The 121362-nt window shown below is 41.5% G+C and overlaps 1 protein-coding gene across 1 annotated transcript; it reads right to left on the bottom strand.

The window, feature by feature from the left end:
- Positions 1-18353: 18353 nt before the first annotated feature.
- On the bottom strand, positions 18354-116391 carry FAP (fibroblast activation protein alpha). Its single transcript, XM_089523308.1, has 28 exons — positions 116320-116391; positions 114134-114372; positions 107890-108021; positions 95115-95199; positions 88653-88748; positions 86710-86804; positions 86546-86620; positions 85125-85177; positions 84128-84200; positions 81070-81190; positions 76421-76575; positions 74303-74406; positions 72552-72687; positions 67952-67996; positions 66025-66129; positions 65857-65927; positions 64512-64565; positions 52301-52425; positions 49620-49667; positions 45437-45535; positions 41172-41241; positions 39672-39866; positions 33442-33496; positions 26633-26732; positions 23661-23725; positions 21795-21867; positions 21408-21481; positions 18354-18677 (listed from the first exon to the last, which is right to left on the bottom strand). The coding sequence occupies exons 2-28, from the start codon at positions 114209-114211 to the stop codon at positions 18579-18581; spliced, it is 2481 nt and encodes an 826-aa protein (XP_089379434.1). The 5' UTR covers positions 114212-114372; positions 116320-116391; the 3' UTR covers positions 18354-18578.
- Positions 116392-121362: the final 4971 nt, after the last annotated feature.

The following is a 121362-nucleotide window of genomic DNA, read 5'->3' as shown; positions in this document are numbered from 1 at the left end:
ATGCTCCTGGATCACCAGCACTATCATTCCACTGTACCTGTCATAGTTGCATTCTTTGGATTCCTAGGACCAGTAGTCTGGTGAAACACTTTAGCTGAGAAATCTCAGTGCCCATCCCTAAAATGCAAATCCCATAGGATGGAGGTATGGCAATTAAAATGGAATCATAGTGCTAAAATTTTATAGTGTGAAAGAGCCCTAGGTGTCATGAACATATCAATGACATTTATTTCCAAAGCTTTGCATCATCTCTACATCATCTAATAGATACTGCAATTTCTAGTCTCCTCGGATCACATTTTGAGAGAAAGGTGGGATATAAGTGCAATCAATCAATCAATCAATGACCATCTCCAGTCATACTGTTCTCTACTACTTCCAACAGATATTGAACAATAATAATGAAGACACTTGCTTTTGCAGAACTTTGTGTAACAATTCCCAGCATGATAGTAATCTCTCTGTATCCTTTCGGGGGGGGGGGGGGGGGGAACCATTAGATACTTTCTGACATTCATGATTGCAATCCACAGGATACTTTTTTTTTAAAACAATGAGCATCAGGAAAAATCATACTGGCACCTGGGGTTTTGGAATATTTTTCCTCGTTACAGAAATTGTATCCTAGTAAAGTGCTGCTTGCTTTTACCAAAAATCTGATTTTTTTTCCTTTTAAAAAAAGCCAGTGTGCTACTTTGAGTTTACTTCTGGAGGATAGTTCATTTTTCCTGTTCCATCTTCTATTGCACCTCTGCTATTTAATCCTGCCATCTATGGAACTTGTGCATGTTTTTCTTGTATTCTTGTATTTCCTCACACTCCCTCTATGTCCATATCTTGTTATTAACTGCATATCCATAATATATCTGTATGAATTTTGGATATTGTTAATATTTGGGGTGCTTAAATAATTTTCCAGCATAAACAAAACAATAAAACAAACTAAGCAGCCTTTTAATTGGGACTGGCACAGGCATTTTGTGGTATATGAAAAATGAACAAAATGGCACATACACCAAATAAAAAAAATGAACTATATTGGCAGTTAAACACTGGCAACACATCCAGGAAGCAGACAGTGTCTTCAGATGGATAGATCAAGCCAGCTCAGGGTCTGACTACAAAGAAGTAACGGGGGAGAAGCATATGGCTAGGAAGGAATGGCCTCTGGCCACTCAGGCCACAATTGGGCCAGGACCATGATGACTTCATAGCCCACTCCCAAAGTGGGCCACCATCTGAAGTCCAAAGCCATTGCTGTCAGGAGTCAGTTTAAACTGACTCCTTTTTGATCCAGTGCTTTGGGCCAGAGGGCAGCATTGGAGTGGCTTCCAGACGCATTGGGCACATGCATCATCTAAATGCCACAACCCCAGGAAAATGCAAGATTCTACCACCTCCTCTCCTGTCCTGTTCCTCAAACATTTGCATTTTGGCAGAAATGGAACATGGCATTTGCCTGTATCTCTTTAGAGCCGCTGGGCGTGGCGCTCAGCCCATTTCTCACTCCTACACTTCAGTGGCTCCCTCGGTGTGGGCAAAAGCCCTATAAAAGCCTGGCCACTCTACTCCTGCCACTGTTTCAACAGGGAGGGTAAAAAGGAAGGGTAGGAGGCCCTCTAACATCTCTTGGAGCACCTGTGCCTTTTGCCTCTCTCCCCTCCCTTTTTGTCCTATCCTGTCCTGGCCAGAAATATTAGTGTATGCTTGCTTGTTTTAATTTTTTAACTCTTACCTGCATCTTTTTTGTCCATGAGGGCATAAATAGATTTATTTTAGTCTGTATATGTTGCATCTTGGGATATTGTCTATTGTTTGATTTGCTGTTGCAATTCTCTTGATATCTAACTTATACTAGGCACTCCTTTGTCATAGAATGGAGCTAGTAGAGATCGTAAACTTCTGGAAGCTTCCCCTTTTTTGGCCTAATCTCCCAAAGAAAAAACTGTGCAAACAAAGATTACCCAATTCTATACCAAGAGTAGTCAAGAATACACTGAATCTAAAGTAGAGCTTAATAATACTCAAGTTAGAGGAGCATCCTCTCCAAGTGGAATACCAGTGCTAGATTGGTCGCTTGATAACATTGGCTCCTTGGTGCTTGCACTCAAGAGCCCCTCCCTCCCAAATCTCGCCTCCAAGATAGCAAATGCAGGATCAACTAAATCAGATGATACTTTTAAAATTGGAAATTCTCCTCCTCTCAAACCTACCAACTCTGAGATCACTGTCATAAACCAATTTTCTGATCCTAAACTGAGTCAAGGGAAAGTATTGCCTGATAACGGTGAAAGGCCACATGGTCCAAAAATTGAGGTTCATGGATGGCTTTTCACATTGACAGAAGACTTAGCAACAATAATTTTTTTAACTGAATGTAATAATTTGCTAACCAGTCTGATGGGTCTGTATCTGCAAACTTTGTCCTCTGTTACAAAGAAACAAGAAATGAATCTGGAGTGTGTCTCTAAAATGCTGAAGAGATGGTGTGTCTCAGTGGGAGGACAAAGAGGAGGCCCCAAGGTTTTTTTTAAATTAAAATTTCAAAATTTAATTGTTAATTTTTTTAAAATATATATATATAAAACATAACATTCTGCCAAATTTTCACTTTAACCACATGAAACTATGTATATTTAAATTCATTTATTCTGTGCATATGATATTGCAATTTAAAGGTATAATTTAATTTTTGCTTGTTGTTTATGTCACAACTATGACCGTTATATTGAGAGATATATGAGAATTACGTTTTATGAGTCAATTAATTAATGTCAAAAAACATTACTAAGGTTTCTGTGTTTGTGGTATGGGAGGAGGTCAATGGGGTGTGTGTGACACCATGAGCTACCCCACCAGGTGACACCAACCCTAAGGACACCACTGTCACTGCCTACTGGTATAGGTCATCTACAAAGCCTCTATGAATTCTGGCATATTTAATATAACATTTCCTGGCTCTGAGAAAGCTGTTTGCACTGAATAAAATTTTCTGTCAAAATGAGAAGGGACCCACAAATTTTAAACAATTCTCCCTTTAAAATAGTTTTAAAAGAGGTATCTCCACCCAAACTTTATTATTGTTGTTGTTGTTGTTGTTGGTTATTTGTATAGTGCCATAAGTTTACATGGTGCTTTACAGATACCATCAATTCAAAACATAGAGCTTCTAAGGTTTATGGCAAGAAGCACATCTTTTCTACCTTTCTGCAAACTTTCCTTCCATCTTATAAGGCTGTCGGCAGCAAAGAGACTGTTCTATCAGTGTGACAGCAGATGGCACACAACATGTAGTCTCTTTCACGGGGCTGTTTAGTAGTTTCAAGACAGATAACAGCAGCTGAGTCTCTGAAGGGTTATTCCAGAGAACTACACACATTGCACTAGGTCCAAAGTGACACAAAAAACAAATTAACAAACAAATCAGGACACCTTCATTGAGATGTTTAGGGCACACTTTGTTGGATGTGCGATGAAGTTTAATTCAAACATGTAATGGGAGGATAGCCAGACACAAAGGAGAACACCATGGTGGTCTGTTGTTTTTCATCATTCTCTGTAGAAGAGGGAAGTTCAGTTCAGCCTTACATGACACAAACACTGTGGGAAAGCCATTATTCCTCATTTTCCTCATCCACCATTTATAGGACTTGCCCTGCTGTTGAGCCAAGTAAGGCAGATGCCTCAGATAGCTGATGATGGTTGTCTTGAAAGGGCAACCAGAAGGGAAGGAATTTCTGATTTACTTCTTGGTTATAAAATGGTCTTTCCTTGGCTGAAAACCACCCAGCCCCAATATATTGAAATTGCCTCCCCCCTTTTCAATTAAAATTATGGGATGCTTTTTGCTGATCACACTTTGATCCACTGGCTACACTTTGCCACCATACCCTCCAACACTGCACAGAAAAAAACCAGGATATGTGGCCAAGTGACATCAGAGTGTGGTCAAGATGGCAAAAGGAATAATCCAGAAGCCAAAGACAAGCTGTGAGAGAAGTTTGCTTGTGCATGAGTCTATGGCGATTCTGCCTGTTCTTTTCCTCCCCCCACCTCAAACTAAGTTTGTTGTTGTCATGTGCCTTCAAGTCATTTCTTGAACCTTAGGCAACCCTAAGGTGAACTTATCCTGGCGTTTTCCTGTCAAGTTTCTTCAGAGGAGGTTTGCCATTGCCACCCTCTAAGGCTGAGAGAGTATGACTTGTTCAAGGTCACCCAGTGGGTTTCCATGGCTCAGCTGGGATTCAAACCCGGTCTCCAGAGTCATAGTCCAGTGCTCAAGCCACTACATCATGCTGGCTGTCTACAGCATGCTAAGTTAACTGAGTGCAAACTACTTCTCCACATTGAATTCAGTTGGCAGCAGTGGTAATAAGCAGAGGACAAAGGTGTAAAGTGGGAGAAAAAGAGAAAAACTGGGACATTTTAAAAACAGACAACAGAGGATTAATCAATAGTTCTTGCCAAGATGGGACCCTTTATGCTACTGAGGGTTGGAAGAACAAGCTGAAGATAAAATATTTGGAGTTATTTTTCAATAATGTAGTGGTTTGGGCATTGAATTATGACTCCGGAGAACAGGGTTTGAATCCCTGCTGAGCTATGTAATACACTGGGTGACACCGGAGAAGTCACACTCTCTGGAATCCCATTGTCAGTTCCTGGGAAGACCATTGCAAGATAGCATACTCCTATGGCTTTAACTTTGGAGTTATAAAAACAGTAATTGGAGTAGAAACTTTATCATATGGACTACTACCAGAATGGAACGGAAGGGGCCAGGAACAAGTGAGGGATGAGTCAGGGATGCATTTTATCGCACACACAAGTCCCTCACTCCTTCCATTCCATTCCCCATCTGTTCCACAGGAGGAGATTTTTGAGAACTGTTCAAAACAGTTCTCAAAAATCTTCTCCTCTCTGGAATGGACTGGGAATGAAAGGGCAGGGAACGGAATGAGTGAGGGGCTCTGTGTGCAGTAAAATGCATCCCCTACTCGTTCCATTCCCTTCCTGGCCCCTTTGGGACCGTTCTCGTTGCGTCCCAGGAGCCCTGTGCAATAAAGTTCCAGGACAACCCAAGAATAGATGAATAGAAAAGTTGACTGGGGCCACAGCAGGGAGTAGGTAGGAAGTGCTGGCTTACTGCCTTTGGTGCAATGGGACTTCCTTTATTTCTTGGTGTAAGAGGATATGCAGAGAGCCAGGAGAAAGGAGTGATAAGAACACCCATTTAGCTTTTGTCTCAGTATTACCTGGGTTATTCCACATGTCTTGAGGTCTCAGTGTCCTTCCCATGGAAAATTTTCCTGGTGTTTCAAAAGTCATCATGACCTCTTAAGAATATGTCTGGTTCCAGATATGAAAATATAAAAATATGGAGACCCCAAATATAATGCGGGCTACGCAGGGTGTACTAACAGTCAATTGGATTTTTTTTTTTTGGGGGGGGGGGAGGAGTCCACTGACTAGGATCCTTTCCTCTTGCATTGCAATCTTCTGCCTCCTTCTGCACACCAGGCACATCTGGGGCTCCAATCAGTCTTCTAGCTAAACTGGAATGTCCTGGAGATCATCTTGATTGTGTGTGTGTTGGTGTCTTCAAGTCACCTGCCTACCTATGAATTTCAGTGTATTTTCATAGGCAAGGAATATTCAGAGGCATTTTAAAAAAAAGTTAAGTTGTGCAAAGTGTGGGCTGCAATGTTAATGTAAGGTTAATTGCTTCTCCTGTAGTTTCTAGGAAAGGCAAATCAACTTCTTTTTTCAGTGATTAAAAAAGTTGTCAGGGGACACATACTTCATCTACCCCTAAACTAGATAGTCTAAGGCCCGGGACAGACTGCTGAGAAACAGTGGCCTGCCGGTGCCTGTTTTTGCTCTGTAGGGACCGCACAGCCCCCAAACGGTGCACCATCACTGCAGAGCAACAAGAACCCAGCATTTCCGGGTTCTTGCTGTGGTGGTGCAGTGACATTGCGAGGGCGCCATTGGTGCACTCATGACATAAGCAACACATGGCACTGTGCAAATGATGCACAGTGCTTACGTCACAATGGTGGCACCCATGTACATGGGACACTGCCATTGTAACAGTGCCAGTACATACTAGGGTTAGGGACCGTGCAGTTGCCATGCGGCCCCTAACCCTAGTATCAGCCCTGGTATTGGCGTTATGTACCGGGCCTAAGTACTCTAAAGGCACTAGGTCCCATCTGATCTTGGAAGGTGAGCAGGGTCAGCTCTGGTTAGTACTGTATTTGGATGGGAGATCAGCAATGAATACCAGAGGCTGTAGGCAATATTTTAGAAGACAGAACTGGCAAAACCACCTCTGAGTACTTCTTGCCAAATAAATCCCAGTGCACTGAATATGGTGACCATAATTCTATAGCTGAATTGAAGGTGTGTGTGTACGCATGCACACACACATTTCACTCAGTAAGGTATGCTTTGTTGATGGTTCTAAACACCAGTTTCTGTATATTGTTGTTTTGTCCCCTTAAGTCATTTCTGACTTATGGTGACCCTAAGGAGAACCTGTCACAGGGTTTGGTTGGCCAAATTTGTTCAGAGGGAGTTTGCCTTTGGCTTCCTTTTAGTCTGAGAGAGTGTGGCTTGCCCAAGGTCCCCCAGTGCATTTCCATGGCTGAGGGAGGATCCGAACCCTGGTCTTTCACTGTCTTAGTCCAGCATTCAAACTACTACACCACATGGTTCTCAACTTCCATATAGGCTATAGTCATATGTTACACTAGCTAAGAGGTAATATTCAGTTTACTCATGGACAAAAGGGCTGGTTATCTTTAAGTTCTATCAAATACATTCACTTGTGAAGTAGATGATGTGGGTTTCCAGATTTATGGAGGCCTGTGTGTGTACCTAGATGCATGGGCATGCAGAAAGACATCCCTTTTACAGACATTCATTCTGTGCATGTCAACATGGTGGTGGAGGGGGCATAAGATTAAAAGTCAAGTCTATGCAGCACAGCTCTGCTCGTACATTTAGGTAAATGGGGATGTTAATGTCTATTAGGACTTTTGTGAGCTATGATACATGTCTGTCATACCTTGCAACTGTCACAGTTTGCAGGACAGTACGGATCAATCCTCTGTCATCCCATTTTTTTTCACTTGCTTTTAAAATGTCCCAGTTTCTCTCTCCTCTTCTTCCCATTTCCTCCCTCTGCCCTCAGCTTACTTCAATTGCTTCAGACCAAGTTCAAAATGCAAGGGTTGGTTGCAGTGAATTAACTCAACAAGGAGGAGACAACAAGGAGGAGGCAGAATCTTGCACTTTCAAATAGGCTCAGGCAAAAGCAAGCTGCTGCAGCCTCTCCTAGCTTGTGTGTTCTTCATAAATCCTTTTTGCCCTCTTGACCACACCCGGATGTTGCTTGGCCACACATGTCCCAGGCTGTGACAAGAAAACTCAGCTTACAGTCAGGGCTTCCAGATCTGCGGGGAGGGCAAGCTGTCTATACAACTAGCACCCACAACAAGCTGATTGCAGCAGCACTTTCCACACACTCTTCAGGCAACGACCAGCTTATTGAGAGTCAGTGCACTGTACTGATGGCACTATTGTGCTAATGTGTACCTGTGTAATCAGACTGTACATATGTAAAAAGAATGGTGCTATACTTAAGGAGCCCTGGTGGCACAGCAGTTAAATGCTTGTCCTGCAATCACAAGGTTGTAAATTTAATCCTGGAGGGCTCCAAGATTGTCTCAGCCTTCCATCCTTTCCTAGATCAGTAAAATGAGTACCCAGCTTGTTGGGGGCAATTGGCTTACATAGAATCATAGAATCATAGAATCATAGAGTTGGAAGAGACCACTAGGGCCATCCAGTCCAACCCCCTGCCATGCAGGAAATCCAATTCAAAGCATCCCTGTTGTAAACCACTTAGGGAGTGCTAGTTCATTGATAAGTGGAATGGAAATGTACTTGCTATTGCTATTGCTATTATGGTATTATGCTAATGTGCCCTTGTGTGATCAGTCTACATGTCTGCAGAAGGATTGTTGCTGGAACTGCACAAATGTGAAAGTGCTATGAAGGGGAGTTGGATGTTTCAGGCAGGAAGAGGTCAGTGGCTCACCCACCTGACAATGCTGCTCTACCCCCTGTCCCTGCACCAGTGCACAGTCCACATGCCCAGTGGATCCACTGGCATTTCACCCTGATCTGGAGCAAAAGGAGACTCTTTTTACTCCAGATAATTTCCCTGGAGCATGGATTGGGACCATGTTTTGCCCATTTTGGCTACGTGCATTGTCTAAACAGATCAGTGCAGGAATCGAGCAGGAACATTTATTTTCCTCCGTGTGGACACAGCACCAGTTTTCATCTAGAAAATGCTACAGAAAATGCTCTCCTTGGGGGCCCATTTCAGATTCTGAGACCGGTTGCTTTCCATGTACACAGACAGAGAACTTTGCCTCCAAAGTACTTCTCAGAGTAGTTTGAGAAAATGGCATTTCTAATTGAAAATAATAAACAATGCCACCAAAACACAATAGGAATTATTCAGCTTAACTACAAGCTATTAGAATGATTCTGCAAACATCTGCACCCTATAATTACAACTTGTTTAACACTGGTAAACTGGGGCAGGGGGAAGAAAAAAAGGCAATGTAGCTGTTGTGTTTTTCTTGATGACAAAACATGAAATCACTAACATCTTGGCTGGCAGAGGATACGTTTTCACAGTCAATATTGATTGAATTTGGCATAACATGTGGGTAGATGAAACTGGCAGCCCCATGTTAAAGTATGTTTATTTAGAAGTAAATCTGACTGATGGTAAGGTATTCTTCAACAAAAGTGTGTATAAAAAGATTTTAGCTTTAAATATGTGGAATAATTTCACAGATCTGGTCCTCCTCTTCCTCCCCCTCTTTTTCTCTCTGTCTCTGTATATGTGTAAAAATGTGTGTCGAGATGCTGAAAAGTCTCAACTTATTTTCTTTAGTTCCATTATGAAACTTGCATTATGGATAAAAAAAAAAAAAAAAACAATCCCAAAACCTCCTAGTATAACAAGATAGAATGTCTTCACCCTTAATCCAAGAAGTTCCTTTCTTTTTTCAGTTCTTTGGTCTGAACATCAGACCAGCCTTTATCTAATTCCACTATCCTATACACTGAAAATATTTTTAAAATCCAGTCTCCAGCCATAGAGAAAGCTTAAGTGACTGACAGACTCAGGTCATGTCTACATGGGCCAATTAAACTGGTCCCCACTCTCTGTCCTCACCATGACCTGTCCATATGACACAGGGACAAAGCCCAAATTTGAGTGTGGATTGTTGTGATGACATAAGGCCAGTTTAGCACTGAATCCACCCATTACCTTCCTTAAACCTGCATAAAAAGCTCACATTTTGATTCTGATTTTGTAGGAAATCCAGAGCACTCTCTGTAGTGGCACTGAATGGCTGTCTACACATGTATCCCACTGTGCCACCTGGCAGCACTGCCATTGATGCAAGTCACTCCTTCTAGGGTCACAATAAGGCACCCAGCCATATGATAGACACTGAGCACCTTGTTTCTGAATTCCAAGGGAATGACTTGAGCCAGCAGCAACAGCAGCAGAGCTGGGCAACACAGCAGAACACATGTGTAGACAGCTGAATCACTTTGACACACAGAGGTAACAAGGGGAATTCAAGGCCACTCCAGGACCAGAATACTCCAGGAGCAGTGATTAGTATTACCAACACTCCAAAGCAGTATATGCAGTTTCCATGTCTTGATATTTTCATATCTGCAGCCAGGCATGTCCTGAAGAGGACACAATGACCTTTGGAACACCAGGAAGTTTTTCCATGAGAAGAGCACATTGACCTGTGAAGGACCCAGGTAATACCAAGATTAGATGGTTTTGGTGATCATTCCTTCCTCCCCACAAGCTTTCCCCATATCCTCTTGCATTGGAGACAAAGGAGCTCCCATTGCACTAAAGTGAATAAGACTATTTCTCAGGCCTACCCCCCTTCTGTGTTTCTAGCCAACTTCTCTATCTGTCTATTTTAGGGCTGTCCTACATAGCCTGGAGTATTCTGGCTGGTGTAGATAACCCCTCAGCCTGTGTAAGTTTGACAGGTAAACAATATGAAGTAGACAGATATACCTTCTAACAGCACAGAGCTGCAGTGTTGCAAAGAGTTCCATTTGCTGAAAGTTTGCAGAGACAAAGAAATCCAGGAACAGGAAATTTAGAGTGGCATAGACTATTGTGTTGGTAGAGAACATCTGGGTTTCATTAGATCATTTTCCCTCCCTCCCAGAGAGTGAAAATGGGAATAGGCCAATGAAAACAATGAAGATATCTAGGATTTTAGCATACAAGTAGTCTTCAAAAAACCAAGTGACAGTAGCAAGTGCTACTTTACTTTTATCATTCTTCTCAGATATTATTTTATTTTTGCAAAGAATATGATCTTCAATTTGAAAAAGGTAAAATTCATTTGCCAGTGTTAATGCAGCCCAGTGTCCTCATATTACTGTAGGTGGAATGGAAACTTGTATTTGAGAGAGGAGATTATTGCATTAACAAATAATGTGATACCTGACGGGAGCTTGCTGTTTTGGAAAAGCAGCCTCCGAAGTGCTGCTGGGACTTGGGATGCAGTCATCTGGTGGCAGTGGTGGTGACTTAGGTCAGAAAATACCCGGTAGCAATTCGAAACATGACTGTATCCTGTTGGGGATCAGTCATATTATTTGTTAATGCTATAATTTCCACTGTTGTGATCCTGTGGTACATTTGAGTTCACTTCTTACGATTGCATGCTATTTTATTTATGTATTATTTTAATTAATATTTTACCTTTCTGCAGCTAAGTGCCCAAGGATGGGGCTAGTTTGGATTTCCAAAATAACCAAGGAAAGAAAGAAAGAAAGTCTCCCATCAAAGCACATTTCAGATCATTGCAAACACCACATACACTACAATATTTCAGAGATAAAAGCTGGGAAGACCTAACTGGCCATACGACATCAGAATGAACAAGATATAACACCTATTTTGAACAATCTTCATTGGCTGCCTATTCGCTTCCAGGCTCAATACAAGGTGTTGGTGTTGACCTATAAAGCCCTAAATGGCTTGGGCCCAGGGTACTTAGAGGACCGCCTCTCCCCATACAATCTGCCCCGCACACTCAGGTCAACTGGGATGAAATTATTGGAGGTCCCAAAAACGCGATATGCGGGGACCACACAGAGGGCTTTTTCTGTTGCTGCCCCTAAATCTTGGAATAATCTCCCTATCGAGCTCCGCTCCACTGCATCCCTAGTTCTCTTTAAGAAGAATCTGAAAACATATCTTTTCCTGCAAGCCTTTCCACCCTAAATGATCTTTTTATTCTTTACCCTTTACCATCGACCCCGGAATCTGTACTTTGACTTCCCAACTGCCTGCCCCTTGTATTTGACTTTGTTGTTTAACTCTGTTTTTAACTTTGTATTGTTATATTTTTCTTGTGTATGTATGCCGCCTTGATCAGGTTACTGGAAAGACAGGTTACAAATAAAACCTATTATTATTATAAGATGGAAAATGGTATTACTGAGGAAGAACACACTAGCAAGAACAGGCTGCAGCAGTTTTCTTTTGCCTGAGCTACAGGGAAAGACAAGATTCCATCTAGTCCTCTCCAGTCTTCTCCCCCACCCCATGTTAAATGAGTGCACACTACTTTTGCACTTTGAATTCACTTTGCTGTATTTGAAGTAATCTGAGGGCAGAAAGCGGGAGGAGAGGAAGGAAACTAAGACCGTTTTAAATGAGATGAAAAGGTGGCTTGGTATAGGATTAATCAGGACTATTTCTGCCAAATCAGGACAGTTCGACAGTATGACATCAGTCTACTCAACCAATGCTGACTGACATCTGTTCAAATCTATCAAGTGCAAGTTAAGGGCTGCCCTGTATCTCTCTTTGGTCCAAAACACTTCAGAAATAATCCTGTTCAAGGCTGCTTTAACTGCCTTGGCTCAATGCTAGGGGATTCTGGGAACTTTGGTTTTGTGAGACATTTAGCCTTCTCTGTCAGAGAGCTCTGGTGCCACAAGAAACTACCATTCCCAGGATTTCCTAGCACTGAGCCAGAGCAGTTAAAGCAGTCTCAAACTGGATTATTTCTGCAATGTGTTTTGGGCCCACCTCTTTCTGTTGAGGAAGAGAGCAATACCTTTTGCTTGGTGTCTTAACAGCTGGAAACATCAGTCACTAGAACAGTGGTGTCAAACATATGGCATGCGTGCCAGAGGTGGCACTCAAAGCCCTCTCTGCAGGCACACACACCATCATCCCAACACAGAGATCACTAGAGTTTGTCACTAGAAATCCAGAGGGACACGGCACTTGGTTTTGGGTTGCAGTTTGGGCACTTGGTCTCTAAAAGGCTCTCCATCACTGCACTAGAAGCTCTCAGAACTGGCTTTAAAACAACAGTACCAACAGACTGTAATTATGACTTACATTTGGGAGGCCTACTTGTTAAATGTGGAACACCTTATTTACACACAATCTCTTGCAGCATTCTCCTGCAAGGAAAGTGTATGGATTAAATTTGTTTAGTATGCACCTTGGCAGACCCCTTGATTCAATTTTGTAGGGAATGCTCCAAAGGAGAATGTGGTCTCTAGTTCTGATAGGAGTAGCAGGAAGCGGGGCAGAAATAACTTCTCAGTACTTTGCTTGCAGGAGCCAGCCGGTTTCCTTAGATTCAGCAAAACAGAATTTCCTTCCCACAAAGCATAAAACCAGGCAACGGCTCCCTGTGGACTCTGACTTGTGCCACTGGTGATGGTGCTGGCTGGCACAGTGGGATGCATGTGCAGACAGCTGCCTGGCATCACTGCAGAGTGTGGAGGTAATGGGGGCTGGAAGCAGCATGGAGTTTTCTAGCTGATGTAGACCCTGGAGTAAAATTTCACTGTACATTTTGGGATTCCTGATAAAAAATATGCACGGATTTTCAAAGAAAGACAAAAGTATTTTTGACAATACTTATAAAACCTCAGGAAAGTTCTGTGTTGACAGCAGTGGTTAAAATACTTTAAAATACCATTTTAAAGGATCAGAAATTTGGATGGGGGCTGTCAATGCAGCTCTTCCTTCAATTCCAAGGTTACTGAACTAATGGAAGTGGCATTGGGCTCATTCCCACTTACAATTAAACCAGTATGTGATTTGTTTCACTCCAGGTTGGTGAATCGATTCCAGAGGTGTTGTTCCCACTATGAAAGCTGATCTTTTCATTATTCAGGTGTATTTTTTTTTGTATGATTGTCGTTTCCACTAGGTTATGCCACTTCAAAATGCACATCAATTATCTACACGTCATTAGTGACGCAAGCGGCAACACATTCAAGAAAACATGGAGGGGGGCCAGGGGATGATGGAAGCCATGCTTCTTAGTCCTGCTCCAAATGTAAATGCCATGCTTCTAGGGATTCCTCCTGGAAGGGGACACAATTGAGGGAGTTGGGCTTGTTGCTAGAGAAAGAGGCTAAATGCCACACTTTTTAGCCCTGCTCCAAGTGGAGGACCTTTTGGGATTCCTCCAGGATGGAAGGCTGAAATGTAGGACCTGTCCTGGGAAGGGAGGAGGATGTGACTGAGGGAGTTGGGCTTCCTGCCAGAGAAAGAGGCTGAGGCTGGCGCTATTGCTTGGCCCAGGAACTCTCCTCCTCACCCCTGTTTCCTGCAGGGGTTACCTTCCACTTTGGTGATGGTGAGGTCGGGGCCCTTGCAGGCACTGAGAGGGGCAACTTTAGCAACTAGAGCCTTTCTTAGGAACTATATATATATATATATATTTTAAAAATTGACAGAATATGCACTCCATTGCTTTTGCAATTACCTGTCTTGCTGAGCTCCATTCAGTCCGTTCACCTGGCTTGCCGCCCAAGTAATTGCAAGTGGCTGAAAATACAATGGATCGCATATTCGGTGTGTGTATGTGTGTGTGTGTGTGTGTATTTTATATCTATGGTATATATGGTAAACACCCCTCTGCTGACCCCCTCTGTCATTAGTCCCTCCCGTCCAGTACGATTCGATTCAGATCCCGCATTCCCACTTATAGAACACACTTCAGAATTTATTCTTTTCAAAAGAGCCACCAAAAAACTAATGTCAGGAAAGCCATTTGTGTGTGCGTGTGTGTGTATTTGCCATGCTTCATTGCAGTTGAAACCGAGCACAGTAGGATCAGAACCAGTTTCAACCGGTTTCAAGTGGGAACGATGGACATATAACCCTATCAGCAATTCACTTTAAATTATAGTGGGATCAAGGCCATTGATTGCAGATTACATTCAGAACCCATATAATCACCCTTTTAATTAGCCTCATTCCATGTTATATTTGCTTATTTTAATTTTAACTTTCTCAGAGCTGTAATTTTGCCCCGTTTTACCAATTAGAGCAGCTGTATTCTAATTACATTATCCACAAAAAAAGAAAAACCTCATTAGTGTCTCCTAATTGGCAATGTTTCTAAAAACCTTTTGCTGATTTTAATATTTTCTAAAGTCTTCCTACCAAAGTATAATTTAATCATCCAAAACAGCTTGGCAGTGGCATTTACATAAAAGATGTGTCTATTTTCTCTAAAGAAAAAAAAAATCATCTCTTTTCACAGTAAGAAAATTATCTTGGGCTAAAAGAAGCTAAACTCTAGCAAAGGTTAACTTCCTTTCTGAAAGCTTAACTTGGTAGAGCTTGCATGCAGGGCATTGGGCACTCTGGATGTTTTGGATCACAACTCCCACAGTCCTTTACCAATTGTGATGTCAGGATGCTTATGGGAGCTGTAGTCCAAATCATATGGAAGTCCAAAGAGTTCCTGTTCCTGCACTAGTTATTGTTGCTATGTGCCTCCAGGTCATTTTCAACTTCTGGCAACCTTATCACATGGTTTTCTTGGCAAGATATGTTCAGAGGGGGTTGGTCTTTGCCTTCCTCTGAGGCTGAAGGAGAGTGATTTGCCCAAGATCACCAGTGTGTTTCCATAGCTGAGTGGGAATTCAGGACTCCAGGGTCAAAGCCTGATGCTCAAACCACTTTACCACACCAGTCTGGATTAGATTAATCTATTAATCACTATTTTTATGTCAAATAATTCATTCATTATTATTAAAAATTAATAATGGACTACTACTCATTGGAAAGTATCTTCAAAGTGTATTTTTCCTGGTTAGAGCAGTGCCCTTCAGTTCATGCAGTAGATCAATTCTGGCCTTCCAAAAGGTTTTGGATTCCAGCTGCCATGATCTCTCACCACTGGGCATGCTATGTAGACCATAAACACCTGGAGGGCTACAGTCTCCCAAGTTGAGTTTGAGTATACTTATACTAGAGTGGAGATTGATTGTGAATCAGTTTGTCCTGGCTCTCATCCCCCAGCAATCTTGTGAATTGTAGTATGATGACTGTGATGAGAATGCTTCTAGAGGTAACAATTCCTAAGGTTTCCTAGGAAGAAGGAATGACTGTTAAACCATATGTAGTGTGTCCAGAAGAAGGCGACCAAAATGATGAAAAGTCTGGAAACCATGCCTTATAAGGAGAGACTTAGGGGGCTGGGTAGGTTTAGTCTGGAGAAGAGACAATTAAGAGGTGATATGATAACCCTGTTTAAGTATTTGAAGGGGTGTCAAATGGGGCAAGCTTGCTTTCTGCTGCTCCAGAGACTAGAACATGGAACAATGGATGTAAGCCCCAGGAAAAGAGATTCCACTTAATCATTAAGAGGAACTTCCTGACAGTAAGATTTGTTTGACAGTGGAACACACTCCTTCAGAGTATGGTGGAGTCTCCTTCTTTGGAGATTTTTAAAGAGATGCTGCATGGCCATCTGATGGGGATCCTTTGATTGTGAGCTGCTGCATGGCAGGGGGTTAGACTGAATGACCCTTGTGGTCTCTTCCAACTATGATTATGTAGCATAGGACTTAGGATACTTTAACACGGGACAGTTACAGCATTTTGATTCCATGGTAACTACCATGGCATCCAATAGAATTGCTAGTAGAGGGAAGGGCATTTGTACAGTGGCCCCTTGTTATACGCTGGGGTTTAGTTCCAAGATCCCCCGTGGATAGCAAAATCCTTTGATGCTCAAGTCCCATTAAATATAATGACATATAATGGTGTCCCTTATAAAAAATGGAAAATCAATGTTTGATATTTGAAATTTACATGGTTGAAAGTTACATGGATATTTGAAATTTATACTTTTTTTGAACATTTTCAAACCGTGGATGCTTGAATACGTGTATAAAATAATCTGTGTATAAGAAGGGTGGACTGTAATTCTCATCCAGAGAACTCTGTTGGCATCTCACCAAAGTACCAATCCCAGGAATCCACAGGAAATAGCCATGGTAGTTAATAACTGTATAGACACCTTAGTTTAGAACTTGTCTCCTCCATTATGTTTGTTACTTTATTTAAATCTCCTGCCAACTCCAAGTTTAAAACAGGTTAAGAACGGTAATATAGTTTGGTCTGAAGCTCAGAGCCTGAAAAAGAGGAAGAATGTGAAAACTAAAACATGGGTCATAGTAACACATTGGAAACAAGTTTGTTGCCTCCCAGATGATGAGGAAGAAACTGGCTGTGACAGATTACCAGAGTGGAGAGCTGGATGGAGTGACAGCAAAAGAAAATAGAAGGGAGGAAACTAGTAGCAAAATTTTCCAAACCAAGCAGAACATATGATGCCATCTCTCTTGGTTTTGGCCCTGTGGTCTTAGGACAGTGGTTCCCAACCTGTAGGTCGAGACCCCTTTGGGGGTCGGACAACCCTTTCACAGGGGTCACCTAAGACCATCGGAAAACACATATGTGCATGTAGCAATGAAAATAATTGTATGGTTGGGGGTGAGCATAACATGAGGAACTGTATTAAAGGGTCCCGATATTAGGAAGGTTGAGAACCACTGTCTTAGGAGGAAGATAAAATCTTAGAACATCAAGTCAGATCTTGAAATATGACATCCATGGGCACCATCATTTCTACTGGCACAAAATATGAGCTAACCTTGGACTGCACACCTACAACAATTATAACCTACCAACCTGAAAACAGCCAAGTATTATAGCACTGGGCTTAGTGCCAACATGCTACCTGGGCTTATTAGACCTTTTCCAGGGCTTAGCTTTGGCTGACATAAGCATGAAGTTTTGCATCTTCTGTATTATTCATACCTCACTGGAGTACTTTCTACTTGTTATTTGCCATCAAGTAAGCTTCAACCTATGGTGACCCTATGAAGGAGAGACCTCCAAGAGCCCTGAGCCAAGGTGTTGCAAATTCAGAGCCACGGCTTCCTTGATTGAGTCAATACACCTGTTTGGTGGTCTTGATATTCAATGATTTACCTTTACACTTGAGGAGCTCATCTACTTCTTTCATGGTTATTCCCTGAATTCTTTACTATTGCCTTCATTTTGATTAATGACTGAGCCAACACATAGAAAATTCTTACTTTTGGTGTCTTATTTACCTTGAAGTTATGTAAATAGTTTGATCATTATTTTTGTTTTCTTAATAAACAACTGCAGCCTTGCTTTGTACTTCTTTCCTTATCTTTCCTCAGTAGTCACTCTAATGCTTTGCTTTTACTAGTAATATGGTGCTGGAGAGCCAGCATGGTATAATGATGTGAGAGTTGGAATATGACTCTGGGGACCAGAGTTCAAATTGCCACTCAGGCATGGAAACCTACTGGGTGACCTTGGGCAACTCACATGTTCTCAGAGCTTGTTAGAGGAAGGCAAAGACAAACCCCCTCTGAAGAACTCGGAAACACTTTGAAGGCCCACAACAACAATATGGTGGGATCCCACTAGACAGAAATATTTGTTGCATGCAAAAAACAACAATAACAGGATGCTAAATTAATGCTCAGATCAAAGTCTTAAGCCAGATAAACTGTCCCTTGAGTTAAGGAATTGGTTGTTCGATAAATATTTGAGCTCCATACACACAACCATACATGGTTTGCACAATACAAGAAACGTTAAATCACATAGATCTGCTTATTGTCTCACTACTATGTTTCCCAACATGAAAATGAAATCCCCTGGATGCTTTCTATAAGACCCTTCTTTTACATATCCCATGCTAATTCATTATTCACCCTGAACCCCCTATGGCTCCTTCCTTTGTTGCTAGGTTAGAAGTCACTTCTTGATGCTCTTTTCCCCCCTTCATGGACATATCAGTGATATGTGAGGATAAACTGGAGGTTTAAATTGGATGTTTGAGGATGGGAAAGAAACAGGATGTGAAATATTTAAAATATTCATGTTATTTTATTGTTCCTTTGTTTTCTAACAAATAATTGTTCCTCAACAAAATGTCATATGATCCGCTGATGCACAAGTGTCAATAATAAACTATAAACACTAAGCTGTCCCTAATTTTTACTTCCTTATTCTACCTTCAAAATATGCTTAATCTGTGCAGTTAATGTGGCTTTCATAGCAAAGAACAGCATCCTTCTCTTTATGAAGACAGACAGAGGAGGGAGAAAATATCTTCTTAAGGCAGAGAAAAACATTGCTTGAGGAAATGAGTCATATGAATGTAGAGGTGCTTAAGTGAAAGGCCTGGAATCGCATGGTTCTGGTCAGCATACCACTGAAAAGAAAGAGAAACATTAAGAAATTTTAATTCTACAGCTGATGACTAGGTTCCAAAGTATCAATGCATGTTATTCTGTGAGGGGAGGGAGACTGACTTGTATATATTAAATTGCAGTCCTACATCTACCCCCAGTACTGTAAAAAAAAAACATTTTTTAAAAGAGTTTTTAGAACAGTTTGTAAAATGGTGTTTGGGAGCTAAAAGTTTGCTATTCAAAGAACAATAAAAAGTTTTTTTAGTCCCTCAGTGAATGTGATAAAACATTAGGTTTTCTGTCTTGCATTGTAACTCAGTGGTTGTGGGAGGAGAGGGGGAGAGGAAAGAAGTAGGGAGGAAACCAATCACAGTGATGGGACAGAAAAGCTTGATATACAGCAGCCAGAATTTAGAAATAACTACCGTAGTTACAAATAGCTAATTACATATAATTAATTTTCTTTTGCAATAATCAACCATAGCTGTAACATGACAAAGCATAATTTAAGTCTTGCTGTGGTGTAACTGCAACCGCCTTAGTTACTTTTATAGTTATTGGAAGCACAGCTTTACTACTTAGGACTTTATCACACCCGTTTTTTTCAGCGTTAAGGGTACGGGAAGAGGACGCTCGTGTGTGCGCACAACCGGCCAGAAACGGATTTTACTGCACGTCAAAGCGTCTCCCAAAAGGCCCCGTTCTGTTTTGTTGCGCCAAGCCGTCCTCCTTCAGTGCTGACAGGCGCCATTTTGCTCGATCGGAAGAATTCTGACCAGAACATTTCACACACTTCAGCACTGAAGGAGGATGGCTTGGAGCAACGGAACAGAACGGGGCCTTTTGGGGGACGCTTTGACATGCGGTAAAATCCGTTTCTGGCTGGTCGTGCATGCACACGAGCGTCCTCTTCCCATACCTTTAACGCTAAAAAAAATGGGTGCGATAAAGTTCTTAGTGTCTTCTAGCATTCTGACTTCTTAAACAAGGTAACAAAAATGTGACAGTTTAATCACTTCTCAGAAATTGACAATAAAGAGATACTTTTAAAACATGTTAAACTGTAATCCTTAGAATTAAAGTAATTTCCCAATTATATCGATAGCATATGCCATGGAAGCAACCATCAGGCAGCATCCCTGCTCCCCAATGCCCCTTCTCATTCCACATGCTGGAAGAGTGGCCAGATTTGGGGTGGGGGGGGGCACCAGAATGTGGGGACATTCTGCCATCTGGAAATGGGGGGCACAACACATGCACCCCACCAGGCACATGGGTCTAGGTTCCCATCTATGAGATAACTTAAGGAGGCACTCAGCTTTGCGGGATCAATTAAGTGTCCTATGCTTCACCCCAGAATGAAGGTCCAATGAGGAATGAATGGTCCAATGAAGAATGGAGCTTCCAGAAAGTACTGCCAGCCAACACACTGAATCACTGAATGTCCAGAGCAGGCAGATGCTGTTCATGTTCTGTAGGAATACTTGGTAGGGACTGTGGCATGTGTTTATTTTACTTATAAAGTTATTGTGTTTATATTCTGCCTTTTCACCAAAAATAATTTTTAAAAGGTACAACTAAAACATTAATTTACAAAAGTTAAAGAAATTTAACATCAACATTAGTTAAAACATCATTACAACAGCTAATCCTTGTGAAGATGTCCTAGAACTTTTTCATGGGGCATATTAGTGATGCCAGGAGAACACATATTTCTGGTGAAAATCTCCCTCAAAGATTGTATTAATTTTCAGTCAGCTTATGGAGGAGTGGGATGTGAATGTCTAGTTCTACAAGATGACCAACTTTATATATTTACTTTTAAAAACTGCCCTCTCCTTACTGGCTGCATCCAGTGGGATCCAAGAGTTTGTAGTTTAGAGTCACTAAACTACAGAGGTTCTCTGGCTGAGAATTCAGAGGCTCTCTGGCTAACAACCCTCCAAATTTCAAATCTCATGATTCCATAGGATGTTGCCATGGCAGCTGTGTAATCATGGGATCATAAATGTGTAGTTTGAAAAGCCCCCACTATAGTAGCACAAATATCAATTTGTGATAAAGTAAGCTGGAAGAAACAGCAATAGTGGGGCTGTGGGACACACATAATGGGAACAAGAAAATAAAGTGAGGGGAAGGAACTGACATTAATACATAATTTTCCACAGTTCTTACTCTGTAGTGCTCAAGATTGTCTGATTCTGGGCTGGGAAGGAAATTAGGGCTATGTAGGGCTGGGCATTCACACGTGCCCAGCCCCAATATTGGCACCTGTGTGCCATCTTGCCGCACCTCCATCCACACGGGGCATGCAATGATGATGTACACGCATTGCAGCACCAAAACAGCACCTCACAGATGTCATGATTGTGCACAAGTGTGCCAATGGCGAGCCGCACACAGCCTAAAAAGAATCTGCTGGGAGTGGATTCTTTTTAGGCCTCCCAGAGGCCATGCCATTTGGTTGGTGCGGTCTGGGGTAAAAAGGGGTGGCATCTTGCTGGAAGTAGCAATTCCTCCTCTACCTTTGGAAAAGCAGTGCTCTATGTCTGTTACAAACAAAATTATAATGAAGAAAAACATTCTGGTGAGTGATTTTGGAATCAAACCCACTTAGTATTTTTCCTAAGCTGTGTTAGACAAGTGCCTTCTTCTTGCTGAGCTCTAAATCCCTTATAAGCCCAAGTGTAGCATCATCGTATTGTTATTAGGACTATAAATTAATACTTAAATAGCTTGAAAGTATCTACCATGGCCTGGAAATCCACTTGTGCATTGACTAAGGCTTTGGAGATCTGTGCTGAGTTCTGAAAATGCACATTATCTGAAACAATATAAAAGGAAGAAAAGATGTGGAATTAGGAAGATGAAAATGGCTGATTAAAATGAAAAAAGAACTCAACCCACACAACTGACAAATATCAGAAAGCACACAAATGTGGTGCATTAGATTCATGTCATGTCTTATCAAACTACACCACAGACATGATCAACAATGAGTCAGCACTGCTTGATGTGCTGGATGGAAAATGGAAATGCGTCTAAAAGTACTGACCCATACAGAAAAATGCTTAATGTTTCTTAAAACAAAGTGATTCTCTTTCAGGAGATGAGTACTGGCTTTTCATAAACCTCACCATCTGCTGTTCCATGGATGAGAAGGTAATCCACATTATGGAAGTTCTCAGCCCTTGCCATCACTGTTGAATTCTGCAAAGTGGGAGAAACAATGAACTATTCAATGGTTGCCAAACGCAAAAGGATGGATGCTTTTCTTCATTGTTAGCTGCCCTGTACTACTGTGTGGCCAATAAGACAATAAGTAAGCAGTTCTTATGTGTAATATCAAAAAACAATTCTTAAATCATAGAATTTGCTGATCTTGTCAAGGATTTCCTGCAAATGTTTGCTGCAGACATCCTGAAGGAAAGGTTAAGGGGACTGGAATGGCAAGAGAAAGTTAATGATTTATCCAAAATCTGCCTCCCATGGACCAAAAGGCACCTTCTGACCACAGGAGGTTTCTGATTAAGTGGAGGAAGCTCACTAGTGGAAAACAGAGGGGACTTGTCATCAATTTCCCACTCACCTGTGAACCCCACAACAGCCCCAGGCTTACAGGAACATTGAGGGATCTGTGAGTGAAGAAAAAGGCAGTGATGACTGCCTTTTCTCCATTCCTCCTCTCCACTAGCAGGAGCATTCTGAGCTGGGGAGGCTCATTTTACTGCCACATGTAAGAGAGGGAAAGGGAACAAGGTGAGCAGGCACTTCGTATGTATGATGAGCATGTCCTGGTATACTCACACCTGCTCACAAGGAGTCAAAGGGGTGTTTCGAAACTGCTATCACTGGCTGTTGATCATCTATCCATTCTCCAACCAACATGTCAGAAGAGAAATTTGAACCTAACCTTATTATTTATTTGTTTATTTATTTATTATTGCATTTATATCCCACCTTTCTCCCAAAAAGGGATCCAAGGTAGCTTACAATAATTTTAAAGATTCAACTACAACATTAATCTACAAAGTCAAAAAGGAATTAAACATCAACATTATTTTAAAAACATGATTAAAACAGCTAAACCTTGTACTGAAGATGTGGTAGGTTTCTTTTTGTGTCTTTTTTTGGTGGCACACTTTAGTTATGCCAGGAGAACATATATTTGCAGGGAAAATCTTCCTCAAAGATTGTATTAATTTGCAGTCAGTGTGTTATGGTGAAGAGGGAAGTGGATTTCTATTCATACAAGATGATCAGCTTTATATATTATTTTTATGAACCTCTGAACAACATGCAAGCTACTCTCTCCCTTAATAGCTCTATAAGTCTATTTGAACCGCCATAGCTGCATGCTGTAGAAGCCTGGGATTTGTAATTTAGAGGTGCTAAAGTACAGAGGTTCTCTGGCTGACAATTCTAAATGGCCCTCTCCAAATTTCAAATGCCAGGATTCCATAGGCTATTGCCATGGCAGTTAAAGTGTAATTATTACACTGTAAATGTGTAGTTTGAAAATCCCCCTCTATAGCACTGGCAAAAAAGCATTCTCTTCTCCCATCTACTTCTTCCAAACTAGGGACCCTATCGCATGGGGTTAAAACAGCAGCATACCTTTCCTGAATTCAGTGCTAATTTGGGAGGCAGTTGGGTCCTATCAGACAGTTGGGTCCTATCACCACCAAATCGCCACCCAGGTCCATCCCGGATGCAGCTCTGTTTGTCAAAGCCACTTCCACAGCCATTTTTAAAAGTAAGAAGCTTCCATGTGAAAAAAACACTTCTAAAAATGGCCATAGGAGTGGTTTAGATGACTCGGGCTCCATCCAGGATGAACCCAGGCAGCAATTCGGCAGCGAAACTGATTTGGTATAAAGTCAGTTGGAAAAAACAGCAGTGGTGGGACAGAGGGAGTGCAGCACACACATAATAGAGACAAGAAAAGGAAGTGTGGTATGGCGGAGACTGATATTAAATAGGTAATTTTCCACAGCACTTACTTTGTAGTGGTCAAGATTGTCTGATTCCGTTGGAAGACCCATAAATCTTTCTGTGTAGATGGATGCTATAATACACAACATAAAGAAAATTCTGTAATTTACAGTCAGTGCTGTGACACCATATATATAAAAACATGCATGAACAGGAAATATGTCTATGCATGTATGTCTGTTCTTCACAGGGCGTTCAGGACAATGTTCATGTAGCTGGCTCGCATTTTTTTATAATCTTGATAATAAATGTTAAATGTTTGTCCAGTACATCATGCTGTGACTTGTGAGGTACCAGGCAGATGGCACCAGACATAGAAATATATGGTAGCCCAAGTAGCTGACACTATTTTTACACAGACTGAGGTGCTTGCCACAGGCAGCAAATTGTGGGCATTTTGAAAAGGTAGCAGATAGTTACTTATTTAATTTGTCATGAAACAACTTTACTTGGTGTGTGTGTGCCCACCTGTGTATATACAACATTTGCTGTGCTGCACAACCAGGCAGCAAAATCTCTTGCAACAGCTTTGCCACTGCAAATGTTGGGAGATGGGGGGTACCTCCTTTTGTAGCATCCTGATAATGCATTGCTTAACTTTGGCAGCAACATGTCTTCCTGTATTTAGAGAACGTATGTATTTAGTTTTTCTTCTGGGAATACTTGAGTCAGAATATGGGGGTGCAGGGTGGAATTATCATTAGTAGGGAACCAGTCCCAGGAGGCCCTGGTGAAGTTCCATCATAAATGTTAAATTGGCAGTATCTTAAGCCATGCATGTCCACCGAAATAAACTCTTTTTAGCTTGTAAAATGCCACAGATGATCACGTAATTCATTTGCGCATATATATTTTTTGAAAAAGGAAGGAAAATCTATTAACCACTTCTTTCATTTAATACAGATGTTCTCTCCTATTCCTAAACCCAGAAGAAAACTGTGAATATGAATTTCCAAATGATCTAGTTCTTGGATGTTTTACTGATAAATGCAGTGTCTTTCTTGCTACAGAAGAGCTAAAATGTAAACATATTTGCTGTGGCCCAAAGAAGTGTAAAAAGTGTATGGAAATGGCTTTCTTTTTACTTCATTTATACATTTATATCCTGCCTTTCCTCCAATAAACTCAAGGCAGCATACTAGTGCTGTCAGATTTTCAAAACAGCAATATGAGACTCAAAATTCATGATATACAATGTTGATAACCAGGATGTAGCCATTAACAAGTTTGTGTTCTACTAAAATACCAAATGAAAGTATTGATTTTGGTTGGACTAGTTATGTAGTTCTCTGCAAAATTAACCTATTGTCCACATTAATAAATTACATGTCTTTCTGTCTTTATGAAGGACCCTAATCTTCCCATATACAAAATTTTTAGCATCTCTGTAATACAAAGAACATCTGTATTAAAAGGGGAAAACTTCCCAACCATCAAACAGAAAACATAAGAAGGAACATCTGCCAGCTGTATAAGGAACAAGTCTTCAAATAAGTGACATCCATTGTAGTAAAGGATGCTTGGCAGCCCTACAGCACCCATTGTTTTCTACCTTCCCAGTTTATCCTCATGACAACCTGGTGAGGTAGGTAATGCTGAAAGCGAGTGACTGTCCCAATATTACTCATTGAGTTTCACGGTTCAGTGGGGACTAGCACCTGGATCTGCTTTGGATGGACCATCCCAAATATGCTCTTACAGAGACTGAAGAGGATCAAATCCCTTGAATTTAAATTTTGTACTTCATGCTATCCAGTGAATGAAGCATTAATTCAACCTATTTCTTTCTTTCCCTTCTATTATTCTCTATCTGTGTCTGTGCCTTCAAGTCACCTACCAACTTATGCTAACCTCATGGATTTCATAGGGTGTACACCTGTGTGGTGTAGTGATTTGAGCATTGACTACATTGGGCTATGTTGGACTATGACTCTGGCAATCAGTGTTTGAATCTCTGCTTGGCTAGGGAAACCTACTAGGTGACCTTGGCTGAGTCACACACTCTCAACCCCAGAAAACACCATGATAGGTTTGCCTTAGGGTTGCCATAAATCAGAAACAACTTGAAGACACACACACTACAACAACAACTTCTTAGGTGAGGAATACTCAGAAGTTATTTTGCCAGTTCCTTCCTTTGAAATATAACCTACAGGACCTGGTATTCATTGGCAGTCCATGCAAATACTAACCAGGGCTGACCCTGCTGAGCTTCCAAAATCAGATGGGGTTTATTATTCTACTGTTCTGTGATTTTATAACCAAGGCAGTATTCCTAACACAGCATTGTGAGACCTGTTCTAAACAAATGGTTTGTTTGTTTGTTGCTAACACAGGACTGAGTTGAGGCCCACAAACAAGTAATATTGGCATACTATTTGTAGACTTATTATTTTCATTCTTTATTCTGGTTACAGAACTTGGGTGCATAATTTCAATAATACCCTTAAATGTACTAACTCTCCTGCCTAAAATAGGAGTGAGGAAGGTGTAGCCCCTCAGATTTTATTGGCCTGAAACTCTAAGCCAGCATAGCCAGTGATGGAACACATTTAGCCTGTGTAGGCAGTGACAGCCACACATTTCCCATTCCTGATCTAAATGGATTGTTCAAAAATTTTCCATACATACCTTTCCTTACTGCTGAAGGCCCAAGAGCATCCTGAATAGAATTATGTTTATGTTTGAGTGGCAAGGATGATGATTCTTCTTTTTCCTTATTAACAATAATTTTACTGTGTTTTAAGAATATCTGTCTTGGCAATATAATAACAACACAAATCATTGCCACAACAGCCATGGCAGAGGTAATAGGACTTGATTTAAAAATAAGATGTCTTTTCGAAGAATTTGTTTCTCGGTGAGACTGTGCAGTTTTGCAGGTGTGACCAAGTCCTTCACAGTGACCTAGTTTCTAAAATAATTCACTGTTTATGTCGGGCTTTAAAGGATTGGTGTTTGCCATCATTTTTTTCCATACCATAATACTCCCAGCTGGAGACAGGAGCAACAGCTATTCCACACTGAAACACTCCTGTGCCAGATCCAAGTGCTAGCGAAGCTACGTAGCCACCATAGGACTAGAAAGAAACAAGAGGGAAGTTAATACTCTGCAGGAAAGCATTTGCTCTCTAAGAATCCAAGTAGTAAAATGCTCAAGCCAAAGAAAGCATTTGTTTTGGCAGCCAAGACTTCTCCTGAATCATCCTCTACCAGGCACAGGACCAAATAGAGCTGGCACAGGACCACGCACTTTTCATTTACACAATATCTTTATGGATTTGATTCACAAGTAGGAGTATCCACACTCAAACCTTCTATAGTAGGTGTGGGCAAATGCAAACAAGTCAGGGGCCATTTTTAGTACCTATGCCTGCCCGGTGGGACACAGCAACACCTTTCAGCATGCCCAAAGTGATGTCACTCACAGCCACTATTTTGGCTAATTTTTTGCTGGGTTTTTTGGTCCGTTTGAGGAAATTAGGGTGGGTGGGATGGGGTAAAAGGAACAAACTACTGCCTTTTTATGCAGTTTTGGAAGATTTGACATAGTTTAAGGGCAAAAAAATCACCTCAAAATCAAACTGAAAAATTTAAATGGGGGGGGGGGATTGTGATGGTTTTGAGAGGTTTGAGGGGTCACTTTGGGGTCCCAAAAGCCACAAGATGCCCAGGGATCACACTTTGCTCAGTGGGAGGCATAATTTTACTAAGAGAGAGAGGCTTTGATAAGTTGTTTTATCATCTTCTGTTGTAATACTAGAATCCAGAGCATCCGCTGAATCTACATGCTGGAAGATCCAGAAAATGAAATATTTTTTCCACAATGTGCATATTTAAATAATGGAATTCACTACCAAGGAAGTGGTAGCATGTCCTCCAACTGTCCTGATTTGGCACTTTCCATCAGCTTTTAAAAAGTCCCAGTTTCTCTCTCTTTCTCCCACTTTCCCCCTTCATCTTATTTCAGTTGTTACAAACTGAGTTCAAAGTGCAAAAATAGTTTGCATGAAATTTACTGGGGAGGGGGGGAGGAGAAGAGGCATAGAATCTTACCCCTCCTGTTAGACTTTGTGGGGGGGAGCAACTACTACTACTTTCTTCTATCTGGTTTGTTCTTCCTGATTGATAACTTTTGCCATCCTGACCGCACTGGTATTGCTTGGCCACACATGTCCTGGTTTTCATCTGTGAAATGATGGAAGGTATGTGGTAGAGGCCACCAACTTGGCTAGTTTTATATGAGAATTAGATGAATTATGGAGGGTGAGTCAATATTGACTAGTCATGATGACTATATGAATCCCTCCAGGGAGGTAGAGCAGTGTGCTGGGAAACAAAACGGTAAAGTGCTATTTTGGTCCTTCCTACTTGTGAGCTTCCCTAAGACATCTGGTTGGCAACTGTGTGAGCTGACTTACAATGCTGACTTACATTGGCCTTTGGTCCAAGCCAGCCTGATTTTTATGGGACTGTTAAATCTTCCCCATTTCCCTGTGTGGAGCCAAGTCCAAAGGGAGCACCGGTGGGTTTATTTTCCTTTGGATGGGAGGGAGATGTCTCCATAATGTCTATTTACAAATATACAAGCAGAGCATATGTTAGCAGGTGACCACTTTCTGGAGTGGTGTGGGGGTTGCTCTGAACCCCAATGGGATTTCAGTACTGCTGTGTTTGCTGCTGTCAGCTCAATGCAGCACCCCCACCAAGTTTTCTGCCACCTTTGCAGTTGTCATAAAAATTCAGTGGAAACTTTGGCAGCTTTCTAGGGTGCTATAGGGTATCTATAGTAGTTAGCTTAAGGGATAAGCCAGTGCCTGTGCTAGCTGTGGGCAGTGTCCACCCCACTAAAGGGAATGAGATTTCCTCCTACATAAACACATAAAAGTCAGGTTGGGAATCATGTTACCCCTGAGATGTCAGACTGCAACTCCCAACATTCCTGACTACTGAATAGGGCTTCTAGAACTTGTAGACCCACAGCATCTAGAGGGTAGCAGGATTCCCACCCGGATGTGGGTTAAACAAGTAAACAGCAACAAAGCACTAGCTGCTAAAGGGGCCTATCCCGCTGAAAATATTCTCCCTGGCTTCTCAGCAAGTGCCATCTCAGTAGGAGCCCAGCCAATAAATCACACAGCCACTGACAAGATTCATGTCATATCTAAATAAAGATTTGGATCATGAGCATATAGTGCCTTTGCTCACAGACCTCAAGACATGTAATGGAACAAGCACCAATCATCCCACACAGTTATGTAATTCCTCACTGCTTGATCCCACCCACCCTCCTGAAAGGTTTAGCTGCCTGTCATCAATACTCCTAGGTGGAGCACTAGCTCTCTCCCACTTGCTGCTTGTATGTCTTGTCCTGGTGTAACCTAAATATTAAGGAACTAGTAGATAAAACAGAGGTCACGGCTGGAAGAATGGACATGAGGGAGGCAGAGGAGATGACATCTGAGGAAATCTGGGAAGGAGACAATAGAACATTTCAACAAGAGAAGGCAATGAGCCATGAGAGAGGATTTGAACAAAAAGTGATTACGAACTTCTGGTCTATCACCAGAGATTTGAATTAGGAGCACAGAATCCTACCACATGACAGAGGTCGTTATCACACGGGGGAAACTGGGGGAAATTGGAAGGTCAATGCAGTGTGATCCCAGATGCAATCATGCGGATTCATGTTGTTGTGTGAGAGGTTATCACATGCAATCGAAGTCAATGCTAGGTCAATTTGAACCCAATCCAGGGTCAACCGAGAGATGTGTAAATTCAGGGAAATACAGAATTTACAAATACTATTCCATTTCATTCAATTCAAATTTGGCAGGTTTGGAACGCATGTCTCGGTCACCCTTAGATTGCCTTCGAATCAGACTACAATTCCCAAGTGCCTTTGCTGGCTGCAATTTTTTCCTCACTCCCTCCCTCCCTCTGGGTGTGGGGGACTTTTCTCTCCTCTTGGAGTATTTCTGGAGCTGTTTTGGGAATGAAGCAGCCCTCCCCACAGAGACACACACACAGCCTCCCCCCCCTCCTCCTCTCAGCCCTTTCTGGCTCTCCTCTTCAGCTGGAGGGAAGGGATTGGCTCTCTCTTTCTCTCTGGTGACCCTGTCACAGGGTTTTCCTGGCAGGTTTATTCAGACAGGGTTTGCCATTGCCATTTTCTGAGGCGGCTGAGAGAGTGTGACTTGCACTAGGTCACCCAGTGGGATTCTATCTCTACCTTCTAGAGTCATAGTCCAATGCTCAAACCAAGTACAAGGTTACTTTGGACTGGTTTTGAATTGGTGAATTGCCTAAATAACCAATCAATCAATCAATCAACTTTATTTCAGCTGACAGGCCATTAGCAGCAAAATATATGAAACATATAAAACATTTAAAACATTTAAAACATTAAAATACGTGAACTTGTTAAGATAAGCCCATGAGAAAGATGTTCATGTCGTGCTCATAGAGTAAACATTTATATATAAATTAAAACATTCTCAAATATATTGGATAATACTAAACCTTGGATACAAAATCTAGGTGAGTATTTATTTAGATGCACCAAGAGCAAAATGCAAAACAAAACTGTTCATTTAGATTAACTCATGATCTTACGTGTTTTAACAGCAGAGAAAAGAAACTTAGCCACTGTTTCCGTTTTGCTTTTCTTAGCATCATTCAACAAATATTCCATGTACCAACTGTATGATCTACCCGGGAACTTGCACAGGAGGGGAGAAATTAATCTTGACCTCTCATCTTTATAAAAAATACAAAAAAAATAAAAATAAAACATGTTCTAAGGACTCAACGGATCCTTCACCACAGGGACAAACCCGTTCATGGTAGGGGGTTCCCTTGAAACGACCCTCAAGGAGCGCTGAGGGAATTACATTAAATCTAGCTTTTGCCTAAATAACATGAAATAAAGGGTAAAGAATGAACAAATAACATGAATTGCCTAAATAACGTGAAATAAAGGATAATGAATGAACAAATAACGTGAAACAAGGCAAAAACATGGGAACTGGAGCCAAGCCCGGCTGGAAGTGTAAAAAGATCACAATCCGATTCTGACTTCACTGCACATGTGCAGGGATGCTAATTTGAATTCTAGGCTACGAAGGGTATGTACTCATATGATAACTTCTTTTGCATTTGCATTATTTGGCTTTGGGATGGGAACTGTGTTTTTCTGTGCGTTTGATAACCATCCGCATAATAGTGTTCATTTCCGAATTGGCCCTACTTTCTTTTCTTTCTAAATTGAGAGACATTCCTCCCGTGTGATAATGTCCAGAGTTAACTGGCTTACCTTGTGCCAGGATGTTTTGCTATCCACAACAATTTTGTGCATAACGAGAGTTAATATTGTAATTGTCACTGTCCAAACTTCTTGTATTTAATTTCTCTCTGACCCACTGTCTCCAATGCCACTACTAACCAGTTGTACTTTATATATAGCTGGATAATGCATCGTGCATTTATTTATTTATTTATTTATTTTGTACGCCACCTTTCTCTCAAGAGGAACCCAAGGCAGGTCACAGATAAAACATTTAAAAATCTCAATAAAATTCTAAACAATTAAAATCATCTACAACTATATAAAATCACATAAAAATATACAAAAGTTCCAAAAATCTAATGAAGAGGGTTACAGTCCATTAAAGCTTATGCTATAATAAATGATAGTTAGTCTATCTGCCACAAGATTTTTTATTTTATTTTCTGCTGCAAAGGAACACCACTAGCCATTTAAAAATTAAGAAAGCAAGGAAGCCACAGGTACAAAAGGTGTCTGCAGTCTGAAGATGAGCAGTCACTATAACTGAGTGGAGAAAGATGTAATCTATCAGTTGTTGTTTCTAAATGCAATAAAATGTGCAGGTAACTATATCAAGTGAGTATATGAAGAAAATGATGTAGCAGAAATGAAGAAATGGATGTAGCATGGGCAAAAGGCAAAATGCCAAATCTTGGCAGCCTTCAAAATCATTTTAATTTTCACCCTATAAGTAGTAGGAGGCTGTGAAAAACAGTTCCTCCTTCACTAGGAGGTTTAAGAAACAGAACAGTATAAGTCACGTTAGATCCTGAATCTGAAAAACATAGGCTGTAAACCATAACTATAAAAGAAAGAAGAAACCCTGAAATATGTTTGCTAGCAATGGCCAAATGTTTTTCTGGGTTCTTTTTGGGGCAGAGGGATGCCGGGCAGTTTGGCTGCTGCAGTGTCCCACCAGAGGGACACAAGCCGCTGCCAGCCAGCCCTCTGTCCCAGGCCAGAGAAGGACAAAAAAATCCCTTTTTTGGACAATGGTTCCCAGAATCTTCCAGCCAGCATAACCACTGCCCATGTTGGCTTGATGTCTCTGGTCCAAAAGTAATTGTTCCAAGCTCTGCATAGACATTAAAATGTGAAGACAATTCCTTCCCATTGGCCAGAAATCCAGAAACTCACAAGAAATCAGAATTAAAAAGAAGGGAAAGAGAATAGAAGGTGGATGTGAATAGAAAGGGAATGTCACCCAAATGGCAACCAGAAGACACCAAATTATTTTGTAAGACTGTCTGGGAACAAGAACTGTGTTTTTCATGTACTATTAATGGTACCTGCTCTGTGCTCTTGGGACATAGCAAATTCAGCATATACATACAGAGACCTTTTCCCAGATGCTTAGCCCAATATCCAAATATCTTACACGCAGTGGTGTACTTAATATATTTGACACTTATTGCAGGCCATTTTTAATACACTCCTTCCTCTCTTCAACAGCCTTTTCTGGATCTGGTGGGCTGGGAAACAAAGAGAGGAGACTTGCTTTCTCGTCCAGCCAGCAGAGCTGCCAGATGCAAAAATCAATCCCTTTCCAGCAGTGGGCGCTGGTGGGAGTGGGCTGCTGCTTCTGCCCCACAATCTATCTGGGTCTGGCGGAGAAGTTGGCCATGTGGGAAAGGGAGGAGACTTGCTTTCCAACCCAGCCAGCAGAGCTGGCAGATCCTGAAGTCACCTCTTTCCACCAGTGCACCGCATGACATCTCCTCTGAGGTGTCACCCAGTGGAGTCTGAACCCCTCTGCATGCCATAGTGACATCCCTGCTTAATGGTTAACAATATCCCGATGCATACTCATGTACATAATTATGTCACCTTCAGCCAAATATTTTTCTACCAAAAAATGTGTTAATGCAAGAAATTAGCACATAAGTATTAGACTGATCTCTAATACCAGCCACATGGTACAGGTTCACATTAAAAATCTGCCCATTATTGGGTGTCTGGCCTTAATTGGCATTCACTCTCATAATATTTCAGGCCAAAGCAGAACAGAGTAAAAACAAACTGGGAGTGACAGACTAAAAGAAATTTTCCTGGAGAAACAATACCATCAGTTGAAGAGAAACTGAGAATGAAACCACTCTTGAGAGATAATCAATCAAAGACAAAGTAACATTTACAAACAAACCAAAACTGGGCACAATCAAATTGATTGCTGGCTTACATCCCAGTTAGTCTGCAAGCTCTCTAAGCTACACCACACATATTGTTGAGCTACTGTTCATCCTACGCATGTACTCATAAGATCTTGCTATACTGAAGGTACACACTGAAAATCCAATGAAAAATCACACTGACAGTGGAGGAAGGAGGGTGCTGAATCAATGAAAATGGGGGCTAGCTCCAGAAAAGTGATGTAGTTGTTTGTGTTCATTCTTCAAAATATAATAATGTGTGGACATCTGGAAATCTAATGGTGTAAGAATTTTATTTGAAACTATACATACCCATCCCCATATGGCTATTCTTTTTTCATCAATGAATCCCATGTCTATAAACTTTCTGTTGGAAATAATAAAAAGTCTCATTAGTTCAAAAAACAAAACAAACAGAAATACCCAGAAGTGACAGAAACTGCTTTTTCCATTTTTGCAATTATTTTGTGGTTGCAGTAAGAATGTAATTTTTGATGCAAAAAAGGGGTGGCTTCAATTAATCCTTTTGCAGCTAGTTAAAGATGACTAAGGCCCAGTACAAACTGGCCCACAAGGGCGGCCTGGAGGCAATCTGTTTACCTACACAGCAACACCACAGCAGCCAAACTGCCTGGCGTCCCTCCGCCCAAAAAGATCCTGGAAAAACCGGGTTCTTTTTAGGATGGCGCGCAAACATCACGAGTGCACCATTGGCACACTCATGATGTAAGAGACACGCAGCGACATCTATATGCTGTGCATCACTTACCTCAAGATGGTGGTCCCTGTGTGGCTGGGAGGTCGCCATTAGGCTGCTGCTGTGCCGTGCTAGAGTTCTGGAGCATGCGGTTGCCGCACACTCCAGAACCCTAGTATTGGCGGCAACACGCCACTTTTGGCCCATCTGTCCCGGGCCTAAAACTACTTTTTGAGACTGGAAAAGCAAAGCACAATGGAACACTGAACCACTGTATTGATTATGTGTACAGCTTGAAGCAAGACAAGCTTCCTCTGATGGCTATAAGGGAGAATTGAAAACTTCACTCTTTGTTTTTAAATTAAAGATAATTCCTTGTTTAAATCTAAGTACAAACAAGCTAGAATCAAACCATGGTTTATGATCTTAGCTTATTCATTATGCCTAGTTTCAACTAACCAGCATTTCATGAATTTTGCTATAACCAGGAATTCTGTGAAGAGGTGTTTCTTTCATGAAAGAGGAGGGGAAGGAAGGAGGATACGTTCACTTGAATCTTATATTTGGTCTATAAAATTAAAAGATCAGCTGTATTCTTAATGTAACTCCAGCTGTTTTATTATGGGATTAGATAATATTAAACAGAGATGGGCAAATAGCTAGGAGATTAGTAGAACACTCAGGTCTGCTAATCAGAAATTAGACCAATGACTTCCTGATTATCAATAAAACACAGACACAGATGCAGATGCAGACAGAGACAGTTGCACACACACAAAGCCAGATACACTTGTTCCTCCATATTCGCCTGGGTTAGGGACAGAAGACCCCCGTGAATATGGGAAAACCGCAAATAACAAAACCACCATGTTTTTACCTGAGAGGACACCTCTATAGGAATGTCTAGGTCCTCCAGGGTAACTCTGTGGTCAACGTCCGCCAGATACTGACCATAGAACTGCACTGGAGGAGCTATAAATGCCTAGTGGAGTATTCTCTCTAGGAATCTCTAGGTCTTTCAGTGCAACTTTTAGTTAAAGTTGACCCTAGAGTTGCACTGGAAGAGGACCTAGATATTCCTAGAGAGAACATATTAATCAAATCCGTGAATAATCAAATCCGCAAATATCAAAGCCGCAAATATGGAGGGATGAGTGTATATTTTTTCTACTATTTTTGGGGACACTGTAGTAAGTAGAGTATCTTTTTGTAAAGGCCATTCTAGGTGGGAATAATGAAGTTGCAATCCAACACATCTGGAGGGCAACAGGTGAAAAAGGCTAGTCTAGCAATAGCAGGCTTTGTGAGTACTTGAAATCATAGCTGGTTTATGCGAGCTGTGGGCAAATCATTTCTTGCTATTGTGCACTTTCAAACTGTTTCCAATTTAAGGTGACCCTATCACAGGGTTTTCTTGGCAGAATTTGTTCAGTGAGGGTTTGTCTTTGACTTCTTCTGAAGCTAAGAGAGTTTTTCTGGCTCAGGGTCACCCATGGTTGAATGGGGATTTGAACCCTTGTCTCCAGAGCGGTAGTCCAAATTCAAATCAGTAAACGATGCTGGCTCTCTGGCAAACCAACAGCAGAAGTGTCAGAGCAGTTAGGATCCAGCTCTGAGCTACTTGGAAGTGAAAGTAAGATATAAGTGCGAAAAACAAATGGAAGCCCAAAGAATGGGAAGAGCTTGTAGAGGAGAAATGGTAGGTAGCTTGACAGTAATTAATATTATTGGGATTTAGTAATGAGTCAGGACACTGTATCCTACATCTAAAAGGAATACTCCTATGAGGGAAAGAAAATAGGCATGACAGGAACTTGCCTTGGCTCAACTTCTTAAAACCAACAAAATAGTTGAATGAAAAAGATTCACTCTTCTTTGCTGCTAGTTCAGCAGCAGATAAGAAGCTATATATATAAGAAGCTATATATATATATATATATATATATATATATATATATATGAAGGAGAGAAAATGTCAAAGCCTGTTTTCCATGCCCCTGTCAGTGGATCATTTTTGCTGTGGTACATTATTGTAACATAAGAAAAATTCCAAAAGCTAAAGATGGTAATTTTGACACCAGGATCCTTATTGGCAATATATTCATTTTGATGAGAAGCCCACACATAAGTTACTGTAGTGCCCACTGGTTGGGGAATTCTGGGAACTGTAGTCCAAAAACTTTCCCAAATTCTAGTCATTGCTATTTGTTATTACCTATTTCTTGCAGCTCACAACAATAGAAAACTGGAAGGCGACAAGGCTCTTAAGATACTTTTTGCAGAAAGTCCAGCCATTTCTCTGTACACTATAGACTTTCAAGTGTTAACAAAATTGTGTGACTTGATGCTTCTCTGAACTAGGTGATGGACACTAAGGGGCTATACAGACGGGCAGCTAAACGCCACCCCTGTATGCCCTGGATCAGTGCTGCAGCAGTGGCACACTGCGGCACTGAGCCACGTCCCAAAAGAAGCTGCTCTGAGGGGCGTCATTGGTATGCTCATGTGCCATAATGACACCCTTCTGGCCAGTGTCATTTGGATGCTGCACGCCACAGATGCCATCATCACACATTCCATATGGACAGGTGCCTGCCATGATGGCAGCCGAGTGGTGGAACTAGGGGTGGGGGCGTGTGGACACTCAGCCCTAGTTCAACCCTACTCTGGTGCCGGTCTATAGTGCCTCTAAGTGATATCTATGCATGTTCAAGGATTTCATGCACTCCACATTTTTAATCAAAGCAATCTGATTTGCAGTTCTCAGATTAATATGTTTTCCTTTGGTTTTGCACTTCTCTAGACTTTGCAATATAGTTCACAGCTCAATGTACTACAATATCTACAAAAATATCCATTTTAAGTTAAAATGCATATAGTAGGATAAAATATTAAGATAAAATAGGTACATCAATGTTTATTCTACAAAATACATTAACTACAATACCAAATTTCATGCACTTCTTTTCAATTTGCAGGTTGATGCAGAAACAGGATGCTGTAAACTTATGAATGGACCCATATGAAACTGCATGGAGCAGAAATTCACTGATCTGCTTGTCCTTCCTAAGTATCTTCTGTTGTCTGTGAACACTTCAGAGAAATAAAAATGAACAGGTAACTTTTATGATTACTATAACGCAGATAGTGCTGTTGTTCCATTGTACAAAAAGAAAGGTAAATAAGCAGTCATGATAAGAAGGTGAAGATGGTGAAATATCTAATCCATGTCAATCTCATTCTTGGCAACCTTATTCTTGATACAAGGAGGAAATGGATGAGTCAATAAGCAGAAACAGGATGGATGAGATAAGAGGGGTCCTGTATAGATACAGTGCTATCAAGTACATGGAGCACAGGTGTGACGATGAGAGTATTCATAGGTTCTATTCTTGGCTCTGCCATTCAGAATGAACTCTCCATTATATGGAGATAATTCCTGCTCAAGTTTAAAAATATATATCCATATATCAATTAGTACCCACACTGGACGATAAAACTCATTTCCTCCCCACTGTATATACAGAATGTGGCTGAGGCAGAATGCAATAGACCATTTTGCCCCATTTTTTCTGCTACTTTCAACAGACAACTTCCACAAGTGAAACTGAAGACATGAGAGCTAAACTTCTACAGAATGAATAGGAGAGAGGTATATGGAGTCTTCACACTACACAAAATAAACACTGTGAGTGAGCATCTGATTAGAAGATTTTGGTCCCACAAGTAATACTTTTATTTAAAAGAATCTTAGGTCCAAAACACACTGCAGAAATAATCTAGTTTGAGACTGCTTTAATTGTCTTGGCTCAGTGCTAGGGAATCCTGGGAATTGTAGTTTATAATGGCACCAGAGCTCTCTGACAGAAGGCTAAATGGCGGAGGGTTGCCATAATTGTCCTCTAAAACCTGGGACAAAATGTAGGACAAAATCTAGACCAAACTGTAGGACAACTGCAGGACAACACTCAGCCCAAAATGTAGGACATTTAAGGTCCTCCATTTTTCTTAAACGTCCTACATTTTGGGCTGACTCTGACTGGCATGCACATTCTGACTCTGTGCACCACTCCACATGGTGTGCAGCATGACAGCACTCCCCTGGTGCTGCCTCCACATGCCAAAGGAGCGCCTTAAAGCCATGGAGCCATGGCTATGCACCCCTTCCAGGGGGCAAAAAGGAGCTGCTTTTTGTGCCCTGGAAAGGCCAGATTGGGGCCATGGCATGCAGTTGCCATGGCCCTGCTCTGGGGAACATGGAGGCAGCTGCAGGCCACCCCTTCAGGTGTGATCTACACAGCCAGCCCCAACATTCCCAAAATTCTCTAGCATTGAACCAGGGCAGTTAAAGTGGTCTCAAACTGGATTATTTTTGCAGTGTGTTTTGGATGTTAGAGGTCATACCAAGAAATTGCATAATATAGACTGAAGTCTTGAGAGAAAATGAAAATGATTAAGAACCATGGAGACTAACCTTTTTAAAAGGAAGGAAGGAAGGCAGGAAGGTGAACTGAAATGGGACTGAGGAAGGAATCCTAATTAGAGAAAATGCTTAATGAAATTCTGTGCCTAGCAGAAGCAAGGAGAACCATCTTAGCCTTAGTGGTGTTAACTCTGTGGGTGAACCAAAAGAAACAGAGGATTAGCTTTGGGGCAGTGGAGTATATATAGATCCAGTGTGGTGAAGTGTTTAGAACGCTGGACTACAACTATGGAGAACAAGGTTCAAACCCATTTGGCCATGGGCAAGTCACATGCTCTCTGTCTGAGGGGAAGGCAATGGCAAACCTTCTCTGAACAAATCTTGCCAAGAAAACCCTATGATAGGTTCACCTTAGCATCACTATGTAAAAATGACTTGAAGGCAAACAACAACAAACAGGACCATGCAATTCAGGTAGCAGAAAGCGAGGTTCCTATCAATACTACTTTGCTTGAGAACTTTCCCTGTGAGGTTCTGTCAGTCATAAGACCTCATTTGTGTAGGTCACAGAGACTATGGAGAAGAATATGTTTTACATTTTGTGACTCCTGAAACCAGCTCAAGGGCCTTTCAAAGATTACATTAAATCCATAAGCCAAGACGAAGGTGATCTATGAGATAAGAAAATCTTATCCAATAGGTCAGTAACAATTGAAAGAGAAACAAGAAATAGAGCAAGATATCAAAGAGTCTTTTGAATTTTTAAAAGATATGAGTAGGAAAAGTTTTAGTTCATCAGAGATGACCTTTGCCTCCAAGAGGCATACTCCAGTAAATTAATTAGCGTTTATGATGTGTCAACGTTCTGTTGCTATTGCTTCTATGCAAGACCAACGTGGATCTTTTTCTTGCATTTATAACCAAAATAGGTCCTTTTTTGCACATTGCTTTTCCTAATACAGTAATTAGATATTTACAGCTGTTAACTTTCCTCAGTCAGGTTCATTGACCATCAATAGTTCAGTTTGTCAAAATGAATTGTTTTGATATTTTCATGATGCCAATGAAAGCAGACAGAAAATAAATCACCACATTATAACATCCATGTTTTGCATCCCCATGCAAGAGGTCAAGTATCTGAAGCATGGAAAATCATGTATAGATGGTTCTTGATGTAACTAAACTTCAGTTTTTGCTTTGTAAATTCTAATAATAAATTATTATTTTTCTAGCATGACTATTAGATAACTGATCAAACTTTCTAAACTCATGAATGAGGATATGACTATTGCTTTTACTAAATATGTACTATTGATATAGCAACAACAGTGATATTGTCTGTGTATAGTACTAGTAAAGCTACATGGTCCTGGCTCCCAGAGGCCTAGAATGTATGTCACAGAACTGTCCTTGCAGTCTTACCTTACAGCTGAGATCTGGTCATCAACTTCATAAATCCCAAGTTTCCGATAGACTGCATACATCATTTTATCTCCTTGGAAAGCTGTTCCCCTACCATCCACAAGGGCTACCACAATTTCCTCTTTGCTTGCAAGATAGGTTATCCAGGTAACACCAAAAGTGGGTTTCACGTTTTGACTGCAAGGTCCTGCATACCTACAACAAATGTTCATGATATTTCAGTTTCTGCATTGTGGATGACCAAATACCTTTTCTGAAAAGCAAAACAGGGTAGAAATATTTAACAACTGCATTTAGGTTCACTTTTTTTTACCCTAAGGAATGGGAAAATACTGGATCTCCATGTCATAGTTGTCCAACTGCATTAGGAAAATCACTGGAAGACTCAAACACATATTGAATTTTTAGCATTTCTTTTAAAAATCTGCTAAAACTTACAGATTTTGATCCTCACACTACAGAATGTAAATCTTCACTTATTTTGTTCTTTTGCCCCAAAATGAAAAAAAATATCAAAACTCCTCCGCCCCCCCCCCCCCAAAACTGGGCATGTTTATGGAAATATTTGTGCATTTTTATATAGTTTTTCGTGTCTTGGCATTTTTGTTGAATGTGATTGAGCATGTGATTGAGCATTTTTTCATTGATGTCTTGACATGTTAAGATAGCTTTTCTCCCTGAAGATGAGTAGAAAAAAAGAATATTCTTTACATTTCAGTGATATGCTCACACCCACACGTATATTCCAAGCTTCTAAATACAGGTTTAGTCTCCCTTATCCAAAATGTTTGGGACCAGAAGTATTTTGGATTTTAATTTAATTTTTTGGCTTTCAGGATACCTATATTTGCATATGCTGTTATTGTTGTGTGCCTTCAAGTCATTTTTTACTTATGGTGACCATAATTCAGACCTATCATGGGATTTTCTGGGGCTGAGAATGTGTGATTCTACATACATAATAAGATATCTTAGAGATTGGACCCCAGACTAAACACCAAATATGTTTATGTTTCATATATACCTTATACATATAGCTTGAAGGTAATTTTTTACAATATTTTAAATAATTTTGTGCATGAATTCATGTTTGTGTTCACTGAACCACCACCAAGCAAAGGTGTCACTACCACCCATGAAAAAGTTTTAATTTTTGGAATATTTTGAATTTCAGAATTCCAGATAAAGGAGATTCCAGAACCAAATCACAGTGGACACCAAGGGGCCACTGTATATCCATAACTACTGGGGCCTCAAGAACACAAATGCAAAGTTTTTATTGACCAGTGTATATATTTTCTATTGGAGACACAAAGCTGTATTCTAGCTCACTTCCTCCCAAATGCTTCATTTTATTTCTTCTTTTGCCCCATGCTGTTTCCTTAACCGCATAACTACAGCCAGTGAAGCATGTGATAATTTTGAAGTGGCATATAACACAATTACAGTATACTATAAAAGTACAGACAGGGGGGGAAAACTCAAGAAAAGTTTACTTACACCTGTATGAGGAGAGGATACTTCTTGGATTTATCAAATTTTGGAGGTAAATACATCTTGTACCATAAAGCTAAAAAGAGAGCGAGAGAGACATTACACATGGTAGCATCTTTCCATTGATGGAACAGCTTTCATAAACAGAATGGGAAGGGAGCCTTTCCTTGTTAACTCTCCATGGGGTGAGGGGATTCTCACTCCCCCGAGCAGATCTGAGGAAGTAGAGAGTTTCAGGAGGAAAAGGTCAGGGAAAAGTCTAGCTGCATGAGTAGGAGTCTACACATACAAAATTGGACTTTTCCCTAAACAAAGTAATTCATGCCAAAGATCAGAACATCTTGTTATTAGAATTGGTTCATGTAAGAGAATGCAGGTAGCTGCATTAACATCATTATAATTCATGATCTAAGAGTCAGAACTATTGTTATTAAAGAAATCAGATGTAATGTAAGAACTACTTATTTTACAAAATCTTATATTATAGATATTAAGCCTTTAATATAGTTATATGTAGTTGGTAAATTACTGTACTGTAATATATTTTAAATGTATAGTTAAAATCTAACAAGACTCAGTTATGAAAATTAAAGGAGGCCAGGCTAATGGATAAGCTAAAGAGAGTTTTACAAGTATCCGGATCAGTAGACCAATATCACATAAACATTTGTAAGGTCATTATATAATAATTAACACAGGAAAGGACACAATTTCTCCGTTCAGAATTATGGTTGCATAAAGCAAGAAGATTGTGCAATAGACCCCAAATAACTTATATAACTTATATGGTATCATCATCATATGCATGGTTTTCTCAAAGAGTAAGTCCCATTGTGTTTGAGGCACTTATTGTTGATTAAGTCTGTATAGGACTTGAGCCTTAGGTCTTATTTTCTTATTGCATTTTCCTTGTTGTGATTAATCCCAGTTCCTGCATTTTGACCCAGAGCGTATATGTCTAGGTTCACCTCAGTGCCCCACCCTCAATTCCAAGTCAACTAGAAAAAAGGTACCAGCAGAGACAGAAGAAAGGTGGGTTGTGTGAATTTACAGATGACCACTTGAAGAACCACAATTATGGGTAAGCAACCTGAATATCTTCAAACATTTTACAAACATAAAAACACTTGGCTAAGGGTGGAGAGGATATTAAAGGAAGCATATTCTAGACATTCTTGATCCAGTTCCAGTCCTCCTGCCTTCTGAAGGCTCAACTATTTGCTTCCTTCTTTTAGGTTCCTAACGTTTCGCCTGCATCTGTGGCTGGCATCTTCAGAAAATGGTGACATGGAGGTGTGTGGGGTATATATACTAAGGGTCACACAGTATATATACCCCACACACCTCCATGCCAGCCACAGATGCAGGTGAAACATCAGGAATAAATTTTTCCAGAACACGGACACATAGCCTGAGAAACCCACAAAAAAACTATGGATCTCAACCATGAAAGCCTTCAACTTCACATGCTATTTTACTGCTTTCCATCAGAGACTATAAAAGTTACAGTTTTTTTACTACAACTCTCCAAATCACAGAAACTGTTAGATCTACCTTGTGGTACCTTTCAGTGGGGCTGGACTACAACTCCCATCATCCTGAACCACTAAACTATCTGAGGGAGTTGTAGTTCAACACACTTGGAAGAAAGGGGGAAAAAAGAAAGCAGCCTGTTCAGGACCACAATGGCAGCTGGTCTTGGGACTGCAATGTCTGGTTGCTGCAGTCCCACGCCAAATGGGGAGCGACTGGGGCTGGAGCGGCCAGAGGCCACTCCAAGCTAACAGTTTGCTTGACCCCTGTGTTTCATTACACCTTCCCCTGAATGAAGAGTTGTTCCAGTCTCCTGATAATTTAGGTTGCTTTTTTCTGCACCCTCACCAACCCTACAATAATGTCCTTTCAGGGCTGGATCAACACCAGGGGTCTACACCAGGGGTCGGCAACCTACGGCCCGCGGGCCGGATGCGGCCCGCAAGCACTGTAGGACCGGCCCCTGGCCGACCCTGCCGCCGATTGCCGCCGCCGGAGCGCTCCGTTTCCCCGCCCCCTGGGACGTCCTTCGGCCTCCCAGGGGGCGGGGGAAGCCCTGGGGCCGCCGGAGCACTCCGTTTCCCCGCCCCCTGGGATGGCCTCTGGCCTCCCAGGGGGCGGGGGGAAGCGCTGGGGAAGAAGGAGGAATGGAGGAAGAGGAGGGAGGGAAGAGGAAGGATGAAGAAGAGGAGGAAGAAGGAGGAAGGAAGGAAGGAAGGAAGGAAGGAAGGAAGGAAGGAAGGAAGGAGCAGGAGGAGGAGGGAGGGAGGGAGGATGAAGAAGAGGAGGAAGAAGGAGGAAGGAAGGAAGAAAGGAAGGAAGGAAGGAAGGAAGGAAGGAGCAAGAGGAGGAGGGAGGGAGGGAGGATGAAGAAGAGGAGGAAGAAAGGAAGGAGCAGGAGGAGGAGGGAGGGAGGGAGGATGAAGAAGAGGAGGAAGAAGGAGGAAGGAAGGAGCAGGAGGAGGAGGGAGGGAGGGAGGGAGGATGAAGAAGAGGAGGAAGGAAGGAAGAAAGGAGCAGGAGGAGGAGGGAGGGAGGGAGGATGAAGAAGGAGGAAGGAAGGAAGGAGGAGGAGGGAGGGAGCGAGGATGAAGAAGAGGAGGAAGAAGGAGGAGGAAGGAAGGAAGGAAGGAAGGAAGGAAGGAAGGACGGAAGGAAGGAAGGAAGGAAGGAAGGAAGGAAGGAAGGAAGGAGCAAGAGGAGGAGGGAGGGAGGGAGGATGAAGAAGAGGAGGAAGAAGGAGGAAGGAAGGAAGGATGGAGCAGGAAGAGGAGGGAGGGAGGGAGGATGAAGAAGGAGGAAGGAAGGAAGGAAGGAAGGAAGGAAGGAAGGAAGGAAGGAAGGAAGGAGGAGGGAGGGAGGATGAAGAAGAGGAGGAAGAACGAGGAAGGAAGGAAGGAAGGAAGGAAGGAAGGAAGGAAGGAAGGAGCAAGAGGAGGAGGGAGGGAGGGAGGATGAAAAAGAGGAGGAAGAAGGAGGAAGGAAGGAAGGAAGGAAGGAAGGAAGGAGCAAGAGGAGGAGGGAGGGAGGGAGGAAGGAGCAGGAGGAGGAGGTGGAAGATGAAGACATGCAGTCTTTCTGAATGTGAGACTGTGTGACTTTCCAAAGTGCATTTCTGTGTATTTTCAGTGCTTTCAATGCTAAAAGGTCTGCTTTTACAATGAGAGTGGTAGTGATGATGATATGTCAGTTTGTGGGACATGCAGTCTTTCTGAAGGTGAGACAGTGTGACTTTCCAAAGTGCATTTCTGTGTATTTTCAGTGCTTTCAATGCTAAAAGGTCTGCTTTAACAGTGAGAGTGGTTTCGGCTGTCCCCTTCGGCCAAAAGGGCCCCTTGGAGCCCTTTCGGCCGAAGGAAGGGGCCAAGGAGGAGAGGGCAGGCACACACCTCCTCCTCCCCGCAGGGCTTTGGCAGCCCTGAGGTCTTTCGGAGGACACCTCAGGCCTAGCAAAGCCCTGAGGACAGGAGCTGGGGCTGCGCGCCTGTTGCTCCTGCCCCTCACGGGCCCTTACTGCTTCTCTGGGAGGCAGCTGGGGGCCACGGAAGGGCAGGAGGAGCAGGCGCGCGCCTGTCAAACCCTCTCGCAATCCCCCCCTTCTAGCTGTCTCTCAGACAGCTGGAGGTTGGGAAAGGGAGCAGAGAAAGCCCCGCCCCCAGAGGGTGGAAGCTCCGCCCCCAGCATGTGGCACCGCCCCCAGAGGGTGGAAGCTCCACCCCCGGCATGCAGCCCCGCCCCCGGAGGGTGGAAGCTCCCCCCCCTTTTGGCCCCCCAGTTGTCTCAGGGACAGCAACCCGGCCCCCAGCTCAAAAAGGTTGCCTACCCCTGGTCTACACAGTGGTCCAGCATTTGTAGGCATATTCAAGATCTGCTTTGGTTTTCTGATTTCAATATCCAACTCATTCTCCAACTCATTCTCCAAATGACAATTTTATTTGCCAAATGTTACATTTGACCCTCAGATTCCATCATTAGCACAGCAACCAAAAATAATCTCTTAGCATCAAAGCAGAAATCGAAAAACATTTTGCTAAAACTGCTATCTGCAGAGTGACCATTTACAACAGAGTGTCCATTATTACAATGCTGTAGGTGAAAGGTGACCATTTCTTCAGATGGTTATAGTTACGACACAGCATGCTTTTAAAGTGACTTACTATAGTTCTCACTATCCATTTTCACTCACAGCCTAAAATTAAGTGGTGATAGGAGGAAAATTAACACTTTAAGGCACTTACTAATATCATCCACTTCAAACTTGTTAATTTCCACTGTAGGCATTCGGATTTTTTGCAGCGCAGCTTCCAGATCCCTGTTGTCTTCCAAAACTTTGATTTCTGTATTAAAAAACAGTACTCTAGATTAGCAGTAAATCTCTCATTGATTGTAATCAGTTGTCATCTAATAATTATGTGGTGAGACACAGAAGGAGAAAAATGACATTGCACAAAAAACAAACAGCTGTGTAGTTTTAAATGGTAACAGAATGTTCTTGTTTGTGAAAGAAAAGATAGGAAAACATTTTCTGGGATTAAACCTCTTTGGAATTATGATAGAGTTCACTGCTGAGTTGGAACACAGTTTCTCGATCATTCATTCATTCATTCAAAGAAATCTCACATTGAGTTCTGCAGGGGTTTACCACTTAACCCACCACTTTCCCACCAGGTGTGAGGCTCTGTCTCAATCTCCACAGCCATCTAAAACTTCCATATATTTCACTGTTACTACCAAGAATTAGGAGGTGACCTAATTTCCTTGTCTCCACCTTTGTCACCCAGTGTATGTCTTCCTGTCTTATTGTTCAAGCAGCCAACTGTGGGGACCTGCTAGATGCCCTCAAGGTCCATGGGTGAGATTTTAGGCAACTTCTATCCCCGCTGGACACCAGCCCTCTTTATATTCACTGCTGCCACAAGAGACACAGCGTATGCAATTTTTCTATTATATAGCAACTCCTTTTTGTACCCTTGAAAGCCATAGCCACAGTGTCATGGCTATATGGCACCCCTTCGGTGTTGCATCATTTAGACACAGTGCTGGAGGTGCGCCATGATGCCGTGCACCATATGCAGCAGCACGTGGCATCAGGGTGCCCTGGGGGAGTGGAGTCAGGCATGCGCTGTCAAGATGCTGTGCCCCAAATCTGCCCACAGGCTGGCCTTTCAGACTCACTCTTTCAATTCTAATCTTCCATTCACGCACTCTTCTGCCCTACTCTGGATACTGTATAAACTCATGTATAAATTGACCTTGTGTAAAAGTTGAGGCACGGTTCTGGAGTTAAAATTATGGACTATGCCTAAACTGTGTTTCAGAATGCTCAAACTGAAGTTTAAGGGTACTGCAATGCTAGAAACCTGGTGATTCATTTGGGAGGTGCACAATACTTATTTGGAGGGAGAAATGCCTTCATTTTCCCCACACCTTGCCCTATAGCTGCACCCCTGATTTGTACTCCAGCATACTTGGAGGGTGACAGGTTGGGAGATGCAGCTATGCCTGTTTATTCAGAAGTACATTTGCCCTTGGTATCCGTGGATTCAACCATCTGAGGATGGCAAGCCCCTGTTGTCCCCAATGGTGGCACATGCACACAACCATGCTACCATTAGGGACAATGAGTCCCATTGTCTCTAATGGTGGAGTGGCAGCACGCACGCACTGCCGCTCGGGACAATGGGGGCTGTTCCTAATGGTGATGTGGCCATGTGCATGTGCCACATTGGAGACAACAAAACTCGAGCATCTACAGATTTGGGTATCCATGGGAGGGGGGCTGAAACAGATCACCTACAGATACTGAAGGTTACTGTCTCACTGTATTCAGTGTGCCATATTTATTGAAAGCTTCATATTTTGGAAATAATGTAGTAGTGAGGATTCAAAGGACTCTTGCATTCAGAAGTACCCAGATGATTAGTCAGTTAAACACTGCCTCTTCACTGCTGAAATAATTCAATTTGACATTACTTTGGCTCAGTATTGTGGTATTGTGGGAACTGTAGTTTTGTGAGCCATTTAGCCTTATCTGTCAGAGAGCTCTGGTACCACAGCAAGCTACAAATCCCAGGATTCCATAGCACTGAGCCATGGCAGTTAAAGTGGTGTCAAACTGCATTATTTCTGCAGTGTAGATGCAGCCAAAGATGGTTGGTTAATCACTTTTTAAAAAGATATATCATTCTTGATTTCCACATTATACAATTATAGTAATACCAATGTACATATTAAAGGACTTATGACTAAATAGGAGTTAAAAACTGTTTCTGGTTCCCCACCACCACCACGATTATGTTGCATTTAGATAAACCACTTCCTGGTGATGAAACACCAAAAGGATTTCCAGCATAATCATCAACAGGAAATGCCAACAATCTTGCAAAAGAGTCTGTTCTTATGAAATAAGAACTGACTTAGTTTTGCAGACAGGGCTATGTTAGACAGCTCCAGTCTAAATGCAAATAAATATGTCACTCTGACCTCTTGCCTATGCTCTTCAAAAAGGCTAGGTCAAAACAAACATAAACAGTAACAGAGATAAAATATGTTTGTGTGGAAGTGACTTCAAGTTGCCATGAATTTCACTGGATTTTCTTAGGTAATGATACTCAGAGGTGGTTTTGCCAATTCCTTCCTCTGAAATATAGCCTACAGCATCTCGTATCCCCTGGAGATCTCCCTTCCAAGTACTAACTGATCCTCCTTAGCTTCCAAGATCAGACAGGATCTGGTGCCTTTAAGGTATTTAGGCCAGTAAAATATGGGAGAGAATTTTCCCCCTCCAGATGAGAGCTAAAGAGTTTGCTCTGTTAATCTCTAGCAGTAAAAACAACCATAAATCTAGCGGCATTGTATGGATTAACAAATGGTTTATAGCATAAGCTCTCAGGCAAAGTACTCAGTCTACTTTATCAGATGCTGGAATTACCATATGCAGAAACTATTTCAACAACGCAGAATAATATTGTATAGAATTTGCTCCATATGAAGGCCTAACCCAGGGGGCTAACCAAAGCATGTGTCTTTCACCTGCATGTCCTGTCCTCCTCATTGTGAGCTATGCTGGACGGTGGGGATATGTAAAGTCCAGCAATGTATAAAAGTCACTTTATTTCCCCACCTGTTCTAGCCCTTTTGCAAAAATTACTTTTCCACTGAGCCAATGGGCTTGGGGTGAGGGAATCCTGTGAGGAATCTTTTGCCAGCCCACATGTTCAGAACAAGAGTCTTAAAAAAGGCTTCTCTATGTACTACACACACATTTCACAGATGAAAACTGGGAATGTTGCCCTTTGAACTTAGTTTGCAGCAAGTGAAGTAAACTAGGGACAAAGGGGAGGAAGTGGGAAGAGAGAAATTGCTACATTTTAAAAGCAGCTAAAAAAGTGGGATGACAAAGGCTTAATGGGAACTGTCCATGCCAAATAGGGACAGCTGGAGGGTGTGGACTCAGATCAAATGAGCTGAGAAGGGAAAAATGATTTTGGGGAGAACTGCTGGTTTAATTTTTTTGTAAGTTAAAAAAATAAATCAAGTGCACTGTGGAAGATTCTATTCATAAACATGATCATAATCATGTACTTTCTTTTCAATGCATATAAGTATGCACTGATTAGAGGTTGTCTTTGTACTGGATGTCTCTGTCCTCTTTCAGTGACTGTTAAACAACAACTCTTAAAATCATAACTTGTTAGTATCCTTTGCATTCCCCCCCCCCATTCCACCCCGTCCCACCATCATGTGTAAATGTCTACCTGCTGATGCTACACTTCATGCATCTGATGAAGTGAGGTGGAATCAACAAAGGATTAAGCCAAATAAAACTTTCAGTCTTCAAGGTGTCACAAGACTCTGTTGTTTTTGCAACAGATTAAAAACAGATTCTGTCCCACAATCTACACACACACACACACACACACACACACCTGCTAGGTGAGCAAATCACATTCTCTCAGCCTAAGAGGAAGGCAATGGCAAACCTCCTCTGAATAAATCTTGCCAAGAAACCCCCATCATAGTCAATGTAAGTCACAGTTGACTTGAAGGCACATAATAACAGCCAATATACATACACATACGTGGATGGGTAGACATGCAGGTATAAGATTTATCAATTACATAAAATATGCTTACTCCAACTATACACACACATAAGAACACAAGACAAATGAGCAGATGATATTCAAATTTGAACCAAATGTTTAATCCAAAAAAATCTTTAGCTCAAATATATTTTTGTTGTTTTTCAGATTTATTGTTTGAGCCTATAGCTTTTTACCTAAATGTAAGTACCACTGGCTACAAAAGAACTAACTCATATGCAGAGGAGGTACTGTACTTTCAAGCCAGTCCCACTGACTCCAACTGAACCTACTCCTAGAACATCTGAGATAAACAAATATACATAGTAAAAGATACCTCTGTCATATCTGTTTTCATAAATAGTAGAAATGGGGATCCCTGGACCTGAAACAATTATTGGAACAGAACAAACAGACAGAAAAACAAAAACAAAGTAATTTATAATGTAAAGAGTTACAGTGAAACGTACAATCATTACAGAAAATAATTTGAATTTTGTTGATTAGATAATATTTTTTCTGCATCTAAATGTAGTGTAGCAATGCATCCTAAGATGTTCCTGCATAATTCACATTATATGTTTGGAGAGGTGATGAGTCGGGTTCTTGGATTCTGTAAGAGGTGGGAGGAATTGGTATTTAAAAAGATAAAGGTTTTGTGGTGCCAACAGTGCTTTTCCTTTGTGAGCATTTTGGATCAAACAAAATGTGATGTTAATTGAATGTGGTTGGCATGGACATATTTTAATAAAAGGAAAATAGTAACTACACTGTAGGCCCAGAATAAATGGGATATCAAAGGATGCAGATGAAGAAGATAACCATCTGCACATAACCTGAAATCTTGATGAAAACTACTGCCCTGACACTATTCTTTCCATTGAGAAGAAGGCTCCCTCAACATACGTGCAGCCTTCCATTCTCATGAAAACTGCAGCTGGGAGAGGGGGCATTTTCCAAAAAGGCTATGGAGTTTATCGCACTGCCCTTTCCCATCCTTTCCTCCTGAGTTAGGTGTGAGGTGAAAACTTTTATATGTGGATTTTATTGCATGGCTCCATGCCCAGGCAGGCGGTATCCCTTACCCATTCATGGTATCCTGTACAAGATCCAGATTTCTCTGGCACTTTTTGAAAGAATGTGATTTCCCCATTCTTTGCAAGGTATGGGAGAAGCTCAGATCCAGTACAGGACACCTCCTGCCTCAGCACAGATGTGTGTGATAAAATCTGCATTTAGAAGTTTTCATCCTGCACCTAGCTTGGGAGAAAAGGACAGGAAAGTGCAGTGCGATTAATTCCTATGTCATTCAAGAAAGGGGCTACCTTCTCCATCCCTGCTTCTTAGGGCCTGATGCTACTGAAGTTCATCTGAAGTGGTTGTTTAGATTTTTGAAAAAAATCAACGTCTGATGCAATTACACCATTCACATCACACCATAAAAGTCTTGTTTGGTTATCAGATTGTCATTAATTCACTTTCTTTCTCATATAAATATTTTAACTTCTTTGTAACCTTAAATTGTAGGTTTTTTGGGGGGGAGTAGATTACAAATATAATTAATAATTATGATGATAAGAGGCACCTTGCAACAGGGGAAGGGGAAGATTGCTTCTGACTTGAACTCTGTAAATCCTTTCCCTTTGATGGCATTAACTAATGACATAATGCATAGTAATCTTGACTGAATTTAGCGGTCAATGTAGGTGTCTAATACAGAGAGCTCTGCAGGGTAGAGATGTCAGTAACACTGTTTCAGAAACCAAGAAATGTTAACCTTTACATATCACAGAGTGATCTTTACTCTCATAAGATGAAGTGAAGCCCAGATAACAGTTACACAACCTGAGCCTAGAATTAAGCACGCACAACAAGATCTGGAGAAGTTGTCGTAACTCATTTCTCAAGTTGAATAGATTTCCTAGGTGATAACATCCTTGGCAAGGATGATTGAAAGGTATTATCATTTAGTTATGTCTGCTTCTTTGTTTAGTAGGGGGATAACTATTATTTGCACGCATGAGCATTCAGCACAGATCATAACACTTGAACAGAGAAGTGAAGCAACTATTTTCTCACTAGAAGCATACCAGGGAAATTAACATACCTGTAGCTATCGTAATGACAATACCTCTGACCTTACCAACAGTTTCATATGTTCCATGCTAACCTACACAAAGTACACAAAGTCAGGTCTTGTGTTTCATCTGCATGCTTTATCTTTTCCAAACAAATATTTTGGTTTGATTTTGTGACACTTTTAGATAAAGTTTCTGCTTCTTTAGTTGAGCTAACCTATGAAATTCATACAACAGTGACCCTCTCCATGGTTCCATATAATAAAGCTTTTTATGGTGCATATAATCTTAAATGTCTCTATGCCAAGAGCTTCTCACTAATATAATTCAAGTCTATTATTGTATTTGAGTTAGTGATTCGTTTTTGTCATCACTGTTGTCATTACTAATGGGAAGGCCTCTTTCCTCTTAACACTTTCAAGTCTTTTCTGTTTAAATAACTACACACTGAAATGAATTATTATAGACTTTTGAACTGACATCCAAATGTACTATCTTAAAATTAAAGTGTATATGTACTGTATAGGTTTGTATGGAATTTTTAATACATTTTAATTTTTAAAATGTAATATTATAACTTTTTAAAAGTATTTTAATTAATATCTACATTTTAATTCTTTTGTATTGTTTTAATGTGTACTATTTTAATAAAGGTGGGAATAATAATAATAATAATAATGCTATTCTAAGTTGTCAAACTAAGAATTTTGGCTGTAAATTTTCTAAAACATCTTTTGAAGCAGGTAACAGAACCATTCTAAAATACAATAATTATTTTAACAGTTAACAGAACTAAATTTTACAGTATTTGACTATAGTTATTATTGCAGAGAAGCAGGCCATGTGCAGGCACTAGGATACTTTGAAGCAGAAATATCTAAAGAGTCCCTGAAAGTGAAACTAGTACAGTAAGTTTTATTTTTCAACAGAAATGACCTACCATAACAGATTAAGGCATAATAGTTGGCATTGTAACTAAATCTTGCTGCATAGTACTGGCATCTTTCTTTTCTTAAATGGCAAGTGATGCATTGCTTTGTTACAGGATTTCTTCTAAGTTCAATTCTGTAAGAGAGAAGATGATTTTAAAAATACCCTTTTCTCCCTTTGGACTGGACAAGTGATAAATATATGCAAAAAAATCTCATATACAAGAATAAATTATGCACACATCTACCAGCCATATAATGGTGTCAGGAAGTTTTTGTGCCTCATAAGGATCTTTTATAACACAGGTGGGAATCATGCACACCTTCAGATATCATTGAGCTGCAACTTCCATCAGCCCTAGTCTGTATTATCAATGTTGGGAATTGCAGTTTAATGACACCTGAGACACTGTATGCATTCCACCCTGCCTTACAGGCTCATAACTTAGCAGTAGCAACATTTATATTAACACTGGTGTAATGAAGTCCTAGAAATAATAATAATAATAATAATAATAATAATAATAATAATAATAATAATTTGTATCCTGCCTCTCCCTGTATTGGATCGAGGCGGGTAACAACAAACAAAAGAACAATGAAAATACAACACAACAAGCGACAAGTAAAAACATAAAAAAGTCATATCAAATCCTAATTCCCTATCTCCCTCCCACCCTAAAATAGCGTTAAAACATCAATTCCCAATAAAATGCTCCCAATAAAATAGTCAATAAAAGAAATCACAATCACAGTCCAGTGGGAACAGCTATGCAACTGGAGAGTGAAAAATTCCGAGGAGATCAGTTTGGGAAGGCCTGCCAGAAGAGATCTGTTTTTATTGCCTTCTTAAAGGCCTCCAAAGATGTTATATGGTGGATCTCTTCTGGCAGGTCATTCCAGATTTTTGGAGCAGCAACAGAAAACGTCCTCTGGGAAGTTATTACCAGTCTGGTTTTCTTAGACTGCAAGAGATTCTTCCCAGAGGACCTGAGAGTGCGGGAAGGATTATATGAGAGGAGGCATTCCCTCAGGTAAACTGGACCCAAGCCATGTAGGGCTTTATAGGTAACACCTTATACTGTGCCCAGAAGCTAATAGGCAGCCAGTGTGGGGATTTTAAGATAGGTGTAATAGGATCAAATTTAGAGTTCCCTGTAACCAATCTGGCTGCCATATTTTGGACCAGTTGCAGCTTCTGAACGTGGCATCAGGGTTGCCCCATGTAGAGCGCATTGCAGAAATCGAGACGAGAGGTTACCAGTGAATGTACAACTGTTTCTAGGTTTTCCCGTTCCAGGAAGGGTTGTAGCTGGCATATCAGATGAAGCTGATAATGGGCGCTCCTGGCCGTCGCATCCACCTGAGATGACAGCTGAAGCGACGAGTCCAGGAGTACACCCAAGCTACGAACACAGTCCTTTAGGGGAAGTGTGACCCCGTCCAGGACTGGAGAGCCTATCACCATTCCCGGATTAGGATTACCTATAGCGAGTACCTCCGTTTTATTTGGATTCAGTTTAAGTCTATTTTCCCTCATCCAATCCATTACTGACTTCAGACAGTCATTCAGAGGGGAGATGCCATCCTTGGTTACCGAAGCAGTCCAAGACATAGAGAAACAAATTTGTAAACAACAACAGAAAGGCAAATCTAGAGGATGTGCTAATCCTGTGGTTAGGACACAGCCATGAGAACAGATTTTATGAAACACAACAGCTACTGGAGCATGGAGGACAAATAAGGACAGGTTGCTTACCTGTAACAGTATTTCTTCGAGTGGTCATCTGCGAATACATACAAATGGGTTTTACTGCGCCTGCGCAGTGCTGCTCGGAACCTTCTGGAATCACTGGGCAAAGTTTACTTTGCAACATATAGAAACTTTTTGGCAGTAACTCCGCCCACCTGTTATAAGGCCCCTGCCTTCCCGCTCTTTCCCCAGTTCCGCAATTTTTCCGCCAAGCAGGCGATGGAAAGAGCCAATAAGAGCAGGACACTGAGGGGACGGACGGGTGGGAGTTGTATGTATTCGCAGATGACCACTCGAAGAAATACTGTTACAGGTAAGCAACCTGTCCTTCTTCTTCGTGGTCTCTGCGAATCATACAAATGGGTTTAGACTGACAAGCTTAGGTAAGCGGCGGAGGGAGTGTCCTGAGACCAAAGCTATGGTAAACCAAAGGCATATTCATTGGAACAATAAACACCTTGAACCATAAAAGAGTCAGCCTTTTTGTTGATGCACAGACCAAACATAGCAATAACATTGCTAAACCTGAGAAGGGAACAAGAGGTCGTGCAAGACCAGTCCCATTGAAATTGTGCAAAACAACATTCAACAGAATGTAAAATAGTGAGAGACATTATGCACATAAATGTTGAAACACAAACCATCAGTAGTGCAATCAATGCAACCCTGAAACCAACACAGCCCTCCCGAAAGCTGCGTCTCGGATGGCTCTGGTGTCCAACCTATAGTGCTTTATAAAAGTCAATGGCTGGGACCAGACAGCAGCCTTGCAGGCATCCTCCAAGGGAATCCCCGACAGGAATGCAGAGGATGCTGACATTGCCCTTGTAGAATGGGACCGAACCCTGCCAGGGAGAGGTTTGCCCAACAGTTCATAGCAGAGGTGGATGGTACCGGCCACCCATTTGGAGAACCTCTGCGCAGACACAGGCAACCCCTTCTTCGGCTCCGAGTAGCATTGGAAAAGTCTCTCGGACCGACTGGAGGCAGCAGTTCTGTCCAGGTAAAACGCCAGTGCTCTCCTGACATCAAGAGAGTGCAGGCTTCGCTCCACATCCGAAGACGGGTTGGATGCGAGAGTAGGCAACACAATGTCCTGGCACATGTGGAAAGCAGACACAACCTTAGGCAAAAAAGTAATGTCTGTCCGGAGGACCACCTTGTCCTTGTGAAACCTCAGGAAGGGCTGGTCCCTCCGCAAGGCACAGAGTTCGCCCGCACGGCGGGCAGAGGTGATGACCACCAGAAAAGCGGTCTTCCAAGTCAGTAGTCTCAAGTCCGCTGTGGCCATTGGCTCAAAGGGCCTGGATTGGAGAGCGGACAGTACCGCCTCCAAGCTCCAAGCCGGCGCCGGTACCGACACAGGAGGATGCAAGTTGGCACATCCCTTAAGGAAACCCTTCACCAAGGGATCCCTAAAAAAGGAAGCCCTCCCCCCGAATTGGTACTTGGCACAAATGGCAGACAAATAGCACTTGATGGATGCGAGGCACAGCCCCTCATCCAAAAGCGCCATCAGAAACTCCAGCACCACTGGAGTGGACACCTGAGCAGGAGACAAGCCCTTTCGATCAAGGAAGAGGCTAAACCTCCTCCATTTCAGGGCGTAGGACCGCTGGGTGGAAGGTTTCCTCGCAGCCAGGATCACCGTCCTCACCGCCTCCGGCAGGGCAGTTAGGGCTGTATCCTCCAGGCCACCAGCGGCAGGCTCTCGATGTCTGGGTGGAGAACCCGTCCGTCCTGGGTCGACAGCAGATCCGGGCGGGGATCGAGGCGGAGGAAGCATCTCCTGGAGAGATGGAGGAGGGATGCGAACCAAGGCTGTCTCGGCCACCACGGGGTGATCAGGATCGCATGCGAACGGTCCGTTGTCATCTTGGACACCACCCTGATGATGAGAGGGAACGGAGGGAAGGCGTAGAGGAGCTCTCCCGTCCAAAGGAAGGCGAAGGCATCTCTGAGGGATCCGTCCATTCGCTTCCTGGAGCAGAACTGGGGACAGTGGCTGTTCCATGCGGTCGCGAAGAGGTCGATCCGGGGAGTTCCCCACCGGTCGAAGAGGTCGCTGACCGTCTCGGGATGGAGCCTCCACTCGTGGCACACCGACGGAGATCTGCTGAGGCGATCTGCCAACTCATTGTCCTCTCCGGGAAGATGAATCGCCTGGAGGAGGACCTGTCACTGGATGCACCAATCCCAGATGCGGAGAGTGAGGTCAAGCAGGGTCCTGGATCTGGTGCCTCCCTGTTTGTTGATGTAGTACATCACGGTGGTGTTGTCTGTCCTCAGGAGGACCACCTTGCCTGTGACAGCGGATTCGAATGCCCTCAGCGCCTTTTCCACTGCCAGCATCTCAAGAGCGTTGATGTGGAGAAGCTTGTCCTGGGCAGACCACTTGTCCTTGACGACCAGGTCGAGCAGGTGGGCGCCCCATCCCTCCAGGGAAGCATCTGTTGTCAGAGTCAGTTGGGGCTGCGGTTGATGAAAGGGCATCCCGGTGCACACGTTGTGGTAATCCAACCACCATCTCAGGGAAGCCGCTACCGGTCTCGGTACCGTGAGCCACTTGGACGGGGGGTCCTCCATCGGGGAGAAGACTGAGAGGAACCAGGACTGCAGAGGTCGAAGACGAAGCCTTGACCATGGGGTCACAAACGTCGTCGATGCCATGTGGCCCAGGGCGACTTGGACATCTCTGGCCCTCACCCTTCTATGGGAGATGCAGGGCTTGATCGATGTCACCAGTGCCTGGAAACGGTCTGGAGGAAGAAAGGCAGAGCATGTTTCGGAGTCGAGGATGGCTCCGATGAACTTGACCTGCCTGGACGGCATGAAGTGGGATTTCTCTCGATTGATCACCAGTCCGAGAGAGTCCAAAAGGTGCAAGGCGAATGAGACTGCTTCCTGCAACTCTATCTGCGATTCGGCGGCAAACAGCCAGTCGTCCAGATACGGGAAGACCATGAAACCTTTCTGATGGAGGTATGCCACCACCGGTGCCATGCACTTCGTGAAGACCCTTGGAGCCGTGGCAAGGCCAAAGGGGAGCACGTTGTAGTGGTACGAGGCAGCGCCCACGGCGAAGGCGAGGAATCTCCGGTGGGACTCCCGGATCCCGATGTGGAAGTAAGCGTCCTTCAGGTCGACGGTTGCAAACCACAGGCCCTGGTGGAGCAGAGGCAGAATGGAGGCCAAGGTTACCATTCGAAAGCGACGGTATTTGAGGAACAAGTTAAGTTGTCTCAAGTCCAGGATGGGCCTGATGCCACCATCCGCCTTCGGTACCGTGAAGTACCTGGAGAAAAAGGCCCTAGAACATTGGTCGGGCGGTAAAGGGGAGATTGCCCCCTTTTCAAGCAGAGTGCGCACTTCGTCGAGAAGGGTGTCCGAGGGGAGGGTGGACATAAAGGCTCCGGTCGGAGGGAGCTCTTGGAACTCGAGGGCATATCCCCTACGGACGATGTTGAGAACCCACGAGTCCGATGTTATTGAGGCCCAGGTGTTAACAAAGGGCCTCAAGATGTCCAAAAAGAAGAGGGGCGAAGGAGAGACGAAGCGCGCTGCATCCCTTCAGGCTCTCTTCTTCCCCTGGTCGTTATCCTGCCGACGGGACTTGCGGTACCGAGGCGGGAAGTTGCGACGGCCAGAGGAGGAGGAAGACTGTGAGGGGTAACGGCGCCTCTGGGAGCCCTGCTGCTGAGGCTGCCGGTCTTGTGGGAAAGTGCCCTGGGACTGACCTTGCGGTGGCCAAGGACGATTCCTCCTTCTGAAGGGTGAGATGGAAGTCGACGACATCCCGTGTTTTTTCGCCGCCGCCTTCATTCTGAACTTGCGGTTCAGATGCTCGTCGGTGTCGGCGTGGAAGAGGCCGGTACCGTCCAGGGGCATGTCCTCGATCGCCGATTTGACGTTGGTATTGAGGTCCGACCCCCTCAGCCAAGCATGCCGACGCAGAGCCATCGATGCTGCCATGGCTCATCCCGCACAGTCGGCGACATTCCTGGATGCGGTGATGAGCCAGCTTCCAATCAAGTGGGCCTCATCGCGGATCTCAACCAGGCGGCGTTGGACCTCGTCTGGGACATCGGGGACGATGGGCGAGATCCCTTCCATCAAGGCCTGGATGTAAGCCCCCATACAGGCGTTGTAGTTTATGGCCTTAACGATGAGGGCAGCTGAAGAGTAGGCCTTTTTAGCGAGGCCATCGATCTTTTTGGCCTCTCGATCCGCCGGGGAAGTCGCCTGCTTCGGTACGAAGGTCTGTTGGGCCCCCTCGACAATCGCCGAGTTTTGCTTGGGGTGGTCAGTCAACCATGGGCAACTCGGCGGGGAGATCCGGTACAGCATCTCGACCTTCCGGGAGGAAGCGGCGAGCAAAGCTGGAGCATCCCATGACCTCTGGACAATGGATTGCAGAGATGGCAGCATAGGGATGCAGGGCGGCGTAGGGACTCCACCGAGGACTCGGCGCTCCACAGGATCACGAGCCTCCTCCTCGGGAGGGGAAAGCTCGATGTCCAAGGTTCGGCACATCTTAATGATGTGCTCGCTGAAGGAGCGGACATCATCAGTCGGAGATGAAGGGCCCGGATGATGCATCCCCTGAGGTGAAGGCAGGTCGGATGGGTCCTCGTCTTCGTCCGACGGTTCCCACGATGGCTGCAAGGGATCCCGGTCGGAGTCAGAGTCAGAAGTCACGGGGATGTCTGGGACCTTGGCTCGAGATGGAGAGTGAGCTGGAATCCGAGGAACCACTGGCTCCGAAGGCTGACGACGGGGCTCCGAAGGCGGGCGACGAGGTACAGAAGTCGAAGCCACTGCATGGGAGGAAGAGGGTTTGTCTCCCTGGAAAGCCACCGGGCGCAGGTTCAGCCTCGTGAACTCCCTGAAGGCCGTCTCCTTCGGGACCGACATGTAGTACCTTTGGGTTTCGGTATCGAAGAACATGTCAGGGGCTAGCCTGAAGAAAGAGGCTCCTCCCTCCCTAACTGTCATCTTTCGGCCTCAGAGGGAGAGAGTAGGCTGGCCCAGTACCATCAGGGGCTAGCCTGAAGAAAGAGGCTCCTCCCTCCCTAACTGTCATCTTTCGGCCTCTGAGGGAGAGAGAAGGCTGGCCCAGTTCCATCAGGGGCTAGCCTGAAGAAAGAGGCTCCTCCCTCCCTAACTGTCATCTTTCGGCCTCTGAGGGAGAGAGAAGGCTGGCCCACTTCCATCAGGGGCTAGCCTGAAGAAAGAGGCTCCTCCCTCCCTAACTGTCATCTTTCGGCCTCTGAGGGAGAGAGTAGGCTGGCCCAGTTCCATCAGGGGCTAGCCTGAAGAAGAAGAGCCCTCCCTCTGGTCCATCTGCCTTGGTCCAGGCCTCAGAGGGAGAGAAGAATGCTGGACCTGATTCCCTCCCTCCCTCACCATTCCCTTCTCCTTTTGTGTCGTGTCTTTTAGATTGTAAGCCTGTGGGCAGGGAATTGTCTGTTATCCCCTCTATTGTAAACCGCTCGGATTCCCAGTGATTGGGCGGTATATAAATAAAACCTATTATTATTATTATTATTATTATTATTATTATTATTATTATGTCAGTGTCTGGCTCCTGCGGCTCGTCCATGTCAGAACCAGGCTCAACGTCCTCAACATCAGAGTGGAAGGAGAGAGGGGACGGCTCCCTCCGGGGAGAAGCTGGAGCGTCATCACCGATGGCAGAGGGGTCTTGTGCCGGCGGTAGTGGTGTGACCAGCACGGCGGCCGCGTGCGAAGAGGCAGAGGTCTCCGGGTGTGAGGGGGCTGACCCCGAGGCCTTTTTAGAAGGGGAGCATTGCTTATGTGGGGCGCGCTCCTTCGCCTTGGGCTGGCGCTCTGACCTGGTGTGGTCCTTGGTGGACTTGGACCTCTTGGGTGCGGGAGCATCGGCTGCCTCCTTATGACGCCTCTTCTTGGAAGATCTCGGCGTCTCAGCCCGTTCTTCGGGGGGGAAGAAGGGGTTGTCCGGCAGGTCGTGCAGGACAGCAGCTGACTTGGAGTGGGCCTTGGCTGGCTTAACCTTCTCCGTTGGTGCGGCCTTCCCAGAAGAAGATGCCTCCATCTCGGGCAACTTGGATGCGTGCCGGGCTGCCTTCGATGCCGCCTTGGAGGCGAAGCGAGCCGGACCTCCGCCTCCACGCGCTCCTTTGCGCGCGAGCCCTCCGGGGATGGCCTCCTCCCGGATCTATCCTTGGGCTCGGAACCCTCAGTCCCCAGGGTCCTCTGGGGGCGCTTGGAGGGTTCGTCGGTGACACTGGGTCTCGGGGGACCACGGGTCACATCGGAGGTGGTGGGAGAGCGTGTCCCGGCCGGGACAGACACCACACTCGAAACACTAGCCCGGGATGACGACGCAGGTGTCAAAAACGAAAGTGATTCCAAGCAAGCAAGAGCAAGCGAAAGTTCCATGAAGCAGCTAGCGCGGCGGAAAAAAGGAACTGGGGAAAGAGCGGGAAGGCAGGGGCCTTATAACGGGTGGGCGGAATTACCGCCAAAAAGTTTCTATATGTTGCAAAGTAAACTTTGCCCAGTGATTCCAGAAGGTTCCGAGCAGCACTGCGCAGGCGCAGTAAAACCCATTTGTATGATTCGCAGAGACCACGAAGAAGAAATAAATAAATACAGCTTGGAAAAGTTATATTTTTGGATTACAACTCTCAGAATATCCATGGGATCCTCCAGATGGAGCAAATCTGTTGGGAGGTTGTGATATTTATTGCTGTAGTTCTCAGGGTTGTTTAATTAATTTTATTACTACAGTGGGCCCTTGGTATCTGCTGGAGATTGGTTACAGGAACTCCCATGGATATGTGGATGCTCAAATTTCACCAGATACAATAGTATAGTAAAAGGGTGTCCCTTATATAAAATAGCAAAACCAAGCTTAGCTTTTTGGAGTTTATAGGTTCCTAAAATATTTTCAAGCTGTGGATGGTTGAATCCAACTGTATTAATATCAACATAGTATTTTTGTTTTCTTGGATTATTTTCTGACAATTCCCAGCATCAACTATAACATTTTATTTCCAACCTCAAGTGGGTTTCTTTTTTAATTCTGGGCCAAGGCATAACAAAACAAAAAGTGTCATCATCATCATCATTGTCATCATCATCATCATCATCCCCTCCTCCTCCTCCTCCTCTCTCTCTCTCTCATGCTATAGCACATCTGTGAAATGGTACTTTTGCATGTCAGCACTGTAAAAAAATTTTTTTAAAAAGTCAGAGAGGAAAAAATGCCCCTCAGACCATAGGACCACTTCAGCAAAGCACACCATGGTTTGGGAAAGTTCTACTGAAAATCCAATAAATAAATACCTACATATTTCCTTCCAGCACAGGGGCTCAATGTGGTTTGCAGCAAATCTTTAAAAAGCCAAAAAAAAAAAACCCCCACAACAATCAGCCTCCAAAAGAGTGAAACAAGCAGCTGCAGCAAGAATTGGCAAAACCCAAGGAGCAATATTGCAAGAAGTTATACTTTAGACCAACTTGGAAAAGGCCGTAATTTTGGCTAGCAATTTTGGGGATTTGAAGTCCAAGAAAATGATTTGTTTTGCCTTTGGGTAACAGTGGAAGGGGCTACGACTACTCTTAATGATGGAGGCTGTTATAGCCTCATGAAGAATTTTAAGGCTCTGCACATAACTGAGCAAGGAAGAAGAAATGCATACAGTGGAGCAGGTAAGTGGCACTGATATAGCAACCAGTAAGATCTCAAACCACACACCATTTCCAAGTTTGACATAATGAATGGGTTATATTAGAGAATGAAAGAGACTGGATGTGGTTGCCCCTAGTACAGACTCAACACCACTGGCTGTTACATGTAATATGCAGTGGCATCAATAGGAGGTGCAGAGAGTGAGGGTCACACCAGGTGACACTCTAAGGGTTTGTGTGACACCACTGCTCCCCAAACATCTGCCTTTTGGCTGTGGTGTTCACCTGCATCCCGTTAAAGTGCTGAGGAGATGGTGTGAGTGGGGCCAGGCTCGGTGGGAGGAGAAAGGAGAGGCCCTAGGATTTTTTTTTTTAATAAATTTTAAATTGTTAATTTGTTTTATGCTTTTAAAATTTTCTTTAAAAGCAGCATATCTTACCAATTTTTCACTTTAATCACACAAAACTATGTACATGTAAATATGTTTAGGCTGTGCATATGATATTGTAATTTAAATGTATAATTTTAATTTTACTGGTTCTTTGTATGTCACACCTGTTGCCATTAGATTCAGTGGTGTATGGGAATTACAATTAACGAGTAACATTAGTACAAAAACATTTAATGAGTAACATTAGTACAAAAACATTTCTAAGGATTCTGTATGGTGTGGTATGGGAGTAGGTCAATGGGGGAGAGGGTGACACTGTGAGTTACCGAACTGGGTGATGCCAACCCTAGTGATGCCATGGGTGAGAAGGCTTGCTTGGTGGCTTCTCCCAAATGCCAGATTCTCCCAAAGGAGACTAATTAAGCCCAGTTTTCTTTCCACCAACATGTAAAGACTTCCTTTTTCAGCCAGGTTTTTGACAACTGACTGCTTAACAGGATGCTTGGCATCGGATGGGTACTATATTTCTCTCAGGTGTATGATTTTAAGTTATGTTTTAAATTGTTTTTTTATTGTTGACTTGGTTTCATGTTTTATTGATATTCTAATATTACTGTGAGCCACCTTGATTCCCACCCTTGGGAGAAAGGTGGGATTCAGATTCAACAAACGAGCACACCCAATGGCACTTGTGTGCATACAAAAACAGGATGGCAACGACTCTCAGGAGTAAAGAGTTTAGAGCTGATGCTTGAATATGGTTCCTATTACACAGTAGGTGCATTTTCAAAAAGTATAATATATACCCTATATAAACTATAAAAGAAATTTTAGTCTAAAAATTCACCCTGAAAGCCTGGGTTGACTTATCCACGGCTCAATGCATGTTTCCATAGGGGTTGAACTAGGGTGGCTTTACCTTGAATGTAGTTGGATATATGTCTTGATGTAGTTGGAGACTGCAGAGGAGGATGTGGTTACCACATAATGCCTGGTTTCCTGGAAGGCATGGTCTACACCTCCGCTTCCTTATCTGCAGCCCCCAACCTTCCCCTCCTGGGCTGGAAGATAGCCACTACCCAGACACCTCACTCTCTTTGGTCATGGACCAGGTTCCCTCTCCTTCCACTTTCCCCCTTCACTTTTCACCCCTTCGCTTCTCCACGCTTTTCTCAGAACTTCTTTCTTCAACAAAGGGCTGATCGTCTCCTCTGCTGGTTCTCCACACCCTGCCACGCTGCTCAGTCTTGTTGCTTTCCCCTCTGTGCCCTCCTTTCTTTCTCTTTCTTTCATCAGCAGCTCTTGTCACAATTCCTGTCCTCCTCCTGTCTCCAGTTGGTTTCCTTGCTTGTTTCTTTTGCTTCTATTTCTGTGTGTGTCTCCAACCCTCTTTCATTTATGCTCTCTGTCTCTCCTCTTTACTGTCTCTTTTTTATCTGTTCCAGGCCTTTGGCAGTGTGTGGCTGGCTGGCTGGCTCTGTTTCCCTTCTGCCACCCTTTCCCCTTGGTTTACTCCTGTCTGCCTGTGTATACTGTTGCTACCTCTTCTTCTTCCCCTCTTCCTCAGTCTTGCCTCTCCCCACCCACACAGTGGATCAGAAGCAACACACTTGTTGCTGTCCCTCCATGCTCTCTTTCGTTCCTGCTCATTCTCTTCAGAGGCTAAGCAGAAATAGAGGACAAACTGCTGACTACTGACTCTGTCGTTGCTGCTGCTCTCACGCGGACAGCTTCTCACCTCCTGCGCCCACACTTCACAAACAAAGGCACAGTTGTGTATATTTTCTATGCTTCATCCTTTACATTTTTTGTTACATGCCCCTAAATTTTACCTTCAACTTATCCATGGGTCAAACCAAATTTTGTAATTTTGGGTCTAAAACCTGCCCTCAATTTATCCACAAGATCAAGTTATACTTGACTATATAAGGTCATCATGTTAGCCTTCTTCAGCACAAAAAGGAAGGGGTCGTGGAAAAGAAAAGTAGCAGCACTATTAAGACTAGCTGATAAATAGGTTAGGCTGGAATCCTGTATGTCTTTTTATACAATGTAAGTTTGCATGCATGTAAGTACATAGCAGAGACACTAAGAAATCTGGTTACTGAATTGAGAACATTGTAATTGATGTGTATTGGGGGTGCCCCGTGTTCATGTGACTTCCCCTTCATTGGTGCACATCAATCTCCGCTATGTAGCTGCTAAGCAGCAACTCTACTTCCTGCACAACCAAGTCCACTTACAGGCACCAAATACCCCAACAGGATTCCAGTCTTAATCTTTAAGGTACAGTTGCTGACTGTTACTTACTATTGCCATTTATTTAGCAATGCACTGTAACCTTCATGTATATTTCACAAAGAAACAAATAACACTAGAAATCATTAGAGGTCCACTTACCTGTAAATATTTCTTCTTCCTGGATAGCTTTCAAATTCATTGCTTGAATAGAATCTGGAAGACAATTTATGTAATCAGATAAATCATGCCTTATCAGTGCAAGAAAATTAAATGATAAGGGTATTAGTTGTCATTAAACAGTCAACAAGCAGGACATGCAACAAAAATGTTGCAGTGCAACGTGCTCAAGTGTTAAGAGTTCCAGGCAACCAACCAGCCATGCCCTATTCCAAGATGCTCCATTATTATTATTATTATTATTATTATTATTATTCCTTATTTATATAGCGCTGTAGATTTGCACAGCGCTGTACATAAAACAATAAATATAAAAGAGTAAACTTGCCTATGGTGTACAAGAAATAATAGGATAACACATATAAAATACATAGCAATACAGGAAATGGTTCAATAAAACAGGCAACAAAAAAGAACATCAAATAACAAGTGACAATCATTCCATTTACATTCCATGAATACAGGCATTTGCTAAACTGCTGGTGAAAAGGATATCAAAGTTCCTACAAATCCCATAAACCCAATAATTCTGCAGCTCAGTAGAAGTGGATCCCATCCTGGTAGAAAGGCAGAGTATAAATCCAATAAATAAACAAGAAGTACAGGTCAGTTGGTGCTCTCTTGGCTGAAAGGAATGAGCTTAATGCTAAGGAGTTAGAACTAAGCCTCTGTGCATATTTCTAGTTTGGTTAGGAACTGGGTGCATCATGAAGTTCACAAGTCCTTCTTCCAAACCAACTGCTTGCAGAATTCATTTTTTGGCGAAAAAAACTTCAACAATAGTGCCAGCAGGGCAGCACTATACCTATGTCTTCGCTGCCTCCTCATCATCATCTGAAAGATTTGTTGCTTTTTAAGAGGCCTCTGAGCATACAGCTACATGACCTCACAGATGAACTGGAATCAGAAGCCTGACATGTACCAAACTTGAAACTTGATGTGTTTACAGTACCTTCAGGATATTAAAACTAGAGCTTGGGGAAATTCTAACTAGGAGTTCCAAAAATCCAAAAAGGAGAACTTTGCAAAGCTTTGATTAAAATAGTATATAGTGTGGCTTATTTTCATGGTTAAATTCTTCTGACATTTCTATCAATGTGCAACTTTACCCAAAAGGTTATTTGGCTGCCCTTAAAGAAGTGTTCCATCCAACATCAAGGCCTTCCTAACAATATTTGTTAAGGAAAATCCATTTTATTTTGTTATCTATACAGGTCTTTAGATGCTAGCTATTGAAAATGGATTTAATTAGAAATGAAAAAAACATTCTTGCATGGAACATGATTTTCACCAAGAGGCGACCCACTGTGTCTCACATAATGCTTACATTGCATCGTCCGTTACTTTGTAAATGTATATGGCCTCCCAGTTTCCACTTGTGATTTGGGTTGCTTTTTCCTATTAAAAAACACAACAAATTAGAAGTCAGATATTTTATTGCTGATGCACATCTTGCAACATATGGAACAGTAGTTTCATTCTTTGCATGACATACCACTGAGTCTTTGACATAATGAATATGCTTGTATCCATTCTTGTCACTAAAAATTTTGTAGTATGAAATAGTGTCCGAAGTGAAATAAGGTGCTGAAACAAAGAACTGAGAGATAAAAAAGAGAGAAAAACAGAAACTGTAGATGAAACAGAAATGAAAATTGTACAGAATAGGCAGACTGACCTGATCAACTCCCCCAGCCTTGAATAAGCCACAAAATGGCACATCCATTTTATCATGGAGATCTTATCATAAAAGTTCAACAGTAATTTACAAGGCACAATCCTATGTGACTTCACTCAGTAGTAAATCTCACTGTGTTAAATAGTTTTAGTTCTAAGTAAGTGTGTATAGTATTGCAGCCTTATTCAGATCGACATGCTATGTTTTTTTTAAAAAAAGCACAGTTTCTTTTTCTGAGTATGAGGCTAGATATTGAACTCCTTTCTACATTCATTGCATAGCATGGATCTGTCAGTTTTTTCAACCTGTGCGTGTGAAGGTACAAGCTATTCTGGGACCACCAAAGTGCATGTAAGGAGGGTCTGATCCTCCCTCCTAAGCTTGTTTTATTTTCGCCTAAATTAGTAATGCCCTTGATTTAAAAAAAACAAAATAGAAAATATTCAATTGCCATAAATAAAACCTTTTTCTTTATTTAGCCCCTGCGTGGAGATGGGGGGAGGTGAAGTTGAATTTAGGTTAAAAAGTAGTTTAGGGGATGTTTAACTCTTTCCCTATGTATATACTGTGGATATAGTTCAGAATGGGTAGATCCTATTTTTCCTACCATTGACTGTTCTGGCCAGGACAGCCAAAAAAAAACCCATATGGATGGCTGCAGTTACTAACCTCTGATTTACGTACATCATTAAAATCGAGGCAATTAAACACAAAACAACAAAACAGAAAAGATAAACTATAGCAATAAAATTCTGCTACTCAGCTACAAATACTGATAAAGAAATATCTTTAAAACAAAAGGGTATGCTAAAATCAGCCTATAGCTTTCACCACCTTACAAAACAAAGGGAGGAGGTTGTTTGCTTTTTACCAAAAGGTCTAAAGTGCTGCATTTTGTGTTTAAGGCTAACATTTTTCCTGCTGCTTGCCTTAAAGCATTTGGTTCCCTTGGTTTTTTCATAAAGCTAGTTTTGTAGCCACATTAATAGACAATTGTCTATCTTTATTTAGGGTACAAAATTGGATCTTCGGGTAAGAGAGTACAGCTTTCATCAGAAAAACAGCACAGGTTTGTTATTGTAGTGTTCAACTGCCTAATTCCAAACTCATAGAAAGGTAGATTGTATATTTTTGTAATTATTTAAATGGTAGGTAGCTAACCAATTAAATATGTTTTTTCTTCTTCCAAATCAAGTACTCTGATCTTGTATCTCTAGTACAAATGTCTACAGTCTAGTTGTGGCCACAGTCCTTTCTGATATTAGGAGAGAATACAACACTTAAGATACAGACTTATCCTTGTAGACATGCTACATAATTAGTTGCTATAGACTTTGGTCTTTATTACTCTTAAACCTTTTAAATGTCAAAATTGGCATTGTAATATAAACAAATGATGGGGAAATTGCTTCCATCCTTCCCAATTGCTTTATGGTAAGAACATTGATCAGAAACAGCATATAAGAAAATAGGAATGTATTGAAATTTCTGTATTTGCAATTCTAAAAAATAAATGCATGCCTCCTTTTCTGGCTGCTGCTGCTTTTTTTCTTAAAAGAGATTTCATATTAATTTATTTTCAGAAGATCATTTGTGCTTGTTACTGGTAAACAAAAATTGTTTTTCCAATTAAATCTGTTTAAAGGTATGGGCTAACTACCAGAGTCATTGTCATAAACTACTAAAGAGCTAACTAGTGTTCCCAACAATCAAGATTCAAGTTTCAAGATAATAAAAATCATACTCCACCAGCCCATCCTGTGTGGCTCTCCTCTACATGCTGCTGATTCTGTAAAATTAGAACAAGGCAACAGTGTCAAGATGTGCAGTGGAAGTAAAAGGACACTTTCATATGAAAGAGCACATTTTTAAATCAAAGATGGAAATTAAAAACTAAGGATTAGTTTGGACATTGTCTTGGGAGACAACAGTTTTCATGCAACAGAAAAACCAAGATGCCCCCCCATCAGTTATATAGCGTCCAATTTTGAAATGTAGGCACTTATCATAACAGGCCCATAGCCACATCTGCAAGAAGAAACTATAAATATTGGTGGGTCCATTGATCAGTATCAACACCCATTTCTAGAAATTTTCTTCCTCACCATTTGTAGCACATTTGTAAAACTAATGAATCTTAATTATTAATCCATAGACAAGCAACCCCCAAATACTGTGTATTACAACAGGAATAGCTCACACCAACTTCCCATTGCTGGCGGAAAATGACATACACACTCTGCCTCAAATATTGTGATAACAGTGAAGGCCAAGGGTTTGGCCAAAAAAATGTACAGTAATTATCCCTGCTAATTAAAACACCCTGACACTTGAATCCTGTGAGCCCTGGTTCCACTACACCATGAGACAGTGTCTGATGGTGTCCCACCAGCAGTGATTAAATATTATTCAGATGGCTTCTGTACATGGAATGAGCATGTGGACTCATTCTTTCTCTCAGACAACACATTATTTTCAGCAATCTCTGTATTGATCATGCATAAGAACACTTTCACATTAGCTTCATCATCCTAAAATATTTATGCCATTTTCACTGTTTGAATGAAACATTTTCTACAAAACTAGAAAGGTGTGCTATTACCAAACAATAGAATTGCACTGATGTTCTAAAAACTGACCACATAATTTGAACATCAGTTTAGGATTTACTTTCAAACTTCTTAGTTAGCTACCAAAATGTCTAATTTAATACACAATTTAGATGTTTAGTGTTCTAGTTGCTAAAGGAAAATAAATGATCAGTTTATTTGTGTGGCAATTTTGCATTCTGTTGATTTATGAACATGTAGCATGTTTATTTGCTTTTTAGAGTTATTTAAGTACTGTTGATCAAATGTTTCTTCATGGTCTGGAGCTCCGTGAAATGTTTTCAGCAAATTTCTTTTCTGAACAAAGCATTTTGCATGTTTAAAACTGACAATGCTGCATCTCATCAACAGTCAGGGTTATTATGCATCCTGCCTTGTGTGAAGTACTGAATGTGCTAAATCTGTGATATAGTGAATATCTGAATGGAAATGTCAAATGGTCAAGAAGTTCCCCAAGATAATGTCTGTGGGATGGGTGCATTCATTTGGCTTTGTATCTCATAAAGGCAAATAAAATGCAATCAAAGTGGGCATCAAGAGGCAGCATTTTCAGGCAGCAATGGAGGGCCTGCTGCTTGGTTCAGTATTCCAACCCTCAAATGACTGTGGCTTGGCTACCATTGCAGCTCACCACAGTGACCCACAAGATCACTGTGCGATGTTGTTGGCCATTCCACTTTGTTGCTGGATGAGTGATGTTGCCTTTTGCATCACTGTCCTCTTGCACTAAAGCCCAGCATCTAGATGTTCTTGGAGAGATGGTATTATGACACACAGACACTGTTTGGACAGAAGAGGGCTGAAGAAAGGAAAGAGGGGCTGTTTACTGATAGGGTGTGTCTGGAGTAGGTGTAGACAATTGGCAGTGGTGCCAAGGTCCCCTTCACAGAATCTTATGGGGCAGTTTTTGAGACATGGAAAGTGTGAGCTATAGAACTGGGGGTGGGCAAGGAGGGGAGAATGTGCTCTTTGTATTTGAATAAGCACTGTTTTTAGGTAAAAGTGTATAGATTCCTTACATAGGAATCCTCCCAAGTCCATCAGGTTTAAAGCAATAGTTTATGTTACAGAAGTGACATGAATGATAACAGGAGGTCATTAACATATTGGATGCATTTCCTCTGGGTCATTTCCTTGTAAACAAATTTATATACTGCTTCATACTGCCTAAGCAGTGTCTAAGCGGTTTACAACTGTAAGCTAATTTGCCCCCAACAATCTAGGAACTCGTTTTAGCGACCTTAGCCTGAGTCAAGCTTGAGCCCTTTTGCTGGTCTTGAACTCGCAACCTTGTGGTTTCGAGTGAGTGGCTGCAGTACAGGCATTTAACCACTGCGCCACCAACTTTCATTATGCTAAGCGTGCTGGCTCTGATCACATTAAACTTGTAAAGCTACAGTTTAATCCAAATGAAACATGCAACCTAGTTGACATCCACTGAATTGCTCACATCTGAAAAGTTGGTCAAATATAGTGATGGGCTTGAAGACCTTCAAAATGATCACAGAAATTCTGACTTATTCAGAGATGTATTTGCTAAGTTAATGCACACAAATTCAGTACACACCTCTGGATCTGCCAGAATATATCACCTAGCATTATCTGCTATATTTTTTATTATCTCCCAGTATATAAAGTCAACCATGTTACATACACATTATTACTTCCAGTTTAATTGAAAAAGAAGGCAAGAGATGGAATTAAAATCACCTAGAGATCTTTTGAGCAAATATGGCTTAATGGAGTCCTCCCATCTGCTCACACTTCTGTTAACTACCTACTAGCACACAGATTGATATAATAAAAGCACTTTCTAAACTGAGTGTGATAGAGGTTTCAATAGCAGCTCTCTTTAGCAAGGAAATGCTGAGGAGTGCAATTCTTACAGGACTATTATCTGATGTTGCCAGGATGCTGAACACTTTAGTTCCATGCCTACTGAAATACTTCATATTTCCAATCATGGTAGACATATCCATCAATTTTGGTTTCAACTAGTTCCCCATTTTTTTAGTTCCCAAGTCTATTTCATCCCATTTCCATATGAACTGGCAATATTTTTAATGAAAGTTTATTCAAACCTCATATGCATTTTTCTGTTCATTTCTCTTCATCTACACATCTTTCTATGTATTTCTAATAAACACATTTTTGCAATCTATTTCTCTTTCACAAGATGCATTTCTCATGTGTTATTGTCACTAACAGATGCACCATAAGTCACCATAGGTCAACAGGTGAGTTGAAGGCGCACACACAGTGTGTGTTATTAATCAGAGAATTGAATCACAACATTTGGAACAGGGCAAGTATTGGTATATAACGGTGTTTGTGCATTGGCTGGAGAAGTGTGAAACTGGTAGTCTGCCAAACCAATTTCTCCTTCTATTCCTGTTTCCTACAAACAAACAAAAAACCCATAAAATCCCACTCTGTGTTTCATGTGGATCATGGAGTCTCTGGTAATCATGGTGAAAACAAGGTAAAATACACTGATGTATCAAGGGATGTAAGAAGAGCTAAAAAAAGGTGTCTGGGGATGAGAGTCTGATGTGGCACAGCCAAATAGGCATCAGGTTGTTTGATATGTTGTCAAAAGGAAGAGTTCTGAGAAGTGGAGCAGAGAAGAAGGAAGCATGAATACTTCAGATCAGATCTCTCTTCTTTAGTATCTCTAATCAGCTGGGGGAAATTTTCTCAGACAAATGCTTGAAAACTAGAAAACTCTCACCCATAAACTGTAAGAAATGTTTGAAACCTCAACTTTCTCAGAGGTTGGCAGAGATTTAAGAAGCAGCAGCCTTCCTGGCAGGTTGTAAACCAGGGTGGAGTTGGGGTTATGAATCTGGTGGGTTTTTTGTTCCAAAATTATATTAGTGTCTTTGCAATCTATATAACGCAAACAAGACGGTCCACAGGAGGAGATCCAGCAGGATTTTAACCCTGCTTTGGGTGACATCTGCTCACAAAAGCAAAAAAACAACAAAAAAACCCAGCTATTTTCACCTATTTCTTCTCAGTTATCCCTGAGGCTCACGATGACCACTCGCACTGCTTTGAAGGGCCCCCAACTCTCCAAAGACCATGGAGGGTAGGCTGTGATGTGTAGAACTGGTGGAAATTACTTCACCACCACTACTGTTAGTGGATGTTAGAAAGGCCCAGTGGACTGGGACTTGGGAGATCCAAGTTCTAGTCTCTGCTGAACAAGCTAATACATTGGCTCATCTTGGAGCTGTCACACACTCTAGACTTGACCTACGTTAACCCACGGGGCATTTGTAAGAATACAGTGTCAAAGAGCAGTGGCCATATCCTTCAACATTTCACAAATAAAAATCAGGAAACAGGTAGCCAAGCACATCAGAGTGTGGTCAAGATGTCAAAAGTTATTAATGAAGAGAACACACCCGCTAGAATTTAATGCAGCAGTTTGCTTTTGTGTGAGCATACTGAAAAGGGCAAGATTCTGCCACATCCTGTCCTCTTCCCTGCTAAATGAGTGCAAACTATTAAGCTTACCGCACAGCCCCCAGGGATGGGATCAGGATGTGATGAAAGGGAGCGGGATGGGAACAGAATGGCGGCTATCACCAATTTCATCACATGCCGGAACACTGTCGATGCTGCTAGAAGTTCCCATTCCATTCCCAATCCGTCCCAGAGGAGGTGATTTTCAGGAACACTTAGTAGTTACCAGAAAACCCTTCTGCAACTCATTTTAAATAATGGTACCTTTGGGCAGGTCCAGGATCTCAAGTGATCACTGTAGTCACAGATGGCTGAGACAGAGAAGTTCTGAACTCTTTTCAGCCACTGCACACAGATTCGGTTATCTGTTACCCATGTAATCCAAGTGACATAGTGGTCACTGAAAAGAGGAGAGAAAAGAGTGATTTAATAAAAGTGATAGGAGTCAACCTATGATACCGTTAATTAATTCAAATGTTACCTTTTTGACCCACATTCCCCAGCCAGCATGCTCAAACTTCACAGAACTGCTTTGTACACAATTTTAACTTGTATCAGGTGACTTTTGGTGTGCATGGGGAGAGGGGCTCTGTTATGCTGGGCACAAGGTCCAGAAAGGAGCATTTTGGGAGCAGGATAGGAGTGAAGTGGTGAAGACTTTAGCTTTACCTTGAGTTGGTGTAATGCTGGGATGGGGAAAGTGTAGCCCATTGGGCCACATGTGACTCCTGGGACCATTGTGTGGCACCCAAGTGTCCCTCAAGTTCCCAAAATATAAATTCTTTTACTGCTCTGAAATGACTAAAAGGACTTAAAGCCTCAAAGCCTTCTGCAAATAGCCAAGACTGTCCCCACTATGGGCCATTTTGCTGTATTTCACCATTTTTAAGCCTGAAGGCAATGGCAAACCTCTAAATAGATCCTGCCAGCAAACCCTATGATAGGATAATCATAAGATGAAGATGACTTGAAGGCATATAAAAACAACAACAACAGATTTTTTTGTCCAAACATAAATTGACAATCCAGATGTGGGGGTGGGATTCTACAGGTGGGAAAAGATCTATTAAAATTAAAAAGCTTGGTGAAGCCATTCCTAATCTGCTCCCTGCTTCTACCTACCAAGGGCTTCATCACACAGGTTCAGATGGACTTCCTATGTTAATTTACTGAGATGGACAATTTATGTCGGCTGTCTGCATCTTGGGATTTTATCACACCAGGCTTGTAAAATGTCACAATTCCTTTAGTCTAGGAAATGCAAACATACCAGTTTACAGACAATCATTATCGCACAGCTCTTCCAAATTGCCATGGTACTGCTGCAGTCCAGGACTCCATCTTCCACATGTCAGCCTCCATAGCCTTGCCTCCCTGCTCTATGCCCTTCCCAGCATGCTTTCAGTCTGTATTTTTATTATTACTATTACTTTAGTACAATTCTGCAAACACAATAATCTATTACGTTAAAAGAAAAGAAAAGACATTGGGGGGAGCCTGTTTGGGAATAGTGAGGGGAAGGGGAGAGGTGCATAATCACAGTTACTTGCACCACGTGACTTCTTTCATATCAGAACTGCAATGGGAGGAACTTATCATATGCACATCAACAGTGGAAAAGGAGTGAGATTGAGAGACACTGACGGGTTTTGTCTGTCAATGAGAATGAGAACTCCAGAAGAGGGTGGACTATAAACTGGCTATTGGACAGACACAGCATCATGTGATAAGGTATGGCCAAAGACACTACTATCCTACTCTAATTCCATCTTTCAAGCCTCATGTGATAAAGTCCTTAGATCACACACTGAGAATACTATGTATTGATTGCAGTTATGGTATCAGCCTTAATGCTAGTTCCAGGTCCTTGCAGTATATTGAAACCACTATAAAGAAAACAACAACCTTGTAAGGGAGATGGGAGGAAATCCCTGGTCAAATGATTTATAAGTAATATTCTGCTACTTAACAAAAGTAACCAAAAAATGAAAGAGAAAAGATGTATTTGATATTACCCTGATGCTATTGTTGCAGGAGCAAGTATCTCCTTAGGACCAAAATGTTCACCAGTAGTCGTATCTACAACAAACACTCTAACTGTAGGATTTTTCGCCCCAGCCTTCAAAGGAAAAGTATCAGTATGTTATTCAGAATGATCTCTATAGGATTTAATTCAAACATAATTTCTTTTTTTTTTTAAAAAAATCACTTGCTTTGCTTAAGAGGATAGGAGTCATCATCTGTTTCAGGCATTTTCTGTAACATATCACTCTGTTAGATTGCCTCTGAGAAACCAGCAGCCTGCAGTTACATGCTGCAGTGTCACAGGCCATTTGTCCACCATGTTTTCGTACCCTCCAACATTTCACAGATGAAAACCGAGACATGTATGGCTAAGGAACATCAGAATGTGCTCAAGGTGGCAAAAGCTGAAGGACAAACCAGCAAGGAGAGGCTGAAGGAGTTTACCCAAGATGTCTGCAAACACTCCCTAGGAAAAATGGAGGGCATTTCTTTTTTAGCAAAAGGAAGTGGACAAAAGCCTGTTCACTTCTTGTTTCAAAAACAGCATCTCCCAGTACTAAACTGGCCCAGCCTGCTCCCCAGATGTGGTGGAAATACCCCCATACAGGTGTACGGGGGTATCTGGGAAAATATGGGGGTATTTGGGAAGCTTTTGGAGCAAATATATACAGTGGGCCGCTGAGGTTTGGTTCCAGAACCCCCATGGATACCAAAATCTGTGGGTGATCAAGTCCCATTAAATACAATGGCATAGAATAATAATAATAATAATAATAATAATAATAATAATAAATTTTATTTGTGTTTCCCCGCCTCTCCCATAGGATCGAAACGGGATTACAGACTAATTAAAAAACCATTACAAACAAACAATATCATAATAAAATCCAATAATACAAAAGTTCTAAAAACAATCATGCAACATACATATCCAGGGTAGGCAAAGAATCGATGGTATCAAAAATTACAAACTTCATTCTTCGGGGGGAAGGCTTGACAAAAGAGGAAGGTTTTAAGACTCTTTTTAAATGATTCCGGGGGGGGGGGGGGGGTCATAAGATGGAGCTCCTTGGGAAGACTATTCCAGATCCACGGGGCTGCTATAGAAAAGGCCATCTGGGATGTGGAGACGTATTTAGAAGATGGTGTTTCCAACAGGTTCTTCCCGGATGTTCTAAGTGTGTGGGGCGGATTATATGGGGAGATGCAGTCCTTCAGATAACTCGGGCCCAAGCCATATAGGGATTTATATGTAATAACCAACACCTTGTACTGTGCTCGGAAGCGAATAGGCAGCCAATGAAGATCTTTCAAAATAGGTGTTATATGGTCAAACCTAGACGCACCAGTGACCAATCTGGCTGCCATATTTTTGGTGTCCTTCATATAAAATTACAAAATCAAGCTTTGCTTTTGGGAAGTTATATATTTTTAACAATATTTTCAAACCATAAACGCTTGCATCCATTGATAAAAAAATCCATGGATATGGAGGGTTGACTGTATATGACTTTTAGAGGGTATGGGAGGGAATTTTTAACACACTGAAGCCCCCAAATTTTGCATTTGGAGGCATTTTGGACCAAAATTCTTTCTGACCCTGGAGGGCCCTAAGGAGCCACATGTTGCCCATGGGTTGCACTTTGCCACTCCAGCCTTGACTGAGCACATCCACCAAGTAAAAGAAATGGGTTAGGTCCTTCATTATGTCTTTTTCAAAATAGACAATGATTAAGCCAGTTTTTAAATTTAATCCTAAACATTAACGTTCATGAGTTTTTTGTGGGTTTTTTGGGCTATAAGACCATGTTCTAGAAGAGTTTGTTCCTGATGTTTTGCCAGCAGCTGCAGCTGGCATCTTCAGAAAATTTCTCTGAAGATTTCAACTACAGCTACTGGTGAAATGTCAGGAATAGGATCTTCTAGAACACGGCCTCATAGCCCGAAAAACACAGAAAAGACTATGGATGCCGGCTGTGAAAGCCTTCGATTTCACATTAAGATTCATGGCTAAGTCCAAGAAATGTGAAGTTTACGGTAAAATGTGATAAAATCTTGTTGAACAGGCCATGCAAATCAAACAACCAAGTAAAAAATAAACAACATACCTTTGGATATGGAATAGTTATTTTTCTAGGATATTGAGTGTCACCATAATAGGAATATTCAATCAGTGGTATTTCAGTATCATTGAATTGTAAATATGCCACATTTTTTGCATTTGGAGACCACCAAAGTGCATATTTTACAGCCAGCATTTCCTCTAAAAGAAATCACATTAGATATCATCCATATTCTACTAATGCTACAAAAAATATTATGGTATACTATTATGTTGTACTACAACATTTGCAAATAGCCACATTTATATACAGTATTGTTTCTCTGATAAGTTGCCAAACTAAAATTGTAACCCAATGTCAGGCCTAAAACTAAAGTAGTACACAACATGCTAATTATACCATACTGGTTTGTCATCAATATTTTCTCCTGGATCAATATCCTAAATCTAATTAGAAGGGGGAAGGCAAATGGTGCATATGCACCAGTCTAGTATTGCAAAATATGACATTATTCCAGGCTTGGTTAGATACTGTGGTCAAAAACATGTTATCAATCTGTTTTTTGCCTGCTTAAACTAGATTTTTAATTTATTTATTTACTTGCTTATTCATTTATGGCATTTTATTACTGTCCACCTGTTCTTAGCCACCATAGATGTCTTTCTTGTCAGAAATTAAGCATATAATTTTAATAAATACTAAGTTTGGAAATAACTCACTAATCAATGCATTAAAGTAATAATACACTATCTTTTTTAAAAAAAAGCAATTATCCCAATGCACTAAATTCATCAATAAAATTAAAAATCTGCTTTATTCTGTTAGGAAAACAGGAAAGTCTGCTGCTTTAGGATTGGGAGGAAGGCATCACATGGCTGTTGTAAAGCAGATTGATCTGTGTGATTTCTTTCAGAAGAGAATAGGCAAGAAGAAGAGGCAAAAGGATAACTTTCTGGAGCAGAAGAGCTGAGTTTGTGGATCAAAAGAAGAGGCAGAAACAATGCAGTGATTCAATTGTGCACAAAAAATTGTTCTGGGTATCATCAGAAATTTCAGATTAAGAATTCTCCACTGTTGATTTAGTTACTAATCTTTGCAGGTCTCCACTTATTGATGTACTTTGCTTTAAATGGTTGTAAGATGCCTTGAATTCCATGCAGGGGGAAAGGTGAGATAAAAATTAAATAGACAAAAATAAAATATAAAACAAAAATAAATGCTTGCAGTGGATCACTCCTTATTAACTTTTAACAAAAAAAAATGAAGAGTGAAGGAAGTGTGTGCATTTATGGAGGCTGAAAAAAAAGAGGGATACAGATGATTAGAAGGTGAACTGAAGAGCTTCTCAGATTTGATTCATGCTCTGGATCAGCCTTTCCCACTTTCACATTTCCCAAATATACTGGAATTCCACCATTCCCATGCAACAATCCTACTATGGGCTCTGTAGCCCATGTGGGAAAAAATTCTGGATTGGAGGAAGGATACTTTAAAATGACAAAAAGAGACCTCTTGAAGGAGCCAGTAATGAGATTCCCCTAAAATCAACAGTGACAATCTCATTGCCAATCTCTGTAAATTCTATGGTCTGGCCAAATATTTTAATTTGTGTTAATTATCTATAACTATTCTATCATTTCAATCATTACTTTCTATGTTCCCATTAATAACATTGAACATTATCAAATTTATTTTCAAATTTAACTTTCCACAGTCTGAATAAAAAAGCAAACAAACAAGAATATTAAAGAGATTTCTCAGGTCTTGGATTTCAAACAAAACAGATAAATTCATGGCGGAAGATGCACCGCTTCCCTTGGTTATTTGCAAATCTTGTGACATGTCATTTTTTGGCTTGGGCTGGCCCTGCCATTAGGCAGAGTGGTACAGCTGCCTAAGGCAGGAGATACTCATTGACACAGAACAAATGCTATGTGAGCTGTAACTAGCCCACAACCTACACTTCTGTCTTCAAGTGCAGGGCAGGGCATTATCTTGTTGCTAGTCTAGAATAAGATTCAGCTGCCAGTTCAATCATCTTTTGTTCAGGAAACAGGGTAGTTGCAGAATCAGTACAACAATTCCCCCAGCCACCAGTGGTCATGTCAGAAGGCAGTTTATGTATTTTTCAAAAGTAACTTTCACAAGCTCTGGATGGGAAAAACTGTCTTGTCATTTGCCACAAGCAGACTTTTCTTCCACAGACCCAAGACTGATTTGCCAATCAGTTGCCATTTTACTTTAAACGACTAGGAAAATTATTTTTATACTCCTCAATACCTACATTTTCTGAATGCTAAAATATTTCAATGTTGGGAATTAGAAGTAAGCCCAGGGATAGGGCTCATATTTGCTTTTATTGCTGTATGGCACTGTGCAAAGCATATAAGCACTTGGCAAATAATAAATCATGATAACTAATGTTGGGCCTAAACAGACAGGCCAAAATAAAGATGCTTTGGGTCACTTTGGATGTATGCTGTTTAAATGACACATGCATCTCAAGAGGCCAGAAGCTGTGTCAAAGCTGCACTTTAGTCCTTAGGACTGGAGCATGGCTTTGGTGTGGCATCTGGCCTCTTAGGATGCATGCATCATTTAAACAGCATACCTCCAAAGTGACCTGAGGCAGCTTTATTTTGGAATGTCTGTTTGGGCCCAATCACAGCTTTCTGGTCAGCAATTAGCTTTTACCACATTTTGAAGAAGAAGTGGGAGATGGAGGACCAGGACTTCCACAGCTTTCAACATGGCCCTTTGGCAGGTGCCAATACCATAGAAAATTACTTTCTTCATCATCTATCTCTTGCCTCTAAATTAGTAGCAAATATGTCTGGTACAAGGTCTAGAAGACCAGATTTAGCATAGGGCCTGTTGTTGCTGATCCCTAACAAAAGCATTTTATTTTATTTTGTAACGTAATGTAGCATTCAAACAGTTAACATTTTTAAAATAGATCATTGGTCAGGATCCAGACCTGCCCTTCCAAGAATATGAAAGGACTGAGAACCCATGAAGGTTGGAGGAAGTGGGAGTCAGTAGTTTTTGTTGAATCCTCTTTCTCCATATTGTGCCGTACCTCACTGTCCACCATGTTCTGGAAGTGTTTCCCAGCCATCTAGGGCAGTTTTTGGTTTTTTGAGACACAGAGAGCTGGAGGTGAAGGAGAAATCAGTGGAAATCGCATCCTTTCCCTTCTCTTCTCTACCTGCAGAAATGTCCTTTTGGCAGTTCTGTTCCTCACTAATCTCGATCAAACCTATTAGTTTTGCAAGGTTTACTTGTATATAGTTTGCTCTTCCATCCCTCTGATCAGGATTAGATTACATATTTAGTTATTGAAATATATGGCTATATTATCCTTGGCCAAAAAGTAGTATGTTATTATACAAAGGGTGACTAGACTGTCTCAAAATATCAAGAATTTCTGATTCTTTTTGTTTTGATTGTGTCTGTATATGGATCTAGTCTTCTCTTAAAATATGTTGGGTTCCCTTCCTGCTTGGAATCTTTTCCCTTCCTCCTGCCACTATCCTATGTCACATCCAGCATCTTGCAACATTTCAGAAACTGATTTCTGCCAATTTTCACTGAAACTTTTTTTTAAAATTTGGGAGTTATAGTCAAAGTGATAAAATGTGCTAGTAATATTACCTTTAGCTTTTAAATATTATGGCCCGATACAGATGGGTGAGAAGTGGCGTGGTGCCACTGATTTTAGAGTTCTGGAGTGTGCAGCAACTGCACTCTTCGGAACCCTAGTTTGCATCAGTAGTGCCATGACTGCGTGGCCCTGCTCACACGGTGCGCACATCCATGATGCATGCACAGTGCAGCATCCGCACATCCAGGTGCCATGCTTGTGTCATAGATGCGCCACAGGGTACTAATGGCAGGTTGGCATCGTCGCCTAACCTTTCAGAGCTTCCTTTTTGGGGCGCATCTATGACAACCATGCGGTTGCTGCAGCAACGATCCGGAGGAGAAAGGGGCATCTCTGGCTGCCCCTTTCTGTACTGGGCCTATATTAGTTTTACTATATTTTGTTTTAGTGTTAACATTTCTCTTTCTCTTGCTTGATCTCTGGTGAATGTGTGTCCTGGAAACAAAAGCTGTATTTACTTGGTGGCCATCTTTACTAGTTCCAAGGGCAGAAACACATGACAAGTAATCAATATATTTGTTTTTGGAAAACAATGGGTTATTTTAAATTCGCTGGGATTAATGGGAATAATGGGGAATAAAAAGTTTTTGTTAATGCTGGCAGTTTCCAGGAAACAGTGAGATGAAGAAAAATAAAATACATAATAAAAACCTGGGATTTCCTGAGACTTTTTTTCCAGTCTGAAGGTGCCCAAAAATAAACAAAGTATCAAATCTGAAGCTGGACAAAAAGGAACATTCAAGGAAACACGAAAGGGGTGATGTATGATTAGGGTAGGAAGATTTTGATCATGACATGACTATGCTGGGTTTTTTACTCAGATTTTTCTAAGGAAAGACTCAACAGGATATGAAAAACCTAGATGCAGGATGTTAAGAAACCCTGTTCCTTTTGAGAAATGAAAGCATTATGAATAAAGAATGTTCAGCAACAAACTATATTTGGCCATTATTTCGTGGCATCAGTGATTTTTTTTAAACCAAACATTTGACTTGCAAAGAAATAAAATTGACTGTAAAATTCAATTTACCTTCATAAACCCAGTCTGGAATTCCATTAAATATTTCATTCCAATAACCGTTTTTGGTTATTTGAATAGCAGGTTCTCTGGGATCTTGTTTTAAATAGATATTATTCTCATAGACATAAGCCTAGGAAGAAAAATCCAAATTTCTTTTCAGCACATACACAAGATATAAATAACTGTATGTGGGCAAGGTTATTGCAAAGAACAAAGCACATCTGAATATGTGGCTGGATCCAAAGATGAAGCAAACAGGAGACATTTTCATTTGTACAGAACAAAGGTATGCCCATTATCAGCTCAATTTCCTGGACAAATGGAAATAGTTTCCACACAAAGTAAGTTAGATCCAACCCATAGACGCTATAACATAATGTATACTAGCCTTCTCCACCTTAGTGTTCTCTAATGGTCATGGAGGCTGGGGATGACGAGCATTGTTCTTCAAGACATCTTGGGGACACCTTGTTTGGAGTAGATTGTCATATCCAAAATAGTGTGTTCTAGGTATATGATCCCATTGCCTGAAGTTCAGATATGTCCTTTATTTGTGGGTTGAGCAGAGATTTAGCCAGAGCATGGCTGAAACTCTGCCCAGTCATGAAAATCTTAATGTCTAAATGCAAGAAATTATTTCAAAGCCCACCCTATCGCACAGATGTCTTAGGCAGACTAAATGCAATAAATATTTATTTATTTATTTACTTACATGCCCATCCAGGGTACCTGAAGAAAGAATATGCTATAGATATGGACAAACTGCTAGGTTCTGATGTACTAAAGCTTGTGCCAGTCCAACTGAAATGTTACACAAGAAACCAGATCTGTACCCATGCTTTTGTGAGCCTATAAGCCAGAGGTAGGCAACCTTTTTGAGCCAGGGGCCGGGTTGCTGTCCCTCAGACAACTGGGGGGGCCGAAGCCAAAAAATAAATAATTGAATAATTTTTAAAAAATTAAATAAATAAATAAACCAGGACAAATGTAGGACAAAAATGTCAAATGGAGGATACTTTTTAAAAAATATGGAGGACACGCTAAAAATTTGCTGATTTTTAAAAAAATGTTAATATAAATGCATGTTTTGGAGGCTTCTATAGACAATTGCCCCCTTGCTGCCACTTGCCCCCCCTTGCCCGCCTCCTCCTGATAGGCCAAAGGCTCCGGCGGCAATCGGCGGCAGGACCAGGCTGGGGCCGGTCCCAAGGTCTTGCCGGGCCGCATCCGGCCCACGGGCCACAGGTTGCCTACCCCTGCTATAACCAATTGTTTGACAAAGCCTGATTCATCCAGCAGAGACGCAAGAGAAAAACAGTAGACATAAATACATTAAAAAGAGCCATATTGGACTAGATCAAAGGTACATCTAGTCTTACATTCTCTTCATTCACTATCCAAACAGCTCCCTCTTGGAAGCCTGCCAGAAAGACATGAAGACAAGTCCACTATCCATTGTGCTTTCTCCAGCCACTGAAATACAGAGGCATCTGCCTTCTAATATTAGAGATGATATAAAGTGCTGATGGCCCCAACTTGCATGAACATATCTCATTTCTTTTTAATGCCTTTCAAGTTGGCAGCTATAACTGCATCATGTAGCAGTGAATTCCACAATTTAATTCAGGGCTGCAGGAAGATGAACTTCCTGTTATCTGCCTTGCATCTTCCACCATTCAGCTCAGTGAATGACTCCAGGTTCTAATATTATGAATATTGTAAGATTATTCCCTCTAGCTTTGTGATCATTAATCCTTCCTCTCACTTCCTTTTCCTCCAGGATGGGGACAGCAGAAGGAAGAATGAGTTTAAGGATCATTAGAAGTAGTATGAGCAGTGCTCAGGAGCCCTGGTGGTGCAGTGGTTACATGGTTAAGTGGTTAAATGCCGGTACTGCAGTCACAACGTTGTAAGTTAGGTCCTAGAGGAGGGTTCCAAGGTCCACTCAGCCTTCCATTCTTTCGTAGGTTGGTAAAATGAATTCTCAGCTTGTTGGGGACAATTGGCTTACACATTGTAAACTGCTTAGGGAGTGCTAATTCACTGTTAAGTGTTATAAAAATGTACTTGCTATTGCTATTGCTCTCTCAGAAAGGTAGGAGTGCTGCCAGAATGCACTGTGCGTTCCCACTGCATCACAACAAGTACATCCCAATAAGTGTGCAAGACAAGCCTGACACAGAGCAGCAAACTGTATGTACCCATACAAACACTCCCAAAGACACATTGTATGGTATCCAAAGGCAACCAAGCTATTCTGGCATATGAGACAGAAAATAATCAAAACATTCTCCTCCCTCTCTGGCAGTAAATAATACAGTAACAACAATCACCTAGATAACCTTGTCCTTCCCTATCATGGCATCATGAGTTCTGCTGCCTGAGGCACCTCCTTCATTTGCCTAATGTTAGGGTTAGCTTTGCATGCTCCTTACATAACTACTATTTTGGCACAATCCTAGCTGTGTGGAAACCACTGTACTGATGGCCTTTTTTCTCTTCCAGCTCAAGGATTTAAGGTTTCCCTTCAGTTTGTATAGAGTGACAAATTGTGTCTTCCTGCATGGTATGAGGTTGGACTGGATGGCTCTTGTGGTCTCTTCCGACTCTATGATTCTATGGCCAGAATCTATGGACTTGAGGAATGCCATGTTGTTTTGAACCTCCAAGTCATTTTTTACTTATGTCAACCCTAAGACAAACCTATCATAGGGTTTTCTTAGCAAGTTTCTTTAGAGAGGGTTTGCCACTGACATTTTGCAAGGAATGACATAAAAGGCCCCAATTTATTAATTCTTGTCCTTTGCTTTGTCTAGTTTCCCACAAGCCAAAGTGCTTCAACCTGGCTCAAACAATACTTTGCAAAAGCACAGCCTCCCAGCAACCTTCTAACGAGGCATATAGCTCTATGAATCATTGAAGTGTTACTATTAAACATTCAATATTCTTAAGCGCAGTCAATAAACAGAGATAAAAGGCCTGTGAAAATGATATCTGAACAAACACCATAAGCAAACAAAGCTCCTCCTAAAGTAACACTATTCTCACGCTTCATTAGTTTACTGACCAATTTGTGTCCAACGGGTGACCAGGATATATACTGAATGTTATGTGGAAGTTCAGATTCGGTGGCAAAAACTCTGTAAAAGCAAGAAAGAAAGACAGAATGATACAGGGCTTTCTAAATTCAGTATTTCCTGATGACTTCTATGCTATAATGAACAGCAGAAACGGAGTGAATGTTGAAATTCATAAGTGCCAGGCTTGACAATTATTTTGTGAATGCCTCCAAAACAAATGTGTTCATCCCACTATTTTGGATATGCTCAACTGAAAGGTGGAAATCATATGCAGTTGAATCTCTACATTTACAGACATTAACAAAAGTTCTCCAGGCTTGCCACCATTCATTTGCGCACAGTACCTTGCATGCAACTTCACATATACCATACTAATATGCATATTACCACACAAAGAGACACACACAGATAACACCCAGAATAGTCTGGGAAATATAAGGACCCTAGGGTGATGAAGACTGATGCTAGTATGCAAAGGGATCTTGTAGCACCTTTGAAAAGAATTGTGCAAAAGAAGTTGTAACATGAAATTTTGCAGATTTACTTCTGCTTCCTCAGATGCATGGAGACTAAAGCTCTTCAAAGCTTTAAAATTCATTACCCAGAACTGTACAAAAGCTAACTTCTTTTTTCTCTCCACATGAACGAACTGTAAAGCACTGTGAAGGATGAGGATGATGGCAGGATTCTATTATGATTGGCTGGGCCAGCAGCAGGAAGGGAGAAGAAGTATCTTCACTGATCTACCCAGGGAGCAAATGGTATCCCACAACTGAAAAGGACATATGCCTTGCCCTCAAAAACATAATAATCCTACAACAGAATTTCAGTGGACATGATAGATGAGGGTATATAAAGGTGTGTGTGTGTGTGGGGGTTAATCTCAGATTCCTGTCCCCCTCCCCTCCAACTTTTCACTATTCAGCAAAGCAAGGCCAAAGGGTAAAAATAAGTTAGCAAATCTGACTTATGCTTCAGTCTTACCCATTTATGAGATCATATATGTGATAAGATGCTGTATAAGAGTACCTCCAAAGCTGAAAATGTTATAATTAGAGAGATAAAATAGTTAAGATAGTAGCATTAGACAGAAAAATAATTACATAAGTTTCTTTTTTCTTATGAAGTCCTTCATTCCTCCCAGTAGCAGAGCAACTCTAGAGAAAAGTTCAATATAAAGGCCCTCTTAGTGCCAAGTGTCATCATATGAACCTGAAGAGAAGCTTCTGGAACTATTCCCAGGTGCTGCTAGTGGTAGCACCAGAAAGTGCACATCATCATATCAACTTTTCACTCAAGCATAGTGTCCATAGCACCAACCCAAGTCCTTCGTGTAAAAGCTTAGGACTTCCACACCCAAATCAGTGAGACCCACTGGGATAACCCTCTTTTGCATGTTGTGTAACCACGATGTGACACCCCCACCATTCGGGAGCATTTCCAAAAGTGGAAAGTAATATGGCAATTGTGTTTGAGATACTCTGTTCCATATGACATAATAATCAAAGTGTCCCTGTTCTCATGAGAGCAGAAAGGAAGTTTTGGGAGTCACAGACATAAACCCCACCACAAACACAATCCCCACCACATCAATGCTCAACTTATCTATGTTGAGTTTGAGAGATCTGAATGGTGGCTGCTATTCATGTTCAAGCAAATAAAATTAGATGCCCCCCTTCTTCTCTATCCCATGTACACAGGCAAGTTGAGGGCATGAGTGAGTGGAGATCAGGAAGCTGTTGGAAAGTTGAAAATGTGTGTTCTTGCTTCCTTTTACAATCCTGAATGGCTGTTTAGGGCTTGTGTCATAATCATTATTTATTAGTCCAAATCTATCCATCTCTTTCTAAAATGGTTGCCCATTATGCCAGCTGGTGAGGAGACAACTGGACAGGGCAGAGTGACATTAGCTCTGGTTCTATTTCCCCTGCAGATTAACAATGGGAAAGGTACAGATATGAATGCTACCTGTCCTTTTTAAAAACAAAAACAAACAAACCTTCATTTGTACATGTGCATATTCAAAAAGCTTAGATGATCTGCTATTTTGGAATACCATTCCCAGAATTCCTTAGACAACAGGGGCAATGGAAGTTGTAGTCTAAAGTAACCTCCAGCCCCTTGGGAACAAAAGTAGAGGGTTAACCCACAGGTTCCCTGGAAAAGGATTTTTTAAGCAATATAATGTGGTCAATCCTTTGCACAAAAGCATTGTGAAGGGAATTTGCCCCCACGCCACCCCACCCCACCACATATAAACACACAAGAATTCATTTATCTTGGAGGGCTTGGAAGGAAGGATGTTGGCAAAGAAACATTGAGTATTTGCTTCTGCATCCTCTCTCAAGAAATTTCCTAGATGGTACAGTATTTCATTCCATCCCCCCATAAAATAAACATTTTACCTTAGAGTAATTGCTTTCTAACAGTATAAAATTCTGGTCTCCTGACAGGATATAGTTTGTGGCATTCACTTTTTTCTGAAAAATGAAGACATCAGTTGGAATCCAAAGCAGAAATGTCACTTTAATTGATTCATTTGTTATTTTAAAACAGTAATAATACATACAAGGGTACTGTTGGTCAAGAAGATGTCTGACTTGCCATATTCAACATTGTAAAGAATTACATCATCTTCTGCAGACTGGTGAAGATATTCATTGTCTTAAAAAAAAGGGGGGGAGGGGGGTAATCACTGTAATTAGACACTATGCCCAATTGCAAATGCAATCACATGACAGCATCTAAGAATTCATCCAGAAGGAGGGAAAGACTCCGGAAGTATCAAGAATTCCCAGTTCTCTTTGTTTTAATTTATCTGCATATTCCTAGGTATGCATTCAAACACTTTCTGGAAAAATCCTGATTTCCCTCCTTCACTTCGTGTTCCCTTGTGTTCTTTTTCCTCCCATTCCCACTAACCATGTGTCACATTAGATTCATGCAACATTTCAGAAATTGATTTTCACCTCTTTCTACTGAGCTTTCTTTGATATTGGAGTTTTTCGAACAGGTAAACAATCTAACTTGCCTTTTGCGGTTTGAATCCTCTTCCAAGATGCAGCTGGATATTATTGGCCTGTTACAGACTGCCAAAATAAAGCTGCTTCGGGTCTCTTTGGAGGTATGCTGTTTAAATGATGCATGCGTCCTAAGAGTCCGGAAGCTGCACCACAGCTGCACTCCAGTGCTTAAGAATGGAGTGTGGCTTTGGCATGACCTCCGGACTCTTAGGACCCATGCATCATTTAAATAGCATACCTCCAAAGAGACCCGAAGCAGCTTTATTTTGGCAGTCTGTAACAGGCCATTGTGTGCATTTTGCCACTGATGCTGCCTCCCGCCTAAAACCCAGCTAGAATTTGAGCTCAGCTGGCTGATTTGAAAAGCCAGGAAGTCCCGAATTTGCAAATCAGCCAGCTGAGTGAAGCTTCTAGCTGGGTTTTCGGTGGGTTTTAGGCAGGAGGCAGCATCAGTGACAAAATGTACATAATAATATCTGGCTGCATCCCAGAAGAGGATTCAAACTAGGTAAGGTAAATCACATTTTTTAGCTGTGCAAAAAAAACCTCCATTATCAGGAGTTATAATTAAAGTGCTTTAGTGATATTTCATTAGTTAAACATTAGGATCATTTTGTTTTGATGCAAACATTCCTCTTTCTCTTCTTTGAATGGTTAAATCTCTGTCCTGAAAACCATAGCTGTATTTACTGGCCACATCCATTTTAGCTAGGTTCAGGATAATATAAACACACAGTCAAATAGAGATATGTTTCATTTTGGAAAATACTGGGTTAATTTAAACTGACATGGAAAGCAGGAATGAGAAGTCCTTGGTAATGTCAAGAGTTCCCAGGAAACACTTCAGGATGAAGAAAGTGCCATGTGGATCTACAAAATAAAATCAGATTGTACAGGAACAAAACCTGGGATTTTCAGATTTCCCCCCCTCTCTTTCTTATCTAAGACAGCCTTGTGTGAAATACCTTGGGAGGGCTTTTGGCTTTAACAGGTCAGTTAGCATCTACCTATTTATTTCTTCGATCATTTAAAGTACTCCTTGGTCACCTTTAAGGCCAAAAGCCCTCCCAAGGTATTTCACACAATATAAATCTATACTGTATAATAATATCTAATCTAATAATAATAAAACAATATCAACAAACATCAGTGATTTAAAAAAAACCATCCATTTCAGATAGCAGTAAAAACTGAAGGAAATCTGAGCAAAAACCAAGGACTTTCCCATGAAACATGATCCAGAAAGGCCAGAAAAAGAGAGGTGGGGGAGCCAGAACTTTCTTAAAAGCTTTTTATTATGGGGCTTCCATTTGGGAAGCACATATTCATTTGATGCCCAGTGAGGAATATTGATGCCTATTAAAACAACAACAATCCATGAAAGGAATAAAAGTCACAAAATAAGGCCAGCAGATAAGAGCATTCTAAAATGTGAGTCCTCCAGCATCTCATATATGGATACACATACACTCATAACACTTTGACATACCTGATACCCAGTAGGGAAAATATGTTTTGTAGTTAAAATCTCCATCTAGATATTCTTCTAATGTTAGAGGCCTAGGATTATTTTCTTTATGTTGAACTTTAAAAATAGAACAGAAATGAGAGCATTAATAATGACTCACAAAACAAGCACAAATCATTACATCTTTCTTTTATTTTCTCTGAATTGGCCAGTATTTGGACATTTTGGGAGGATTTCATTCCACTAAGGTCAGAGGAGGTGACATATGTTGGGAAACAATAAGGAAAAACAACAACCTTTGAGATGCAGCCTTCTGCCTCCTGGAAGCCTATATACCATCCAGTCTGGTAGAACTTGTTCTGACTGGGTTCTCAAGCTGAAAGTAATCTTTACAGTCTTTTTCTGTCCAAACTGTCCTTTTCACAGCAGATGTCAGCAATTGGCTTTTGCACTCTAGACCCAACCCTATCACTGCATTTTTCTCATTAGCTTCTAAAGTAGCATGTGCCATTCCCACCCTCCACCCTGATAGATTACTCCTCAGGGAATGTGACTTTCAACAGGACTAGGTAATCATTGCTGAACATTACAGCTTCTTTTTTGACAGATGGCTTGGAACACCCATAATGAGGTCAGTTCCACTTGCACATAAGGAACTAGCAATGTTGCTGATCCACAACACTTTCCTCTGCACATCTGCTCAGAAGCAAGTCCCATTCGATTCAAAGAGACTTATGTCCAAGTAAGTTTGTGAACGATGGCAGCTTCAATAAGCTAACAAGATATCTATTCTTATACAGGGCAGATACACTCTATAAAAAAACCTCTGAGGTTTAAAACACTATTTCTTTTGTGTTTCACCCATTTTCCCTCTTTCCATACTTTTCATTGTCTTTCTTAAACTTTATTGATTTTTAAGCAGGCCTATGTGAATACCCAAAATCTTTTATGTTCTTATGTAAATATTAACAATCCAGCATTCAAAACAAATCAGACATCCATACTAAATAAATTGTTAGCATTTGCTGATGCACAGCAAGAGGTGGAGATACATACACATTATTCTTACACTGTCAACATTTGCATATTAATTTCAGTATTCACAATATTTCAAACATTAAATGAAATATATGAAGTCACTGAGCTCTTCTGATGCAGATCAGAAAGTTAGATGTCATTTTTCTTTATGTTCTTTTACAGAGTACAAACCTGTAACAAAAAGAGACTGGGCAACTACCTGCTGGGGACACTGTAGCTGGAGTTCCTGCACTGAGCAGGGGTTGGACTCAATGGTCCATGAGGCCCCTTCCAACTCTATGATTCTATATGTAAGAAAAATTAAAAAAGGGGCTGCTGAAAAAAATAGCTGAAATTGCTAATGTTGCCACAGTGAAGGGAGAGGGTTGCAAGCCCTCCCAACCTATGGTCCTTCTAGGTGGCTGTCCCTCTCAACAGTTATTCTTTCTTACTTCTACTGATGATCTATCCTCTAATGATTTTACACACATGCACACATATATATGAATTAAAGTGATACAAAGACGTATAGACAAACTTGGTATTGCCATTTTGTGATGCAAATACTAGATTATCTTTTAAAAAAGAAAAAATTTTGCCAATTCATCTGCATACAGTCTCCTCTCAGAGTGAAGTTAGCCAAGTAAGAAAGCTAAGACTGTGATGAGGGGTGTGTTTTTAACCGGTGCCTAGGCAGACTGATAGTACAAAACCTGTTGTTTGGAGAAAATTTTTCTGAGGAAATGGAAGCTAAAAAGCACATTGGCAGATCATATTTCCTTAAGCTATATATTAAACTGGCTTTTGAAACCTTTGTGATGGTGTAATATATCAGGAAATTTGAGACAGTTGTCATTTCAAAAGATGCCCACACATTGCACTCACATCATATTGCCCAAAATGGCCACATGAACAAACCCTTGCTTCACAATCACAGGAACACCAGTACATGTCATACCACAATTAATAAGGGGTATTTTGCAAGACAAAAACCCGAACACTTTGATATCTGCAGGCCATGTGGTGCAATTTGTGTTGGAAATTTGTCCAAGTGGCCAGCATTGTTACTGCATTGTCAGCATTGAGGTGACTCCATTATGACCCTGCCTGTAAACATCCAAGACATTTCAGGCACTGAGGGTAAGCCTGAGGTCAGATGTCTTCCTTAGAAGCATGATGTTCTTTAGCCTATCCAAGATCCAGCCCAAGAGAGAACAGCCTGCAGAGAGAACTCTGCCTCACAAACATTGAACCTCAATTCTCCTTCCCATGCTCCAATGCATTCCTCCATTCAAGACAGCCCATAGAATATCTACAAGCATGCTGGGGGCATTGGAATCTGTAGTTCTTTCACTTTTTTTGGAAGGAAAGATCAATCAGACCTGCAATCAAATATAGCATCTCAGGTACAGAGTCTTATTGGTGCTACTTTAAGGATTCTAGTGTAGTGTAGGAAACATAAACATACTGGGTTGGGGACACTCATTATTGCACTGCTCTTCCAAATCATCAGGGTGCTGCTTTGGTCCCAGTCTCTGTCTTTCACATACCAGCCTTTACAACTCCACGCCCTGCCTTATGCACTTCCCAGCATGCCTTTCAGTCTGTATTTATTTTTATATATATATTTAGCTCAATTGCACAATCATGACAATCCATTAAGAAATAAAGAAAGAATGGAAAGAAAAGAAATTGGGGGAAGGGGAGAAAACAGCTTGGGGAAAGCAAGAGGGAAAGGGATAGGAAAATAATCACGCCTACTTGCACCATGTGACTGCCTGAATGTCAGAAAAGCTGCAAGATCGTGAGGCATTGACAAGTTTTGCTCATCAATGAGAAAAAGCACTCCAACTACGGATGGGCCACAGACCAGCTATTGGACAGTCACAGCATTGTGTGATGTCGTACAGCAACTGATGCTGCTATCCTGCTCTAATTCCACTTTTCAATCCTCATGTGATAAAGTCTTAGCTCTAAAATCCACTAGGTTCCACCTACTTTCGATTCATTGTCCTAATGACATCTGTTGTCCATTTTACAAACCCCAACTAGATTAAGTAAGATCAGATAGAGGGAAGGGATGGAATTCATAGGCTAAAGTTTTGAACATTGGCGGGATACCTGCCGCCGCCCTGGTTTGCTGCGCGAGGGAGCTGCAGTGGACAAACCACATTCAGTGCAAAAAGGGGTGGTCTCTAGAGCCCCTAAGTCTATCCACCTGTACAGTATTCTACTTCATCAAGCATTATTGCCTTTTCTAATTAATCATGTCATCTCATCATATATCCAAAGTTATATTTGGATATATTTTGGCTTCTAGGGAAAGTTTAGACTTGTTTGCTCTAGGGCATATTTATTTGTCTTTTCACCATATTTTGATTAGTTGATTCTCTTACTGTCAGGTTTCTTCACTGTCCAGCTTTCACTCCCATACTATGCCTTCACTTTCCAAACATGTGCAGCAATGATCCTGGACCCTGGTTCATCAGCTTAGAGCCAGTCCAAGGCATTTTGCTACCTACAACAAAGGACAATTTTCCTACTCACCTTCCATCCTGATTCCACTTACATAAACCAACTGAAATGGCAGATGAATCACATTTCAATTCTTCTGACAGAAAAACAGGCCAGCTTAGGGCATGCTGGACAGGCTATATGGCATCAGCATCTCTATCCCCCAGCATCTGTTGCCTGAGGGGGCTGCCTCATTCCGCCTCATGGTAGTACCAACCTTGATCGCCCCTCGCTGCATCTGATGATAACACCTGTTCCTGCATGACTTCCCCATTTGAGGGCTTATGGGCTTATGAAATATTTCACTATGTTAAATGTCCTGGTGTGTTACTGTGTGTGTACAGTGTGTGGGGGGTGTTTAATGATAGTGCTCAGAGTTTTGACTAAATAACTATTACTTACTGTAGAACAAACATGTCATTGACAATAATCTCAGAAAATCAAGGTTTGTGGAAAGACCATTTCTCTTGAGAAAAGTATGATAACTTCTAATTAAGAGCTTTCCAGGCCATGGGAAATGCTTTTGCCATGAATTTATTAAGAAACAAGGATGTCGTTTTGTCAGCATAAAGTGATGGGATTCTTATTTGGCTGTGTACCCCATTAATTTCTTGCTTGTATAAAATGTTAAAAATCACAATAGCCTCTGTTAGTTCTGTTTGTTATAAAACTAAAATAATCAACAATGTTGTGAAAAACACAATGTTGTGTAAAAGATAACCTTAAATGCTACTACTTTCATCAACTGTACTAGAATGTCTGTAAAAACAACACTTTTAGTTTATCTAGTTACATTATTCCACAGTATTCCAATTTACCTGAATGGTGGTAGTGAGACCATAGTGAGACAACTGTGAGACCACAGCAGACATTTGTCATGTATTTAGCTAGTTTTTACATCAGCCATATTTCACATTTTTCCTCAATAAAAACCACCATATTTGCAAAATAATCTATATTGCAAAAATCTAAAGAACATAGTGGTACTGGAAGCAGCTACACTGGATCTTCTAGTATCTGTTGACTAAGCCAGTATGGCATCACAGAGTATTCATTAGTAGTCTGCATACTGAGGAAGTGGTTAGGGCTGGAATACTCACAATAAACTGTGGGCATTTTAGGGTCAAAGTGGGTTAAAGTAAAAAGTCAAGATACTCTGAGAAAAATGTTCACACAAGCTTAAGCTATCTCTAATCTTCAATGTCTTGGCCTAGTACAGGAGATTTTCATTCCGCTTAATTAACCTTCCACCAGCAGGCTAAGACCTACTTGTTTAGACAAGCTTTTAAAACAGAAAGTTTTAAAGGCAAGTGACAGGGTGCTGTTATATTGTTTTAATGTATTTCAAGCATTTTAATCTTTTAAATTGGATTGTAGTATTGAATTTGTTTTAATTATTGTAGTGATTTAATTCTGTTTTAATATACTATTTTTGTATGTTTTTAATTGTGTGGATTTTTTTTAAATGTTGTAAGCTGCCCTGAGTCCCAGCTTTGGGAGAAGGGTGGGACATTAATAATAATGATAACAATAACAATAATAATAACAACCCAGCTTATCTCATCCGAATGCAAGCCTAAATAGGGAGGCAGCCAGGTCCTACCGCAAGGATTTTGCCACCGAAGCTGCCAGGAGAGTACAGCTCGGCTGCAGCCTAGGTCCCAGGCGAGCTCCGGCAGCCTTATTTCAAAGCCAGGAGCTTTCCAACTTGGAAAAATGGCTGCCAGAGCTCGCCTGGGACCTGGGCTACAGCCGGGCTGTACTTACCCAGCAGCTTTGACAGCAAAATCCTTCTGGTAAGACCTGGCTGCCTCCCGATTTAGGCTTGAATTCAGATTAGGTAAACTGGGTTATTTAACCGGAGCGATAAACTCCCTAGTAAATTCAGAACTCTTCTTCCCATTCCTAAATATCTAGAGGACAACCGCTTTTGTAAAGCAAAACTCACTTTGTTGATACTCAGAGGCAGTCTATCTTTCTTATATTGTGTGTTCTAAGACTGAACCATAGAACTGAAAAAAGCTTCTGGATCTTAGCATTTAAACTAAACCTCTGCTAATTATATGGATTAAATATTAACTCTTCACAGTAGTTTACTGTTAGTAAAAAGACAAAATGCCTCTCATTACTAGTGTAGACGCAGTAAAATCTTAGCCTGAAGATTAGCAATACAATTAATTATTGTTATTGTTATTTTTATTGTTATTTCTTACCTGCCTCTCTCCCAGGCTTCAGGCAAGGTGTAACAAAAATACAATATATAAGTAAACACATTAAACCATTTAGACACATAGATTAGAATAAGTAAACATAGAATCGAGACAACCGTTATACACTAAAATAATCCAAACATAAAATTAAAACTATACCAACTAAAAATTCATAGTTTAAAATTGGCTCGGTAGACCTACTGGAAGAGATAGGTCTTTAATACTATTTTAAATTTAGACAGTACGTCTAGCTGTCAGACCTCTCCCAGCAGGCCATTCTATAGTCTAGGAGCAGCCAACAAGAAGGTCCTCCTGATGACAGTTGCCATTCTAATTTGGCCTGGTTGAAGTAAATGTCTCCCAGTCTAGGACCTTAGTGTATGGGACAGATTATACAGATTTTATTGTCCTTGATTATCTTTTAATTGATTGGGCAGATTTTGTGGAAAATGCAATATGGCATAAAGTAGTGGAAGAACACACACACTAACAATAAAAAGAAAATTCTTAAACAGTTACAGCTGTTGAATAAAATTAGCCAGGGATAAGAAGTGACACACATGTTAATTCCCATAAGGAAAGAGTGCAACTTGCTTAAACAGATAACCAGTGATGTGTGGCTGTTTGTTTCTTGGCAGATGGAATTTAGAACTTTCAAAAGTAAGTTTTAAACTTTCTAAATGTATAGTTTGGGGGGATCTATAACATGGTGTTTGGCACACTAAAATGAATGTCATCTTACCTTGTGAAGGAATGAATACAATGCACATAACTATCAAAGAAAGCAAGAGGCAAGAAATCACTCCAACTAGGATCTTCATCTGAATCTGCAAGACAAAAATGAATCACGGTATACTTCAAGTCTTCCCTAAACCATAAAAAGTTAGGTTTTTATTATATCACTCCCCGCTCCTTCTAAGATGGAACTATACTATTTCAAAAGCAATTTGAGTTAAGGGTAGCCACAGCAGTCGTCTCTCCAAAGCCGACTTAGAATTTATTTTCTGTTCCTTTTTTCTAAAAGAACATTGCTTGCCACAGATCCAACCGTTTTCAGAGGCATCATTTATTTATTACGAACCTTCATTCTGCCAGTTGTTTTCTCAAAGTTTCTCGTTCTTCTTCACTCTTCAGGATGTTGGTCACTGAATCTCCAAAAGCAGTTTGCAAATGCAGTGTCAGCTTTCTCAGATGGAAGCCAAATCTCAGACAGACTTTTTTTTTACATACTTTTATAAACCATGCCAAATTTCAAGGGTTTTTCCATACAATTGGAAACAGATTTTTGAGGGCGTTCTTCTCAGCCCTGAAACAAACTGTGGGTGGCTGCAAAGGGGCTTTGGCTGTATTGTTTACATCTGTGCAAATCATACCCCCCCAAATCTGCTGAAATGAAGGGTTTGTGGGTTTTATGACTCAACGGCAAAATTGGGCATGTGCTGTTCCAATAAAAAAAAAAAAGTATTTACAGTGTATTCAGGCAATAGGTAAACTAGGAAGAAGTATTTACATTTAAGTTGATGTGTTCTTTATAGAGTGACAAATGGGAGTGGGATGGGGAATCAGATAATCTGTAGTTGTACACATACATTGTGTGTGTGTGTGTGTGTGTGTGTGTGTAGAGAGAGAGAGAATGTATATGTTTATATACAGAGCTTGGGAAAGTTACTGTTTTGGACTACAGCTCCCAGACACCCTCAGCCAGCATGGCATCTGGGAACTGTAGTGCAAAAATTAACTTTCTTAAATTCTGGGTTTATAGTTTGGGGAAGGGAATATAAGTTAGTGCTTAACATGTAAAAGCCAGTTGCTGACATATGCACTTAAAGAGGATCTAATAGAAAGGGATTGGAAATCCTGCTTTCTGCAGAAACCCCAGTCAAAGCAGACAATGCTAGGCTGGATGATATACAGGTTGACTCTCCCTTATCCAAAATGCTTGGGAGCAGAAGTGCTTTGGATTTTAGAATTTCATAATTTGGAATATTTGCATATATGTAATGAGATATTCTGAAGATGGGACCCAAGTCTAAACATGAAATTTGTTTATTTTTTGTGTAAATTTTATACACTTAACCTGAACGTACCTTGGTATCTGCTGGGGTTTGGTTTCAGGACTCCCCGTGGATACTATAATCCATGAATGTGCAAGTCTCATTGAATACAGTGGCATAATAAAATGGTCTCCCTTATATAAAATGGCAAAATCAAGGTTTGCTATTTGGAATTTATACTTTTTAGAAAATATCTTCAAACCATGGATGCTTGAATCCATGGATAAGGAGGGCTCACTATAATTTTATACATAACATTTTTAATAATTTGTGTTCTTGGCATTTGGCAGCATGGATACTGAACATTAAAGAAATGAACTGAAACAAAACATTTTGTATAGTAAGGGATATTGGGGAGAAAGTAGCAGTTGGGTGGTGCTGGTGGACCCAAATTAGCAAAATCAATACTTGAAGAGGCAGTACAGATCAGCACTTTGTGCTGTCCTGACTGCATGCCAGAGCTGAATTAGGGTGGAGCATTCATATGCTCCGAGCCTTAGTTCCACTGCCCCACCACCATCATGGCGCGTGCCCATACATATGGGGTGCACCATTATGACATCCCTTGGGCGCAGCGCCCAAACAGCGCTATGCAAAAGGGGTGTCATAATGGCATGCAAGTGCACCAATGATACTCCTTCAGGGACGCAAAAAGAACCCACCCAGAAGCAGGTTCTTTTTGGTCCCTTGGAGGTGCGGTATCTGGTTGCCGCGGCCTCCTTCCGGGGCAAAAACGGGCAGCATGGAGCCACCAGGACAGTTTTCAAAGAAGGCTGTTTTAGTCTCTTGCAGCATAAAAAGGAAAAAGGGAGGGATTGGGAAAAAAGAAATGCAGTAGCACCTTTAGGACATAATGGTTTTCATTTTAGCAGGAGCTTTCATGGATATAAATCCACTCAGTACTGCATCTGAAGAAGTAGGTTTATATCCATGAAAGTTCATGTGAAAATAAAAACCAACCAGTCTTAAAGGTGCTGCCACACACACACACACACACCTTTTTAACCCTCCTTTCCTATCCTTTTACCATATTTAAAGATATACTTTCTTGCACTAACATCCCTTTCTTAATACTGACAACCTCAGATGACATGTCTGGAAATGAGCCCTTGTTGTTTTTGTCCCAGATCTTAGGGCATAGCCATGTTCTTGCCTGGTAACCCTAATATTCCAGCATTGAGGTGCTCTGAAGGGCTGGCACATTCCACAGTGTCTGTCTCAGCCCTGCTTCCTCCTATATAGGCATTGTAATGATGGATTTTATAGCAAAACTATAGTTGTTTATGCAAGTGTATCTCAATTGGGTTGATACTATTTTTGTACCAATTAGGATGTCCAAATCTAGTAAAAATTTGCCTAATCAGATCAGAACAAATAGCATTCACCCAAGCTGGTCTAGGGTGTGCTCTGGTCCAGAACAATGCAGAGTCCAAGTCTGGCAGTTGGATTCTCCAGAGAGGGGTCACTCTAAACCTCTTGCTGACTAGCTAGATGTGTTCCTGTCTGTGTTCGTTGTTGTTGTTGTTGTTGTTGTTGTTGTTGTGTGCCTTCAAATTGTTTATGACTTATGGCAACACTAAGCCTACCCTATCATGGGCTTTTCCCTCCCTCCTTAACTGTCATCTCGGCCTCAGAGGGAGCCATCAGGCAGACCCAGCAACATCAGGGACTGCGTGAAGGAAGAGGCCCCTCCCTCCTCAACTGTCATCTTGGCCTCAGAGGGAGCCATCAGGCAGACCAGCAACATCTTGGACTGCCTGAAGGAAGAGGCCCCTCCCTCCTCAACTGTCATCTTGGCCTCAGAGGGAGCCATCAGGCAGACCCAGCAACATCAGGGACTGCCTGAAGGAAGAGGCCCCTCCCTCCTCAACTGTCATCTCGGCCTCAGAGGGAGCCATCAGGCAGACCAGCAACATCTTGGACTGCCTGAAGGAAGAGGCCCCTCCCTCCTCAACTGTCATCTTGGCCTCAGAGGGAGCCATCAGGCAGACCCAGCAACATCTTGGACTGCCTGAAGGAAGAGGCCCCTCCCTCCTCAACTGTCATCTTGGCCTCAGAGGGAGCCATCAGGCAGACCCAGCAACATCAGGGACTGCCTGAAGGAAGAGGCCCCTCCCTCCTCAACTGTCATCTCGGCCTCAGAGGGAGCCATCAGGCAGACCAGCAACATCTTGGACTGCCTGAAGGAAGAGGCCCCTCCCTCCTCAACTGTCATCTCGGCCTCAGAGGGAGCCATCAGGCAGACCAGCAACATCAAGGTCTGCCTGAAGGAAGAGGCCCCTCCCTCCTCAACTGTCATCTCGGCCTCAGAGGGAGCCATCAGGCAGACCCAGCAACATCAGGGACTGCCTGAAGGAAGAGGCCCCTCCCTCCTCAACTGTCATCTCGGCCTCAGAGGGAGCCATCAGGCAGACCAGCAACATCTTGGACTGCCTGAAGGAAGAGGCCCCTCCCTCCTCAACTGTCATCTCGGCCTCAGAGGGAGCCATCAGGCAGACCAGCAACATCTTGGACTGCCTGAAGGAAGAGGCCCCTCCCTCCTCAACTGTCATCTTGGCCTCAGAGGGAGCCATCAGGCAGACCAGCAACATCTTGGACTGCCTGAAGGAAGAGGCCCCTCCCTCCTCAACTGTCATCTTGGCCTCAGAGGGAGCCATCAGGCAGACCAGCAACATCTTGGACTGCCTGAAGGAAGAGGCCCCTCCCTCCTCAACTGTCATCTTGGCCTCAGAGGGAGCCATCAGGCAGACCCAGCAACATCTTGGACTGCCTGAAGGAAGAGGCCCCTCCCTCCTCAACTGTCATCTTGGCCTCAGAGGGAGCCATCAGGCAGACCAGCAACATCTTGGACTGCCTGAAGGAAGAGGCCCCTCCCTCCTCAACTGTCATCTTGGCCTCAGAGGGAGCCATCAGGCAGACCCAGCAACATCTTGGACTGCCTGAAGGAAGAGGCCCCTCCCTCCTCAACTGTCATCTTGGCCTCAGAGGGAGCCATCAGGCAGACCCAGCAACATCTTGGACTGCCTGAAGGAAGAGGCCCCTCCCTCCTCAACTGTCATCTTGGCCTCAGAGGGAGCCATCAGGCAGACCAGCAACATCTTGGACTGCCTGAAGGAAGAGGCCCCTCCCTCCTCAACTGTCATCTTGGCCTCAGAGGGAGCCATCAGGCAGACCCAGCAACATCTTGGACTGCCTGAAGGAAGAGGCCCCTCCCTCCTCAACTGTCATCTTGGCCTCAGAGGGAGCCATCAGGCAGACCAGCAACATCTTGGACTGCCTGAAGGAAGAGGCCCCTCCCTCCTCAACTGTCATCTTGGCCTCAGAGGGAGCCATCAGGCAGACCCAGCAACATCTTGGACTGCCTGAAGGATGAGACTTCTCCCTCCTTTAACTGTATTTTGTTTTGTATTAAGATTTTACTGTACACCGCTATGATCATCGCGGAATAGCGGTCTATAAATAAAACATATTATTATTATTATTATTTTCTTGGCAAGATTTGTTCAAAGGAGGTTTGCCATCACCTTCCCCTGAGGCTAAGAGCATGTGACTTGCCCAAACTTACTCAGTGGGTTTTATGGCTGAGCTGGGAATAGAACTCTGGTCTCCAGAGTTGCAGTTCAGCACTCAAATCACTATGTCATGCTGGCTGTTTGTGTATAGGACAATAAAATTCTGGTTGGAGGTGAGTTGATGAAGGCTGCCCACTGCTTGGACACCCTTTTGCATAATATATTTTCAAAAGAAAGTTAAACTCTCTCTCTCTCTCTCTCTCTGTGTGTGTGTGTGGGGGGGGGGGGTGTTCTCACTTAAGATTTGAAACAATTTAAAATACAACGTTTTTAATAAAACCGATTCAAAATAACCCTGGTCTTATCCCGCGTTCCGAATCGCTTTTATTCTTCGTTCCTATCTGGTTTTTTAAATCGAAGTTTTTACCTGCAAGCGTTCCTACTTGGCATGAAATCGGTGTTTAAATAAATCGATTTTTCTCCTCCATACCTTATTTGGAGCTGTCAATCAATAGTACGTCAGAATGACGTAACGTTAATCCGGAATATTTGGAAGCGATTTATCTTTTGGCATCGTTTCCATTTCATTGACCGTTTGTGAATTGATGTATTTTTGGTGGTTTTTTTTTCAAATGGACCAATGAAGGCACTTAATCGCTCAAACGTCCTCTTCTGTGTCTCCCCATATTAACTGCCATAACTCAGTGCTAGGGAATCCTGGGGATGGTAGTTTATTATGGCACCAGCACTCTCTGGCAGAGGAGGATAAATGTCTCACAAACACAACAGTTCCCATAATTCCAGGGAAGGTTAAGGGGTCTCAAACTGTATTATTTCTACAGTGGGTTTGGAACTACAGATGAGGGTTTTTTCATAAATTAAGAAAGTTGTTACTTTATAATTACCTTATATATATATACACACACACACACACACACACACACTCATATGCAAACACACACACAAATATATATGTGTATATATACCTATATGTTTGTGTGTGTATGCATTTATATATATATGCATGTGTGTGTGTGAGTATTCATATATAATCGTGTGTGTGTGTCTGTCTGTCTGTCTGTCTGTCTGTCTGTCTGTCTGTCTGTAGTGTGTGTGTGTGTGTGTGTGTGTTTGCCAAATCGGATCAAGGAGGAGAAGGCAGTGGGTTTCAGTGGGTAGAGACTGTTCTGCATCCAAAGCCCAGGGTTGGAAAATGGGATCAAGGAGGAGAAGGCAGTCAGTTTAAATGGGATAGAGACACAAGACAGAAAAGGGGAAAAGAGAACGATCCCAGCGGCAAGAGGCTACAGTCAAAAAATAGATAAAGGGACAAGAGCAAGGGTGAGAAAGCAGGAGAGAAAACAGAGTGTGGGGTAAAGACCTAAGAGAGAGGAGAGAGTGAAAGCCAAATAAAGCAAGAGCAAGAGACGTCCCAAGACAGCCAGGGAGAATCCCTTCAGAGAGCCCAGAGATCAATGAAGGAGGCTGCTGGAAAAGCAGGGAGGGAGCACTCTTCCCAAAGATTCTCTTTCCAGGGTTGGAGGAGAAGGCAGATTCCATTTGAGAAAGGGAGGGAGAAAGGCTCTATCCCCCCCCCCCCCCATTGATCAGAGCTCTTCCCTGCCTGGGCGAGATCAGATGCCTCCTCGTGAGGAGCCTTCCCTTCCCTGCCTGGGCGAGATCAGAGCCCAAGCGGGCAGGGAATGCCTCTTCGAGAGGAGGCTTCCCTTCCTGCCTCTCCTCCGTTAGAAATGGGCTCTCCCCACACAGAGGGGAGGTTGCAATCCACCGGGGGAAGCCTTGTAGTCCTTTGGCAGATGCAGGCGCTTGAGCAGCCGGGACTTCAGGCGCTTAAAGCGCTGAAGAGATTAAGCGCCTGTAAACCATTAAAATAAAAAATAAAAATAATCCTTATCTCTTATTGAAAGACCACAGCGGACAAAGGGGTGAGGGAAGCAAAAATGGCGACAGCCAGACGGATGGGGACAGAAAGGGCAACTCCCCCAAGGCCAGCCCCATCGCACTCCGCTCCTCCCATCCAGCTAACCCGATTTCAAAGGCTGTCGTTCCTATTTAAATGCTCCAGTTCCTATCCCGATTCAAGGGGAAAATGTAGGTTCGACCCTAGTACTTTTTTAACGTGCGTTAAATGACGAAAACACGATTCAAAATTTTAAACCGCTCTACGATTCGAATTGTAGTGGGGACGATTGCGGGTTGCTCTAGAACCGTTCTAGGTTTAAATCGGATCCTAGTAGGAATGCCACTCCTAGGATTCGATTCAGAATGCGGGGTTTCCCCTAGTGAGAACAACCTCTGTGTGTGTGTGTGTGTGTGTGTGTGTCTTCTAAACTATGCCACTTCAATTTTGTTCTTCTGCATGTTTATTTTTATTTATAGAATTTAAAACTATAGGCTGCAATTTTACAATTTTTGGGGGGAAACTTGGTGAATCTTACTTCACTCATAAGACTGTGCTGTTTATTAATTATTTGGCTAGAGACTAATTGACTTAAAACTTTTAAAACAAATGAAAACGTATTGTGGATTAACTAGACAACATTTTTAAAATGTTAAATAGTTTTAATACAAGTACTAATACAAACAAGAAATAGGCAACCGTCTCAGACAAGAATCTCGTTCTCAGATGGTACCTACTGTGACTTAGAATATTCTATATAACATCTAAATACAAAATGCATATGTGTTTCTAAAAATGTATTTAGTCACATGCAGATAGAATCGACATGTGAATCAGACTGCATGTACACACTGCAGAATTAATGAAGTTTGACATCATTTTAACTGTCATGGCTATATTCTATAGAATCCTGGGGTTTGTAGTCTGTTGTGTCACCAGAGCTCTCTGACAGAGAAGGCTAAATAGTTCACAAAACTACAAATCCCAGAATTGTACAGCATAGGCTCAATGAATTGCTCTGTCAGTCAAATTGGTTATTTGACTGGATGTACTGAATCCTAAGAGAGGCCTAATTGTTTATGTCCTGTTATAGGTATATCCCACAAACCAGGAACAGAAGGCAATAGAAATATTAAATAGTTTGGTTGGACTTTGCTTTGAGTCTAGACAGGCTGCAAGATTTACCATCTTGAGGAGGTGATTGTTAGCTGCCTTGCTTCCAACACTGGGAGAAAGGTGGTCTATAAATTAAATAGACAAATGGTGATGCAGGATTAAAAGTTATATTGCCTGAATATTTCCAATATGCTCTACTTGTTTATGGGTAAACAGATATCTGAGAGTAGCCAAAAGTGACAACTATTTACCCTCTTGAAAGAATTTAAGACTGCAATAACTAAACCCATTGAAATCCACTAAAACCAATGGAAATTATTATTAAATAAAGCAAGGATAGGCATCTTTAACCATTCCCTTGGCAGTAATCTGCTGATGGCCACATGTCTGACCTGGGCAGAACTGAAGGCAGTGATGGGTAAGGCCAGAGGCAGAAGTTGGAGAAGCAAACCCTCTTCTCTCCTTGCCCCCCACTATCTGGTAGCAGCATTTATTCCACTAAAATATTAACTGTAGGAGCACCAGGTTTATACTGAATGAAGGAAACTGATGGGCAAAGAAATGTAGTGTTTATATTGTTGTTTTTCAAAATCTGATAGTAATTAAAAATCAGATTTAATTTTTTTAAAAAAACCTATTGATTTGTGTCCAGTTTGCTTGGGAAACAGTGCCTCTGAACACAGAAAGATTTACTTGTAAGTGAATATGCATAGAATTAGGCTGCATCACAGATATATGATGTGGACCCATTGTGGCATAGTGGTGTGATTCAGGGACTTCGACTCAGGAAGATAAGAATTTGAATCCCTGTCCAGTCATGGAAACACACTGGATGACCTGGGCAAGTCTCACTATTTCATTAGAGGAAGGGAGTGATAAACCTCCTCTGAAGAAATCTTGCCAAAAAAAAAAAAAAAAACCCCAACCAACCAAAACAAAACAAAACAAAACAAAAAAACCCTACAATAAGGGTCACCATAAGTCTAGGGTGTTTATCACACAGAGGTTTTTGCAGCTCAGATCTGGGGTTACTCCTGGTTCAGCTATGCGAATTCACGTTATAACGCACATATTTTATCACACCTGGTTGCCCTTCCGTTGCCCTTCCGAATTGAGAGGGAATCGAATCCAAGGCAATTCAAATGATGCGGATTCACACAAAGCGGAGTGCAAATTGTATTACCACACCAGTGCATACCATGCGGATTCAACTATTCGAATTGGGACCCTTGCGCATGCTCAGTGGGGGCCTGAACGCATCGTGAACCTTTGCACTTTCGGGGTGAAGAAGGGAGCCACGTCCTGGTTCCACTTTCACGTGAATGCTAGCCTCACGTGAAAGACTGCTTCACGTTTCCTCCTCCCTTCTATTTTCCCATCCCTGGCAGCCAAATTCAAATGGGTTCCTTTGTGTCAGAGCCCCCATCCATTTATTATTATTATTAAGGAGTTATTATTATTATTATTATTATTATTATTATTAAATTTCTTTCACTGCAAAATAATCAGTGTAGAAGCTGCAGGTTTACTTGGAAATAAATCCTTTGGATCTGAAGGAGCCCCATTTTGGAGGATTGCAGAAATTATCCAGTTTCCCTTATTCTCCATGCTCCCTAAAGTACCACCTCCCTGAATCCAATCCACTCTCCTTCCCTTTGTAACAGTTGCCTTCTCTTAGGTTGCATCCGCACTGGGCAGATAATCCGGCTTAACTCCACTTTAACTATCCTGGCTCAGTGCTATGGAATTCTAGGAACTGTAGTATCATGAGACATTGAGCCTTGTCTGCCAGAGCTCTGGTGCCTCAGCAAACTAATAATTTATTATTAGTAGTAGTAGTAGTACTATTATTATAAAAATAAATTATTATTATTATTATTATTATTATTATTTTAAAAACATGTTTTTGTTTTTTAAATTATAATTATTATAATTATTCTCCATACTCCCTAAAGTATCACCTCCCTGAATCCAATCCACTCTCCTTCCCTTTGTAACAGCTGCCTTCTCTTAGGTTGCATCTGCACTGGGGAAATAATCTGGTTTGACTCCACTTTCACTGTCCTGGCTCAGTGCTATGGAATTCTGGGAGTTGGAATTTGTTGTGGGGTCCTTGGCTCGAGACTATGGAATTCTGGGAACTGGGGTTTGTTGCTCTCCCCAGCCTCCGATGGCCTTCTCCATTGCTCCCATCTCTCCCCCCCCCACCTCTTGTTTCATTCCCTCCATTCGTGTCATCTACCCTTCCGAGCAACGGAAGCAATTGGGGCAAAATTGCAGTGCAGCATCATGGGAAATGTGGGACCTTGAAGGTTTGGGGGGTGTGCCGGGATGGAAGCAAAGTTGCATTCCACACCAAACCAATTCGGAGTGAAATCGAAGTGAGCTTAGAAGCAATTTCTGTGAATTCACTTGTTACCAAATTCACCAAAATGAGGAGTCACTTTGGAATCACTGCGGAAGCGCCATGGAACAACTCCCCATGGAAAGCAATTTTGTGAGATAATACATCACATTATCACGTGAATTCGCATTGTTGGACCCGCAGTCACATCAGATCAGAGCTGCAAAAAGCTGCAAAAACCTCCATGTGATAAACACCTAGGTTGACTTGAAGGCACATAATGACATTACAACCATGCCTATATGACAAGTTGCCACCTGAGGAAAATACTTTTTAATGAACAGAGAGAAAAAGAGAAAAATTGAGGAGGCATTGTACTAATGGAAAAACAGAGGAATGTGTTTTGCAAAAGGTCTAAATATAAATTTCGGTTCTGCTGCTTGCCATGTTGGTTGCAATAATATGCTCACTACCATATGAGTAAGTGCTATTGAACTCAGTGGGTTGTACTTCTGAGTAAATAAACTAAGGAATCCATATATCCACATATCCAAAATATATCCAACGCAGTATGCCATCTTTACTAAGGACTGAAACAACATGCAGGCATCTGACTAACATTGTTTTGTTTTGTTTTTTCTCCTGTTTGGTTTTTAACATCTTGCCTGATGAAAAGCTCATGGAGCTTTGAAAGCTTGCAACAAGTATATTGTGCATTTTGGCTGGCCAGTAAAAGTATCATTGATGGATTTTTGTTTGCATTTGTTAAATGACCAACACAGGGGCTTGAGAGGCCCTTTCATAGCCGGATCGGGGCTGTGGCAACCTCATGTCACGGCCCCAATCCAGTCTTTTGAGAGTGCAAAAAGAAGGCGCAAAAATTGCTCCTTTTTGCTCCCTCAAAAGGGCACCATAGCCATGGCAGCACAGCTATATAGTGCTCTTTCAGCGTTGTATGGACGCAGTGCAGGAGGAGTATCATTGATGACTCACATCAAGTGGAGTGGAGCGCAGTGTCATGGTGCTCTGGGATGGAGCCAGGGTGTGAGTCATCCGCCCCCAGGTCAGCCTTTCAGGCCAGTCTGTACAGGGCCACAGCTACCCCTGCATGTTTTCTGTATTGTGAGATACTGCATTGTAGCTGCAACAGGGGAACCATGAAGGCCTGTGGCCTTGGACTTCCAATAAAGGTAAAACCATTTTTTTCTTCTTCTTAAATTTGGACTGAATTCACATGTTTTACCTCTACACCACCAAAATATTCCTGATGCAAATGCATGGAGACTTCTTGAGGAATCCATTGTTGTCTGCCTACAAAGAGGCCTGTGACCTCTTGGAATGGAGACATACTGGATTGCAAAAGAGGGATCCCTGTTGAGATACAAATGAACTTTAAATTTCCTGAACTTTGAAAATCTCCCTATTGCCACATGGCCATAAGGAAGAGGAGCCTGCCTGCACAAAATATATCCTCTCCAGGACACCACCTTTACAAGGACTGAAACAACATGGAGGCATCTGACTAAAATCTCCAGTTGTTTTGTCCCCCCCCCCCTTCTGTTTAGTTTGTAACATCTTGCCTGATGAAGAAGCCCATGGAGCATCAAAGGCTTGCAACAAGTATATCGTGCATTTTGGTCGGCCAATAAAGGTATCACTGGTGGATTTTTGTATGGAATCAATGGTTAGGCTCTGAATTATAAGCACTGGTTTTGCTTGGTTACCAGAACCATATTTTCTTTTACCTTCTCAGACATTTTTCTTCAGTGCCCTGAAATACTGAAGAGAGAAATTTAAAACCTGACCTTTTCTGGTTATGTTTGCCAGACAGCCACTTAATGACATTCTCAGCTGACTGCCTTAGACTGGGACTGGATTGGAGCATTCAAATGTCAAACCCAGTTTGCAGCTTTTGCTAAAAGTTTGCCAAGAGTAAAGAAACTGGAGTGTCTTCTGGGTTTGAATCTGATCCACCTGCTCTTTCATAAGGGTAGATTTCTTTTTGTTAAACTTTTGTAAAGGGCTATTACATTGCTGCAGCAGCAATAGTAGGCAAACATGTTAGATGGTGACAAGGACCTGTCTTAAGATGAATTAGGTCCCTGCCTTTAAGTCATTTCTGATGTATGGCAACCCTAAGGCAAACCTATCAGGGATTTTCTGGGTTGAGAGTGTGTCACTTGCTCAAATTCACTAGTGGGTTTCCATGCCTGTGTCAAACCCTGATCTCTAGAGTTGTAGTCCAATGTTCAAACCATTACACCATGCTGGCTCTTGCCCTTAACTTTAAACAATAACAAGATATATTTCTGCGCTGCAAACACTGGATAAAGGGTGCAATTTTTAATTTTTGCTTTAGTGACCTCAGCACTTATAAGAGTTGCATTGCATAAATTCAACAAATACAGCTTTCTCTCCGCATACAGATGTAATAATAAAGGATTCACCTGTTGAGTATTTGCCTTCATGGACCCATGGAGGGCACCACTGCATTTCAAATCATAATAATAATGCCAACCTCAGATGTACCATCTTTACTCTTACTCCATCAAGGGGAAAGATATCCTCACCTTTACTACCTTGGCTTTCTTTTTCTTGATCTTCTTTATTAGATTAGGAATTAGGGTTCTGAAAAACCAACAGTGGGCAAGTTGCTGTTGCTCAGTAAATTTATTGCCAAAACATTTCTCATTCGATGGACTCTAAAATGAAGAAAAATAGATCTCTAAACATTAATGAAGTTTTTGAATTAAACTATGAACAAGATAAAGCAGCGACATTTATAGTGAAATCTCTGCATGTCTACTCTGAATTAAGTTATTTATTTTTGAAACGCAGCAAATGGTAAGGTACGTCTCTGCATGAATAGGGATTGTATCTTGTGAGAGGATTCTCGCTGAGAATGATCCCCGCCCTTGTGCGGGTGGTTTTGCAATAATAGAAAATTGATCAATTGTTTCGACAACTAAAACTTATTAATTTGAAGATATAGCCATGTTAGTCTGGAAAATCAGTATGCAAAGGGATCTTGTAGCACCTTTGAGGCTAACTGAAAGAAAGAATTTGGTAGAGTGAAGATGTCCTTGATCCATTCACCACATCCACATATCTTTCCCACACTATATTCCAATACCCTTTCATATGAATATCTACTCTACTTGGCTGTAGGCAACAGCTTTCTTGCTGCTTTTATCCTTCAGTGACCATAGTTAAAACCGTACTTGCCACCTCATCCCCATACCCACAAGGTTTTGAATTTGTGTGTGAGAATGTCATTTCAAGCAATTTATATAGGTCTGTATCTGGATTCTCCAACATGCATTTGAGAAAATAGGCTCAAGTCTAGGAAAACTCATCTACCAACTTCCTGTTTTCAGTTAGTCTCAAATCTGCTACAAGATCCGTTTGCATAGTTACTAATTTATTAAGTTAGTTTAATTGGGTCATAACCATGCAACAAATTCTTTGCAGTGGACAGGCTTGAAAGGCCACATGTCTAAGGACTCCATCAGCAAGATTGGGAAGGATTTAAATGAAAAGAACTCTAGAATTCTGAATAACAACTATGAAAACAGTTGTTGTTATTTGCCCTCAAGTCATTCCCAATTTATGGCAACCCTATCATGCAGGTTTCTTGGCATGTTTCTTCATGCCATCCTCTGAGGCTGAGAGAATGTGGCTTGACCAAGGTCACCCAGTAGGTTTACATGGCCAAGCTGAGATTCTAACCCTGGTCTCCAGAGTCATAGTCCAATGCTCAAATATGCCATGCTGGCTCCTGAATAGCTTGAGAGAGGAAAAATTCAAGTGAGCTAAAAGAATGAAAGAACTGTAGCTCTGAGGGCGAGGTGAAGCTATGTGAACTCTGCAGATCATATGAAAGAGATATAACATTTTAGTAGTGCAAAGAACCCTGTTTTCTTTGATGTGTCCCTCTCCTAGTTGCAGGTAGTGCAGGATGACCAGATGGCATAAATGCAAAGGAGGACAAAGCACCGCAAAACGAAAGCCATTCAAGAAAAATGGAGGACATTCCAAAATAAAAGCTAAAAACACTAAGACAGTATAAAATATAAATGCATGCTTCTTAGTCATGCTCAAAATGGAGGACATTTTGGAAGTCTTCCTGGACAGGTTATAATGTAGGACAGTGTCCTGGAAAAGTAGGACTTCTGGTCACCCTGAGGTAGTGTCACTTCTCTCCCTGAATTGATCAGGTTGGGAACAGCCCATGATGAGGTCTCAGCTGCAATGGCAAGCACTACAGTGGCCTCTAGTGGTCACTCATCAAAGCCGCAGCCCTCTTCTAAATGAGGACCATTGGCTTAAAAAATTAAGAAACACAAGACACTTTCAACAAATAACTGCATGGGCAGATGCAGCTCTGTTGTTGCACATATACTTTTATCTTAAAACCACAAAATAGAATGGTAAAGGGTCCACTGCTTAGTGACCATGTTTTCCTACCTAAGGACTCAACTTTTAGGATGTTGTTGTTGTTAACTGTCCTCAAGTTGACTTCGACCGTCAGCCCTGTGGATGAGACATCTCCCCCCCAAAAAAACCCGTTTCTTCAACCGTTCTGCTCAGTTCCTGCAGGCCCAGGCCTGTGTCCTCACTGATCTAGTCTAAACATTTGGCATATGGTTTTCCTCTCTTTCTGCTGCCTTCCACCTTTCCTAGCACCATTGTCTTTTTTAATTATTCATTTTTCCTCATTATGTGGTCAAGGTAAGACAGCCTCAATTTAGTCATCTTGGCTACCAAGGAGAGTTCAGGCTTGATCTGTTCAAGGACCCAGTTGTTTGCCTTCTTGACCATCCACACTATTCTCAGTACTTTTCTCCAGCACTACATCTGAAATAAGTTGATTTTCTTCTTTATCCACTTTCTTCACTGTCCAGCTCTTACATCCATACAAAATGATGGGGAATACATGGCATGGACGATCCTCACGTTAATGTTCAGAATTGTACCTTTAGGACAGCCTCATGCAAAAGAAGACAGGGCTCCCACAACTAACAAATAAACAAGCTTGATTTATATACTGCTTCATACTGAACTAACAGTGTCTAAGCGGTTTACAACTGTAAGATAATTTGCCCCCAACAGTCTGGGTACTCATTTTAGTGACCTCCTCAGAAGGATGCAAGCCTGAGTCAAGCTTGAGCCCTTTTGCTGGTCTTGAACTCACAACCTTATGGTTTTGAGAAAGTGGCTGCAGTACAGGCATTTAACCACTGTGCCACAACTTTAATAATTACCTACAAAAAGGCATTTTATTACAGCTTTTAAAGGTGAGGATTCCTGTTCTCGTTCTCTGGGCCAACATGGATTCAAAATGTTGCTGCAATAGTAGGAAACTTAAACAAAAATCCATATTTCACTGGCAAACTGATTATTTTGCCAAGCAAAGAAGACAACCCTGATGAGTCAGGCAATAGTGCTTAGGATACACATTGCAGTAATTCTTGTAGACATATGTGTATATCATTAACAAAATGGGTTGTTGTTGTGTTTTTTGCTCCCTTGGAGAAAAAAACTTTATGCAAATATATTCTGATTTAATAAATTCATGTCATAATCTCAAGCAAATAAACTTTCTTAATCAGAGAACAGTGTTAGTATGAGCACTGTTCAATAAATAAACTACCAGGTGTAGGTTTTGCTGAGGAAGGTCAGCTTTCTAGTAGAAATGGCAGACTCAAACTTTAGCAGTCTTAATAAATGATATTCCTGTGTTTCAAAAGATATCTTCTCATATTGCAAATCAATTTGGCAGCTCAGAAACATATGCTTAACAGTGACAATTATGGAATACATCTCAGATGGTCAAAAATGCTTCATGGGCACCTTAGTTCTCCTGCCAACAGGTCTATGTCAGGGAAGGGGAGCTTCCAGATAAATACGACAGTCACAAAAGGAGTGCTTATTATTAAAATTGATTGGAATTGAACAAAAGTTGAACGAATTAGATGAATTTTTTTGGCAGCCAGAAAAGACAAAGATCTCCAAATTTTATAAATTATTGTTGAATAGAACGCTTGAACATAATACTGTAAAGGATAATATGATCAAATGGGCGTGAGATCTAGGTTGTACAATTAGTTTGGAAGAATGGCATAATGCCTGGAAAAAAAACAAATGATTTTACAATTGCTCAAGATCCCAAGGAAAATTTTCTAAAAATATCAAATAGATGGTACTACACACCCTGGAGAATTAAGAAAATGTACAATTTAAAACAAGGCAATTGCTGGAGGTGTAATCATGAGAAAGGCAACTTATTACATATTTGGTGGAAATGTAAGGAAATACACAAATTTTGGATAGAGATTTACAAATCAATCCAACAAATATTTGGAATAAAATTTCCATTTGATCCCAAATTATTTCTACTCAACATGACTTCAGTTTTAAAAACACAAGATGAAAAGCAATTTTGGAGAGTTATTTTATACATGGTGACAGCTGCCAGAACTGAAACAGCTAAATTATGGAAATCCCGACATGGGAAAATTGGATGTTAAAAATAAATGATTATAGAGAACTTGATAGAATTTCCTGTAACATTAAAAACTACAGCAAGAAGAGAAGAAAAGAGGACTGGGAGAAACTAGTAATATTCTGGGGGAAAGTATGGGGTCTAGACATAAATTTGATTGAAATCTAAAGGATATAAAGACATCAAGAAATGGTTTTAAGTAGTATGTTAATTAACACTTTTGTATCCTGATTAATAAATAGGTCTACAATGGATGAAGAATATGAGATTACAAAGATGTAAAAACTGGAGATGTATGGAGCAAAATGTGTGCTATGAACAATTTTTACTCTGATTGTATTATTAATTTGGATTAGTTTAAGGAGATGCTATTGTAGTAAACCTTAATGTAGCTATATTCCCTTTCTTTAAGTTTAAAATGTAATAATAGTTATTAGAGGTGTAAGGAAATATGGTGATGTATCATAGCAAAATGCTGTGCATGGGAGGAAGAGACTACACAAGAATGGAGTGCTTAATTTCCACAAGAGCATTCGGAAGTTAAATTTTCTGGGTTCAAGACGACAAGAAGAATCATTATGACAAGACTAGAACTTGAAACTTTATTTGAAATTTTGTCAAAATTTGAAGTAGTATCTTCTTGATTTCTGTACTTTTTATTGTAAAATTTAATAAAGATTATTTTTTAAAAAAGGAGTGCTTATTATCAGTTTTGGCTGCTATGCCAGCTGTGCTCCTTTATAGAGCTGGAGGACCTAAAGATGGTAGTGCGTGCCCTGGTAATCTCAAGGTTGGCCTTTTGCAATGCTGCACATTGAGCTATCTTTGTACCAAATTTGGAAACTTCAGATAGTTCAAAATACGGCAGATTGATTGTTGGTTGAAGTGAGCCTATTACACCTATATTACAATCACTCCATTGTCTGCCAGTTAGTCTCTGGGCCAAGTACCAAATATTGGTTATTACCGTTCAAGCCCTACGTGTTTTGGATGTAGGTTACCTAGGGGATCATCTCCTTTCGCATAATCTGCCCCATACACTCTGGGGGACATTTACTTCAACCAGTCAGAAGTACACTGGCACTTACCACAGAGAGGACATTTTCATTGGCCACCCCTACCTACACTGTGGAATTACCTGCCTGGAGATATTTGACATCTAAACATGCAGTCTGAATTTAAAATAGAATTAAAGAACTATCTCTTGCAGCAGGCCTACAGTCAAACTATAGTAATGGTATAATTTTCATTTTATGGTGGATGATTTTAATGTGTCCTATGTTAATGCTTTTTAACTTATATGTTTAAATGATTTTATGTGTTTTAATCTGTTTAGTACCCCACCCCAAGCCATGGGGAGAAGCAGATAAGAAATAATAATAATAATAATAATAATAATAATAATAATAATAATAATAGGGTGGAGACCTCCAGGGTGGGGGGAAGCAAGTAAGCAGCTGCACTTGAGATTCCAGTGGGTTGGATTAAATCCATGGGGTGGAAATAATAATAATAATAATAATAATAATAATAATAATAATAATTCCACCCCATGGATTTAATCCAACTCACTGGAGTCTCAAGTGCAGTGTTACTTATTTCTTGCCACCTTGAGGTATCCACCCCCTTTGAACACTTGTTCCACTGAGCCCTTGCTATAAAAAGGTTTATTAAACAGGATAAGCAACAGCTTTCTTGAGAGGGAAATAAATGGAAGGCTGCAATTAAGTTCTTCTAGCCCCAGGTAGGATAGAGAGAGGGGAAAGTCCATCATCTGGCTTGGATTTCAGAGGGCAAAGTATAATGTATTCAGCATGCCTAAAAGTAACACAGTAGGCCCAGACATACAATTCTCCAGATGTTGTTGAACAACAGCACCTCCCATCAGCCGGTCTTGGCCAGTATAGCCAAGGGTGAGGAATGCTGGGAGCGGCAGTGTAACAACACTGGAGGATCAACAGTTCCCACCTCTGCAGCAGGCAAATGCTTTTACCCTCAGATTGCAAATGACTAGGTGAAAAAGAGGAAATAGCATTCTCCAAGGCCACTCATAGTTTTTAGCAAAATGGAAAAAAGCTTGTGGCTAAAACAATGTTCAGGTTAGGAACCATTTTAATGTGGAACAGATAGTCTCCAAAATTAACCCAGTAACAACAATGTGTTAGAGCGATTGCTTACCTAGGTATTTGACCATTTTGGATATCTGAAATAACTAGGAGTTGGATCGTCTAAACACACTCCAAAGTTCTTCCAAATAGGATTTTTGCTTACACATAAACAGAAGTCTACATGTCTGTCTTATGTCTTACCTCTTCCAGTGGAAGAACAAATGTATCAAGTGTATTCTCAAGTAAAAGAGAGTAAGGTCTCCTTTCCTTCACCACCATAATGAGTAACAAGAGAAATGAAATCCACTGCTATGTGGTCACCCTCTTTGGACAAGGCGGCTTCTCAGAGAAACGCTTCAAGAGGAAAGCTGCAGTACGGATTCACTGGAGGTGGAACTTGGACAGGTACACCAGACTTTGAGCAGGTAGCTTTCTGAGGTCTGCTGGACAAAGAACTTCTTTAGAAAAGAACTGCCTCTGCAGGGCTTCATCTTACTTTACACAGGAGGATGGGCTACATCCACAGATAATTATTTGCCCAAGACCCCTTCAAATGGGTGGGATGTAAGTTGGTTGTAGCTAGCGTGTGGAATGTAAGTAAAACTAGAGGTACTTTTGAAATATATGCTGTGGCAGCAGGTCACTGGATCTTGTAAGAATGATGTTGCCATAGTTTTTGCAATAGTAAGTGAGAAATGTGTGATCTACAGGAAAATAACCCCCAGCCCTCAAGTGAGTCACTTGTGTTTACAGGTCTAGCTATTGTCCAGGATCCTTCACATGCTGTTTTGTAGCATATAGAGAACAGCTGTGGGGATAAGGCAGATTTAGGCAGGCAGAGAGAAGCCCTGGCAACATCCAATCAGAATGGGTCAAGCGTTAGCCAATGAGAGTGGAGTTAGTTGATATAAATAGAGTAGGAGACAGGATAGAGAGGGGGATTTGTTGGTGTTGTTAATAGTGGGATAGGGACACTCAAAGGGAGAGTTACTGTTTCGAGTACAACATGAGAGGTTGAAGAGCCTGAGAGGCTAGGTATTACTGCAGAGAAAGGCAATTAAAAGTTTAAAATGCCCAAGAGAGGGCTAAGAGTGTCCTGGGGAAAGTAAAGCGTTAGTTTCTGAGAATAGTAAGTGAAAAGTGAAAAGCATTCAGTTAATAAAAGTGTAAGCAACAAGGATATAAAAGAGAGTTTGAATAGTTTTGGGGTTACTGTAACTAACAAGTATAAGGACAAAAAACCACAAGTGTAACAAATTATGCCAATAATGTATCGACTGTGAACAACATTCCACAACATTGATACTGTATTTAGGTTAACCTGCAAATAAACTTATAACATTGTTTCAATAAAAGACTGTTTGGAGTGCTTTCAAAGATACAGTTACACACTACCAGCATCGAGGAAATTATCTTATTATTAAGTCCCCTTGAATAGTTTGGGGTGAAAGTAGGTTTATGTCATGGATAGGTGGCAAATGTGGAACAAGGTGAACAAGGTGACACAGAAGTAAAAAAAGTGTTTGTTTTTTAAAAAGAAAAATTAAAGAGGTTTTGGGCAGTGCCATGTTTTCACTGTCACAAATTGGTGGCAGCAGTGGGATTTAAAAGAAGCCCAGTGTGCTGCCATCCAAGGAAAATAGTGGGGTGAGTGGGACTCACCATCACAAAGTGGTGAGCAACATCAGGATTGGAAAGATCTGGTGGCTGAAAAGTGTGTTTGTGAAAACAGTTGTGAGAGGATCCTGAGATCTGGTGAAGGGATCCAGAAATCCAGGATTTTGTCTGAACTGGAAAGTGTAAAGTTCAGATTTGAATTTGAAAAATGGGAGTGTCAGTTAAAGTAATCACTGAGGTAATTGCTGAGGGCAATTGGTAGGAGATTACTTGGAAACCAACAACGCTGGGAAAAAAGTGTGAAATAAGATGTAAAATAAGACTGAGTACAGTCCCAGAGGTGATTTGTTTGGGTAATTGCAGGGGACTGAAGTGACACCTTAAAATAACAAGTAAAAGGTACAGGGTAAGAGTGGGTGAATCCCTCTGGAAAAAGGGGAAAGTTGGGAAGAAAGAGCACACTGAAAAATATTTTTTAAAAAAGAAGTGATTTCCAAGACTTGGGTAAAGTAGGAAATCATGGAGTAATGAGGAAACTGGGTGATTTCTGAGGTAAAAAATTGGCGTATGGCAAGAAATCATTAGTTTGCCTGAAAGAAACAAGTACCACCTTAGTAAACACCTCATTAGCAAGCACATAAAAGTATTTCTTGAGGCAAATGGTTTTGGTATTAGTGAGGAAATACTAGGAACATGTCTCCAAAGAAATCAAAACCCAAACCCCTTAAGGAAACATTTTTAAGCTAGTATATTATGTGAAAAAAATTCACCACAAGAGAGAAAGTCCATCCATAGCCAGAGCCCAGGTTGCCATATAACTGAAACACATTGGCAGAAAGCCAGAGATTCCAATGAAACAGTTACCTTGGCAATACCTGGTTGCTACAACAGGAAAGCTAGAACAGAGAGAGAGAATATGAAGATCTCAAGTGAAGAGAAAGGCCTTTTAAAGAGGGAACCGGGTGAAAAGCTTTTGCAAACTGAACAGAAGCTGGATTCTTCCATGAAGAAGTGCAGTGACATAACAGGAAAACTGGATGATTTTAAAGAAAAGATTAGGAAGCTGGATGTTTCAATAGGACTAATACAACTAGGGCTTGAACAGAAAATTAAGATACAGTATTTGTAAATTCAAGGAAAATGTAACTGTACTGAAATTAGAAAAAGAGTATTTTCAAGATCTTGTGAAAGAAAAAAAAATAGAGAAAATTGTCATTGTTGAAGAAAGCTTGGCTAGTAAAGAAAATACTATGTCAGATTTGGAGTGTATAATTTCTGATATAAAACATTCATCCAAATATTCTATTGAAACAACTACTGTAGCTAGTGCCTTAGTAAACATCTTTTGTAGACTTGGATTTCCGAGTGAAATTATTTCAAATTTGGGAACTTCTTTTACATCCAAGATAATGCAAAAACCTTGGGTAGTTTGTGGAATTAAACATTTGACTACCACAGCTTATCACCCATAGAATAACAGGCCAGTGGAACGATTTAATGAGACTTCAGTCAGAATGATAAAAGCATATATAGCAGAGAATAAAAATGATTGGGATACCAAACTCCAACATCTTTTGTTCGCTTATAGAGAAGCACCTGAAGAAAGCCTTGGTGTTTTAGTCCGTTCGAGTTATTATTTGGCTGAAAAGTGAGAGGGCCCTTGGACATTATTAGAAATGGGCGAGAAGATCCAGAGAAGAAAGAACCAGAGGGTGTAGTGACATATGTGCAAAACTTGATGAGATCTTTAAGAGATTCTTTTCAGTCTGCAGGAGAAACTCTAAAGACTGCTCAACATAAACAAAAGTTGTGATATGACTGTAACGACAACACTCCTTCACCTTATGGCTGTCCTATGGGATTTTCTAATCCCACCCCACTGCCACCAATTTATGTAACGAACCCCCTTTCTTATGTGGCAGGTTCACAGTATTATATAATATAGTAGCGTGGATATAATATATATGGCCAACAAGTCTTTAGGTAAAACAAAATATGAACTTTATTGAACAAAGGGTATGAACAGCTATTACTTGAACTGAATGACATTAAACAGCTGTTAGTTCAGGCACGTGTTACTTCGTTATATTGGTACTCTACTTTGTTACTGTTATTCCTCTTTCCCCAGATATTCTTTAACCACCTCAGGACTTCCCTGTCCCTGTTTAGGCAATTCTTTTTACTAACTCAGCCATCAATATCTCTCCGGAAATTATGTAACTGAAACCCCTCTTTCTGAGTTTGGCTACACTGAGTCTCTTGCTTCTAGACTCCCAAACTAATACTGTCCTGCTCTGGACCTATCAGACCCTTTCTTGGTCTATTATCAACACCCCCTCTAACAAAATACTGTCCCCTCAGGAACTATCGGAACACAGTCCTCTCTCTCTCTCTGTCAACATTCCAACTTCATCTCTCCACATTCTAAAACCCTAACTGACCAAACCAACTGCCAAGACGAATCTTCAAACTCTTCAACCAGCACTTGATTGGCTTAGGGTCTCTGGCTTCTGATTGGCTGGTTTGTGAGTCAGTTCATCACAATGACAAGATAGCAAGAAATAGAGACTTTTTTCCCCAGGAGATGAAGTATTAATTCTTTGGCCAATGGAAAGAGCAATGATGTAATGATATTGTGGACTGGAAAAATGATATATTATTGTATGCCATTATTGAGATGGGGAGGAGGAACTTCCAGACCCGTATTGGGAACAGAGAAAAGTGCTTAGAGTTAAGGCTCCACCAATCTTCAAGTCAGTAAGAGAGAGGGGTAGAAGGCAGAGAATGTTTCAGTAATGAGTTTAAGAGGAGCATACAAATAATTTGAATTTAAGTTGTAATATATTTAAAGTGTGAAAACAAACAACTCATTTTTTTTATTCCAGTAATGTAAATAATATGCTAAACTTATAAGATGAATATGTTAAGTAGCATAGTAAATTCAATAAATTTTGAAAGTATATTTACGGTTAAGGAATGCATAATTGCTGTTGGTTTACAAAGGAAACCTGAGGATGCATGAATTGGGAATAGTCAGTGTTGAATTGGAAATGTAGCTGAGATAACAAAAATATAAGATAAAACTGTGAAATAGGCTGGATAGTAAATAGAGTATATATTCAAAGAGTAACTTTAAACATAGCCTGAAGATCCCTAAGAATGAAAAAAATGTACCAAATATATATATATCCTCTATGTATATAGAGAGTGAAGTAAGTATATAAAGAAGGTGTAATATGTTTTAAAGTAATGGGATGTAGTGATAACCCTTTATAATAGTGATGGTCAGTATTGGAAACAGATAAATATTTAGACATTTTGGGTTGATACTGTGTAATACCTCCTTGCTCATTGCTATATACAAACCTGATAGAGGCTTGTACGAATCAATGACTTTTTGAAGAGGGGAGGTGTGTGGAGATAAGGCACATTTAGGGAGGCAAAGGCGGGTTACAGACTGCCCGTTTGGGGCGGGCTGCACCCGCCACTTCCCCCGGTGTATCGGGGCCTCAGCTGCCAGACCGGCAGCCTCCAAGGCCCCGATCCGCCGCTTTGCAGGCTGCGGGGAAGCGGCAAAAGGCCGCTTCCCCGCAGCCTGAAAAGGGGTGTCCTTGGGGCTTCAAGCCCCAAGGACACCCTGCAGCGGCGGGGAGGAGGAGAAAGGGGCCACTTGGCCCCTTTCTCCCTTGCTTTGCTGGGCGCAGCTGTCTGAAGGCTGCGCCCAGTGACGCAAAGCGGTGCCGCAAACCAGGAAGGAGCTCCGAAATGGAGCTCCTTCCTGGTCCGCGCAAAGGGCACACTAAGCGCCCTGGTGCGGACCGACGGTCACGTCCGTGCCGCCCCGTATAGAGGCAGCGTGGTCGTGACGTCATCATGGCAGCCCCCATGTGGAAGGGGAGCCGCCATTTTGTACGGACTCAGTCCGTACTAGGGTTAGGGGGGTGCGGAAGCACCGCACCTTCCTAACCCTAGTACAGACTGACTCCATACTTTCATGGCGGTCTGTAACCCGCCAAAGAGAAGAAGCCCTGGCAACATCCAGTCTGGATGGGTCAAGCGTTAGCTACTGTGTGACTGGAGTTAGGAGTAAGTATGGAGCAGGAGAGAGGATAGAGAGGGGGATTTGTTCATGTTGGTGTTGTTAGTTAGTGGGTTAGGGATCAGAACTCAAAGGGAGAGTTACTGTTTCTAGTACAACTTGAGAGGTCAAAGAGCCTGAGAGGCTAGGTATTATGGGAGATAAAGGCAGTTAAAAGTTTAAAAAGCCCAAGAGAGGACTAAGAGTGTCCTGGGGGAAATGAAGTATTAGTCTCTGAGGAGAATAGCAGTCAGTGAAAAGTGAAGCACATTTAGTTAATAAAAGTGTAAGCAACAAGGATATAATAGTTTGAATAGTTTTGGAGTTACTGTAACTAACAAGTATAAGAACAAGAAACCACAAATGTAACAAAGTGTAACAAATAAAGTATGCTAATAACGTATTGACTGTGAACACCAGTGGTACTGTATTTAAGTTAACCTGCAAATAAACTTATTACACTGTTTCAATAAAAGACTGTTTGGAGTGCTTTCAAAGAAACAGTTGCATGGTACCAACATTGAGGAAAATATCTTATTATTAAGTCACCATAGGTAATTTGGTGGAAAAGCAGGTTTATGTCGATAGGTGGCAAATGTGGTACAAGGTGACACAGAAGTAAAAAGTGTTGTTTTTTTAAAAAAAATAAAAATTAAAGAGGTTTTGGACAGTGCCATGTTGTCACCGTCACAAATTGGTGGCAGCAGTGGGATTAAAAAAAGTCCAGTGTGCTACCATCCAAGGAAAAAAGTGGAGTGAGTTGGACTCACCATCACAGCAGCTTTCCCTTTAGTAATAATAGTAAACATTTAGCACAGAATGCAGAGACCTTGTAAAACCTTTGAAATTAACTGAAAGAAAGAAGTTGTCAGCATGATCTTTCATAGTCTTAAATCTCTATCCAAATGCATGTGAGGTAGACTTAAGTCTATGAAAGCTCATGCTGGCAACTTCTTTCTTTCAGTAAGGGGTTGTATATACAGCCCTGAAGGGGCGGCATCCAGACCTCCCTTAGCCGGATTGGGGCCACAGCAACCTCATGCTGCAGCCCCAATCTGGCCTTCCCAGGGTGCAAAAAGAAGCTGAAAAAGCAGGTTCTTTTTGTGCCCTCGAAATGGTGCGATAGCTGTGGCGGCACGGCTATACAGTGCTCTTTTCATGCTGCGGTATTTTGCGGCTCTTTTCTGGGCGCATCATTGCCATGATGTGCAGTCACTGTGGCAATGATCCGCAGAAGGAAGGGTTGGCGTTTCGCCGCCCCTTTCTGTCCATCTGTATTCCCCCTTAAATTCATTTAGATTAGGAAGGTATTCCTGTACTACCGCTTCACTTATTCTGTGCTGCATTTTTCTTATTGTGTTCTTTGCTCCATTTTCTTCAGGTTGAGCACCCTTTTCCTTTTGTGAGAAGACTAAGGGAAAGAAGGTGTTGAGTAATTCTGCCTTTTTTCGTCATTTGGTAGCATTTTGTCATCTTCTCCATGTAACGGCCCTACCATTTCCTTCTTTTTTTGCTGCAAACATACCCCACAAAAGCCCTTTTTATTGATCTTAACCTCTCTAGTGAGCTTGAGTTCAAGAGACTTGTGAGGAGCTGTGTGTGCATGCATGAAGGGTTAACTTTGCCATATTTTATCCTCTCCTTGGCATAAGGTGCTCTAAGAAGACAAAAATGGTGACATTATCCCCCATAACATCTAGCTAGGTATTTCACGGCAAAAAATATTTCCCTTTAA

This window comes from Sceloporus occidentalis, unplaced genomic scaffold (assembly GCF_023333645.1).
Source record: "Sceloporus occidentalis isolate IW3139 unplaced genomic scaffold, rSceOcc1.0.p SCAF_4, whole genome shotgun sequence".
NCBI lineage: Eukaryota > Metazoa > Chordata > Lepidosauria > Squamata > Phrynosomatidae > Sceloporus > Sceloporus occidentalis.
This window is presented reverse-complemented; position numbering and strand designations above follow the sequence as displayed.

Excerpts from the sequence above, each read along its gene's own strand:
- FAP (XM_089523308.1), bottom strand. The coding sequence starts at position 114,211 with ATGGTGGTGAAGGAAAGGAGACCTTACTCTCTTTTACTTGAGAATACA. Across the intron at positions 49,668-52,300 it reads TTATGCCTTAATCTGTTATG|GTCCAGGGATCCCCATTTCT; the intron begins GTAGGTCATTTC and ends TAATTGTTTCAG. Across the intron at positions 33,497-39,671 it reads GACCAGATCTCAGCTGTAAG|AAAGTTTATAGACATGGGAT; the intron begins GTAAGACTGCAA and ends TATTTCCAACAG.